We start from the raw sequence: 143,565 nt of genomic DNA, 5'->3' as shown, positions 1-143,565 counted from the left end.
GCTTTCCACAGCCAATTATCAGTTCTGTGGTTGATGAATACTGACGACTTTGTTAGCCGCGGAAGCAGAACATAATAAGGTGACAAAAATCAATAAATAAATAAATACATTTGAATTCAAATTTGGTTTGGTGCAACATAAAATGCGGGTAAATTGTCGTAAATTAGCCAATCATTCAGACTCACTGGTATCGTCCTTTAAATTTGATTAGTGAAAAATCTGTAATGAGTCCTACACATGACATGGTAGAGTGTTGAACTCTTGTCCTCAAAGACACATTTAGAAACACCTCACAAACTAAAAAGGCTCCATGAGATCGATGCTGTAATCACCTTAGCCTTAAGATGCTTTTGGAAAATGAGGACCAGAGCTTTTACTCCATTTTATGCAGACGCCATTGAACCGACTGTCGGTGTGTGGTTTGGCCGCGCTGCAGTCCACACACAGGGAGTTGGCCTACAGGGCATGAGGAGAGATGTTCAGAATAACAGGGAGCTAAAATGAACAACAAATGTTTATCTGCAGTCGGTGGCAGAAAGCCTTAAGATCAATATCAATGAAAGATATTCAATTTGAAAGGTCAGAGGAGCAGGAGGAGTAATCCGTGATTAGTTCAGTCTCTGTGGTAGGATATTGGCAAAATGTTTACTACATTCTGCAAGAGTGCGGGTCATTAACAAAGTTTTCAATTGCCAGGGTCAGTGCTGCTTAAAGCTTAAACATGAAGAACTTTGATAACCTCCGGCCTGCAAACTTGCCCACAGAGTTCAGTGAGAAAAACAGTATGGAGTAGTTGTAGCATCCAAAATAGCTGACAGTGGATTCATTCCACTCATTACTAAACTACAGGCCTGCCAAGTGCACATAACATAGTTACAGTGTCTCCAAAGTGATGACTGTCACTTTGATCTAGCAGTTTTTCTGCAGACTATATGGCATCTGTACTGTTAATTTGAATAATAGCGGGTGTCACTGTCATCTCTTAGTGCTGTGAGAGGCTTGGTCATTTACATGCATATAGTCGCTGTTTCCTTCATGTTCAATGGAAGGCAGTGGGAAGGCCCCGAAAAAATATATCAGACAGCAACACTCATTAGTGTCAGCATCGCACTAAATAAGCCAAACCTTTTCTGCAAAAGTCTTTTTTGTGAAAGTCAAATTCTTTATCTCTCTCGACATATGCGAGTATCTACCGCAGACACAAGAAATGACTTGGCCACGCTCCTGTTGTAATATAACAGTTGTGTTGAACAACAGTTACATTTTGCAAAAAATCAGTATGATGATAATATTCATCATATTCATTTTTAAACAGAGTTACAAAGTGCTTCACATGAATACAGAGGTGGAAATAACTAATCACAGTTACTCATATTACTTTTACTTAAGTACATTTTTACTTGAGTTTTGTCCTTCACTACATTTTAAATCATATCCGTTACAGACAGCAAATGATCAGTAACAGATTGTGGAACCTTTCACAATAAAAGGTCAGTCGGCAAAAACCAGCGAGAAGAGGAATCAGATTCTGCTTTGTTGGTTTTATATTTTGTCATTTCCAAATATCCAATAAAGGTGCACTGTGAGAAACTGAGATGGAAGTGAGGACCATTTAGGCTCAACTGAAAAAAAAGTGTGGAAAAAGGAAGGGAAGATATCTTATTCCACATTTGTCACTTCAATCAACCCTGACAATTTTGCAGAATGCACCTTTAAAATAATGTAGTCTCATCCCTTTGCAACTGTATGGAAAAGATCTCACCAAACAAAGTTATTATTTTGAAAAGATACCTCAGCGACTTTTACTATAAGTACATTTTAAATGTAATTTTTTTTTTTTTTTTACTTTTACCTCAGTCAGTTAATACAGCAGTACATCTACTTCTGTTGCAGTAAATATCAACAGTACATTGTAATACTCTTTCCACCTCTGCATAAACAAAAGAATAAGACAAGTAATATCACGTGAGAAATATAGCAAAACTCCCAAATCGCCAAGGGTGATGAAAAATAAAGATACACATCCACAAAGATACACAGAGATACACAGTAAAAAAAAAAAAAAAAAAAAAAAAAAAAGCCAATAAGTAAACACAAAGTCAACTTGTAAACGCAAGTCTATAAAATTGATTTTTTTGGAAGTGATTTATAAGAGGGCAGTGGTTTTGCTGGCCTAATATCCTCAGGCAGGGTGTTCCAGAGAGCAGGGACGCTGGTGGCAAAGGAGTGATCGTGTTTGGTGTTCAGTCTAAACCTCGGGGTGGCCAGAGGGTCCCTGCCTGCCCGAGCGGCTTAGGCAGCGCTCCGGCTTGTAAGGGGTTAAAAGGTCTGAGATGTAGGAAGGGGCTAGACCAAGCTGTAAAAAATAATGGGTGAAAGCTTAAACTCAATCAATCCATAATTTCTGGGCTAGCAAATCAAATGTAGAAGCCATACATATTCTCCCTCTCTTAATTGTAGGGTTCATTTCAGGTTGTTAGTTATTACAGTGCAGCATTTACTTGGTTTCACATGCTTATACGACTCCACAGGGGCTAAAATAAAATCACATGACCACATGATGACAAGCTGGCACTTCCTAATAAAATCCATAAATCCATAAACCTGCATACCTGATGTTGCATAATTCCAGGAGGGATAAAATAAGGCGGGAAAATGAGTTAATTTAGCAAACAATACTCTTGTGTACGGTGCTTTACATTGTTATTATTATTTTAATCTTTTCACCCTGTAACCCACCCAAAATTACTCATAAATTTGTTTTGTTGACACACAACTACCCAAATCCACGGTTCACCCACAGGACAAAACACACGTCACTATTGGATATCCAGATGAAACATATTCAAATTTGGTAAATTTCCATATATGGACAGATATTCCTAATTTAGGCCTATTACAGATACACATCTCCCCAGTATTTTGAATCACCAGCTGCCACTGTTGTATACAATATGTATGTTTAGCAGGTACAGGTGCACATATGACCATATATGGACAGTATGTTGTTTTTACATGTAGTCACATACTGTATGTGCAACATCTATGGGATACACATATATCACCATATCCAGGAGGAAGTATAATTTTTTTGGCACATATAGGACTACATATGCAACTTATATGACAGTATTTCTCCAGTATAGAGGCATATTTGTTTATTTATTAGACATTTCACCACACCAGTCTGCATGTCTGTAATTTTTATGTCACATACAGAAATATGTAATTAACATGCAATCATGATAGCCTCACATACTGTATTATAATGTGAGCTGATACATGTGAAATTCAATGTGTGTTTTTAAAACAACTATTGTGTTTTATTAATTAATGACAGACACTAGCAAAACACCCATTGATTTAAGTACAGTGTCACAGATTAACACTTTAAATTGGCCGTTTCCATTTCCCCACACTGTGCTTTTCACTCTGTGCCAGTGCCTATCAAACAGCTCATTTGTGAGGCCACCAGGTACATTATTGATGCATTATTAGCACCCCTGTGCTCTGAAAACAGAGGAATCTTGGCAGATAAAATATTCAAAGGGGGTGGGGGTGAAAAAAAAAATCCTTAAGTGGCCTGGCCAAGCATGACTGCTATCAAGTTCAGCAAAGTGCAACAGCAGTCAAAGCCCATGTGTCTATAAAATCCCTTTGATCAATTGTACGAAATCAGAGACAAATCCCAATAGGAGTGGCAGGGGCTGCTCAGCACAAAGAGACAGTGGGGCCAAATTGATTATTTGACAAACCTGATTAACTCCACATGTCAGGCCAAGCCATATGGATTATCATTGCATTGCTGGACAATCACTCACACAAATAGGCCGCTAGCCAGACTGAGGATTAATAACTGTTATGTCTAGCACAGCAGATATAAAAGGAGCAATTGGCAACTGGTGGTAAAGAATTGGATTACTGCTGTGCCTGCTGTGGTAATCACCAGCGACCAGTGTTGTGAGAAATATCAAGACTAGTTCAGTGCTGTTTGAACAATTAACTTCCCATCTTTTATTAGAGGATGCATTCTGTCCATTTCTGTTGTGTAAGCCTCCCCCAGCATACTCACCCACCTCGCCCACTCTCACCTAGACCACGTTGCTGCTGGGCGCGCAGAGACTTTGAAGAATGTTACAGGCACAAATTACAACAGCGAGGTTATCCAGGAATTTTGAATAATTAAAATGTGAAAGTGGAACTGCATCGCTTAAAAAATGCAGTGTTTAAGTGCAGGCTCAAAAAAACTACCATCTTGCTGTTACTGCCCACACACAGTGGCACTGAAACAACGTTCTACATCTATAAGACTTCAGTGAGAAACTGGATAATTTATTGTCTCGGCCTGATCACATTGATCACATAGTTTCTACGATGAGAAGGGGCATTGCAATTTCAAGGAAATGCTCTGTATATGTTTCATCTTCCGTCATGATTGATGTTGTTCGGTCTCTAGTTCTGGCACACCTGGAGCGCTGCCCGGTTATTTTTTCAAGTGTGAGAAACATCTAAAAAAAAAAACTTCAAATTGCACAGAAAAGAGCTGCTAGATTAATTCTTCGCTGTTCTCTCCGTACAAATCTGTGCGAGATACACAGACGATTGTTACGGCGAACTGTGGAGGCCAAATTAAAACTCTGTCTTCTCTGATTCATGCACAATGTTATTTGGAATAACACTCCGCAATTATTTGATGATAAAATAGTTTTTTTGTGGTTTCTGTTATGGGCATAATACTTGTCAAGTGAGCACTCTTCATTTGATAGTGCCGAGTCCAAGAATTAATTGCATGATGAGAACTGTTCTCTATAGAGCTTCCTCTGCTTGGAGTATGCTCCCTATGAATATCAGACAGACTAAAAACACATTTTCTTTTAAAAAGTTAATTAAACGAAAACTGCTGAATTTGATATAGATATCATTTTGGGTTTTCTGTTTTTGATTGTTTCTGTTTTTTGCTTTTTGTTCTTGCGTATTTGACAATTTCGTTTTTGCATTGCAGGTTACTATCTTTGTTTCATATACAGAGTAAATTTACTGATTTACTGATCTTCCCATGGGGCTTGTTTGTGTCTTTTTGTGTTATTCATATGGTGTGATTTTAATTATTGTGAGAATAAAGAATTTTGATCTTGTATTATTTTTTTCTGAAACAGAAATTCTTAAGTAATAACTCGGTTTTGCAGGCATCCAGTTTTGTCTGTAGACCCAGATGTCAGTTATACTGGTATTGTCCTTTAATGCACTGTAGTACACACAGACACAGACACACAGACACACAGACACACACACACACACACACACACACACACACACACACACACACACACACACACACACATTTTACAGCATAGAATTTGAATTGAAAGAACAGTCCTTATCTACATTTCTGAGCTGCCATTTGGCCGTCGTGTGTTAGCCGTGCCCTAAAAGCATGCCACATGTTCATTATAGGCGAGGTTTTAGTATGCAAGAATACATAGTTACTCAATTCTAGGGGTGGGAGGGTCAATCTAGCATAAGATCATGATAATGGTCATGCATGTCCATTATCGATTCACTGATGCCAAGAAATTGACCTTTCATTAACATTTTTGTCACTTCACTGACACGGTCATGTCTCAGCTTCATGAAGAATGAAAACTGGAATCCTGCAACAGTTGAGAAATGCCATCGAGGCTGTGTATAAACATTTAAACATTTTAAAACTTACTTATGTTCTTAAGTACTTACAGTGCAGCCTTTGCACTGATCTGAAATACAAGCTTTTTCTTAGTTATTTATTAGGGTATTTTGCTGAAGATGTAAAATACTGAAGAAGCCCACTCAATCTGTCACACAATTTCTTTTCACAATCAGGCGTAACACTACAGCTTGCTCTAATTGCACTTACGGGAAGGAGATATGCTGTATCATTTTAATAAATTCCACAAAACAAAGAATAGAGTGCTTGTTTTTCTTGATCTGCACAAGTAAAAAACATTGATTTCAGTATTTTTTTTTTTTTTTAATTACGACAACTGTTCTTGATAATTTGGCCTTTAGGACCATAGCAGTGAGTCTCACAGATTGCAAGTAATAACTCAATCCTCATTAATCAAAGGATCATGATTAAATCGTATCGTGAGATCAGTGGTGATTCACAGCTCTACTATTATCTTAAAGTATTATTAAATATTTTGAGTGACTGCACAAAATTGCCCCACAATGCAATGTGTTGAGGAAAGGAAGGAGCTGCTCAGAGGGCAACAGGAAAAGGAGAAGGTCATGAAGATCAGAAATAAACTAAAATATCTGTTGAGATACTTTTTTGTGTGTGTATTTTTACATTTGTGCACTACCTGTTCTTTCATATTTAAAGTTGGAGGGCAGCAGAAGCCATCCAGTTTCAGGTCACATGATGCCGCCATCAGCTTATGTGTTGCATCATTTGTAAGAAAAAAACAACAACAAAATAACAAAATAACAGTGCATTACCAAAACAGCATACTCAGGAGATGAGTTTACTGTGTGTACCATTAAGTATCAGTGTCAAGGATACTTTTGGTGATTTTGTCATGGAAAGTGTTGACTTGGTACATGAGACTCAGAAAGCTATCACCATGGCAACAACATGATTTTAATTTGCAAGGCTGCATGTATAGAAGCCATGTTAGGTACGTCAAACAAATGAACACGATGCACCAGGAAGTGTCCTACCTGTCCATTTAGTTTCCGTGTTTTGTTGCTGTAATTTAAGAATACAGTGTATTTATTGATGCTTTGTGTGTGTGTGTGTGTGTGTGTGTGTGAGTGTGTGTGTGTGTGTGTCCCTTACTGCTATTGACATTGCGTCTCCCTGTACCACAGCATCAAGAGTGAGAGCAGATGAGCTGAGATGAGGAGGAGAGGTCAAACGGCTGAATCTAGTGAGTGGTCAGCTTTAGAAGTGAAGTGAAAGGTGTCAGGGTGGGCGTTGTGATAACCCCTCAAGAGTCAACCTCTCTGCTCAGTGAGCCATTGATTTCATTTCTAACTCCACTAGTTTGAGCCTCCCCTTTTGCCCCTCCGTGTGAAGATCCAATTGGCTTTGCCGGCTATGCATATTTCAGCTGTCCTCGCCCATGTTGCATTCCTTACAATAACTCGGCTTCAGCTGCCACAACAGTCACATACCAGACAGACTCCGATTTTTTTTTTTTATGCATCTGCGCTGAAAACTGGAAAAATAAAGTAGCCCCAATACTGCTTGTCATTCAAGGCTGCGGGCCTCTCACAAGGTAAATTGCATTGTATCAAATTATTCGCTTGTATGCCAGAAAATGGCAGCCAGCTAGGCTTTTTGTGAAACTTTCAGCAGGGTCGCTACACATAGAACCGTTGAAAGAATATTCCAATATTCCGGTAATTGCACTGAAAACTAGTTTGAAAAACAGTTGGGATGATTTTGAGCAGACTAGTTTTGTTGCGAGAGGGAGAGAGATGAATATGCCAGGGGCTCCGACTCTGGGGACCTGGGGGAAGAGGATGGCATATTTAATGCCAGCATTTTCATGCATTTTTATTCACCAGCAGCATCCCTTGTATTGCATACAAAAGCACCCCCCAGTCATATTAATCCACATCTAAATTTTAATGTCAGTTCTCTTTCATAGGGACTGCACAGGGATTTGCAATGACTCCAAGAAGAGAATGGCAGATGAGAGGGCAGGGAACTGTAAAGCCGTGTGTGTGTGTGTGTGTGTGTGTGTGTGTGTGTGTGTGTGTGCGCGTGCGTGTGTGTGTGTTGTGTGTTAGGCGGGGGGCTTTTAGAAATGGGAAATCCCATAATGCATAGTTAGACAGCAATGTTTGAGATGTACAACTGTTTAGGATGTACGAGGCACCTGAGGTGGAAGGTGGGGAGGGTGGGAAGGGCTGGGATTGGAGGGAAGGCTGAGTGGATATTGCAGAGCAGAGGAAAGCGCGCTGACTGCTAATGAAGCCTTGAAATGCGTTTGATGAGTTGACGGCTGCTGTGTCCATGTGCTCCAACGTTCCCCAGTCATTGTTAATCATTTTCACGGTAAATGATGCTTCCGCCTGAGAGAGACGGATGAACAGCCTGACTTTTTCTGACATTTATTTGTGTTGGTGTTTGGCATGATAATCACCACTGGCCAGCTGATAGGCTAGCTATCAAACCAGACCTCCCTAACTGCGAGGTCAAGCAAGGAGGGATTTCATCTATCATTTTGCCCAATCGTATTCCGATCAAAGCTTGGGCTTCGTGTCTAATTAGCTGGTAAATAATGCGATTGCAAGCACTGACAGCAAGGTCACAGACAGCTCAACAAAGCGTACAAGTATCGGCGAGCACGGACAAGGGAGTGCTTGACAACAGTCATTTTATTTTCATAGGCACAGCAGATTAACACAGCAAAGTAGTTGGGAAAATGCTCTTGCAAGTTGCTTTTGTACTGGAGGGAGAAGTAACTCATGCAAAATTCTAATAATAACATTTTAAAAGACTTGTTTGAAAGAAGTGTTCTGCCCACCTTATGCGTGTAAGCAAGAGCCATTTGAAATTATTGTCCATGAAGAAATATTAAATAGAGCTTTGCCTGTAGAGCCTAAGGGTAAAGACCTTAGGCTTACTCTTTTTCCAAAGGACTTAAAAGTTGAGTTATATAGGTTCAGGTCAATCCAAGCCGTGCTTAGAAGTTCAAAGATATCAATTTAATATGATCTCTTTTTAGTTCTTGTTAACAGCCTCACTGTGGCATTCAGAGCTAGTTCTAGGCAAGAAAGAGCTTTAAAATACGATTACAGCTACACCCAGCTGACCTGATTTTATTTTAGTTCTTCTTCCTCTCTGATTTTTTTTTTTTTCTCTCCTCAGGCCACCCACGGATGTGATGCCCAGCTAAGCGCATATTAACATTAACATAGTTTTCATGTGTGCCACATTTGGAAAGCATATGGACAATGGCAGCAATCTCAGATTTGTGTTCACTGAGTAGGGAAAAGATAAGACGCCCAATATTTGATGCAAGACAATCAAGACTACTTCTGTTGGTTGGTTTTACATACCATTTTAGCTGTGTGTCGTCAGTTTATGAATTAAAAGCAATAGTAGGGCTACAAATTATGTATCATCATCCGGTCGCTTGCAAATGGAAAACAAAATTGCACCCAGCATGAAACCATTGTGTCCTCCACAGCGAGCGTATGCTGAGGAGGATAAAAAATAGCTTGATTAGTGGGAGAGCACTGACAGACAACACATTTTAGGAAAAAATCCAGGGTAAAATGGAAAGTAGGAAAATTGGATGGAAATGAAGAGCATAGATATGATTCATTATAGCGCAGGAATAAGATTAAATGCTGGGTGAGGAGGTATTTTGAGTGAGACGAATAAAAGGTGGACACTTGGCGGTCAAATGAAAGGCTGATGGATCTGATGCATAATAGCGACGACCGGGCCAGCCTATTGCAATATCATTTAGCTAACCTTGGCGCGTTGCAGTTCAAACACCAACTCCGTCCAGAAAGTTGCCCACAAACTCTGCAGAAGTTTGGCACCGCTGATCTGAGAGATTCAGTCCACCGTTCTTACAGCTATTAAATTATGCCCCCACTTACACTGCTTCATTCTGATCAATAATTAAGTTGTCTGTCCAAGTTGCACACTGCACCACTCAATGCAGCCATTAACAAAGAGTTCTCTGTTCAGAGCAGAGTATTACAAAATGCATAATGGTCGTGCTGAATCCTAATGCAGGGACAGCTCAGATCTGCAAGCATGAAATGAGAGATGAGCGTGGCATCACAAAAGCCTCTGCCAACAGGGGCATAATGGAAAGAGTGGAGGTGGTCAGATTGAACATTCAACAATATGAAGAAGCAAAAAACTAACAACGCTGTGAAAAAACTTCGCTTTGTCGAGATTTGGAGTTACACCATAGCAAGGTTTTCTTTGTGCCAGTTGGGGGACGTGACCACCAAAGCCGGAAAAATACAAAATATACACAATTGCATACTGTCAAACAAAGCAACACAATAACACATGATAACAATAATAATAGGAATTAATCCAACTCCCCCCACAGCCCCCCCTCCCTCAGAAGATAGATCAGCACAACCAATGTGTTTGATTTTGTGTTTTATTTTCACTCTAAAGCAAATGTGTGCCGGAACCAAGCTGTGACCAAACTGGGGCAAATAAAGAACTACATTATAATCACCACCCCATCCTACACTGCAACAACAAAAAAAAAAGCCCCGAACAACAACAACAACAATAAAAAGCCCTGAAGCCCTGGCTTGTAATGGGAACAAAAGGCTTTTCTTCGGACGAACTACGCCCGTATTGTCATTTTGAAAACCAACCAACTGTTTGATATTGCTAGTTGTATCATTTTGACCTCAATAAACCACTGGCCCTTAAATTTTGGATGATTCCTCACAACAGCAAATGATGGAAGGAGTGAAAAACCAGGGGAAGAATGGCTTCCAGCATGTTTATCCTCAGAGAAAACCAAAGGGGAAAAACAAAAAAAAACAACTTTCGCTGCAGTGGTTGCATCCTCTTTTACGACAGAAGCAATGGGGTTTATGGGCGATGCGGTCGTAATTCTGAGAAACACTAACAATAATGCTGGCATCACACAGATGTTACCAGCTGCCTCCTTCTTGCTCTCATTTGTTTCTGGCAATTATACAAGGTATCACAATTATTTTTTACAGTATTACGCTGATGTTTAAAAATGGTTCACATAAAACCTTTAACTGAGACATATCAGTCATCAAAAATAGGATTAATGCTTTCTCTCTTTCTCTCGCTCTGTGTGTGTGTGTGTGTGTGTGTGTGTGTGTGTGTGTGTGTGTGTGTGCGTGGGAATGTGCAGCCCATCTGCATGCTGTAGCTAAACTGAGTGAAACCTCTGACACAACAGTAAATGGCATTTTCTAATTTAACATCCAAAAAAAAAAAGGGAGAAATTTTATAATATTCCGCCTCATAACAGAGGCAATGAGAAATCTGCATCTGCGGCGCCATGGCAACTTATGAAGCAGCTTAGTGCCATCTGTTGGTCTGGGTGAACAACACCAACATGTTTAACATAACTAAGCAAATCAACTCTTTATACTCACTGCAGTGTTTGTCTAACAGTCGGTCCTGGAAGCTGTCACAGACACAGGCCCTTGTTTCTTGTTGCAAGGCGCAATTTCGTGCCGCAGACATTCACATGTTATAAATTGCTTTCCTCACTCAGCGCTAACGCCCACCACCCATTTCCACCGTATGTATCCGGAGCAGTGATGAATGTGTAAGCCGCCCTTATTAAATGTGAGTGTCACGGACTGAAGCTCTGGCTGCGCGGCGAGAAAGTCCAGCCCAGCTTTCAAAATGCCTTTTCATATTTGCCCAGCGCCGTGTGGACATGGCCTCAGTCTAATGTTGCTCAACCAGCAGCACTGTCCTCTGTGATTCTGCTCATGTTAACTCAACCACTGAGATTATTTCTGCCTCCAGAGCAGAGATCTGCATACCAGAAAAATCATTAGCACCTCTCTTAATAAAAAAAAAAAAAAAAAAAAAAAAATCTTTGCTTTCCCCTCCAGCCGTCAAAATGTTTAGAAAGCACAACAGGTTGCCACATTACAGCTTACTTGTAGATCTTCGAGTTAAGGCATATGCATAGCCGACAATATTCATGTCCTTGAAAACTTGGTTACATTCTTCTCTTGGGCCTCACTCCGAAGGCCTTATCATTACCATTGATTGAGTTTGTTTATGAAGTTCAGCGGATTCCTCTGCAGGCTCTATCCAGATGACGGAGGTCTAGAGGCTCATCCTTCACCCTCATCAGACAGTTTTCTAATCAGCTCCATCGACTGCTCCTGTGGGCATCTGGCAGCACACACTGTTTTGTGTTTGATTGAGTTCAGATGGGTAAAATAACAGTGGACTCGACTTCTCTCTCTGCGGAGCCGGTGCTTCAGTCCGTGACTCTCACATTTAATAAGGGTGGCGTACACATTTATCATTGCTCCGGATACATACGGTGGACATGTGTGGTGGCCGTTAGCGCTGAGTAAGGAAAGCAATTTATAACATGTGAATGTCTGCGCTATGAAATTGCATCTTGCAACAAGAGACGAGGGCCTGTTTCAGTGAAAGCCTCCAGCACGGGCTGTAAGACAAACACTGCAATGAAGATGAAGAGTTGATTTGCTTAATGTTGTTAAAGAGATTGGTGTTATTCATGGCCTTAAACACTCAAGAATGTGAGAGAGGAGATTGTCAATATTATGAGGAGGAGTATTTCCCCTGCTATCTGGGGGAAAAAACCAACAATCTAGTCATACTAAACAAAATTTGTTTTCCAAATTGGTTCAAAATAGCCATATTAGCTTCTATGTGGTGGATGGTAATGAAGTACATTTGCATGAGTATTGTACTTCAGTACATTTTTTTGAATATCTGTACTTTACTTATTATTATCATTATTTTAATACACTAAACTGCCACAACATTTCTATGAAGGTTGTTGTTATTTGATACTTTTAAGGACAGGTTTGAATTTGTCTGTAGATTTGATCTGATTGGCCACATGCCATATTACTCACAGGAGAAAAAAACAAACAAACAAAAAAAAAAACAATCACAGCACTCTCTGAACTTGGTTTGATCTCAAAGCAGAAATATGTCATCCGGCTCTGTGAAACAAGCCTAAGCAAGACATCCATCTTCAAGGTAAAGTGCCTAACTACGACTGAAACGACTAACCCTGCAGTGGTGCATACGTCCATGCAGTGTATCGTTTCTACAAGCAAGTCAGTGCGTTCATTAGGTGGTTCCAGAGAGTTACCAGGCTCTGTAAACAATACAATGCCAACCAATGCACTGATATTAAAAAGAAAAAGCAGGTACTGCAGTAGTTTAAAAAATTCGACTTGTAGCAGAATAATATTTGACCAGGAGTATCTACAATGGCGGAAAAAAGTTTTGGGACACCCCATGCATTTGTGAAATATTGCATTAACTAATCACTAAAGTCTTCAAGTTCAATTTCTTTTAGTACAGTCACAGCCAAAATACTAAACAAATCCTAAAAAAGCCATTAACAACTTAAAATTGATTGGTTCCATAAAAATACATAAGAAATTTTGAGTATTGGGTCATTTTGGTACCAGTGATGAAGGTCGTTCTTTTTATTAAAAGACACAATTTTTGTCGCCAAGCTTGGTGTCTACATAAAGCCAGCACATTTGAAAGTTCTTCAGACACAAAAATGGCCAAAACAAGGAACCTAACACAGGAAACACGCCTGAAGATAAAGATTAAACTGTCAAGAATTTAGTTTGGTTAGTTTTCTTGTAAACAATAAACAAAAAAATATAATTTGTATTTGTTTGTATCTGTCTAATGCAGCCACACCTTTTGAAACACAAAAAAGATTTTTCCACAAATATTTCATGATAAGATTTGAGATTGTGTAAAATTTTAAGGGTGTCCGAAAACTTTTTTCCACCACTGTATATGTCTATGTAATGTGGCTGTGTATTTTGTCCACCACTGCTTATATAGGAAAGCTAGTTTCCATGTTACTGTAGAAATTTATGAGATCTGTGGTTATAAATAAACCATGGAGAAAAAGAAAAAGTCATTGCCATTGATTTATTTATCTACATTTTGACCTTTCTTTGCCAGCCAGGTTTGTAAGTTCACTCGAGCTCACAAAAGCTGCCGTTTTCTTGCTCTGCCAGTTCAAGATGGACTTGTCTGTATAGCCAAAAGCTCCAGTTCACAGTTCTGGCTAAATTTACCACACAATTGTGGTAAAGCAAGAAGAGTGGACCATCTCCTCAGACGGAGGACAGATGTCATGTACAGTGGTTGAATAGCGCGGTGTCAGATGAAGCCACTTCATCATACTTTGCGGTACGAGGCCAATGTGATAGAAGTCACGGAGCCCACAGAGGAAGAAAGCTTGGCGTCCACCGTGTGATGTTTGGCTTTTACACTGACTGCATTGAACTGACCGCCCTCCAACCGCGACCCTACCACACACACACACACACACACACACAAATGAATGAAATGAATTAGCTTGAACACATCTTTCATTCTTGAGGGAAAATATTTAATCCTCCATTTTCCCTTTTTTAAAATCTAAAAATGAATGCTGTGATGAAAACAGGGTAACATTTTACTTTGCAATACAAATCAAAGTCCACAATATACTGTTTAGGTGCTTGATGGAAACCCGCTGAATACCCAGCATATTGATATCAGAGTGACACACTTGAAGTTGAAAGTGTACAAACATAACGCAGAAAACTGAACAGGATTTACTGACATTTCCTGATGGATATTGGTATTGGAAAGAGCATTAAACAGGAAACACAATATAAAAGCACCATATAAGACTATGAAATGCAGATAGAGGAAATTCAAATCAGTAGGATTTGGTAAATGTTCAAAGAAGAGATAGTTCTGGTTGCAGGGTAATAAAATTTAATAGAAAGAAGGTGCAATGTTCTCCTTAGTCTTGCACATTTATAAATTATAGTCAGTGAAATTTCTAATAAATTGCAAAAGAGGAGAACAGAAATACTAATGAAAGTTTAATCTTTTTATATGTAACACCTAAGGACAAAGTAACTCTACAGTCATTTCTGATTTTTAAGTTGAACAGGTGAAGTGTACTTTTGCAATTATGCCTTTCTATTTACACTGCATTAATTATACAGCGTGATAATCTGTTGCTGTTTTTCAAAACATCTATTGGAATGAATGAAATTGGGTCTCCTTCAAATCAACAGAGCATGAAGCTGTGAACTAACTGTAATTGCCTCGGTAGAAATGCTCACTCACCAACCAACACTGCAAGACAGCAGTAATACTGGTCAGCTCCCAGGCGTAAAAAGTGTGCATATGAATATGGCCCTCACCCCCCGGTAACTAAATCCCCAAGGATCTTGCTAGGTCAGCTCGCCTGGTTAAGGATTATGATAAAGCTATAATAATCATGAAACTATTAACATATCATACTATTGTAACTATATTTTGTGATACATACAGAATAAAGCCCACAGTATGATCGCTGTAGAGCTAAAATGGTGCTCTTCTTATCCAGTCCTGGTTCCCTGTCATAAACATAAAATGGCTGTCACTTTTTATTTAATCACCTCTGCCAGGCAGCAGCCAAGAAAGGATCATGTGTTTAATCATGTGTATCTGTCCACAGCTAATCTCAAATACTAATGGCCATATCAGCCTAATATTTCTTGTGCACAGTAATGACTATATGATCAAGGACCCCTTGTGGTTGTGATGATTTAAAACCTTTGAAAAATTTGTTTTATACAGTGATTGAGTGCTAATTCTTCACTCCTGTTAACCGTCAGTAGGAGCCACAAGTGATCAATAACAGCTTCAGTTTGGAATCTTTTTTCTTTTTTTTTTTCCATATAAACGTTGTGTCTGGAGATTTGTCTCCATATAGCCTGTCTGCTCTGGTTACACTTGGTAATGTACTCTGCATTTTGTCTCCCCTTCATTCCACTGCTATCCCCATCCACGCTGGACACACAGCCTGCTCTGCAGGTCCTGTTTGCCACCCACATGCCCCCAGACACGCCTGGCAGAGATCTGCACTCCACCAAGTGCACCCCTCTAATTGAAACTGTTATGGAAATGAGCACAGTTTTCAGTGTGCACTGTGCATGCCACCCACAGAGTTAGAATGGTCGGCACAACAGCCAGAAATATTTAGTAAAGACAGTGGTGGCTTGGCCATCCGGAGCAGCAAGATAATTTCCAGTTCAGCCCACTGAAATGAGATGATACAGAAAGAGCAGAGTTTAATCTCTCTCTTCTGTGCCAGCCTGTTTGTGAAAAGTAATTTAAGAGAGAACCCTGTTGTGATAATCTTTCCTTATTTGACTAGTGGTGGCTCACACCACTTTAGGGGGGAGGGAGGAGGGTGTTTAACATGCCACTGCAAAGCAAACCAAGGTGTCGAACAGGATTTAACAAAGTGAATTGGCCCACATGAGATTAACAGGCTTTTATGATTCCAGCAAAGACAATGCGAGTCTTTTTTTTTTTTTTTTTACATGTCTTTATATGGTTTTTCCCAAGCACTATAACTGTGTAGGAATGTGTACTTACACAAAGGGAAACAGAAGCTGACATTAAGAGTAAATGTCAGACTACACAAGTGTGCATTAGACATGTAGTCACTATTTGCATTCATGCAGTGGAGCACTCTGCTGCTGCAGGTGAAAGCATAACTGCTTGCTGGAAAAACAAGCACATGGGATGAGCATGCATGAAATACCTCTGAACATGAGAGTAGGAGTAGAGATATTGGCCTTGAGGCTTAAGAGGTGTATTGTTCAAAGATTTGTGAAGACGTACATTAAGTAGTGCAAGACTGTGCAAAACAAGCTTCTCTATACTAAATGGAGGAGACTAGACAGTAACAGAGATGCTTCTACAGTCAGTTCCCATAGCAAGTGGTGGGTTGGGACTCCAATTCAGTAGGCTGACAGATGGTCAGTAGTTATGGTCTTAATCGCCTGGTGCCATCTTCAAGAAAAAAGTGATAATCAACACATGGCTCCATGGCTGTTCAGGGTCAACATTAACTCCACTGATGGTTCAAGAGGCTTTGATTGCATCTACATGGTGGTCTTGTGCCGTGGCAAACACATAAATCATGGGATTTTGCTGCATTGCTATTGACCTTATGCTCCCTACCCAGTTTCACTGTCGTCTTTGCTGTATTTGCTGTTGCTGGACTTAGCAAAGATACGCACTAGCACAGATAATCCCAAACCAAATAAACAATGTGTACATCGAATAAAGTGCCTGGCTCATAAAATTAATTGTAAAGAGAGGTTGCTTGCATTTTTTCACTCAAAAATGACTTGGCTTGGGAAGTTTACAGATCCCTGGCTGGATGCTATGGAAGTAGAAAAACAAAAGCAGCAAGACAGTGGCGCATACATTGGATTATTTGTCATGTCTTTATGTCATTTTAATGATTTAGCATTGATAGCTGACAGCAGAAATGGTCAACAAAATAATCTCAAAAATGAAGTGAAAAAAAAAAAAAAAACAGGAGGCTGTGAATGGACGGAATCGACTTTTAGCTCACGTTGCAGTTATCGGGCAGAATTAGCTTTCATAAAACGAAAACATATCGGCAGGGAACCAGGCAAGCTGGCCTGGCCTCTTACCGCTGATGACTGAAAAGTTCAGCCGCGGCTAGTTTTGGGGAACCTATGGAGCCGTAGTCGCTCAGCTCTGTAGGAAATGAAATAACTCTCAGTGCCTTGCTGTTCAAGTTGCTTGCACTCTGAATGCACAGTTCCTCCTCTTGTCTTCAGCCTCGTGTCACGCAGCTCCTACATGAAGGGCAACTGGCGGCCAATCATCCACTCAGCAGTGCGAATAACACGTTGGAGCTCAGCCTTGGGGAGGGAGGAGCTGGAGGAGCACCAGACTGTGATGGAGGATACAAGGATGCTTTTGATTACTGACCGCTACAACTGGACCTGAATCAGTTGAAAGTCATTGATTTTGCTCAATTGCCGCAGGAAGAAAATCTCTTTATTGGACCTTCTTGATTAAACAGGGGATGTTCTAAATTAAAGGTGTTGGTGATGTTAGTCCCTTACAATTTGAATATCTCAGCTGAATTCAGACATTACAGCTACACTAGGCAACTTTGCAAACTGACTTGAAAACAGCAAACGGGGGGGTCTTCTGGCTTAAATGTCTTCTTGTGTGAGGCTGGTGTGTGATGAGTTGTTTCCTATGGGAAAAGAATATTTCTTTACCAGTGAGGATTCCTTCCACCAAGCATTTCTTTAGACAAATAGTGTCTCTGTTAGAGAGGACGGGATGCTGTTCTCAGTTGCAGCCCCAGATTCTGATTTAGGCTGATAAGATGGGTGTATTCTACATAACAAATCTTGCCTTGCTTTAAGCGGCTTTTACCTCCATGGGGGGATGAGCAAGTGGGTTTGTGCAGAACTTAGTCCTGATTGCTGTAGTTTTGACTATGCCGAGCTCCAGCTTCACTCCCCCCTGTACATATCATTGGAGATGATGGAGTGTTTAAAAAAAAGCACTCCACTAAAATAAAATACCCAGGATGATGTATTAGCTCTAATAAAAAGCGGTTATTCAATGATAGACTGCTTACCATTGTTGTAAAACATGACATCTGTCTCACATACATTGATAAATCTTCCACTTAATATAATTAGAAGAGGTAATTTTATTAGAATGATGTAGTTCCCTAAATTCCAATATGTTTTTTGTTTTTTTTCATCAATACCAATTATTCCCCCGCTTTAAAAAAGTTGATTCAGTTACAAGTGATTGTATCTGGACTAACAAAATTCACAAATTAAGAGGACAGCTTCTTCATTTGACCAGGCCAGGATTCACCCTGGCCTTAATTTAGCAGATACAGCCAACAGCATGAAGATTTTGTGGGGTAGAATCATGCTATCAAGCAGCGAGAAGGAGGTCAATGGATTAATATCCCCCTCGAGCTATTTATCAAGTCCCTAAAAATAATCTCTGTTCATCAATATTACATATTGAGAAGGGTTTTTTTTCCATGGAAAAACATCCCTTAGCGCTTTAAAACGGCTAAAATATAACTTAAAAACCTTGCCTTCATTAAGAATGCATGGATCTATGAATATGCAAATAGGCCCCGGACACCGACTCGTAACCAGAGCTCTGTTCACACGACATGGAAGTCCTGTTGTATTTACTGTGTTTGATAAGCTCTACAGTCACCTCCACCTTCAGAGGAGGACTGTGAAAACATGTGACAAACCTCTAGTGACAACGTCCGCACGGATACAAGTCAGCGCAGTCAAGGTTGGACATTTTAGGGGACATAAATGTTAGAAAAATGCATTTTAGTGTAGGGGGACTGCAATATACAAAATGCTGCATGATTTTTTTTTCTTTAAGTTGTTTTAAAGTGGTCAAACTAAGAATACATGGCATTTTACCATTAACAACACTGTAAGATCTTGGTATGACTTGAAAGGCATCAGCACAATCTCAGGTTTAATATGAAGTAAAATCATTTCATTTATCAAACTAAAACATGTATTTAATGTAACACTGGAAGTTTTGGATATGGTCAAATGAAAGCTTTAGTCAAAACTTTGATCTGTAAAACACTGAAATTACATGAAATAACATTTAAATCAAATATTGCATATGGAATCATCAGAAAGATATATTGGTCTATGTCAAAGGGAGTTACAGTCCTGTGCTGAAGATGATGTTTGCGATCAATTTAAAAAAATGCATTTATGACCATGATAGAGTGTCCTGATGACAAGGTTTTGAAAAATCTGTAATGAAAGTCGTTAGAAAATTTGTTATAAATCCAAGAAACAAATAGACCCTTATTCTGAAAACGTAAGGAGAGGACTTCATGGAAATTGATTATAAGATATCACATGTGAGAACATGTTTGTTGTCAGTTTTAATTGTTAAAAGTTTGTTATTGTTTAACCAGAAAGCAGATTAAATCCCTAGGATTTTGAACAAAGGAAGTATTCCATGAAATAATGATCTTAATATTGAAAGAAGCTTTGGAGAGAATACAATTAGGCAGCTTGTTTCTGTTTGGACGAGGCTGCCGTGACTGCCTTCATAGCAAGCAGCCCATTTTAAGTGAGAGAAAACAGATATTGTTCTGTGGATTGGTTACCCTCCCAGGAGCATTCGTTTTTTATTCTGTTATTGATAAATCACTTTTCCTGTGACAAGGTATGCTTTGGCAAAAGCTTTATCTTCTTTGCTAACGATCAGCAGAATCCCCACCCTCCCACCCCCGTCCAATTTCCTTACTCAAAGTTTCTGTTTTGTTCTGTTGAATCTTTGCCAGTGTTTCTTGTCTTGTAATGTCCGAAAGACATTTTAATGCGAGTTTACATAAACTAATGAGCTGGTTTAACTTGAGGCCTAAAACCGCCCTGGATGTAGTGGGAAATGTTCTTTTCTGGCAGCCGTGGCAAATTCAATTTAATTCAGTTCAAATCAGGTCTATTCTATTCTGAGGTTGCACAGGAAGTTCTTGTTGTTGCTGTTTTGTTTTTTCTTTGTTTTCTTTTTTCCCCTTTCTAGTTTTCTTTTCTTTTCTTTTCTTTTCTTTTCTTTTCTCTTCTTTCTTCTGGTCTTCAGATTTCTCCAGGTTTTCTGGCAATTTCACCCTCATGCTGACACGGCACACTAGTGTGTCCATTTTTATCTCTAATTAGATTTTGATTGTAATGCTGTTTTCGGTTTTCTCATTTTATCAGAATCATCTCCAATTTCACTCAGGTGAGAAGAAAAAACCCTCCATCACACTCCTCTGGGTTATTTACCAAAGCTGCTGTCACCCATTTTCACTCCCATACAGAGGGAAAGGGCTGTAATTTTTAAAGCCTGTCGATGTGCTCCCTCTGCTGCCTCCCACCGGCATAGCTCTGCTGAAAAAGGGCCTCGTGTCAAACAGTAGGATCACGCCTCATCCATCAGCAGCCAAATGAAAATGAGCTCAGGGAAAGGAGGAACACACCTGTGCCTGTTTCAGCTGGCAGGAATCAACCGTTCCCTCCATTCTGGTTAACATGGTGGTGATTTGCTTGCAAGGCGTGTTGATAAATTGTTAAATTGTTGGTGAGACCACAGAAGTGGGTTTACTTTCATCCCTGTGTCAATATTTGCGTGGCATTTGCATGAAGCAGGGATTCTGTCATTTTGCAATATGATGTGTGCGAGTTAAACCCTGAGCTACGCTGCTGGATGAAAGAGGCCTCCCCATGCTGGCTTCTGAATTTTCCTCCATAAAATTGATGTGAGGGTTATCGAACACAAACAGCAAATGTGTCTGTGATAGTGGGGAAGTGATGCATACATTAGCCGTGGACTCTTGAGGAGATTTTTCATGCGCTGCAGAACTGGGCTGCAGTTAATGGGAGCTGTGAGGCAAGCACCACCTAAAATAATGACTCGCAAATGGGCTGAAATGGTACACAATATATCAAATGAAAGGAGACAGACCAACACGATGAGATGAGGTAAAAGCTTTATAATAAAGGCATGATCATCTCTGATTTTACACGGATGCTGTTCTGTGAGAAATGACTTGTCAAATTTAATAATCAACGTCGATCCTGCGCATGGCCCCTGCCAAAATGAGCTTGAATTTACTGCATTTATTATTTTGTGCATGTTAGTATGAAGTGCCACGAAGCATAAAGAAAATTTGTTTCCCGGGCCGAAGAAGATCAAGCGTATCTGTAATTTAGTTTTCCCCTCCTCTGTCATTTTAAAAGTCCTAAATTCACATTTCACATGCAATTCTGTTATTCTTCCAGCTGAGTCCTTCACTCACAAAGTTATGCAAAAATTTCTTTATAAGCTGAACCACTCCACCACATGTGGCCTTTAATCTGTTTTAAATTTTACTTCTGCACTTTCTGATAGTTGTTTCTTTCTCTTAACCTCCAGCCAGTGTTTCCAAACATTTACAGATGAGATTAGATGATTAAATGAAATTTTAATGATGCCCAATGGGAAATTGGGTCAGCAGAGAAAAGGAAAGTGATAAGAATAAGACAACCTGAGGCTACTGAGAATGGAAAAAACAAACAATTACAGCAACCACACAATGTCTTCCTTGTCCTGTCTACAAATAGGAGAACCGATGTGCAAATATGTGGTGTAAGACAGTCATAATGTTAGAATCACAGAGGCAATGGAGTGAAATGAGTCCTAGCATGAGATGTGCATGTTTAACATTTGCAGCATGAGAAGAAGCAGGATGGAGGCACGTGTTGTATGGATGGTTTCAGTATGAATTCAGTCAACTTTGTTTATGAAATCTGACTGTTATGATTGTGAAAGCATTTTTGTTCTTGTTTTGTTTTTTCTTCTTGCTGCAGCTAGAATATCTTAATGGTAACTGAGTTACTGCCTACTAATAATAAAAAATGAGGGGTGCCAATATCAGTTTATCTGCCATCTGTGGTAAAAAATACAAAAATACATTACACTGGAATTTAGTTTGGCACAATGGAGGTATGCAAAGTACACAATCAGAATAAAGTACAACCAAAATTGCACAATAGCAAAATGCAAAAAAGGTTCATTGCAATGAGAAAATGCAAAGCAGCACTTCAGGGCATGTGCAGCACAATACATCTAGCACTGTATGCGCTGCAGATTAAATACATTTAGGCCTGAGATTTTACATGGTTATTCAGATTGCTCTTGGTGAAATGGATGCTGAAAGTGAAAAATCCTTTTGAATGTCAACAGCAAAGTGCAGCCAGTTTGCAAACCAACCTCTCAAAAAAGAAAAAGCTGAAGGACGCCGACAACATGTGAAATCGCCGTGAACAGAGGCGACTTTGTATTCTGGTCAAGGAAGTCTAGAAAATGGAATGAGCTGATTCAAAGACAGAGCTTCAGCTTTTGTGTTTTTTCCCTGTCTTTCTGTCTTTTTTTCATGATGCCCTGCTGGGTCCATTTCTTCACACTATAGACTGACGTTTCAGTGCCCGAGTTGAATCGCTGGAGGACCTCGGGAAAGGTATCTGACAACACAAGACAGCCAGCAGTATGTTTATGAAGGGACCAGCAAAAATCCCGATCACCAATTACTGCTGTGCAGACTTTTGACAAAAGACCTGATCACCATTATAGATTGATAATCATTCAGTTTTACACAGACTACCTTTAGGTCAAAGACAGGTGACCATAAGCTATACCAGAGATTTATCAGTGTTGTTGCAGTTCCTATTGGTTGAGGTTGAGTGGAGGTCAATAAGTGTTATTGACTTTCTTAGTGGCGCTTTGATTTCTCCATGGGTGGGACACAGCTTGTTGTATTTACTTAACTTAAGTTTATTCACCAGAACAGTCATATTAAATGGATTGAAAGCTTTGCTCAAAATAATTCAAACTGTGAAAACCCCTCAACTTACACCGGTCGAAAACACGATAAGATTTTTTTTTTTTTTTTTTTTCAAATAACTACTCTCTAGACAAGCAAACATAAAGCACAATCAATACACAATGGAGTCAATATCCAACATGAAATTGCCTCAAGTCTAACTCATACATAAAGCACATCTTAAAAGTGAACCGCATCTGGACCAATAACCCTGGATCGAAGAACTTTAAAAATTTTGATTACATTACAGCTACTGCATTGCCAGAGTGTAAAAAAAATGAAAATCATTGTTGTGGTGCACAAATGTACACAAATGATGGAAACAACAGAACCTCAAGCATGATTACTAATGCTGCAAGAAAAAAACAGCCTGCAGAGACGTACTTGGAATGAACCCCAAAGTGTGACACACTACATTTGGTCACGCCACCATCAGGCCAACACTGCAGCAGCAAATACCTCTAAACAATTCTTTAGCTGCTTTAAGCTCCGTACAGACAGGATTCGTTTTTTACAGGGCGAGGTGATGCAATGTAATAATTGCTGGAGCATTTCCATCAGCATTGTGCCACTTCCTGTTGGAAATAACTTCTCCTGGTTTTATTCTTTGTTTGAGGTTTTTGGATAATGGAGGAGGCACTTCTTGAAGTTCCTTTTGGTCTGAGTTCACAGCATAATTATTTTCCAGTATGCACAGATGACAGAAAATCAAGGCCATGAAAAGACATTCAACCGTTGTCAGAGGGGTGACGCTTGTGAGATCTTTAAGTGAAATCATATTTTGTAGTAGGCAATAGGCTCATTACCTGCATAGTTGGCTACAGTAGAATATCTGTATATTGGTATGAATTGTTGTAATTGTTATGTATTGTGGCATGTTTTTTCCAGCTGTGTAGTGCAAGTCCATTTTCCTGCAGAAAGACTGTGTCACACAAATTTCAAGCCAGCAAAACACAACAGTGCTGCTGCTTTTAGGAAAAGTAATGTGGACGACTTTATTATGGTGATGGAAAACTGGCTTGAGTTTGAAGTTTGAAGTCTCTGAAAGTTTATTTTCATATCATAGTGGAATAAATGGAAACCAATGGCTGGATGAAAGGCATGAAAAATGATATCAGAGCTCTAAAATCTGCCTGCTTCCACTGAGAAAACATTGGCAGAAATGTGAAGTTTATACATTTTGTAGATGTTATTGTATGCTAAACATGCAAAGTCACCAGTGAGGTCTTTTAATCCAAACCTCACGCAGGTCTACCTGTTTGCAGACAGACAAACGTGGTCTATGTCAGACCACGCTTGGTCATGCTGAATAGCATCATCATCATTCCAAACTGTCAAAAGGTATTATGTCAGGCACCATTTCACCTGCAGTTTCAGCACTCTGAGTGAAAACCTCTATCTTTGAAATGCAGAAGTCTTCCATAATCATGAACCAAGCTTATATTCTCACTGTCAACTACTTTGCACCACGGGCTTAGACATACTAATCTCTGCTTGCAGGTAACTTTATTGTAAGAGTTTGTAAGTCTAATGTGCAAATTATCATTGAGCTTGCTGCTTCCTTGTTCTAATCTTTCTAGAGAATAGTGATGTTTGTAATTTAAAATGGAATACAAACAATAAGATAATATGTCATAAAAAATAGTTTAAATATAATAGGCACACAATACCAGTTGGTGTGGTCTCTACTGCCCCCTGTCCCCCTCTAAACTACACTGTTGAGCCCACAGTTACTTTCATAATCAGCCATGTGCTGTTGGTGGCAGAAGAGTATAACCCTGAAATGACCTGAATCCTCAATGACATCGTGTCACTTTGTCCCTAATCTGGTTCAACAGTTTGTTAACCAATGGGTGACTGTATTAAGTATGGCTTTCTAAAGGTAATGAGATCATTCAGTCCCCCTAATCTACCCCACAGTGCAAAGCGTCCCACACGTCTTCTTTTGCTGTTTACTAACATTACCATAAACATAATAGCATTCACAAAATGAAAGTTTGGCCTCATGATGGTGCTAGAGGAAAGAGCATCATGCGGTCATCGGTCGAGTTCCTCCTCAAAGGGTCACGAATGTGCAAATTCAAAGAAAAAAAATGAATGTGAAAGGTGTTTGTGTTATCATGTCCATAGCCAAGGCTGGACTGCCCAAATAAGGCCTTAGATATGGTCAGACACGTCTTTTGAAATTGTTTTATTGTGCTATTTTTTCTATAGGTTTGATTTATTTATGTCACTGCAGTCCAATCAAATTCTTGTACCTCCATAATATCAACTTCTCAGAATTTTTTTTTCAGTTTATATAATCAGTTTCACAAAGGTTTCATAACCCCAAGTCTTTCAGAACCCATAGAGGAGGTTGGATATACTCAGACTGAGCTAAAAGATGAAAATCGGCAACAGTGGAGATACAAGGTTTTCATCCAACGATGTTTTGTACAGCAGGTTGTGCGATCGCCTCACAGACAGAAAAATAAAATTGTCTGGATCTGAATCTGATATAATGACAAAGTTGCCCCAAAAACAGTCATAACTCACTTCGCTTGTTCAATCAATCATTTTGAGAAGAAAATTTGCAGTGTGCTTCACAATCAAGACAAACAACAGACTCAGAAAAAGGGTTACACAAGAAAAGGATAGCAGAAAAAAGGCAGCCTGGTAAGGAGTCGGGTTAGGGCTACGGGTGATACTGTAATCTTTTTGTTGTTGTTATTAGACAGTCACAGTGGAGAGAGACAGTGCAGACGGAGCAGAGAGAGGGGATGACATGCAGCAGAAGGTCTGGGCCGCATTTGAACCCAGGCCACTGCAGCTCACCCTCGGTATCACATAATATGCAGTCTACATGGTGAGCCACCAGGCGCCCCATGTAATACGTTTTTTTGGGTTATTGATCCATATTGATGTTCTCGTAAAGCTGCCCTGGGCAAGATGTACATTAGGCGTAGTAATACATCCGTCTTCTTAACATAAATCCCAAAGTGGAGCTGGAAGAGAACAGCTTGTCCGGTACCTGTTCAGTGAGATGCTGTTGAATCAAGATAATTGCCTAACCGTTCTGGCTTTGGGTGATGTCAGTGCTGGGAAATCATCTGCACTCAAAAGGAAGTGACGCATCAAAAGCAGCCAGAAAAATGTGCATCACAGATCGGCCGGGCTGGTAAACATGAGCGTGCTGTGTGTGGTTTGCTAACGTCACCTTAAGCGATTTGTGGGGATTGAAGTTCAAACGGTTTGCAAAAGAATTACTCCTCACTGCAGAGTTGCCTACAGCGCAGCTTTAAGCTTTATGTAAACAATTTCGGCTCATTTCTGCATCTTCCCACCACCTCCAGCCTCCCTCCACTTCCGCTATCCTACATCGCTCATATCTCCGACCTGACTCAGCTGTGTTGTTTTCCTCGGCCCACTTTCCACAGAGCCCCTGTGTGTAATCTCATTATCGACTTGCCAGTGGAAAAAGGATTTATTTAATGTATTTGAGGAACAAACCACCAGAGGCTTAAAAACAACGCCTTAGGGGTTCAGGGTGATGTCTTTTTCTTCTTCTTCTTTTTCTTTTTCTTTTTTTTTTTTTAACATTGTTTCATTGAACCACTTCAAGCCAAAAGCTAAGTCTAAGTCATATCTGATACCTCTGTGGCATATTTTCCAGTGGATCGAATGGGCATAATCTTTATAGAGGGAGGGATGAAACCTGGAAGAACAAATATGAGGTGATTAACTCATAGCCACTTGATTCCCCTTCAGTCATTACAGAGCACCTGGCGAGTGGCGACGACTCCCACAATCCCTCTCTCTGCTCTCCCAAAAGACTTTCACCATTAATTCCAGATTAGAGAAATGACTGTGCTTGCTTCCCTCAAAAACACCCATTCACCAGCCCCTCCACCAAGCCCTATTTACTTTCTCACAGGATGGGTACAGGATGAAATTAAATTAAAAGTCTTGTTTGAGTGTGTATGTGTGCGTGGCTGTGTGTGTTGCTTAACGGTTAGGGGTTAATGGGTGAAAGGTCTGGTTGTTTCCAGACATGAGCCATAGACTTGTGTCTCAGCCGGATCTGCAGCAAAGCAGATCACTGCAGAGAAGCCTTGACTAAGGGGATTGGAGAGAGGGGCACTTCATGGATATCTTATCCATCTGCTTTTAAACTGGACGTTTAATTGGCCCATCTGTGCTTTCAGTTTGAGCATTTGTGGATTCACCGTGTTGTTACAGTCGGTTGATATGTTAACTTTTGCTTTTAAGTAATAATCAGCGATGGTTTACATATAAATAAATGTCTATTTTGCTACTAATTAACATAACACAGGAGTAATTCAACCAGTTGAGAAAGGATTTTACATCAGATATTCCATTCATTCAGTGTCAGAGAAAAAGCCTTTGCTGCACAGGAAACAATGTCTTTTACTTCTCCAGTTTGCCTGATATAAATAGAAATAATAAGTAGCTGGCAAGCATGCATTAAGCTATGGCTGAACAGTCAAAGAAAAGAGGCCCACCGACAGAAAGTGTAACTTCATCAAGAGAAAATCCAAGGAAGAGGTCTGGCAGATCACCACCTCAGCATGGTGTTACAATGGTGCAATTCATTTTATAGTTTGCTCCTTTAGAGTATTATTGAAATGCAGCGATATTTATTCCTGTTTATATCCGTGCAATGGATTCCACAAGGACCTATTATTCTCACCATTAGCATGATAAATGGCAGTTCCACACTTAACACCGCACTTGGGTTCCTGATTTAACAAGACAGTTTGTCTGAAACTGAGTTACAATATCGGAAAACTAATTCTAGCGATTGAAATTGTGCATTAAAGTGTGCATGGGTCAAACACCGCCTTCATATTTATGGGCTTTTACAGCACGACTGTATGTGCATGCAAGTGGAAACTTGCCAGAACGAAAGAGCGTATTAACTGAAATTGAAGGCACAATCATAAACTCACAATGGTACATATGGTTAAAAATTGTGCCTGACGCCCTGAAGAGCTTTAGGAAAATGTTCTAACAAAAACATATATTTTAGATACATACAAATGTAAAACAAACAACAGCAACAACAAAAAACATAACTATTTTCTTAACTACAGTGCTTTATCCAGTCAGCAATTGGAAAAGCAATGCTATTCACACAAATTTCAATTAATATTCATATCTTCCTTCCTCATATTATGCATGTTTTGACTGAAATACTGTAATATAGAAGCTACATTCAGGGGATTTTGGTAACTCATCATCACGTCCTTTAGGTCAGAGCTCATTTCGTGTTTTACAAACTGCAAGTGCACTGATCATCCACCAGAGGGCACTCCTGCTAAAGCTTTGAGGATGGCTTGGCCAAGAGGCAAACACAAGCAGGGCCATTTAACCGTGGTTTTATTATGTGGAATATTGCTAACATTGTACCCATTTCAAAAAGGCATGGAGCATTTCAAGACTTGTCTTTCACTAAAACTACATTGACTGAAGCTTGTAAAGTTCCCCCTCAGAGTTTTTGGATGAATCCAGGATTGGTGAGGGTCAACATTTTGGAAATGATATAGGGAAGTATGTGTGCTTTGTTCAGACACATTGAACAGATGAGATAAAGCGATAGTGGTGGTGAATGCCAAAATTCTGTAGTCACAGTTTTTGGGCTGTAATGTGTGTATTTATGTAAGAGCATGCACCACTATCAAGCCAAGCCCTTAAGTCAACTTGTATGGTTTCATACGGCCTTTCTGTATGTTTCCAGTATTGTCAGCGTACACCACTTTGCAAGAGATTCGCAAGATCTGTGTTTTAAAAACGTTATTTGGTGCATCATATCTGACAACCAGAGAAGATTGGATATCCACATCATTTTGAAATGCTTTCTAATTGATGATCATGAGCTCTGAAGACGGGGGCGTTTGACCCCCTCTGCCCCTCCTCGCAGGTGGTTCTTGCCACTTTCCAAGCCACCACTGTATAAGAATTTGTTCCTAATGACTTGCTTGGATAAATAAAAAAATAAAGAAAGAAAATAAAATATTTAGGGCAGGTCTGTTGTTTACTGGACAGTTAATATTGTATTCCTACACTGTATTGTATAGTTGTGAGAAAAATGTTCAGAAATAATGAGTTATTGTTGTGTTAAACATTATCGTTGTCTTCCTGGCTAACAAGAATTAATTTACTGTGAAGCCATCTGACACTTAAAATCACCCAAAATATCCTGTAAAATCATATTTCACAACTGTTAATTTCTAAATACATATTTCTGCATTTGGATTTTGTGAACTTATATTGTTTTTTTTGTTTTTTTTGTTTGTTTGTTTGTTTGTTTTTTATAAAACTGAGACATATCCACATATTGGTGCTCTTGAAATATCTCTGATTATTTTCTTTTATTTATTTATTTATTTATTTATTTATTTATTTATTTTTAACCCTATAAAGCCTGAACTATGAAAGAATTGGCAGAAAATTCCAATTTTTTGAAATTGAACCCTTTATTTAGTCCTATAACAAAATGTAAAAAAAAAAAAAAAAAAAAAAAAAAAAAAAAAAGATTTTTCAAAAAATATGTTATTACATAAGTTTTTTTTTGTTGTATCATATATGACAGTACTTGAAGTGCCAATGGTATGGTCCAGGGTGAACAGGGGAAGTGTCCAAAGGTATACAGCAGTATTTTGGTCAAGTATTGATTAAACTGAAAACGGAATGTGTTATTTGATAACGTGTATCATATATGATACAAATGGCTTTATAGGGTTAATATCCTTTATGGGTTTGATAATCCAAAAGAATATGAACAACTGTTTGCTGTGCTGGTATATGTCACATCTTTGTACTACTAAGCTAACAACTTTATCTGAAGGGTGTTCATAAGACATAACACTGACATAAGCTTCACATGACAGCTGTCATTAATAGCACTGAATATTTACAATAAGCATCATTCTGGTAGTTATGTTATAATTCCAGCAAAGTTGACATGCCTGAGTTTTTCAGTGAAGGTAAAATGAGTGATAAAACATTGTTGTAAATAAAATATTATGGTGCTGCAGAGACGCCCTGGCCTGCAGGCACAGACCTCAGCAAAAATCACACCATTTTCATCATTTTAATAGCCTTTTCAGTGAAAATGAAATTAATAATGCAAAAATGATAGTTCCTGTTAAAATCGTGGATCATATCACAATATCTGTACAAGTAATCACTATATGATTTTTTCCATGTCATTCAGCCCTCTGATATGTTTGTCATGACAATGCGACATTGGTAGGGCTGAACAATGAGTTAAAAATATTATGATCAACTTTGTATTTACTGAAATTGCGATACGATGAATGATAATTCTTACATTAAAATTTAAATTTTCACTTAGAAAAGTTGATAAAATGATGATGGCATGACCAAATACAAACATGTTCTCTTACATCTGGTGTTTTGACACACATTGCACATTTACCAAAAAGCTGCAGTTTTGGATATTGCACTTGGCCATATTGCGATTTTTGACCATTTTTCGATTTGGCCCTTGACATTAGCCAAAGCGCTGCAACCTCTCGTGAGCAGGACCCAGCAGGGCAGCTCACAGAAGCTGTCTGGCAGCGTTGTGGTATCTGATGTGTGGCTCACAGGTGACTCAGACAACATGACCACTGGTGGGCCAGGCCTGGACACAGAGGAGCTGAAGATTTAATGACCCGTAAAAAAAAACTGCAGTTTGGTGTTGTGTTCATATGACACTGACAGGAACTGCCACATGTGGTTGATTTTGGCACTAGTCAACTAAACTGTGTCATGAATACTGTCCTGAACCTCATCTAGACTGGCACACACTGCAATCTTCACCGAGGTGTCATTAAATGTTATTATACTGTGAAATGCTTTTATGACAAGGTGCATGAACACTGTCCTTCACCACCTTGATCTACACTTCAGTGCACTGTGTTGAGTAAATGCACTCTGCTAGTTTTGTTGTAGTTATCATAGAGTTTATGTGTAATATTTTACTAGTCTACCCAGCGATATTATCTGTTGTATTTTAAACTCTTTTTACATTTTCTGGAAAATATATCAGTCATTATTGCAGTGTGTTGTGATATAAATCATATCATGGATCATGTCCCTGCCAAAACCCAGCCCGAGCTTTGATTCTTCATAAGGGTCAATCCGAATAAAATCAACCAGTTCAGAAAAAAATCCCACCTGACTTCCTCAGAATCAGCTGACTTTTTTTTCCCTACAGTATCTTTTGCATATTTAATGAGGCTGTACAAAATTTTACATTCATACTATGAATATTTTCTGAGTTACAAGTCCTCAAAATACATACATGTAGGTTGAAATTTCACACTATTTTATTAACACTGTTATTTTCTATGATTTTTGAGCCCTCATAACTTCATTTATAATAGAGATAACCACATAAACGTTTCAGGGCTCAAAAACGCACTTAAGCTCTGTTAAAAACAGCAACCGAGTCAATTTTAGATCTACACGAGGTATCATGGTCTTAAGCCAAAATCTGTTGTTTCTTCAACATGATTTTTTTTTGTAACCAACTTTGAGCATCTGTATCTTGGGAAAAATGAAAGTTTCAACAATTCTTAGATCACACTTTGATTTAATCACGATTCTTCAGTTGATCAGAATTCAGTAACGAACTGCAATTTGTGATGTTTGTGTTATTAAAGTCATAAAGGTCAAGATTTCACATTTAAAGCACTCAGCATTTTAGCACAAATGTTTGCTTGGTAAAAAGATATTGTGAACAAGTACTAAGTAGCACTGGCTTTAATTTTAATTGTAATTTTTTTCAATGCCTTTCAATACAATGCACAACCCCGCTGGCTTTGCTCAACAATTGCAGGACTCCAGCATTTACTTCTTCATGAAGTTGTCACATGGCTGTGTCAGTGAAGAAACAAAAACGTAAATAATAAGAATGATTTATGGCATCAGGGAATCGATGATCGTCGTGAGAAAAGAATAACCATCTTATGCTGAATCGATTCCCTTCCCACCCCTGTAAAGCGTGTTCAAAGGTTCCTCCAAGTCAGCAGGAACTTTTACTAAGTCCTGCAAGCATGGGACAAACAAGCAAGTATTGCCTTTAGCACACCTTAACACCTACATCTCAGGCTCAGACTATCAAGAAATCTTTGACAATGCCAATGCAGAAATTTGCTGAAGACAACCTGTATCCAGTGGATCCACTATACCCAGTAAAACATAAATCTAACATCCAGTCAGACTTAGACACACAGCCACCAGGATTCACTCTCACACCATGCTCATTAACATAGTTCAAAGCTAATTTAAATGAATGAAGTAGATGTAGACCAGGAAAACATGATTTTAAGCGACGACACGAAGCTGAAGGAGGCACAGCAGTACACATTTGTTTTGGTTTCACTTTCAACACTCTTTTTAGCAGCTCCACCGTCAGCAGAGGTAAGAGAAATCCAGTGAATGTAAACTGTGATTTTTGATTTACCAGATTCCCCATTTTAACCTGCATAGACTCAGTATTCTGGTTCCTTGTGTGCATGTACACACTGTCAGACAAGTGTAGCATTGATAAACTCAACAATAAATGTGTAATCAATCAAACTGTATCATATGAGTGATGTATAATGACTGACCGACATATATGTTTATATGTTTAAATGGCAATGGCAATCAGTCAGCATACTCAGCATACAACAGATGAGTCAGCATACTCGTCTGTTGTTCATACTTATCCTAGCCACACTGTTTTAAATCATAGGAAGACACATTTTAGCACATGCCCCTCGTGTTAGCTTCTATGACTGTCAGCAGTGAAATGAGAATTAAAATGTCTGTTGTGCCAACAGGCATGAAGACAGACTGGTGAGACTGCTGCTGTCTGTATTCTGTTTTGTTGTTGTTGTTATTTTGTGTGTGTGTGTGTGTGTGTGTGTGTGTGTGTGTGTGCGTGCTATGCAGTACCATTGGAGTTCAAAATTACCAAACTGGCCAATGTGTAATAGGAGGTGAAGAATAGGAGAAGAGTTTTCTTGATTATTTTGTATTCAGATTCCCAAGCTGTGTCTTGCCTCTTGTCATTTGCTTTGCCATATGACCGAAACAAGACTTTTCATGATGACATACTGCACAACTTCAGTTAAAAGCTGGCTCCCAGTTAAACGCAGAGTGTCTTTCACTGGCCGGGTATGGCTTCCAGGAGCAAACGACTGTTCAATCTGTATGCCAAAATTAACAAAATGTTATCAAAGTAAGGACAAGTTATTGGTCAAAATACTGGAAAAACAGAACACTAGACATTCCAGCAATTACAGTAGGACTCTCTCTTTTGCAAAGGGACACTTAACTATGGATCTGATCACTCACACACATAAAAAAGCAATGATGAAGAATAATGAGCCTATAATACAGTATTAAAGACCTGGATTAGACTGGACTGAAACATCTTGGTGGATCAGATGGACAAAGTTTATCAGGTTACAACAAATACTTTCAGCTGTTCTACTAATGCCCCAATAACGTCCACCCATCTTGTAGCTGAAAGCAAACAAATAAGATATTTTTTTTTTTTTTTTTTTTTTTACCTAAAGCAGCTTGACTTATCTCAGGAATGTTCCAGAAACTACCTGTCAAATCTAAGCAAACTAAGGTAGATGGCTTTCACCGGGCATAAATATTTCATGACTTTTGTGGATTTTGGTTCATTTATTTTAAGAAAAGGACAGTTTCAGACTTTGGGGTGACCGTGACAAAGAGATGGACTCAGCTAGAGACGTTCAGTGTTCTGGGTCAGCCTGCTTTGACGGTCCAGCGTGGAACACAAGTTTCCTTCGAGAGATGCCTAGAGATGCCATTTTGCAGCAACATTTAACCATCATCTACTGCAGAAGGAAAAAGAGATATATTTTTTCCCCACTAACAATGGCAGAATATAGACCAGAATGCAATGCAGCCAAAAAGACAAGATCCAAGAGCCACCCCAAGTCTGTTCTTTGAGGAAGGGATGCCTTATTCATTGCTTGACTATCAGCAAAAACTGGATTCACTGAAGCACTAAATCACAACACTCCATCACAAAATAACTCTTATTCTCTTATAAAACAGTGGAAGAGGCTGTAATTTCCGTTTCAGACTGACATTTTTCTCTGCCTCCAGGACAGGATGACTGCATTGCAAAATCACAGATGAACATCGCTCTCGACACAGTCATCCCTACCTTAACCCATCATCATCATCATCAACATCACCTAACCCCTGTTAGGCCTCCACATCTGAGCTGCACTGGAAACACGACACACATCCCTCCATTGCTCAACATCTCGTCCCTTTTCTTGGTGACGGCAAGGCTTTGGAAGCTGACAGATTTGTTTGACTGAGTGCCTCAAATAAATAAATTTAACTTACATATGATGTGAGGAGTGCATGGACCGTATCACATATTTCATTATGAGTTGTTATGGTTAGTTTAAATAGTAATAAATGCCTTTTTCACCTTTTATTAGTATGTGGACTCTCTCTTTGTTTCAAGTCCTGAGCCAGGTTTGAAACATACATTTTGTAAATTGGTCCAGTTCAATCAAAGCTTTTGTTTAAATAGATCTAAAATAATTTTCCAATAGAGAGACTCACCCCCAGTAGACTGCCAGCAACTGTCTTGGCTGTTTAGAAAATAACCTCTTCAATCTAATTCAAGTCATTTGCATTTTTTACAATTTTTTTTTCCAAGAAGACAAATGAAAATGAAACAAACATGAGCAAATGGAACAACTAATTGATAAGTCAAAATTAAAATAGCTTTTGTTTTAGACCATTTTGTACACACTAATGCATTGGTTCCCAACCTGAGGTCTGGGGGGTGGCTTTGCTCTGAGGATGTCAAAATTAGATTTACAAGTGTTAAATAAAATTGTAACAACACGCTTACTGGATAGTTTATACAAACGTGTGTGTGTGTGAAACGATTTAAAAAGATGCATTTTTGCTCCTCACTAAAAAAATAGCAGCCACACGTCTGTGACCTTAGCTGTAGTTGTATTGAAGGACAGGACAGGTCTCAGCCAGATTGTGTCATTTGTGGTGAGAAGCTAGCTAATGACAGCATGAGGCCAAGCAAAATGAAACGACACCAGGAAACAAAACACCAGGAGACTATTGGTGAAGGTCAGGAATTTTTTGAGAGGTAAAAAATCCAACAATGCCTTTATGGATCTTGCTTTGTGCACTGGGCTACAGTCATGCTGGAACAGAAAAGGGCTTTCCCCAAACTGTTCCCACAAAGTTGGAAGCAGAGAATTGCCCTAAATTGTCCTGGTGAGCTGAAGCATTAAGGTTTCCCTTCACTGGAACTGAAGGGCCGAGGCCGACCAGAGAAAAACAAGCCCATGGCATTATCCTTCCTTCACCAAACTTCAGTCGGCACAATGCAGTCAGTAAGGTTCTCCTGGCATTCACCAAACCCAGACTCATCCATCAGACCGCCAGATAGAGAAGCCTGATTGGTCGCTCCACAGAACATGTTTCCACCGCTCCAGAGTCCAGTGACGGCGTGCTTTACACCGCTCCATCCGACGCTTGGCGCTGTGCTTGTGTCTGGCTGTTCGACCATGAAGCTCCCGGCTCACAGTTTCTGTGCTGATGTTGATGCCAGAGGAGGTTTGGAGCTCTGAGTCACCAGAGCGTTGGCCACTTTTACTCACTATGCTCCTCAGCGCTCAGCGACCCCGCTCTGTAACTTTACGTGGTGCTGCCACCTGGTGGCTGAGTTGCTGTGGCTCCTAAACACTTTGACTTTGCAATAATCCCGCTTGATGGTGGAATATCTAGGAGGGAAGAAACTTCACCAGCTGATGCTTGTTGCAATGGAGGCATCCTATTACATTACTATTACAGCGCCACGCTCGAGTTCAGTGAACTCTTTAGAACGAGCCATTCTTTCACAAATGTTTGTAAAGGCAGACTGCATGCCTAGCTGCTTGATTGTATACACCTGTGGCAATGGGACTGAATGAAACTGTATTAATTTAAATTTCAGGCTGTCATAATATTTGAGGCAAACATGTTACTGAGTGCATAGCATCAAATGACATGCTGCTTGTAACTCAAAAAAAAAAAAAAAAAAAAAAAAAAATCAGTTAATTCAAAAAGCAGCTATGATGGGAGACAAAGGTAGACTAAGCCATGGGGGTCGGGCAGTGAAAGAGGCTTGTCTGCAGTTTGGGTGTTGGGGTAGAGGTGCATTAGCGTAGGCTCCTCGATGAGAGCACTTAACCGACTAAGAATGCTAAGAGGAGCCGGCTGGAGTGGGGGACCAAAAATGTCTTGGAATAAGAGTACAAAAGCAGGAAGGGCTGGGGTAGTGTGTTTTAATGCCATTTGTCCCCACATGGCAAGCTCTACAGTGCTCTTTCTGCAACATGGATGGCATTATATTAAAATGATCCGTACGCAAAAGGACCCATATGGTTCTGGACATTTAAAGGGGAGGCAGACTGCATGAATCCCGAGTCTTAATCCCTGGCTTTTCTAGGGGACACACAGAACCCAAGCCCTGTTAGAGGCGAGTGCTGTATTTGCCTGAGAGGCTGATGCTGGGCCTACCGAGGCTCCTTGGCCAGCCACTCCAGCCTGGTCCAGACAGCTCTGCTCATCCCCACGTGAGCTTCTGCTGCCTGTATCGACTCCCCTCCAACGCATAATTCCATTAATCAGTCCAATTTCCCTGTGGGCAGTGGTTTATTTCCGTCATCAAATGCCTGATGAAATCTTTAGACGCTGCGTATTAGGGAACAATCCCTACAAATAGCTGATAGTGTTAACCAGTCACAAGCTGCGCCGAGGCGTCGCTCAGCTCTAATTTGAAAGGGAGTGAGGTGATAATGCGATGTGTCATCCTTTTGTGGGCGTGCATTAATGGCGCCAGCCAAGATGGCAATTGATGGCAAATCAACTTCTTCCAGCGGGAAGGGAACAGAGGAGGGAGGGGGCTTGGGTTGGAGGACAAGGAAAGTACATTGACTGGCAAACTGCAGAGCCACAGCAGCCTTTAATCCATTACTCCTCCTGATGGGGAAGGTTTAATGCATCTCAGCCGTAGATGGCATGTGCATTTCAGTCCCTCTCTCTCTCTTTCTCTCTCTCTATTCCTACTCTCTCTCACTCTGTTACTATGGGACTTGTGTGCTATGATGCGTGGGATCAAGGCAGAATGTTCATAATTAATTCTTGTCTTGCTCATTTGATTTTCTTGTACTAAGTGGTTAAGTTTGGAAATCTACAACAGTACTGAATAAGCATATTGATGATGTACGTATTGGAAAACACTCTAGGTAGCACTTTGAGTTAAGTTGTTCTTAATCAGGGGGATAAAACTGGTGCTGGGAAAACATTTTATCAGAATTAATAACATCTTTGGAAGAAATAGAAATTAGCTTCAGCGTCAGTGGAGATAAAGATAGCCTTTAAACACATTGTAAGCAAGAACAGCCCTATAAAACGCTCTGCTGCACTTACTACACATGTAAGTACATAATCGAATATAAATAAAGCAATGGACATCCAGTTTTACTGATACAAAATGAGATAACAGCATTCTTGTTCTAATGCTGTTGTTGTTAGTCTTGTTCCAAAATGGCATGTCATATACAAAAGTAACATGTAGTCACTATAATTATCAGAATTTGATGCAACCATAAAAGCAGCTTCATGTTCAGATTTCGAGTCTTTTACCTGCTTTTGGTGATGAGTCATTGTATTCAGTCACAACAGTTAACAATTTTAGCCCAATTAGCATCAACATCATGTGGCACAAGGCACCAGTAAATGTAATGCCCCTGGGTCAGTCAGAAACCAATATGTCATACTATGTAATATAACTAGTGGCACTACTAAAATCAGCCTCATGACAGTGTATATGTTCAAATTTAAATAAACACAATGACTGCCTTTAATTTGTCCATGGTTTAAAGCAAACAAAAGACTAAAATGAAAAAAATAAGTGTTTTTATTTATTTATTTATTTATTTATTTATTTATTATAAATCTGTACGTATTAATACTGTAATACATGCCATAAGGTACAGGCCAAAAATATGTTTAAAATCTGATAAATCTAAAACTATCTATGATATAATAGATTTAACATAATCTAGTGATTATTATTCCAAGGTGCTTAGGCTGTCTTATTAGGTCCTTTAGAGACATTAAGAGTTTTGGGACCTCGATCCTCTAGACCCTAAATTTATGCCACATGGGAGGCCCCCAGGCAATACAGGTTTACAAGTCGCAAACACGATATATAAAATACAGCGGTCTACTAGAATTCAAATTAAGATGCCAAATGTGATTTATTGAGTAGACTAGATAACTAGAACGTCTGCTTTTTGTAAGTAATTAGTTTTCACTCTTCTTGAGATTTAGGAAAAGTGGACGCAAGAGTGGATATTCCAATTCCTTGTTGGCAGGGGACAAAAAAATAGAAAAAATTCCCTTCAGTAATTCTAGGAGGGGGACACCAAAAGTGATGAATCATTAACATAAATAAACATTTGATATTTAACTGCTTGGAAAACGGTCAAGAATTGAGGGATTGATGATTTTAACTCGGATAGACGTCATGCCTCCGTAAACAGACAGGCAGGTTTCAGCTGTGAGATAACACAAGCAGACAAAATGCAATCAGTAAACGTGTTTTATTCTACAGAGGGGGAGGTGTAAGGAAACAAGGCTGTCATGTCATTTGTTTTAAGCTCAGTCTTTGCAGAGCGACTACTTACTAGAGGTGGGCTAGCTACCGCAAATTCTGATCAAATAGAGTTCGCTCTACACACGAATGCACACACACACACACACACACACACACACAAAACATGCACAGAAGAGTCTGAATCAAGTGCAGTGGACCAAACGACTATGTAGCATGAAAGGTGGGTGCTTCAATCTTTCTAAACTTAAAAACACCTATGATTAACACACATGCTTCCAAAATATATTGTATGATTTAGAAATGCAATGTCTCTTTACAATTTAACAAATTTATTACAAAAGCAAATCAATACACAATTCTGTGGAAATTATTACAAAATGAGGAGTAGATATTGAAGTTTTTTTTGTTTTGTTTTTGTTTTTTTGTTTTTTTTTTGCCTCATTTAATACACCTCTATATGGGCACCATTAGTTGCACGAAGCACATCAAGATGGTACTCGATTTCTTGCCATGTTCGCTGTAGCATAGCCTCATCAATGGTGGCAAAGGCATCAGTGATCTTTTGCTTCAGAACATGAACAGCTATTATTCCTAAAGGTATGATACATAAAGGTTGTACTCAATAATTATCACCTCTTGGTAATGAATATATTCACAGACAGTCATTGACATCATATTCTGTAACCTTTGGATCTAGTTTCTATCACTGTTTTCATTCTCTTCTTTTTTTTGTCTTGGCCGCTTTTCAGCGACTGAACACAAATCATTTTGTGAAGAATCATGCTTCATGAATTGGAATAAAAAAAGCGAGAGGTAGTTACAGGAGAGAACACTTTTTCTAGCTCTATTTTGCGAAGGCATATCAATAAAAATTCAGTGCTTGTAACATTAATTAATGGCAATCATGGCCACCTAGATGTTACTACGAGAGTTTCTAATTGGAACCGTACATAAATCTTTTGTAAAAGAAAAAAAAAATGCAACTGTGTGGTAGTTTCACATCTGTCACAGTCAAATGCAGACTTTTGAATTGGCTGGTCACTGCAGAGATCACACAACTCTAGGGTTATTCATAGAATGGGCAATATACTGGATTATAGGCTGTGAATGTTTAACTGGAGTTAAGTCTCAATCAACATTAGCAGCAATTACGTGCACAGTATTTCTTCAAATTGATTGAAGTCATTCTGAATAGACATTCCAGCACAACTGCTTATAAGGACGCTAAGTAAAGTGATCTGATAAGATGTGCATTTTCCAGCCTCATAGCATTTCATCAGAACATAACTTTTTTGTCATGGGCTAAGTGGTTTCACCTGGGGAGCATTAAATTGAATTGAAATATAAATATAATATAGGCAAAGGCATGTTCGCCAGTGTTAGCTCTCCCATCAGGTCGTCCGTAAGACTATAAATGAAAACTGGCTGGGTTGGAATACATATTCTCATTATTAGTGGAATATTAGGGTCCATGTAAATGCAGCTATTGTTCAACACACTAATACGGCATATAGCTGCCGGTCCTGATGAAATGAAGTTATTACCGATGTGCTCTTTGAGATGGAACATGAAAAGTCCCATCACAGAGAAATGGGACAAAAAAAATTCCCTGACAATCCAGCGGTTGTACCTTAATATCTGCATTAATGCATACACGGCTTTTTATCGCAAAAGGACCTCGCTTCATATGGCCACCTCGAGTATTTCCGATGTACATACTTGTGGCTTGTTTGCCTACAAGAGTTGTCTTCATAATAGCCAATTGTTTTTCCATCACAACAAACGCACAAACCTCGGCCAAGAAAGGAATCTATGACCAACCCTATGCACATTTCATCACGTAGTTGCATTGAGTGTTTCCACAGTATACCACCACTGATAGACAGGCTTCAGATATGAGGAATGAAAGTAATATGCAAGGGTCCTGCCCTTAATTTGTACGTACATACTTCCACATTTATACAAAAAGGAGAGTGGGGGGGCTGCGGTTTGGGCTTTGGTATGTTTCTCGTCTTTGGATCCTCAGCATTGCGAGAGGCAACAGCTGTTCATTTGATGCTGCCTGCACCTTTGCTGACCCCATTTCCGTCTGTGCGGTTGCTGAGACAGTGGAGAAATTAGTTGTATTACCCGCTCCCTACCGCGGCAGGTCTAGCTGTGATTCTGCCCAGATTCTGTCCATTACAGTGGCCCCTCTGTCTTATTAGCCCCAACACACTCACTAACATGCCAAATCACTGCTTCGTGTGGCCGCCGCGAACCTCCTCTCACCAACAAACAGACGGCAAGAACGCCGTCTTGAAAGCAGATGGGCAGCGGTGTGGACGACAAATGTGTTTACTCAAATGCAGAGAGCAAAATCGAGTCAAGTTGTTTTGTTATAGACTAAATGTCTGGAACACGTGGAAACAAAGATGCGTTTGGAATATAATTTGGAAAGATACTTTATTGGATAGGGAAAAAAAACATATTAAGACATTGTCATTGACTGAATCGCAAAGAAGAGATTGTGTTCCACATACCATTGTTTTACCTTTAACTGAGTATAAGTGCCTTTAAAAAAAATCTGTACACAAGCAAATAAAACAATGGACAGGTGCGAAATACCCAAATAAAAATCACATCGACCCACCATTTCAGCTGCAGTGGAGTTTACCCACTTTTACAGTTTAACATGAATCCTGAGGATGTATAATAATAGTACACATCATCGTGAGGAATATCAAACTTATGTTAGATGACGGTAGGGTGTCTATAATTTGTTTTTTATTGCTGGTTGTTTACCTTATGTTGAGGATGGAATTGCAATGCTCTGTTTCTGTAGAGTGCATTTCTAAGATATTGGGAATCTTTCTGAAAATGAAACCCCAAAAGGCTATTTTGTTTAATAACACCACACAAGTATACAGTAAACTCAACTGATGGATATGTGGATAACTCCGTTTTGATTTAAAAAGTGGTGCAGTGTTTACCACTTTAACGCTGATGATGTCTTGTACACATTTTGTACACACTGATGTTTGTCTGGGGTCAATTTAACCCCGACTATGACACTGAGGAACTATAACATGACATTTATAATGTTAAAAAAAAAACAATTCTCTGCTTTAGGGTCCTCACCAAACATAACCATGCCTGTAGCACTGTGAGAACCAGTCTGGTTCTTATGACATTTGGCAGGGAAAGATTATTCCCATAATCTTGGATGTATAAGGCACACAAGACACATAAACTTGGGTCACTATTTTTATTATAATTATTTTCTGGACGATTAAATTGCTGAGGCCAAAATTACCCCAGTTGATGAAAAAAGGTTTGAAATTTGAAGGTAATGGGGGGATAAATTATAAATTTAGTAATTTTGTCAAAAAACACATAATTGTGGGGAAAAATAGCACAACTATGATTTTAATTGGAATATGGTGTTATAGGATGTACCCTTTCACCATTATAAGTGATTTCATAGCAGCAGTCATGGCACGGTTTGTATTTTTATGCATGTAAACATAGTCAGTTGTATAGTGAAACCAGACAAAAAAGACTTTGGCGGAGGGGGCTCCATCTCCCAGCATGCTAACACTATTTCATGGAAATAGTCATCATTACCATATTTTGCTGTTTTGTTCGATGACAGACATTATTCATACTTGATTGTTATGTCTGTTTCCAAGAACGCCCATGCAGATTGTGCAAATTAAATGTAGGCCAATAACCGAGGCAAAGATTTCCACCTCTTTCTACCCCCTATCCATTTTTATTGACTTCATACAGAACAGACATTTTAGCCGAAATATCCTTTTTTAATATTCACTCCCAACACAACGGTAGCCTAAGTCATATCGATTGTTGCTGAATTAAAAGTACCTGATGCAGGGCGTCTCTAATCCGCAGGGTCTTTTAAGAGTCACCTGGTTGGACAAATGGGCCCTTTTAAAGGAGTATAATGTGTTTTTAAATTATTTTATTGACAGGAGGGGGACGGCCACCCCAGGTACCCATACAAACGGACTTAACACGCTGTGAAAGGGTCAATTTGGCCTCCATTTTCCATTTCTTCGTTATCTGCATTTAGAGTCACGCTGAGTGGCTCGACGTGGGGTGGGATGGGCTGAGGTGGGGGCACTGAAGGTGGCGGTTGTGGTGGTGGGGGGGGCAAATTTGGCAAATTTCAGCATTTGCTCGCCTTTACAGTGTTCTCTGGCTTCTTACAGTGAACTAGAAAATTGCTTTATTGTGGTTGGGTGAGGATTTGACAATATACTGTACTGTTTTGGTCCTTAAATTGATTTCAGTGCATAATATTTTCATACACATGTGGAGAAAGTGATCACATTTTTGTGTGTATGAATGACCTGAACAATGACACAGACACTGAACACACCATTATTAGCCTGAGCTCAGTGCATTTGCACGTCAGCCGTGTTTTATCAGCAGGGTGAACCTGTGTGCATTATTATACTTTGCTGAGTGACTTTACTTAGTTATAAAGATTGTTCCATTTCTTCCTTCTCCACTTTCATCCTCAAAATAGTCTATAGAAAAGCACTTCTCTGCATAAACCAAGTTGTTTCTTTGAATGCGAAAAAAGATGAATGACATCTGTGACATATAAAGTGTTGCTTTGCACCCCAAAAATTCTCCCCAGCGCAGAAAATGAAAAGAATGCCCACTCCCAGGTTAAGTGAAGCCACAAAGCTTTTCGACCCTCCCCATGTATGTCAAATAAATCCGCTCCAAGAAGGAGCCTCACGCAGCGGCCGAGCACAATGCTGCACCAGCCAGAATGACATTTTGTCTTTCATAAGCCTGGCAATTTCACCCTGAAAAATAATGATTAATGCTGAATGGAGGAGAAAAGGTGTGTAACGCTTTTCAAATCAACTAGAGTCTGTAAAAGGGAGACCGCTAATTACATTGCTGTTTGTATGACCTCTGCTTAAGTGCATGAAAGCCTCCTGCAAACGACAGGTTAAATTGCATTTTCCAGTAACATTTGAAAGGTCCATGTGGGCACTCTGCCTAATAAAGCCATTTGTAAATGACTCCTCCTTTAGACTCCATTAGGAAGTGGAGCAAGGAACATTTCATCATAGGATTCAGAGTCAATAAGCATGTAATCAGGACGTCCAGAGAATGTAGCAACCAGTGAAGGGGATAATTAATGAGATTGCCTTATGAACTGGTTAATTACTGACTGTTGGCCCCCTAAATTGTCCCCCAAGTGCCGCATTTGTTCCTTAGTTGCCATTACACACTGACTGACAGAGGTAGAAAACATGGGCTGCAGAGAGAATCAGTTTTATACTTACTGGGTATTTTAAAAGTGGAAAACAAGCCGGTAATTAATGTGACCGATGATTAAGACCTTTTGACGAGGGGAAATCAGACTGCAACGAGCAAGCCCTGCAAATTAGTGGCATAAACACGTCGTGCCTTTGAGAAGTGCTCAAGATTTCATTCCCTGCCAATTCGCGAGGCATTAAATAGTACTGCCTCTGTGCTACATAAGATGCTCTGTTTTCAGAAAATAATAATTTGCATATCATTCATTTGGAGTTGATGTTTTATAAGACGGCACAATATTTACGCATCTGCTGTTGTTAATTGAGCTACAATCAGCAGACAATACACATTACAGATGGCTTTGTTTTTTTTTTTTTATATATATATGTATATATTATCGTCTGCGATGTTTCGATGAGCCTCTCATGAATATAAATAAAGTTCAAACATGAGCATTTTTCAAAAGAGGAGAACCAAGGTCACCTCAGACGTATAATACGTCTATTAAAATACACAAATTGGTTTTGTCTCCTTCATTCACGCCATCAGGAGAGAACAATTAGAGGCTTAAAATGAAAAGTGAAAAATCAGAGGCCCCTGGGCAGAGCAAACCTCCATACCCAGAGACACAAACACGCTGAAGGTTAATACATTACAATTGGCCAAAAAAAAAAAAAAAAAAAAAAAACACTGTGCCAGCCACATCATCCCCCCCCCCCCACCCCACCCCACTCCCACCTCACCCACTTCCATTTTGTCCCCTTGTTTGATCATTTGCCCAGTGCCCAGGAAGGATGGACAGGGAGTAGTAGGACTTATCTGAGGGGTTAAAGGGGGTTAAAGCAAGTGGGAGGCGGGGAGGAAAACCACTCCCAGGTTTGAAAGTGGTATGTGTGTGTGTGTGGATTTGAGATGAGGTGGGGTTAAGTAATTCAGAACCGCATGAGTCCTTGTACCTCCTGAGTCCCGGTGGCGAAGGGTGCAGAAGGAGGGGGGGTAAACTAGCAGGGTTGGGCTCACACATCCCGGGTAAAAAGCAAAGCACCATATTTGCTCTCAGCAGGGGGTGGAACTCAAACCCCAGCCGCCCCGTCCAGCACAGCCACTGAAAAACACACATACACACTCGCCCCGTCAGTGTGTGTCCACTGACCCATTATGACCCGTCCTTTCTGAAGGCAACAAAGGTGGGAGTGAAAGAGGCGTGAGATCACCCACATTTAAATCAACTGGGTGAGTGCTCTTATTCATCAGATACCCACCGGGGTGAGCAGTGACAATGTCCTACTTGTTCACTGCTTCCATATTAGTCCAATATACGCTGAAGTGGCTGCGGTAACTGCCACAGCGGTGATTAGAATAAATTATTGTTTTTACAACGTGCGCATTCGCACCGTATAATGAGATCAATAGCTGTTGTGGTTGAGACTATAATCAGTTTGAAAAGAAGCACTGGTTAGTTGACTGATGGACGGGGTGATTGTCGTCTTGATCTTCAGTCTGAAACACTCTATCGGTCCCCTTTTGATGTCTAATATCCCTTTATTTTTACTTCAGAAAAAAAGCCAGGCCAGAATTACACACAGTAGATATTTTCATTCAATTGTACTTGCTTGGGATTATCAAACTGTGCCAGGGTTACTTACTATATTTTCTACATACATTTTTGAGAATTAGAAGAATTAAAACTGCATCGTCTTATAATTTCTATGAGTGAATTTGGAGCCGAGTAGTCAGAAATGTAGGTAACACTTTACACTTTAATGCTGTAATGGTTAATTAACTGTTATCTAATGATTATTATGGCATTTACTAATGTTAATAATATCTACAATAACCCTTTAACAACATATAAATTAATACCTTAGCATGAACAGAATTAGTAAATGATTCTTAGACACATTAGTTAAAGCTTAGTTAACTGTTACTTAATGTTTATTACCTGTTACTTAATGTTTATTACGACATTAACTAACGTTAATTGTTGTACTCTTATTGTAAAGTGTTACTATACCTCTGTTATCATAACCATTTTTTTTCCCAGTTAATAATACATTCCACCTTAACAACATGAAGACTTCTTTCTACACCGTGACCCCCCAAAAAAAACAAAAAAAAAAAACACTTATACTTACAAATCAAATAAAGTATCAGCCTCTTGACACCCAGACAGTAATCAAGGCCTATTTACATAACCTTTCCCTGAAAACTCATGTTAAAATCATAAATAAACTTATAGCTTCAAATAACACATCCCACTTTGCATACAATTCTAATCTGTGCAGAAGAAAATCATTACTAATACAATGGTGATCATTAATAGTAATTACTAATGCAACAGGTAGCCTGGGCGCGTTAAAACCATGTTATTGCTGGTTGACACATAGGATACCTAAAATCAAAGAGACAGCAAAACCAACAGGCTGATTTAACCATCATAACATGCAGACTTAAAATGTGGGCATCATGTTTTTTTTAGTTTTTAGATTTTTTTTTTTTTTTTTAAATTTTACTTCATATCATTTTTTCTAAATATGGAAAGAAAAGTATATTTCAGACTTGCATGGGAGAGTTTTTCAAATAAATCAGTCATGAATCTGAAAATCACAGACATTGTTCACTGTTTATATTCGATTTCTCCTCTCTTCATTTAATAGTAAACCCTTCAAGAGACAGGAAGTGTCCGGCTCAGGGGGATGGCGTGCTGCTCAATGGGAGCGTTTGGGCTTGGTGCCGGGGTCCCTGTGCCGCTGCGTGGATCCCTGCTGGAGCAGGAGGGCAGGCTTAAGCCCGTCTTTCCTCTCCCTACCCTGTGGATTAAATGGCTTTTCGTTTGCCTCTTTTTCCCTCTCTTGCCGCCACTGGGAAAGGCTTTTCACTTCTTCTTCCCATGGCCTCAGCAGATGAGACAGCAGTTTCCTGTTTTTCTTCTTGCTCACTTAGAAGGAGCAAATGACCAGCAAGAACTCAATTAGTAACATGTCCCCCTCGGCCGGGGGTCCGAGCCGCCGCTTGTTGAGCCCGCATCGGAGATCAAGCCGGCCTATGCAAAGTGACAGCGAGCGAGAGAAAAGGGAAAGCGAGGGGGGGAGGAAGGTGGCATCTGCCCCCATACAGATTTGCTTAATTGGGTTTGACTCCCACAATTACAGGGTAATAATGGCCTTTTCAACTCAGCCTCGTCGAAGTGAAAGGCAGTTGCTCTGCGCACCCGCATGCTGTCAGATGGTTTATAGCTGAGCGAGAGAGAGGGAGAGGGAGGTGAGAGAGAGAGAGAGAGATGGGGGGAATTGCCAATGGACTTTGGTTAAGCAGTGGTTATTGAGTCTTTGATAGGACTCCAGGAGGCCAGGGCAGCAACAATGACAGAATTAATGGGCAAGGCACGATGAGAATGTCAGCTCAGCGGGGGGCTGCTGTGGCCTTTGAGCTGCCTTCTGACGCCTCTGTGATTGTGCTCTCCACAACACTCTGAAAAGGCTTGACCTGTTTGTTGGTGGATCTGGTCTTGAATGCATTTTTTTCCACAAGCTATTGTACTTATCATAGCGCAATACCCTGGAGCTGTCACTGAATGAGCGAGCGGCAAAATGAGGTCATGTTCAAGTGGCCATAATTTTGCTAATACGACAGTATGCAGTTGTGAGATAATGACACACTTTGTGAGATAAGACGTCTGAAACGCGCTCTCGAGCAGATCAGGTAGCTTAATTGTTAAAGGAGGCTGTATACCAACAAAAAAAGTCAAACTTCGTTGACAGTCGACCGCAGCGCCGCATACAAATTTGTCTATGCTCGCTGAGGCTTTGTGCTGTAGACTAAATAGGTTACCAAGCGTGCTATAAAAAATGAAAACAGTGATGACAAAAGTGTAGAGCAGCAACAAATCCTGCAGTGAAAAAGCAATCTGAGGATTTAGAAGTCATTTGATCATAAAGGTGCAGGTATCCTCTAACAAGCACAGCAAGCCAAGCCTCCAAACCACTCATTTTGAAGAGCTTACCATCCAATTTGGCCACAGAGATGTAAACAAAGGTAATGAACCAGAAAAAGAAATAGCAGGTGCCTTCCCACAATACAAGACAACCAAACTGCGTGATGCTTTAGACAGATTGCAAATAATCACACAATGGAGATCAGTAGCATAGATTCGACATTAGTGTTCATCCAGCAGATCCAGTTTTGAAACATATGGACGTCATGTATTTTATAGAGCCATAACTGTAATGTGACTGTTTGTTTTGTGCTCACAAATGAAAATTGGATCTAGAATCTAAATGTAAATAAGTCACACCCATCGCCATGAATCTGTTAGAAGGGCTAAGAGGAAGAGGCGGCTAGAAAGTGCGCTTTAATGTGTTTGTTCGCTTCCAGAGTGTTTGCCACATTTGCAATGTTCATGAACACCGGGGTAAATTAAACAGGTATTATGAGAAATGACGGGACGAGCCAGGAAACGTTCAGGAATTTTATTTTCCATCAACAAGTCAAACTCTTTGAGAGGCTATGAGATTAGACCCAAATTTTAGACGGTGGAAGAAGCAGATTGGGGTCTTACAGGTGATTGGAATATAGAACCACTTGTGGCACCAATATTGCCTCATTACAGTCTTTGCTATTGTTTCATTTCGTCCGATTGGGACATATTTTTCATTCACAAATTTGCTGATTGAGGTCTTGACACTGGAAATCCGATACAGGGAATGTAATTTTTCCTCTTGTTTTAGATTTCCGAGAATGCAAATACACTTACGTTTGCATTGTTTATAAAAGCTGAAGGGAAAATTGATCTTTCATTTGGAGTTGTGTTTGAACTTGCATTCTGACAGATGGCGAAGAAAAACAGAGGGACTGTGAGACGTGGTCTTTTAGTAAAGCGTCCGTGTTAAATCGCAACACGGTGATATGACAGCATTATATGTCAGTCTTTGTGTGCAGGAAAAATCCACCGGGTCTGCCAGGCACACAAAGAAAGTTTCCAGTGGGCCAACTTGTATGGACTTTAAAGCACCTTGCTGTCTGTCATTATTAGCCGTAACGATGGGCCCATTTTGACACTTCAGAATCAAGTCTTGGCAAATAGCCCTGGGAAGAGGAGCCACATGGTACGAGATGGCTTTTCCCTGATATAATTTGTGGCTGCAAATTACAAAACAGAGGCAGGAATAATGTGTAAAGTCAAGTTTGGTGAGGGAGAAAATGGAAAAATTTAGGGCTGTGTGCCACTCTAATGGATATCCTTGTGGCTGGGAGAAAATGGGACTCAATAATGTGTCCTTAATGTCTGCCAGCGCTGTTTCAGGGAACGTATCAGAAGAAATGTCCCCTGCCATTTCTACAAGCAATCACTTAATGGGACGGGCAAATCTCAACAAAATGGATGTACTGATCTATTTCTGGGCTTGACAGATGGAATGAATCTGTGGCTCTTGTGTGGGAAAAAAGAAAAAGGTAGAAGGCAAAGATAAGAACAGGCTGCAAACAAGAAAAGATAAAAACAAGCCTTTCACAATTCATTCACCCATGCGGCATGAGCGCAATGTTTGTGTGTGCGCGCGTGTGTGTGTGTGGCTTAAGTGCAGACACTGACAGGAATTTCAATTATTTAATTAGGGAGGGAAAATGAAAAGACTTAAGTGTTGTGATTTCTGCAGTCTTTCATAGATCAATCTAATGTGCGCTCACATTGGAAATCAACCAAGATGGAAGAGGGGCAAGTGAAGTAGCGTCTTCCTAAATCACGCAATTAAAATGGCAAATTAGTTTCTTGATATATTCATTTAAGTGGTTAAGTGGAAGGGTTTCTCTCCCCATCCATGCTGCCGTCTCATGGGTGGGTGTGGAGAGGCAGCGCCATCCACATGCTCTTATGATTAGAGCTGCCGTTTATTTGCTGAGAAAATGCTGAAAGCACTTGCTGCACAAATTAGCCATTTGAAGGCTTCAAAATTCAATTCGAAGGAGTTGATTTAAGCATTTAGGCAAAGCGTGGCTGAAACGTAAAGATTTAGAAGCATTTTGCCCGCTGATGTCAATAACTTTCAGGGGCCATTATAGGTTTTTATGGCCTTGTGCCTTATGCTCTGCACAGCTGGAAAATACCAGTGTGTGTGTGTTTTTTTTTCTTTTTTCACTTTGTGGCCCATTTCCTTCATCGTCGTACCTCTTCTCTTACATTATCCATTGGCCATTTCCTGTTGTGTGGCTCTGTTGGTGTTGTAACATCCAGCCCATGTAGCTAAACCCACCAGGTGTTGGTAGTGCTATGAGCGGGCCCTGGCTAACTATTAGTATTAGATTGGCGCTATTACCCGTTAACTAATATTTACAGTTCCATACTCCATTAAAAAAAAAAAAAAAAAAAAAATGGTGGTGCCTCAACTCCAAGGAATATGATAACTTCATTTAATTCCCACTAAGATTTCATCAAATATGTACTCTTGTATCAGATTTTTTATTTCATAATAATCCAAATACGTTTTTTTAATGACAAAATGGCACAATGTAGTATACTTTCACTGTTAGTAAATGCAATTTAATCCCAGTTTTTGAAGTATACAATATCCTATTTATATTCACTCTGTATTGAGTTTGTCCTAAATGTTCGAGATCGACTGATACTGGATTTCTGGGGCTGACAGCACAGCCCACCTTCTGCTCAGCTGTGATACTCTGCCGACTCACATGCTGTACAAAGAACTGCAAACAGTGGAGTCTCATGGACAAAACTGAATAATGTTGTTTTTAAATGACCTCTTTTTTTTTTTTTCTTTTCTTTGGTTTATGCACCCATATATAGCAATACTGAAATATCTGTGATAAATCAATATCAGGTGATTACACCCTACAGCTCTAATACATTGGGAAAACATAGTCTCATAAAATACAGATTATCAATGTCTAATTTATGCTTTCATTTGAGATTTAGATCAGGTATAAACTACATTCCAAGTTTTACAATTAAAAGTACTTAACTGTAAAAAATATAGACTATTCAGTGTACCTCTCACCTGCTATACGGGTACTGATGGGACATTACACCTGTTGAGAAATGCATCTACTCTGTAAATTTGGTTACGTTTGGCAGGGGTGTCCTCAGGTTAAGGACAAACAGGGGAGGATGTTGTGTCGATTTATGCTGCCTTGCTGAAAAATGCTACAGTAGCAACAAAAAAAATGTGCAGATATGATGTCGAAGTGACCATGACAAATTTGGCCGATGGGTTGCAGCATCATATGTTTAAATAGCCATAACTTACAGTATTAATCTTTAGTCCAATGCATTTTAATTTTTTTATTCTTCTTTTATTCTTCTTCCATCTATTTTCTAACGCCCGTTTTTGCTCTCTGGTTCAGGTAACGAGTGCTGCTGGAAGCTGAATGGCTGATGGCGTCAATATTTTTTCAAGTAGGAGGACATCCTCTCACATACTATTAAACCTTTGTGCAATGAAGAAGCATACAAAATGTCAAATGAATAGGACAAACGGTTGATACTAGACCCCATAGTTCTACATCTGTCCAATACAACAATCATTCATTCATCACAACGTTTCAGTATACAGTGGTTGGTTCTTTTTTTTTGTTTTTTGTTTTTTTTGGGGGGGGGGGGGACATGCATGTACCAAAGCTGAGCAGACCTTCTGTGTTTGTACAAGGCACAACCGGCCTGGATTGACCTCATCACCTCCCTGCGAACTTGATTGGCTGACATTGTGAGTGCTTGAGCTGGTAATATTAAAACATATTCATACACTGCAATAGCTACAGGAAATTACCAGTAATGGTGCCACTCTGTGAGGTGCAAAATTGGTGTAGGTCTAAGTGATTCGCCAACATTTGCTGGCGGCCGATATTCACAAGTGACCCCCGTGCCAGCAAATGAACAGCAGAGGTGCAATGTGTGGAAGGGGTATATGTTGCTGTTTTGTAGGAAAGGTCTAATTTGCCAATAACCCCAATCCAATGTGGTAAGTTTTTCCTGCAAAAAAAAAAAAAAAAAAAAAATCATCTGATGCACAGGAAGTTGTACGATTTAGATATCTTATGTAGCGAAACAGCAACCAGCATAAGCCTGAGGTGGCCCCGCATTGATAGAGCCTCTGTAAGCATTAAAGAAGCAGGCAGGTGACTGGAGCCAATCTGCAATAATACAAAGCAAAACTGATGTTCACTGTGTTTTTGAGCTGCAAAAAAAATGAGAAAATCCAAACCTGACAGGACAGACAGTCTACTAGGTAGAGAGGCAGAGGCAGATTCTTTGAAGGAGGTGCAACTCATAGTGACGTTTCTTCTTTGTGTCCTACCCCACCAGTGCTGCCATTTGTGAGTCTCAACACTGCCCTCACCAGTTTTGTTGGGCCAGTTCTGCTTATTTGACGGTGAAATTGTCTGTCATCATCTTTGATGCGCAAGAAATGTTGGACTCAGAGGGAATTCACTTGTAATGGCAGAAACATTTATTCGTCACTGCTCTGGAATAGCAAACATGCTGCTGTTATTGTCAATGGGAAGCTCTTTTTCGTGAACGTCCACACTGTGTATGTTAAAATAGCCCATTCGAACCCTACTACACACTTAATGTTAATTATTTAGCACATATCTAAAGAGATATGTGGCATTTTTTATGGTTGAAAAATCACTTTAAATTATGTCACTGCTGGCTGAAGGTTTTCAGTTTTTTGTTTTTCCAGGAACTGAGAAGCCCACCTTGTTATTCAATTGACATCCGTGCATTTTTCAGTGTATCCAAGGTGATTTGAAAGGTTTTTGGGCGGTTGTAGAATTTTACCAAACAGTAAAGTCATGAAAATGAACATCAGTGAAGTAGCTTAAAAACAGCTTAACGTGTGGGAACAGAACAAAGCCAGACGGACTGTTGATCGTCAGTCAGCTTACTGCAGTGGCAAGTTAAAGTGCAGTCGCATCAGCATGCAGAGGGATTTCAGACATGCCTGAGAGTCTAAGTTTCGTGACATCACCGCGACGACGCAGCCACACAACCACACACAGTTTGTAATTACTCTTGTCACGTTATTATTCACCCGTTTGTCACCTTGCCCGGCGCTGCATGAGCTCCTTACCCACCCACGACACTACATAAATGTGGACTTTCCATAACAAAATTAATCTCTCAAAAGCTGGATGGCTTCAAGGAAACATGGATTTGCTCTTCCATCACAGAGGCATATTGTCCACTTTGATGGTGCATGGAAGGATATCAAATGCCCTCCTGGCTGCCACACTCCAAATGGAAGAAAATAGGCTGTGGTCTATAAAAATGAAGTTAGATGTAAGTACAGCACTCAAATCTCGGGGGGAAAAAATCCTTTTTCTGGGGCATTTTGTTGTTGTCAATTGGTCTGAGCAACTTGCTGTAATGCAGGTAATGGAGCTACTCTTCTCCTTTCATCTTCAGGGTTTGTGTGTGCCAAAGCAAAGGGAGGCCCAGCTGGAGATGGGGAAGAGGCACAACAGGAGGAAATACAGCCAGATGATGGTCAGAATAAAGGAAACACCGAGTCTGACCACAGTGAATGGATCTGTGCCAGTGTGTGCTGGGCACCATTCACCTTCACCCCCGGCAATTTCAGAAGCAGATTTTCTTAAAAATTGATGTATTTCAGCATTGTTACACCCAACAGATTGAAAAAAAGCGTGAATAAAGCTTTAATGTGAATAAAGCAGCAGGAAAAAATGTAATTTGTATTTGTATTTTTTTTGTTTGCAGTAAATAGAAATAGGTCCTATGTTGTGTCTACATATGGTTTAGCTGGATTACATTTACACCTGATATTAATACTGAAATACTGAAATTTGCATACTGAAATTTGATTTCTCTTTGCCTTGCCAAAACATGCTGCACACTTTCTCCTGTTTAAAACTGTCACTGAATACCCTCTCTGGTTCGCTCCCCATCCATGAATATGCTTTATTTATAAAGCACAATTCATGCACATTGGCAGTTCAAAGTAATTTCAAAAAGCAGATAAAAGAACACAGCAAAATAAGAAGGAACTGAAAAATAAGTGAATTAAGGGCATACAGTTGTATAACTAAGTAAGTAAATTTTAAGAAGTCAGTCAAAAATCAGTTGATCAGCTAACAAAAAGCATCAGAGAACAATTGGGTTTTAATTTGACTTTTAAAACTAGTCGGACGTCCCAGAGCCGAGCAGCATAGTAGCTAAAAGCTGCTTCACCATGTTTTGTTCTGACTTTAGGTATCTCCAGCAGATTACTCTGCTGTGATCTGAAAGGTCTCGGTGTGCACTGGTGAAAAATATTGTAAAAGTATTTTGGTCCTGCCGCATTTTGTGATTTATAAACAAGCAGTAGTGAATTAAAATCAATTCAGTGACATAGTGGAAGCCAGTGTAAGGACTTAATGTAGTCAGGTCGTTTGGCTCTTATAATAACCCTGGCAGCTGTGTTTTTTTTTTTTTTTTTTTTTTTTTTTTTTCAGTAAGGCCTGTGAAAAGCTCCCTGCAATAGTCAGCCCTGCTGGAAATAAAAGCAAGTTTGAAAAAGTTATGTTTAGGCAAGTATGGCTATGTTTTTTTAGAGGGTAAAAAGCTGATTTAGTAACTTTAGTGCCTGCATTTACACTTGCATCTACGTGTGTCTTAGCACCTCCAGGAGCGGTTTGGGAAACTGGACCTTTATTGGCTCTTGGGTGCCTTTACAGCTTTGTGTACTCCCGGGTGCATCTTAATGCCACAGGTAAAGGAGGTCAGTGCCTCTGCAGGTGGGAAGAAGGAAGTCCAGACCACTCACTCATATTCCATCCCTTTCCCTAAAGCCATTCTGATCCCATTTTATTCCGTGGGAGTTTCTTAAACTGTAGTGCGGTGTGTACGTTTTCACAAGCAGGCATACACAAAAATCTGAAAACGAGGACTTTCTGCAGGGCTGAGAGGGGTCGTGCTGTCTGACTGACTGACTGTTCAGACAGGTGTGCCACTACAGTCTCATTTGGAAGTATCATGATATGACTTTGAATGAGATGATTCGAATAACATTTAACATATTTGTACCTGTCATTTGACAGTTTTAGACTAGAAAAAGTGATGTGTGCTGTGTCTGTGTTTTGGCAAGGCAAAGAGAGATCAAATTTCAGTATGCATATGAGACATTTTAATATCAGGTGTAAATGTAATGCAGCAAAGCCGTATGCAGACACAAACTAGATACAAGACCTACTTCAATTTACTGCAAACAAAAATAGAGATTGCATTTTTTTTCCTTGTTGATACCAGGCTTTATTCACATCAATCTGTTGGATATGACATTTTAATTTTGTCACATCTTCATGGACCACTACAGATTGGTATTTGGAACAGAGCAGCTAATTTCTTTAGTATTTTGGCCCTTTAATTAATCAAATAAAAACCAGAAGTAGTAATGAAGAAACTTGTTAATGCTGAACAATCGCTTTCATTTCAATGTTGAGCAATTTCTGATTTAACACAGAATCTGTGCCAACTCTTATTAAAAGAGAAGGTGCCTGCAATGACTAGCTTTTAATGCAGATGCTGACCATAAATAACACAAATAAAAAGTTGTTCACATGTGTGTGTTTAATGTGTTTAGTGTCCATTAGAAATTGGACACTATACACATCATCAAGTATTACTCTCTCAGTCCTCTTGAATTTACTCTGAATGTTAAAAATGTTACGGGCATGCTCCTGATATTGAATTATAGCACCTTTTATACCATTCGCATTTCAGTTGTCTTCAACTTGAAAATTCCTCTAACTCGCCTGCATCTCTTTATCTACATCCTCTCCTTCGTCTTTGGTACAGATTTAATTGGGGAAGTTAATCAGGTATAATTGCTTTTATCTGGATTCATCTCATCAGAGTCCTTCATGAAGCTTTGTGCGTTGTATATGGTGGCATTAATTCACATTTATCGCCAAAGTGATCAAAAATCCATTGCAAAGCACGGACAGAAGCCCTTATTTTATTAAATATAATCCACTGAAAAATATCCAAACCATGTAAGACTTTTAGGCCATAGATTGTGACAGTGTTTGTTTTGAAAATGAGACAAAAATCAGAAGCGGTGCAGCTAAAGTGCTCTGATTTAATGCCTGGCTTGCCCTCCACTAAAGCCAGTTCAGCTCTCTACTTTCAATCAAAACCATGCAGTCATCAGTATTAGTTCAACGTGCCAAGCTTTGGCCATTTCTGTTTTTTCAGCAGATTCCCAAACGACAAAACTGGTGCACGCTGATTGGCCAGCGGTGGGCCTGGCCTTTTGTCTCGGCGCTGTGTTTGTTGTAGCCCCAGTTTCACCCTATTCACCCTCTCAACCGCTAGTGCTATTAGCTTGCTGGAAATCTGCCTGTCTTGGCATTATAGGATCTTGTTCTATTTTGTCAGGCAACCCTGTCTTCATAAACGTCTTCATAAAAGGGGTTGATTGAGGTAAGGTTATATTGAATTTTGGGCAACAGTGTGTGAAATAAGTGTCAGTGTGAGTGTCGCTATTTATTTCTTAATTATTTGTGGGTTTTTCTCATGCAGTTGATTTATGATTTAGTCATGGCCTAACTCTGAGAGAAGCTGATGCTACTGCCATTTTTCTTTTTTTTTTTCCTTTTTTCTTTTTTTTTTTTTTTTATCAAAAAATCTTATTATCAGCATATGCGTCAGTTTTTTTTTATGTCATCTGTTAAGTGAATTATTTTTAGGGATTTTTTTTGCCCTGAAATACAAGCCTTTTACTGTGAGATGACGGGTTGGTGCATCTCGCATATATAGATAATCTACCCATGGCGTCACTGTGGAGGTAGATGTGTCAAACTTACAATGATGAAAAAAAAAAAATGGCTTTTACATAAGATCTTCAGCTCCAAGTAACATACTGTACATTTTCAGTGTGCAGCCAATTAGATCAAAATTTTGCACATATGAATATGCACTGACGTTAATGCAGTGTGATGCGTTGAAAGGAGATTAAAAAGCCCAGAGCCGCCTCCTCTGGAGCTTTCCTCCTTCTGGCTAAAAGGGAATAAAAGACGCAGATGGAGAAATTTAAAACTTAATGCCAACTAATTGCCGCACAGTTAAAGAAGGACAGGGAAAAAGGGATTCATCACAGAGGTGAAATGATTTGTGGACTGCTGAAAATATATATTTCTCCTTCATGTGGTGGGGTCAGTTTTCTCACCTGGAAATGATGTCGAATTGTGCAGTAACCTGAGAAACTGGAAAATGTATAATTTTCAACTTAAATTGAGAAAATCTTGGAGAAAGTGAATGTAATGGAGAAAAAAAAGTGCTCTCATGTTGCTTCAGCCTTGTCTTGCAGAAAATATAAATACTCAATCCACAGAAAAATCCAAGATGAAAGACTGCTATTCGGTAAAATAATAATAAAAATATATATAAAGATATTTCACATGAATCATAATATTTGCATTCTGTCACAAGCTCAATGTGAATGCACAGATTCAGATTCAGAGAGGCTTGATTTAGATTGAGGTGTTTTATTAAAAAATAGAGCTTTTACACCAGTATCCTGCCCAGGATTTAGATATAACAGGATACATTTTTCTATCATCCTTTTTTTTTTTTTTTTTTTTTTTTTTTTTTTTTGGAAAGAATCCATGCAAACTCTCCATGAGAAAGTGCGGCTGGTCAGGAGGATACTGCATCCAGGTGGAACAATGAGCAATACATGTATCAAGTATCAAAGCAGCGCCGGACTGAGGCCTCGATAGATTGGAGGGGGGTGAGGGAGGGCTGTCTATAAAACACAGGGAAAAAAAAAAAAAACCTGTAAAGCCCATCTTCACTGACTGATCTCCTAGAGAATGAAGTGGACCATACACACACAAGCGACCCCGCCGCTCAATCCAGTGGAAATAATATGTTCATTACAACGCAATTACTGACACTTAGACCCTCTCTCCCTGAAGTGTGTGTTTGTGTCCGTGTGTGTTTGAGATGGGGTGGAGGGGGGTAGGAGGGGTGCAGCTGCTGACCCTTGATGCTAAGTGACCTTATGTTCCTGTGTGTGTGTGTGTGTGTGTATGTGTATGTGTGTGTGTCTGCAGGTGCAGGATGTACAGCTTTATGGGTGGAGGGCTGTTTTGTGCAGGCGTGGGGAACATCCTCCTGATTGTTTCCACAGCAACCGATTACTGGATGCAGTATCGGCAGTCCAACAACTACATGCACCAGGGCCTGTGGCGCTACTGCATGCCGGGGAGGTGCTTCACACACAATGACAGCTTTGGTAAAGACTCGCGTGGGCGAACAGCCGCTTAGTATTAACGTGGCTGAATTGGAGTTTTATTTCTGCAAACATTTCCTGGAGGCAGAGCTGCATAATAACACACTCGCTGAGTTAAAGGCACACCGTGCAAAAATGTGGAATAAGCACATAATTTGACAGTTGAGATCTCATCATCAATTACGTACTGAAACATTTTTTTAGTCTTCGACACTTTTAGTCAAGTCTTAAGGTTCTCAATTTCAGCTTTAAGAGCACGTGTTAGTTAACATGCAAACCCAACAGGTAAAGCAGGAATTCTGGTCCAAAAACAAATTTAGAAATATAATTTGCAAAGACTTTTTTCTTTGTCATTCATGACCTTTGCATTCCTGATGTTGAAAGGTCAGCCTAGGCTGCCTAACTGGCTGACCTAGATAGCAGCAGGCTAAAAGGCTAGTTTTAACTTTGAAAGTCAGATTGGTTAACTAGCTACCCTAGACAACTTATTATGGTTAATTTTTTTCTTATTGTTATTTATTTATTTAAAACCACATGATTTGTTAAGATAATGCTGTACCCATGTGTGTTTTTGAATGCATAAAGAGGCTGGCTAAGCTGCCATCTGGCTTATTCCTTGTATTTTTTTTTGTTGGGCCTCAGATTATAATGTTACATAGCCAGTAGAGAGAAATGTTTACATCAATAAAACTCCAATCGGCTTTATGCTGACCATTTTGTCTTTGCTTCTGTCAAAATTTGGTGGTGAGATTTAAGATTTCCATATGGACAATATCCAGACCTTGCACTCATTTGTGAACAATGTACATTAATTCATTCAGAGGAAGTAGCCTTCCTTAGCAGCTTTCCATCACACATTATATTATGAACAGTCTGTTTTCTCCCAAAAACACTGTCCATTTTTCATCAAAATGGTTTGTTAACATGGCAAGACCAGAGTTACATCTTGGATCATTGACCTCTGTTGACTTGCACTGAGGCCTCCCTCATGACTCCTACTGACCTTTGACCCCGTCCACAGCCCACTTAGACGCCACCCGTGCCTTCATGATCCTCTCCCTTCTGGCCTGTTTCATTGGCATCATCATCGGCATCATGGCCTTCATCCATTATTCCTCCTTCGACAGGTTTGACAAAACCTTTGCTGCAGGCATATTGTTTTTCATCTCATGTAAGTTGGACTCCTTTTTTTCTTCTTCTTCTTTTTGTCTTTGGCTGGTTTTGGTTTGAGCTGTCGACTTGCAGTTGATATCAGCTGATTGTAACGACTGAATAGGGCTGGAGAATATGGTAAAAATCATACAGCGATTAACTTGAAAGATATTTTAGAAATGAGAGATTTTAGTCATTATAGATGTATTTTTTTACATCTAGAGAATACGATTTGTAGGCTAGTACATCTCTGTAGCTCCACAATACCTCATTTATTATGGCATACTATCACAGTTAACCTTTTTCAAAAAAAATTGTAGCTTCTACGATTTGGATATTGCACAACCCATATTATGATTTTGATATAATCTCAAATAATTGTGCAGCCTTACCACAGAAGGCATTTTGAGGAAATTATTGTTGCCACTCACACAAACTAATGACTCCAGAATAATTCCATTACTGATGTGATTTCATGAGAAATCGTGGTTGCCTGGTAGGCCTGCTCTCACAAAGGAGTAAATTCAAGAGAGAAGAGAGGATCCATTATAGTCTTGTTTGAATGCATTGATTTATATGATTTGTTTTGGCCTTTCACACTGTATCTGATGGGTGTGAGCTGGAAAATGTGGTGTTCATCTATCACTGCCAGTCAGCACAGCAACTCTTTGATACCATAAAAATTAAATATTTTATGTTTCAGAAAGATTTTAAGTGATTAATTCCTTTGGTGAACCATTTTCCCATTTTTTAGAGGAAGCATTTTACAATTGAGAAGAAGAGTTTGTCTCCATTAGCAACTGTAACCAGTCCCTCCATGAAAAAATACAACAGTGAACGCAAATGAAATCAGTTAAAAAATAATCTACACATTGGAGGCATGATTCTAATACTATTCAGACTGAATGTGAGTCTTTCTGTCTCTCCCCCAGGCTTTTTAGTATTTCTAGCAATGGCTGTGTACACCGGTGTGACAATTAACTACTATGGCAAACGCTTTGGAAACTGGAGATTCTCCTGGTCATATATCATCGGCTGGGTGTCGGTGGTGCTCACTTTCTTTTCAGGTAAACACAAAACCAAAATGCTGCCGATTCCCTCGCTACCCAGGAAATTGCCTAATATAAACAAATTTCTTAATATACCCAAGAAAATATACAATGCCCAAGAAAAGGTTCTGAGTTGCAACACTTGAAGGGAAAATATCAGTGTATACCATCTCTCCATTGTTTCCATTGTTATGTCCAGGTTAGCCTGAAATTCAATTAAATTTAGCCGTGATCATTTTCTGCACTGTATCAGCATCTTTAGAAAACTTTAACCTCCAGGCATCCAGTAAAGTCGACGTTAAATCAAATCATAGTCTCATAGCTGCAGGCTTACAATCCTATTCATATGCACCTTGAATTTCTAAAATCTACCCTATAAACTGTAATAAATACTGATCAGGTTGATGAGGCTAATAGCTGTTAAGTATATTTTTACTCATGTTCCTCAAAGCTTCATCTTGGACCCATGAGCCTAGTTACTTTTCTGTACTGGGTATCTATTCACTTGAAGGGGGTTTAAGGATATAAAGACCTATAAACAAGCCACAGCTGCTAAGGTGTTATTATGGCGACTGAGGCTGATGACCTACCTGGTACATGTGGATGACTAAGCTGGAGCATTAGAAAAGTAACATTATGCATCTCTCCATAGCCGAGCAGTCAATCCATATGTATATGTGCAATAGGATGACTCACTTCGTTAAGTATTCAAGCAGCCGAGTAAATGTTGTGTCATTATTAGTAACTGACCTTTAGTAATAATAATAATTAAAAAAAAAAAAAAAAAAATACGGTGAATTTAAGGTAAAGGAGGGATAGATTTCACACCCAAAAGACTCCTGCTGGGTTAGCCGGATTGTTTTCCTCAGACCTCCAATTAAAAAATGTAGTGAAGCTGCAGACTTTCCGCTGCAAGGTAAGCTGCTTTGAACGAACCTTCTTTATTGCTGCAGAGCTGATTGCAGCAACAAAAAGGCACTCATGTGACTGATCTGAAATTTTGACATTTTTAACTGCCCAAAATGCAGTTTCGGAGTTTCTGATACAGAAATGTGTTAAACTAAACCCAGGAGACAACAGGCTGTCAGAAAGTTGTACAGTCGAAACAAGACCCAGTGATGACTCTCACATTGCAACTGGTCATTTTACTATAAAATATGCTCGTAATATTGCTTAATGTAGCTTTATGTCTGAGGACATCAGAAAAATACTAACTGAAAAATAGTAAAGTAAACAACTATGATGGTAAAAGTCATGGAAACTATGGAAAACAACATGATACTGAGCATGCTTTGCTATGGCCATGAAACTGCCATGTTTGTACTTGTTGATTTACTGGATGCTCAGTACTGCCTACAGCACATTTAAGTGGCTGCTGTTTGGATTGTATATGTACGGAACAGGTTTCTGACAGCAGAGTATACTAAATGAAAATGAAAATGAGGCTGAGCTGGGAAAAAAAATCCAAAAAATCAAAAATGCTTTTGTATTCTTTAAAACAATAACAGTAAACATAATTTGAAAAAAGTCTGTTTAACTTTAACTTTAATTACTCTAACATTTGCTTGTGTTTTGCCCATTTGCATGTTTTTTTTTGTTTTTGTTTTTTTTAATTGCACTATGTTGAGCTGTCAGGGCCACCGTACTTACTTTACATATGACAAAATAAAATCATGTAATTTGAGCCTAGATGTTAAATTGCTTGAGTGGATATCAAAGACATAACCTCCCTCTCTGCCCTAGGTATATTCTATATGTGTGCCTATCGGATGCATGAATGCCCCAGGAGCTCTAACCCTCATTAGAAGACCTACAGCATCGCCAAGAGACAAGCCATGGATTATGATGATGAGAGCTGCCCGGAGACCGTTAGCTCGGAGTTAGCCTCTGGATCACAAACGGTCAAAGTTTAAATGACTTCAATAAAAAGATTGGGGAAAGCATGCCTCTTTGTTTTCATTACAAATTATTTTAACAGTGACATCACTTTAAAGCTACATCATTTTTTTTAAATTTAAAGTACCAATATGCTTAGTTATGTTTTTTTTTTTTTTTTTTTTTTTCATGTTTCCCCAACAGATCATTCTCCCTGCTGCTTCATGCAACATTTAATTGTACATTATGTTGAGTGATAGTTGGCCACTAGGGGATTATTTCAAAAGCAAGAGAATAAGAACATATAGCAGGTCTAAAGCTACATGATAAGTGCCTTTAAATGGTGGGCAACCTGGCAGTTTTGTGTAGATGAGTAAAATTTACCAAAAACAATACAATGTGAACCACAAAATCCCCTGTTTCTGAAGTGAAGTTTGGGAGGTGATGAAAGACTGTAGAGCTATTACTGCACAATGGATTAATATTTAATTTCATTGCTCACCTCAAATTGATCCTAAAGTGAAGCACTTACATCAGCTACAGTGAGTTAAAATGTATGAATCTGTAATATAAACTGTAATAACTGTAATATTAAAAAAATCGCTACTTTTTATTCCTTAAAAGATGATTATGCAAAATATACTAGGTTTGATTTAAGTGAGGACCCTTTAGACTCAACTGACCTAATTTGATATTTGAGTCTGCATGATTTCCTTCATCATGCTTTCACTGATAAACTAGTCACTTATTCCACATTTTTTGTCAGTTTAGTCAAAAATGACCTCTTACAGTATATCAACGCTTGGTAATTTTACAGAATGCACCTTTAAAAGTCAGTCTTCTTACACTGAATAGGTGGCTGCTATCAGTCAACATGCTACTAAAGTGTTAGGATGGTGCCAATGATCTGCCAGGTACACATGGATGATTAAGCTGGACCATTAGAAAACTAAGACAAGTCTGTTCATGGCCAAGCAGTCAGCCTATATGAACTGCGCTGTGTAGGGGTAATCCGTTTATCCTACATTAAGTACAACTCAGTTTTTATTGGAGTCTGTACTGGAGAACAAGCTGAAACAATATAATAATTTGAAAACAATATTACAATGTCTATTTTAATGTTAAAAGGAGACACCAACAGGAGACACACAACGCACAAACCTGTTAAAGCTATAAACACATCTAGACCATAGAGCAGACACAGCGGCTGGTGGAGCAAAAAGTGAATTTAAATCCTTTCTGTTAGATACTCTCCTCTGTACAGGATCGAAAATGCGACCATTGAGAGTCAAAAATACAAAGCATTTTCAGAATCTGTCTTGCTTTACGTGTCACTCAAGATCTGTTTGTCAGAACAAGCATCTTCATTTGAAAACCTGCAAGAAGAAAGTCGCATAAGAGAAGAAGAACCAAGAAAAAAAGCGAAGTAAACTTCAGCTTTGGGGCTGCGGCTTACAGACTTGACAGGTGATTTAATCAATAATCCGTGTGTGGAAGACTGCATGATCGAATTAGAATCAGAGCCAAGTTCAGTGGCCTAATCACTGTGCACATGTAAGACCATCAAGACATGGGCCTGTCAACAGCCGAAAAAGAAGCTATCACAGCCAAACTATAGGTCCCTAAATTATTAAAGGAATATTATAATAATAGAATGTGGGATATAGAAAATGAACTTTCTGTTAGCACCACAGAGAGACTAAACCCCCTAAAAGAATATTGCAGTGACACTAAAGAGTAGACAATCTCATAAAGTATATGAAGGTCACAAAACCCACTGTTTACATCATAAGAATTTATCTTAGCCTAAAAAAAAAAAAAAAAAAGGTCAAATTGTGTCCCGAAATTACAAAGGCGGGTGCCTCTGAGTTCAAGTTTACCCTCCACTATACATCCATGTGTTCCTTTACTCTAAGATCCAATATCAGCAGCTTGCTTTGAAATCTGTAAGCCAAGTATTACCCAGTGCACTGCTGCAAACCTCTTACCCAAACGTGCCACTTAATGGAGTGACGCACTGCCACGCCGGCTCCAAATTTCACTTGATGAAATGGCTGCTAAAAGCCGCTTAACCGTGCCTCAAGAACAGATCCTATTGACTCTCCACCTTAAAGACGATTTCATCACCATTTGTTTCATTTACTTTCTAATTTTCCTCTAAAAGCAACTTGTTATCCTGGTGCGCTCTGTAAGAGGGATTGACGCACAGCCAGGTGCAGCCAGGGTCACCTCCATCTGCTTTGGCCATGTCTTAAAGAAAGCTATTCTTTACCTTCGCCACACTTAAAGGTTTGGGCTCGACTACACTGCAAAAAGTATCCATCTTAACGGGATCCACTCTTGAAATCACATTTTTCTTTAAACAACTATTAAAAATCAGCAAGTGGGAAGCGCTACCTTCATGTATTTCCATGCAATTCAGCTTTTTCAGGTAATTTTTTTTTCGATAATAAGTCGAGTGATCTGCTTTATTCCACCTTTAACTTGTTTGCAAAAAGATTTGAAACAAATGACGCTTGACATAAAAGATCTAATCCTAATCCTATTGACAAATTTTCTCAGTTGTAAAATAAGGCTGAAAGGACACAAAATAACTTGCTGAGATGCATTTTAAAGCAGTAATCATGACAATTATGTGACAGTATAATCTTATTACTAAGATCAGATAACATAGCCATACCTCAATGCCAAAAAGCTGGGTAATTTCCCACCCTCTCTACTTACATTTTGAGTCAGTGTCATATAGGCGCATATTCATTTAAAACAGGTCTATGCAAACTAATGCAGTAGGACGACACTTTTCCAGCGTAATTGATTCCCCGTAATTAAATTGTTCTCCCATCTGATCAAATGGAAATCCTGTCTTCCAGTCCAAGGATTACAACTTCCGCTCTAACATCTCCCTTAATTGCCTAATAGCATTGCAGCATGAATTCTGCCTACATTAAGACACTTTCACATTAACCGGCCTGATTGGGAATGTGATGACAACACCATATCAACAAATTATAGCGCACAGCTTTCTGTCGCAAATGGGCACAGGAGCGGCACTTGTACTCTCCCAGATTTTAATACCGACAATTACAGCCAATTTGGGCGGAATTACTAGACAGACCTGTAGCCTAATCCTCCTGTGACACTGGCTGCTGCATCGCTTGGTTCAAGAACCTCCAACACCAAGAAAAGAGTGGAGAACTTGTGCAAGAAAATATCTCGGACAATTAAGACATTATAAGTTGTCGCATTTTCAAGCCAGAGCCACAGCTGAACTCTGGTGCTGCATGTCAGTATGGATAGTCAGGACTCAATTAGGCCATCACTGCAAAACTGTAAGTTCCTATTAGAATATTAAAATACAGGGAAGCAATACCATAAAGCATAGGATAAGGTCACAGTAAACTTTGATTTAATGCTTCATTGTAGTTCCTGTAATATCATGAAATATTATAGCGATAAACTACAATTGGATAGGACCAAAAGTTATACACTAGCAGGGAACTTTTAAAAAGTGTGATATGGCCAAAGACGACAATGATAACTTATAGGAAGTTAAGAAATAAAATAATAAAGCATTATAGTCATTACTGAGTAGGCTACCGCAAACACAATGAGCCCCCACAATAGCATTGTTAACACTGTTAATTAATAATTGATATTATTACAGTAATTTTCCAAGAGGTTAAAAAACTATGAAGCAAAATAAGGTCACGCACTACAGCCTAAGCTCCTACGGGAATAGGGTTATTAAAGTGTTATTAAATGATCATTTACCGGCACTAGGAATAGCCCATGTGAGGCCCAGTTCCCCTGGACTTTACACAAGTCCTAACAGCTTTGCTATGAGCAATTTCAAAACATGTAGACATTACAGGGCTCGTCTTGTTTTCGTCAGAAATGGAACAAGAGAAATTGCTAAAGCAAGTTTGAATGACCCTCAGTTTGTTTTCAGCACCATGGCGAGCGACCTGGCTGATGGCCTGGCACAAATTTAGGCAGCCATTATTGCATGATGAATTACGTAATTTACTGGGAGGCGAGATGCGTCGACATCCAATTGTATTAATACTACTACTACGACGACGACCAATGGTAATAATAATAATAATAATAATAATAATAATAATAATAACAACAACAACAACAACACATATATTCTATTATTACTACTACTAATAACAATTATATAAGTTGAACATACGAATATATGTTGAGCATACGAATATAGGCCTATATTCGTATATTCTATGTAATTCCGCGCCAGTCAGTAGGCACTCCTTGGAGCTAAACAATTTAGTTGCTAAGCGACCACATCAATAGGCTACCTGTAAATGGTGACTTTAATTGGCTGGGCTTTCAGATAATATTCAAATGAACTCTGATGCGGTCACATGTGTGCTGTTGTTCTGTTGTTCTGTTTATTTATTTATGTATTTATATTTATTTGTTTATTTATTTAAGTCTTCGAACAAGGCTCATCCAATCAGAGCCGTGAACGGTCCATAAATAAGCCTTTCTCTCCGCCCCTTTAGCTCCGTAATTGGCTGATGCGTAAATCAATTTCCCCGGTCCCGCTAGTCTCTTTGAATAAATACTCGTTAGACGTCTGCCCTCCCACTGATGTCCGTGTAATACTCCATGTAGTGTCATTCGCTGGTCACACACAGAGGCTGCGTTTGGAGCCTTTGAGACTTCTGGGGGAAGAGACAAACACGGATGCACTTTTGAAGCTGGAACAACAACAACAACAGCAGCAAGAAAAACAAAGTAAAATCATGAGTCTGAATTACGCGTCTCCGGCGCCAACGCAGAGGTCAACGTCATTCTTCATTGAGGACATCTTATTGCACAAACCCAAGCCGCTGAGAGAGGTGTTCCCCTCGCCCTTCAGCAGCTCCCTGGCGTCCCGGATGCCCATCCTGGAGTATGGATATCCCGCTGATGCCAACTCCAATTCTGGCGCCTCACCCTCACCACCCTCTCCACAAGCCAGAGCATCACCAGTACTTCTTCACATCTGGTAAGGCTGCAGTGCAGCGGCAGAGGCCTGCGCTGGCACACAAAGTTACTTCAAGGCTTTTTATTTATGGGACAGAGAATAATTCATTCTAACAGGGATGTTTCTGTCGGCTGATCGTCATAAAGCAATAATAACCATACACCAATTTGAGTAATAATAATAATAATAATAATAATAATAATGATAATAATAACATTTCAAAAAGCACTAAGCTATGCTGATTTTCATTAGAAGACAGGTTGGTGTTTCTTTATTAGCCTACACATTTTTACTTTTTTCCCCTTTGGAAATATTATATCATCATGTGCTGTGACAAATGGTTTGAAATTAGTCTTATTAGACAACATAACATTTTGCTGATGTATAACAATAACAATCTTAAATAAAACATTATGACGGAAATTCTATTTTTTCATAAAATTGTAGGCCTACATGGTTTGTTCAGTTCTTTAACAACTATATCCCTATAACATGCAGCACTTAAATATGTATAATATACACAACATATTTATTCCAGAGAAGTTTATGTCAGCTCTAAAACCAAGATAAAGAGACAGGTGTGTTTTCTCATCTCTGATGAATCCTATTTCTGAAAAAAAAAATACCGTTAATTAAGGTAAAATTAACTTAATTACAGTAGGGGGGCACAATGTTTAAAGTGTTTATAAAGACATAGGCTATACTGAGTTTGAGTTTTATGTGGCCTGCAGGGATGCAAATGCCAGCGTTATTTCAGCACCACGCAGAGCTACCGGGCAAGCACTGCAGACGCAGGAAGGCCCGCACGGTCTTCTCCGACTCGCAGCTGTCCGGTCTGGAGAAGAGGTTTGAGATCCAGCGGTACCTGTCCACACCGGAGAGAGTGGAGTTGGCCACGGCGCTCAGCCTCTCCGAGACACAGGTACACACACCGGTCAGCGCGATGAGGGGATCCTTGGAAAGAGCTGTGGAGCCCACGAGTTATTCAGTCAAAAATACGGTGCTAAATTTAAATGCCTATTATAAGGAAGAGAATCGCTTAAGAAAATAAAAAATCATAAAATGTATGCAGGCTGTACATATAAAATACAGCATGGGGCTGTCCTATAATTTCAAAATTACCTAAATATATACATTGAGGAATAGTTTACCCCAGAAAGCTATTTCACAACATAAAATAATTTATAAAGCCTGTCCTAGGCTGATCAGTAGGCTTAATTATAGGCCTATTTAATTGTTGATGCGACAAGCTCACATTAATCACATCATTTTTAAAAAACATAGGCTACAATAATCTGTGAAATTCTGCATTTGAATTTATTTAATGGCAACTGAATTTCTGTAGCCTACCCAGTTAGGCCTATAAAGGTGTTGGTTAGTATAAAACCGCTACGCGCGTATTCAAAGACAAAAAATTACATGTATGTCTAGGCAAGCTTTCTAAATGATAAAACAGCTTGTTATTAATTGATAACCAATTTTCCCTTCTATAGCCCGTGTGTGTCTCCATGGAGACCTGTAGCCACTCATAATTAATCACAACGACAAAACAATAATATCTAATTTTTTTCCATAACAAATGGCGTCTAGTCTGCACAACAGGCCTCTTCCCTTCTCATTTTATATTAATCGAAGCAAGCACTGTCATTTTATTTATCATATTAGTTTTAGCAGCCTTTTGTTTTTGCCTTTCCCCCTCCACCCAGGTGAAAACGTGGTTTCAGAACCGGCGGATGAAGCACAAAAAGCAGCTGAGGAAAGCGCAGGACGACCGGAAGACGCCGGGGGACGTGGACCGCTCGGCGGAGAACTCGAGCGAGGGCGAGCTGACGGAGAAGAGCGCGGACGAGCTGAAAAACGGACTGGAGCCGGACTCGTACCTGCTGGACGAGAACGACGACGACGTGGACATCGAGGACGACGTCTGCTCCCCCGACCATCTACTATAGTAACCGTTTTATACCTAGCTATTACCCGCTGTAAATGTAGATAAATTCTTTTTTTCCATGAAAAATTATTATATATTGAATTAAAGTAAGCAAAACAAATACAGCAATGTCGGTATTTATTAAAGCATGCAAAACGCTAATTTTTAGGATTTCCCCTTTTTCCTCTACAGTGATGAGATCTGTCGTGTTTTCATGTCATGACGAGAGAATATGTCATTATTATTATTATTATTATCATTATTATTATTATTATTATTGTGTTAATTAACATCCTATGTCGAAACATTTAAATGTCACACAAAATGTGAAAATATTAATTTTGAGGACAATCTGTACAAATAACCATCGACTATTATTATTATTATTATTATTATTATTATTATTATTATTATTATTATTATTATTATTTTAATGTTTATTTTAAACGATTCAATCGAATAGCGCTTTGCTTGGTACCACAACACTCGACCACCCTGCCCCTTCCTTTTGCACTTAAATCTCAATCGAAATTTTGATGTCATTTACAGATCCGGGTATTTATCGTTTTGACTTCTGACATTTTATTCACGTCCAACCATTTAGATGCTTGTGCTTTTGGGGAGGTTTGTAAATCTATTATTCGTTTCTTTAGTCATTGCCATTTTACATAGCAGTATTTTTTTTTAATCAGGTGTGTGTGTGTGTACATATATACAAACACACACCCACACACACCCACACCCACACATATATATGTATACTTGTATGTGTTTGTCAACATATATACATACATACATATTTGTATATATACATGCACACACACATATAGCCTATATATAAGTGTGTGTGTAATTCCTTCACTCACTTTTATATACCTAATTTTATTATACCAAAAATGCCCTTTTTCATTTGTTGTCTTACAAAGGCCTATTTCCAATACATTCTTTATTCATCAGCTGCAATGTTTCATAAAAGAAAAAATAGAGGAAAAACATGGTGATGAAGATGTAAGAAAATGTGTATAGGCTATATGAAACCCCCTGGTCATTGTCAGGTTCTCCAGTGAGTTCAAATGGCCATTTTCCTACAGTAGCGACCACCTGCATGAGGTCTCCGCAGCAGGCAGGGGAGTTTTGAATGGGAGGCTGCCTGTTAACCAGTGGGCTCTCCTGCATGGTGGCCTGGATCCTGCTGGGTTTTAAGCTAAGACCAAGAGAAAAGCAAAAGACTTACACTAAGAAACTGAGGGGGGGAGGGAACATGACAAATCGTCAGCTTGTCCTGCAGAATTTCATGCCAAGGCTCACTGAAGTCCTACTGAGTGCATGTAAATAAAGCGACTATGATTATTATTTTGAACTGGCTATGCATTGCTCATTGTTTCAGCTGTTTAAACCATCCAGAGTCATTGCTGTGTGTGTTCACTGCCACTTTGAACTTCAAGTCCCTTTAAAGGACATTACTGTTAAAATGTTTGGTTGGTTAAGAATTAAATGGAATACCAAAAAGTAGAATGTTTTGTTTATTCTTTTCCAGCAGACAAAGAGATAATAGATAGTTTACAATAAGGGGCAGGGTTCAAAAAGTCAATTTTCTGAGTTTTGTACACTAAGCAACCGGGGAAATCAATGTTAATTTCAACCAGTCTTATTTTTTTATTTATTTATTTTTTTGTAATAGCTGAATATGAGAGCCCAAGACTCTTGAAGCAGGTATCTTTGATCATACAAGCAAAATGTAAAGGTTTGTCAGTATCAGAAAATGAATCATGACAGAGACAAAACAGGAGTATAGGTCCTATAGGTCTTATGTATATTTTAGAATAAAATGACTGAAAAGAAAATGTCCCCTCCACAGTCCTGTTGAACATCTCCTCTTTAGGATGCCTGCAGTAAATGAGGGTTTTGCAAGTAAACTGCCTCGACTTACTGTCTCAAACGGAAAACATTTGGGTCTCACAGCAGACTTTATAATCATAACTCTGACTCTGATTACACAGTTCCTACGAAGACAAGATAAAATGTTGTTTTTGTTGTTTATTTAGAGTTACTGTTTGTACTGATGGCCACTAATCGACCCACAACGAATGATTTTTCTCACATGCAAGAATTTAGAGGTAAAATCTTGTCACAAATGCAGCAAAGGGTTTATTGTACAGCATGGAGCCAAATCACCAGAAAAGTTTAAGACAATTCAGTTTACAGTGGTATAGCACAGTAAATACATTTAATTAAAATTATAATATTTGAGCTACAGTCTGGAAGTAACTATGAGCATTTACTGGGAATTTCTAAACTGGAGAAAAAGGACTGGGGGAAAAAATCCAGTATTTTAGTCATGTTTTTGCATTGTGTTGTGTGCTTTACTTCATTTTCTCAAGGATTTGTTCTAAATGATTTCATAAGTTGGTGTGTTGAGTTATTAAATTTTATGGCTCGGTTTATCTGAAAATGCTTTGGTCATTGTCTGTTCACACGCCTGTATCAGGCATTCAGTTCCAGTTATTTCATGTAAAGCTTTACAATGCTATATGAAAACACCACTCTCACTTTAAGGGTGTTTGAACACAGCAGTACAATGTCAGTATGTAAATATGTGTTAAATTATGATTTTTTTGTCAACAATTAATTGGTTCAAAAGCATTATTTGCTTTCCTACTGTTTTGGCATGATATATCACATTAAATAATTATCATATGGATTAACATATGAGCCCCAGTGGCCCTCATAAGTTAAATTTGTCCCTCTGGTCCACAGACTAAAGTTGATGTAAGCCTGTAGATTTGAAATGTCGTTGCAGATTGAGAAACGCGCCGTGGGTGCAGTCAGGAGAACAAACAGTTGATTATCTGACGGTTAATGTGGACACAAGGTCCTTTTAAAACATATGTAAGCTCTACACCCACACTCACATCTCAATCTGTAACAAGCGAGCGTTAGTTTTATTAAATCATTTTACGGCGCACAAGGAGCTGCATCTCTGAGGGTGCATTTGTACATTAATGTGCAAGCCTCTTTTCTCTCCCGTACAGGATTCGCCGTGCTTCCCTGCCCTTTGAAAAGCAATTCATGTCATTTTCAAAATGTGATTCTGATTAACAGGGAGCAGGGGGGGAAAAAATGCGGAGAATAGGCCATGCAGAAGGTGATCAATTAAAAGATTAAGCGGTTTGCAACACATGGACGCATCTGCATTTGGGCCTAATAGCAGGGCCATCAGCTCATTTTCAGGAAGCCTGCCGCCTACTGAAAGCGTGCTTCTCACATCAAAGCACCCACGTCTGCCGTAGCTTTCCAATGGGCAGAAAGGGATGCTAATTTGGCCTCCTTCATGTATAGCAGTGAAAGACTCCTTCAATTAACTGGATTTCAATGGCAAAAAACGAGTAGGTGGTACCCCCTCCCAAAAAAAAAAAAAAAAAAAATAGATGTAAAGAGACTCGGTCTGGATAGACAGCGTTTCTCATTAAATCAAAAAGGGGTCTATCATTTATTTCCCTCCACGCATCTGAGGACTTAACACTAAAAACACAGAGCTTCAAAGAGCCCATGATGGGTTAAATAGAGACTATAATCTAATTAAAATATTGCACAGAGGTAAATAGTGCTTTGATAATGATCTGAAGGTTCTATTAGTAAAATTAGCTGCTTAAGAGCGTTTTGTGTCAGGGAGGAGTTACCACTTTAGACCATGGCTATAAAGTAGGACCGAATCAGGTGAGCTTCAAAGTGTCATCTCCATTCAACCATTTTTTTTAAAGCTGTACACCACACAAATGGAGGAAGGTAACAATCAGTCCCACAACAAAGAGTGTGTGCATTATTCTGGGTTAACAGGGTAACGGGATGAATGGACAAATTGAAAATGTGGCTAAGATGACAATGTGTAAATTATCTGTCGCCTACATGAGAATACAGCAACAAAACCTTGGCCAAGCCTAGAGGGATGATTCTATGTGGATTGTTTAATGGAAAAGAAACAGGCTTGGTGCTGTTGGGGATTCCATGTCATTGTCGCCATATTAAAACCAATTAGCTCTATTAATGCTAGTTAGTCCTCAGTGCTTGTCTCTTCCTTGATAGCACAAAGTCCTCGCAACACAGCTTAAATAAATTATCTATACATCATTTAGGCAAATATAGAGACAACAGTCTGGTACTTTAATGCAACAAATCCTGCATTGCTATAAGTGTCTATTTATTTTCCCATGATCAGGATATAAGGCACTGTGTGCAAAACAGCAGGTATCCTTGATTTGTCGGATGGAGCGACAGTAGCTGCATACCACGACATTGATTGTTCAGAAAAAGAGAAGCGCCTAAAACAAGTTGGATCCAGTGGCCGAGATTTGCCTGCACTATTCATCCCACAGTGCAAAGTGTTCAGATGTCGCCATTCTTTCTTAGCAGATTAGAAACACTTGATGCATGTTGCTCCGCGGAAATATCTAAACTCCAAATGACATCACGTCTTTATCATTTAGCAGTCACTTGTATTCGTATTCTTTTCTATAACTGCAAATATATTGGATGCTAAGTGATTTATTCCAGTGTGATTATCTGGTTTGTGCAGCTCCATATGAGTGTAGCTGCTCTTCCAAGTTTGAACGCTCAGGTCCTTCCCTGTCGTGAGAATGAACGCTTTACCAGGACTGATCTTCTCCAAAAGGAATGGAGTGGATCTGGCCCAGTGAACAAAATGATTTTGAATTGTTGATGTTTTGAAGGATGCACAACAAACTTCACTTGGGTTTCATTCCTGACGCTCTTTTCAACTGGTGAAACTACTTAGACTCTGCATCACTTCACAACAGCTCCCCTTGCTGCTGCATGTTTGTTTATACAACTGATACATGAAGCTGTTGCGTAGTGATACAGAAACAAAGTAGTGCCACCAGTTGGCGAGCAAGAGGGTTGGAACAGAGCATCGATAATGAATCTCAAACAAATGCCTAGTGTTGTGCATTCTTCGAAACATTTTCTCAGCTGTGGATCGTGCTTCACATCGTGCTATTCGCTGGGTCAGGTACACTTCATTCATTTTGGAGAAGAATAGTCCCAGAGAAGTGCTGTTCCTGTGACAGGGAAGGACCTGACATGTCACAGGAACTGCCATTCCAACAGCAAATTGATGAATCACTGTCCGACAGCTAAACCTGATGTGTGTGAAGCAGGTCCACTGACCTAAGACTGGTCGTGTGCTTCGACATGAATCAAGTGCAATATGAACTATCAGCATGGCCGAATATGATCAGGTTTAGCCATAGTGAACACACTAAATACCATAAAAGAGCCAATCAACACCACTTGCTTTTCTTGGCAAAAGCATTAACAAAACTAATTTCTCTACGAGTTGTGACACAGATAATATTGTCATTACATATAGACTGCATTATTAAACAAACTTACAGAAGCTGACGTCAATAAAGGGGGAAGTATTAACAGTGAAGATTTATACTTTGCATTGTTTTGAAAAGTGGCATGTGTATTCTTTTCAAGATCAAAATGTCACTGTCAAATTTATGATTCCTTGAATTACCTTGAACAAATGAAACCATTTTAAAGATGACTGTGGCCTCTATCCCATTCCAGTGGTACTGTTAGTGCTAGTATAAAAAAATAAATATATATCGTATTTGAGATATTTGTATCTTTCTCACACACAAATGCCATCACCGGAAACTCTGAGTGCTCCATTAGTGCTGAAGGAACAGCGCCCTCTTCCTGTTTTGTGCCGTAAAGCAATACAGCAGCGCCAAATCTGACCCAGTGGCTTACAAAATACAGTGCAGCGCAGAGGCTGACAGAGGCTGCCAGTCGCCTTGGTGATGGTCTCATTTGCTCACAGTAATTGTATTCATGCTTCATAATTCATGTAGCAATGATTTGTTGATGCTAAAATGCTACAACTAGCACCTTTAATGACGTAATAAGGTCCTACGTGTGGAGCATCTTGTATCCTACAATGCAAATATGGACAGAATGGATGGAAATATGGACTTCCTGGACTCCCTGGGATTCGACTGCCTGACAGTTTAAGTGCGCCGCGCTTTGCCTCAGAGAGCCTGCACCTTGCTGAGGCTGGCCACGGCCTGTTTCTCTGCTTCGTGGCGTTTTTTCAGGCGCTCCAGCATGACAAGTTGGGAAAGATCCAAGCCCTTCAGGACAAGAGCATCGATGCCTTCAGATTGGTCTGTTTGTCTTGGTTTTGGCTTAGGTTGTGGATGTGCTGGGGGCTTTGCTATAGTCTTGGCATATTCCAAAGCCTGAGAGAGAGAGAGAGAGAGAGAGAGAGAGAGAGAGAAATAGAGAGGGTGCATATGTATGACACGGGGAGAGAGCAAGACTGACATTGAGAGAGCGTCTCCAAGTATTTTTATGCAAATTATGATGTAATGAATTAGAAAAGCTGAACAGAAATGGCAAAATTAGATAAGAAATGGCCTCTCTGTTGCAAAAATCATGTTTTATGCTCACTTGGAAAAGATTTTTTTTCTGGTTGATAAAGAAATTATGTGATGAATAGCTATGGAAATGCATGAAAAAAAAAGTTGTTGGCTTCCCATGTTTGGACCAACTAATGGCTCAACCTCACTGATAAGACAATATCTGTGCACCTAAAACACTCCAACCATAGCTATACAATATTCTGACCATAAGCAGTCATGACAATTCCATTATGTGGCCTCACTTAGTGATTCTGGTCCCAAATGATGACCGAATTTTTTGTTACGATTCATTTTTATTTTGGACAAGTCATTTATTTTTTGATGTTAAAGAACTCTATTCAGGTTGGTGGTGATGGAAGGTACTACACCTCAATCGCATTTTTTGTGGCATTTTACAACAACTCTGTGTACAATTCACGTGTCAGTTGGATGGAAACACAGCTTGAGATATTCTCCCTAATCTCATACATGCTTACTCTGTTATTTTGCATGGTCACAATTTTTCCACACGTGCTCCACACATGAAAACTGAGAGAGAGACACACACCTTCGTCCTGGGAACTGTCTTGTCACTGCCTTCCGGGTCCTTGGCTGGTAAAAAGGGAATCCTACTCATGTTTTTGTTCTGCTCGCGGACGGCATTTGAATACAGCTTCTGCCGTCTCATTTTCTCAGCATGATGATGGTGAAGGAGAGAGCGAGAGAGTGTGTGTGTGTGTGAGAGAGAGAGAGAGAGAGAGAGAGAGAGAAGGGGACAGATTACAAAAGAGGGTTTAATTAACTGAGCCATTTCTCCCTTAAGGCCCTTCTCTTTGTATATCACCTCGCCACAGCCTCTCCACGCAGCCCAGCAAAACCAAATACAACAAACCATTCAGTGGGCCTATCAACATTTACACATATCATTCACTAATAGGCTCGGCCCTGGAGACGCACAGGGCTCAATCTAGTGCAAATTGGCCAAACATGCTCACTTTTTACAACTGGGGATTAACAAAAGATACATCAAAGCGCAAAGAGCACTTAACTTCTTAGGGATGCTTTCATTTGCTTTGTAAATCTAGTTTTATCTGTGGAGAGCGACAGGAGCCTTTAAATGAGAAGCTCGGCCAATGAGAAGAGGGTCAGCGGACACACAATGACGCTATAGTGGACATCATGATTACAACGCAGGAAAGCGACTGAAAGGCACATAATCATTGTTGTCAAAACAACTAATAATCACATTTTCTCTGCATGAATAACTTTTAATAACTGATACTGCCCGTCTGCAAATCACAAAAAAGATGATATAACATCCTGGTATGTAGGTCAGCATTTTTGTTGTGCTTGCATGAAGTGATTTTTTTTTTTTTTTTTTTTTTTGGAGAAAAATACTGATGGTTTAAAGGCTACATACTCTAGTCTATACTTGGATTTCTGCCTACTGTTGGCGAAAAGCCTTGTAATTCAACAAGAGATGAACAAATAAAAGACAGCGGGCAGCTGACAGAGAGCCACAAGGGCAGACGTACATCTGCCTGCTTGTTAGCTTCTATAGCCCTGGAGGAATGAGAGAGCGAATGCACTTTGTGCTCTCTCACAAATACTACAGTTTGTTTTCGCTCCCTCTTTCGAGCTCATTTACTGTTCGGCAAGAGAAACAACATTTCTAAGAGGAAAATGACGCCACACATTTCTTAGTGGCATAGGAAAACGTGGCAAAATGAAAGAGCATAAGATGGAGCTTTAGGAGCCTAGTAATACCTTTTTCTGACACTGTGGCACTGTGTGTGTGTGTGTGTGTGTGCGTGCGCATCTGCTTTACCAATTTACCCTTTTGTGAATTTCAAGTCTACTTGTTTTCCCTAGAGTTAAACCAATACATAATTTGACTGATACATTGTTGAATACTGGCCTATGGTTAATCTTCATATATATTTGACAGTTTCTGTTGCCCATGTCTGATATAATGTTTGTTTGAAAACATACTTACTGTAGAAGTCATCAGTCATACACTAGTTATCTACAGGAGGTACCTCAACTGCAATTATTCAACGAAGACATTTTAATCAAATTCCACACGATGATGATGATGATATGATGGTGCTGATCATAATGACTCTGATTCTTATCACGACTATGATTATCCAGTGTTTTAATGGAGAGTCCTACTGTCTCATGGCCTAAATCCACACTGAGAGCAATACAATTCTGGGGAAAACACTCCCCACTGATTTTGTCATTTTTTTTGGCAAGAAAATGATCAAATATAAAGAAACAGTTCACCCAAAATGCAGTCAATCTACCCATCCACATAGTTTCTGTGTGTGATCTGGCAAGGTTTCCAGTCTGGCGAACATCACAGTCTCCCTTCACCCCAATATAGTGGGGTTGGATGGGCACACATCTGTGGAGCTCAAATGATCACAAATTTGAACCAAAAAAAAAAAAAAAAAAAAAAAAAGGAAAACACAGCAGAAACAAAACAATGACATGAATTGGTCGCAGAAACCCTAGTCCCAAGGAACACCAATTTCAAGCGGATAAATAAAGTTTGCCAGTGTTCTTTGGCAGGAAATAGTTCCCAATGAAACTCTTCACGCCTAAGGTCTGTGGATTATGCTAGGTGTGCATGCCACTGATTTTGGAAAGAGCTGTTGCTGCTGAGTTTTTTTTTTTTTTTTTTTTTTTACGTGTCAGTGATTGTGGGTTTTGGCTTCACAAAAGAACACATTGTATTAAGGTGAAGGAAGACAGATTGGAAACCTCACCAAATCACACAGAAACTACCTGGAAAAGTATTTTGGGTAAACTGTTCCTTTAATGATGTTGAATATCTAGGACTGAATATGCCCCCAGTGCATTCACCAACAGCCTTGAGAAGTTCCACAAATTATTGTTAGTTTCTTGCTTTTCACACTGTACACACACAGCGACAGGCTTGATCGTACTTTGTCCTACACGCTAAAAAGCAAGTGAGCGGATTGGTACTCACTGTCTTATCAATGGCTGTGTAGTCGGGACCCAGACCTCGCAGATGCACGTCATGTTTCAGCTGCTTGTAGTCTTTCAGAGTATAAGCCTGAGAGAGAGAGAGAAAGAGAGACAGAGAGAGAGAGAGAGAATAGAGTTTTTGAAGATTTGACACAGGACAATGGCAGGGTCTTATCTGGACTATAAAACATCAAGTGACACTTTTGATCACCTGATTGGAGGTGGACTACTGTTGAATTAAACTCCATTTGTTTCGATGGCTGTCAAAATGCCAACGTGGCACTAACAATAAATAACCAACTGCAATTTTTATCAATTTCGATGTCTCTGACTGGGTTCGAATTAAAGTGGTGTGTAGTAAACAGTCCATTTGTAGAAACATTCACTAATAGTAGACCAAAGGAAAGCAGAGATGACAGACAAATGACAGGCAGGCTAAATAGGGAGATGGAGCCGCTGTGTGGATGATTTGCTCTATCACAAAATCCATTTTCTTGTATATTCTTTCTTTCTCCCTCAGCAGTGTCACTCTGTTGTTCTCTTCCAGACACACATGTACAAAATACAGACACACTTCCCAAGGTGTGGTCCAGGGACCAGCAGGGTTCTATAAGAGGGTGACAGCACTGCAAAATTTTTCGCTGTGAATTCACAATAAATTATTGGGTAAGTTTTGCATGACTTTCACAGTAAGGATTACAGCAATATACTGTGAAATGTACTCGCAGCAATTTACTGTAACTTCACATTTATGATATTACAATGCATTGTTGTCAAAGCACAACTGTGTACTGTAACTTCACAGCTTCAATAACAAAGCAATTACTGTGATATTACAGCACATTACTGGGGAATTACAACCTTTTGCTGTACATCATTACAACAAGGCCCTGTACTTTTACAGTGTGTACTGTGAAAGTAATGCACAAGTTGACAGTAATTTACTGTGAATTTACTATGTATACTGTGGAAATCATGCAAAAATTGCCCAGTAATTTACTGTGAAAGTAATGCAGATGAAGTTCCCATTTACTGTGAATTTACAATCATTGTACAATTAACACACCAATACACAACTCTGAGGTAAAGTCAATGTTAGCCCAATGGCATATTTATTTACAAATAAAGGGTTATTCAAATAATGCCAAGAAATTCAAGAATTCAAGAAATTCAACTTCCTAGTCCTAGTCAAACTTTTCAAAGCATCTTAAAATGCAGAGAAACTGTGCAGAAACTTGCCATTCAACTACCCAGCTGTGTCACAATAACAGTAAGAGGATGGGAATGAGGCCTACATGGCAAGGTAAGAGAGGAAGGGAGAGAGCGATGAAGGGATGTCGTGAAGGGGTCAGGCGCTCCACTCAGTCTCAAACATTCTATAATCCACACGCAACAGCGTTGTACAAAAATCTGGTAGTGCAAAGTTGTCTTTAAAAAATGTACAAAAAGAACTACTCAAAACTGAGCCTGACAACTGCTGCAGCAAGAAAAACAAACAAACAAACAAACAAAAAAAAACTATAATGCCCACTCAAAGTGCATTAGTTTCCTCAAAAGGCTGCTCATATGAGGGTTAATTGTTGTCAGCTTCCTGGTCTTTGAGCCTCTTTCAGGATTGATGCCCAAGAAGTACCTGTTAATAAGCAAAGATATTTTCAGTTTTAAATAGACTTATGTATTGCAGGCAGCATTTATCAAGTTGAGTCATCATCCTTCATAATCTTATCATATGCACACTCAAGAGTTCAGTAAAAGCATAGTGTACAGTATTTAGGTATTCAAATTTAATTAATAAGATCGGCTGTGGTAAATAGCAAACGCTAACGTTAGCTAGCCTATATCAGACCACACGGGCAAATGCTACAGCTGGCTAACGTTAGCTAGTTAGCGAATAGTGCTAATATAATTTAAAATACCATGGGTGTACTGCAAACAGATTATATGCATGCAGCTCACCTTCTCCATTCAGCCCAGAAGAGAAGAGGGAAATGGCCTCTTCAGGTTCAGTTTGGTTATGTCATGTGACTTACCAGGGAATATTTGAATACAAAATTTCACTGTAATAATACTGTTGAATGCTGTGAAATCCTTGCATTTTTTTTTACTGTGTTGCTGTGATATTACAGACCTTGTTGTGATATAACAGGGGTGTTTTGATTGCAGAATTTTACTGTAAAATAACAGTTAAATGCTGTAAAATCCAAAGATACTGTAGTTTTTACAGGTATTCATTGGGATATTACAAGGGAACTTAATTACAACAAGTTACTGTAAAATAATACTGTTAATTATTGTGAAATGCTGGTAATGTATTACAGTGAGAGGGTCCCCGGCAAAATGAGGAATGAGTTACATGAAAATTTGGGACCCCAAAACTTGCCAGAAATCTCTTCTCAGTTGGACAGAGTGGGGGGAACTGTGATGTCTTGGGTGGAGTTTCTTCAGGTAGCGCTCTTTTCTTTATCTGTTTAACCATGGCTGCTCAAAGCTAACTACCCAGTTCTTCTTCCATTCGTTCCAAACAATCCAGAAACATATAACCATCTGACCCTCTGTGCTTTTACCCATGCATCAAAGAGCCTCAAAGGTAAGTAATCAAAATTGCAAAAAATAGCACACATATATGCAGAGTACAATCTAGATATGGACTAAAAATCCTCATGCTTTGGAGGGATTTTGCCTCAGCGCCATACAGAAGAACATATTTCCTCATTAGGTCCTAGTATGATGCTGAAGTGCTTTTCTCAGGGACACTAATGGTGAGGTGGAGTTGAACCCTGGGCAATGGATTCCAAGTGATAGGGGCAAAGACAGAAAGAGATGTACACCCACTCCATCTAAAGTGGTGTGTGTGTGTGTGTGTGTGTGTGTGTGTGCGCGTGTGTGTGCCATCCGCAAGCTGCCCCAGACAAAAGGAGCCTAATCATTCCAGATTGTACTGGCTTTTTTTTTTTTTTTTTGGGGACGGGGGATTTCAGTCCGATTCAGAATTAGCCATTGGTCATGGACACAACAGGGCAGCTTTCTTTTCAAGCCCTCACCCACCTCTTCCCAACCCCTAAGTCATGCTCGTCTGCTCTCAGGCCCAGGCACCGCGGCTGGGCTGCTTTACAAATTGAGCCTGTAATCTCGTCAGACATGATGGCTAACATGATGGGGGAGCGGGGAGGTCGAGGGGGTTGGACACCACAGGAGGACAATGTGAAGGCTCCAGGAAGAATGCAATCCTAAGCACACAGTCATAGACTACATTGTTTGTGGGCTGCACCAAACCTCAAATGTTGACCTGATTAACTGTAGCATTTGCATCATATTATGAGACAAATTGTTGACTGGTATTTAAAATTTCAACATGCATCTTTTTTCACATCAAAATAACAATGAATAATTAATTTATTGTGTATGACTGCTCTTCATCTGTCTATATGTACATACCTAAATCAAACCTAAATCGGAATCTCTATCAAGGTCTATCGAGGCTACATTGCAACATTTATCATTTAAAGGAGACAAATGTGCTAAGAAGTGGTGCAGAGTTGGTGTGCTTTACATTTTAGGTGGGAAATCCTAACCTCAGTGTAACTTTAACCTATGAAATATGATAAATTACCAATAAATCACCATCTTTTGGATGTAGCTGTAAAGAGAGACAGCTGGAGCCTCAAAGAAAGTGTTACATTTCAGACAGGTTGGAAGATTGTGACACCAGTTAACCTTGTGGTAAGATATGTGTCCAGGACTTCTGCTAATGTAAATTTGTTGCCTGTGTTTTGTCTTTTTTTTTTTTTTTAAACATATGCTCCCTAGTGTAACCTGTATAAAACCTGCATGATTGGTGTAAATGTGGTACAAGATGAGTGACAATGTTGGGGCAAGACCTTGTTCAGCTGATGGGGAGGAAGGCAGGACTTGCATATTGTAGCTTTAATAACATCTAAATATCTCTAAACTGGCTGTCTGTTGGACTACCTTCCAAAAGTAGTGTGATGGGGTGGCTGTGGCACTCTTTCTGCTCTTTAGCAGGACCCACCTGCAGGGCTTAGCCTGACAAACCAAAGGAGAGGGAGGGAGGACAACAACGAAAAAATCATTACATGCAAATGGGCATCTTTAGTGGCCCTGCGCCTCACAGACGGCCTATTCTCCCCCTCCTAATCACCTTATCCTCTAACACATCTTCAAATGGCTTTTCAGGGCCTGCATCTCTGCGGTTTATATCGTCATCATCTCATAGCAATTAAGTGTATCTTAGTGGAGCTAGACAATTAGCCTAATGTTTTGTGCCCTTAGTCACTAGAGCCCTCCTCTTGGATTAAACAGTCCCTGCATGGAGGCAGCTGAGGGGATTATTTGGGACTTCAAAGGGACAATTATTTATGTAACCTCTCCTCTACATGGGGATTAAAGGGGAATTTAAGAATTCATGTATCACTTTTGTTAGGTGAAACCACATAATGCCTTTTTATTTTCCTTACTTGAAAGTTTACATGACCGTTTATGTGTCGAGTGAGCTTTGTGAGCTTTGTGGCCCTTGAGCCCTTGAAAGCTGTCAAAATTAAGTTGTGTTGTTTCAAAAATACATGAGCGCAGGTAAAAAGACGTATTCTTGTATTAACTCTTGCAGACTTTACTTCTCAGTGGAGTTCTGATATCTGATTCTGGGATATATGATACTGCAATCTCACATTAGAGGGCAGGACAATCTTTTTCCTTTTGTTTTGGGCACAAACTAATTAGTACATTTTAAGTCTCATTGTGAATATTTCCCCTTAAGGATGAAAATGTAGCTCTCTCACACACATGTATATACATGCACACCAACCTTGTAAGAGATTTTCTCCCTCAGCTGCTTCTGTTTATCCATCTGTGCCAGGTAGCCGTCAGAGCTGCTTCTGTGGATGGGGCCGGACGTCTGCACACACTGCCCAGGTCTCAGCTCAGGCTCTTGTCCTGTCAAAGGTTTGCCTATAGGAGGCAGCACAGTGTAGTAGCCTGAGTGCTGGGACTGAGTGGTGGAGGGCGGCCTGGGGCTGTCTTCTGGAAACTGGTTAACTTGATCCTCATTTGGAAGTTGATTTGGGTTCTCCTCCTCACAGATTAACAGACATTTTGGTGCAGTTGACCTGAAATACAAAATCAGTCATAGATTCTCAGTGAGAAGTCCCACATTTAGAAAAAGTCCTGAGATAACAACGCACCTCTGCACCTCTTTTGTTTATTCCAAACAATGGCATGGCCTCCATTTTGTGTGAGAATTTTACTTTGTTCACAATCTCCTCTCCCAACTTACTTTCCTTCTCTCCCTCCTTACTACAGATGAACACACACACTGCTCTGTTCACCCTAACACACATCTACAGCACCTCTGTCCCTCCTGCCCTCCCTCCCTGTAGTTGATATAGGTTCTGTCTATGGTAACGCCAGGTTTCTGCTGGTCTTCTGTCAATAAAAGATACCTATCATTAGGCAGAGCTGATTGTTGATTGATTTGATCAGATTTAGGCTACCAGCTGACTAACTGCGAGTCAGTATGGATCTGGGATATGCTGATTTGCATTTTGTCAATTAAAGTCATGTTTGCTGCAAGAGATATAAGGTTTAAGGATGGTATAAGCCATCCTTACACCACTGGTGAGCCTACAGGCACAGGTTAATTGCATAATTTTTAATGTTTGGCTTTGGGAAAGGTCGCCTATCAAGTCTTTCCAAGTCAAAAGGGTCAAGTCTAAGTGAAGTCAAAGGTCATTGGTGTTAAAGTCAAAGTCAGGTTGCACATCTTTCTTTATTTGGGCAGGTTGAGTCATCAAAGGTCATCAAATTTGTCCAAGAGAAGTCCGAGTCATGTGACACCTATGATTTGCACATAACAGTATGTACCTGTGTAGGATCTGACATTATAGAGAGCTAATGACACATATTTTATGCTGCATATTTTCCTCATTTGATATGTTGCAAATATCTACATTTTCATGAATTTCATTCATATTACATAAACAATGTTTTACATATATTTTCATGCATTCTGTTTATATCTTCCAATCATATTTTTTGCTAAGCATGTTTTGTTGTCATTTTGCAAACCCTTTACACACCCATCCAATATCCCATGGAGATTTAAATTTTCATCTACTCTAATCTAACAGTTTTTACATGGTGATTGAAGATATAAATCTTTCACCTTTGCCATGGTCCAGGGCTATACTCATGGGGCCCCTTGAAAAGTTCTGAATTTAGCACTTCTCCACACCCCAGGGAGGGCCTCCGTGGCTTTAGTGGTCGATACCCTTGGTCACGGATGGGCGAGGGAAAAGCATGCTTGGGAACCATGACCCTTTGGAATCGACCATCATGGAGAGACAGTTGTGGGACACAGGGATCCTGGGTAAATGGTAAGTTGATGTAGTGAGCGTCAGATCCGGGGCTCCAGTGACGAGGGCCATGAAGGGACGCTAAGGTGATGATGGCGTCCTGGCCCTTCTGCTGCACAAAGGGAGGGAGGCCGCTCGAAGTGTTGACATTGATGTTGAGGTGGATGGACTGTGGAGGTGGATGGACTGCGGTGGATGGTGGAGGCTGCCATGGAGTCCTTTGGGGGTCTGGCTGGGTCTTGGTGGCTGGTCCAGCTGAAGGGGGGCTCAGACAGTCCCCCCGCTCGGCTTTGACCCCTGGGGCAGGAGGTCGCTGCTGCTGCAAAGGATTGTGGTTTTCTTTCCGTCGGGCTTTCTTCCCTTTGGAGATCTGCATGACCTGAGGTTGGATTAGTGTGATGTGAGGGCATCAGAGTCTGTTGACAGTTTCAAGCAAAATCTGAAGGCACTCCTGCTCAGCTTAGCTTTTTCCACAGCAACTACTTTAGTTTTATTTTGTACTTTTTTAAAGGTGCACTGTGCAAAATTGAGGGTGAAGTAAGGACAGATTTAGACTCAACTGGCAAAAAATGTGATATAAGCACAACACTGAGAACCATATAGACTCAGCTGTCAAAAGTTAGGCTTATTGAATGTCTGTTAAATCTAAAGGGTCATTCCTCTGCAATTTTACATAAGGCACCCCTAATCTGATCTCATTTTATAGATGTATATTTTTTGAAGTTTTCTGAGTGTATTTATTTAATCTCATATTATCATCACTTACATTTTTATGCTAAGCCTTTTTGCATTCTATTAGTACTGTTTTTATTTTTTTTTTCTTTGTTATTTATTTAGAGGTATGTTCCTTTACTAGAGAGTGTTCAATCACAAGGGTGTTGACCTATATAACTAAAGAAAGCTGTTTCTATGCTGAAATACAGTATGATTAATGTTATAAGTACAGTGCTTTGTTCCTGTACTTGTTTTATTGTCTTTTTTCCTCTCTCATTTTAATGTTCTGTTTTATTTAACTGTAAAGCATATTTCAGTGCATTTGATGTGCATGTGCAAAATGAGATAAATAAATAAGGTCTGACTGATTGATTGATTGATTGATATAAGGGCTCAGGGTTATGGTTAGGGTTACTGGTGATTTAGACAGGTTTGATATTAAAGATGTGAAGGATAAATCTAAAAATAAGTATAAACAGACCAAGTTTCTAAGGACAAATGCATGATTGACAGGTGATACGTAAAAACTACCGCATTTGAAGAGTAGCCTAAATGTCATGGTTATAAGCAGAACTGAGAGAGTTTTACTTCAGTACCTGCATTCATTCTATAACATGGGCTGTCATATTTTTTTTTATATGGCACATATTGTATCTTTTGACATATTTGTATTCAAAGGCTCTTGCTGTGTCCAACTCTGTTTTTAAGGGTGAGATCCGCTAACTGCCTGAGTGTAGGGTGGGCTACATTATCTCTGAAGGCTGTGAGAAGCGCAGAACATCACATCTAAATCTACCCATTTATAGCACAAAAAGGGGAAAAAACAACAGACAAACATGAGCTCTTGTCGAGAGGCACGATTCTTTCCCAAGTGTAAGTAGGGCTGGTGCTCTTCTTTGCATGATCTGACCAAATTATTTCGCAGGGGTCTATGGGCCTGCGCCTCATGCATCTAATGCCGCTGATTTAGCAAACACCAGCTTTGCCCATTCCGGTGGGAAAAAATTTACACTCCTCTGCTTGGCAGCATTAAGGTGGCCGCTCAAGTGCTCAAAATAATAATATACCCCCCACCCCACCCTTCTCTCTGACTCCTTTCCAAAGATGTCTTCAGCAAGCCCCACTGCCACAACCCTATCAGTGATTGTGCGTGCATTCTGGGAGGAAATTAAAAGCCCGGGTGATAGTGCCCCCGCTGCAAAGCAGATATTTTCATCAGGAGTGGGAATCCATTGCTCGTAAGTTAAGGAACAAGGCTGCCATAGACATGGCTGCAATCTTTATGTGTATTTGCATGTGTGTGTGGTGGTGGTGTGGGCGGGGAGGGTTCTCAATGATGTAAATAAGGTAGAAAGGATAGAAGAGTCTTACTTTCAGCTGTTGTGTTTTCTGGAGCCATCTCACCTCCAGGTCTGAAATGACCTCTAGATTCTCAGCAATGGTCATTTCGTCTTGAGTTTCACACACCTTTACACAGACCAGACATAAATTGATTAATTAATTAAAAAAAAATCAATTTAAAACATAGCTGCACTGTTGATAGACCTACACATCACAAGTCATGAATATTTTGTTGGGTACATGAGGAGCATTTATAGCATATTTCTTCCAGCAAGGTGCAAAATAGAAATAAATAAAATAATATTTAAATAACAATGGGAATTGAATAATTCTAGTGCAAGCTCTATACAACGGGGGTGATGACACTGATAAAACCTAAGACAACCTACAAATTCTCACACCGGCCAATGCTGCACCATGCTCGTTTGCTACTATCACTTCCCATCTTCTTCAGCCACATCATAATACATCAATTAAGTGTTTCACTTGATCCTAACGTACCTGTTTGCGACAGGGAAATGTGTTCTGTTAATGCTGTAATGAAAATCATTTGTTAAGTTTGAGACTCCCCTCAGCTGAAGAGGACAATCCGAGTGGATCGATGGTATTGACAGGCTCAAGACTTTTTCGCTGAATGCCACTAATTCGATGGGCTTGAATGGGTGAAGGTCACAGTGAGGGAGTGGATGCAGTTGTAATATAATCCATCAGTAAGGCTGTTTGCCATGTTACTGTGTCTAATAGGGTAAGAGGTTAGGGGCATTCCGAGAGTACACTGAATGATGACAGGTTATCAAAAAGTAGAGATAGTAACTACACTTTATGATGTTTCTGCCAGTAACCTGTATGATGCACTGCTACTTACATTCAAACAAAATGTTAAAAGAAAAAAAAAAAAAAAAAAAAAAAAAAAAACACTTTCGGTACTTCTGTGAACGTATACCTACATGTATCCACTGAGCAAACGGGGTAATCTTTTCGAAATGATGCAGAGACTGCTAGACTTTTTAGGAGTTCAAGCGTTGTTATGAACTATCGCTGTGTTGCCTCAGCAGCTGCTTAATGATCAGTAACAGGTGTTTGTAACTATGTCCGGCAGTACACACACACACACACACACACACACACACACACACACACACACACACACACAGACAAACAATTTGTGCCTCTCACCTTTGCCCATTCCCCCTGCCGTTGCCTTTTGTCAGCCATTACTAAATCCCAATCAGTTGGAGCGAATGATCAAGCCTGTATTGCATTTTAAGCATGGTAAGCTGTGTAATATCTTTTCTGCTAAATTGGGAGGCCAGTAATTGCTTCTCGCTGAGACGATGTCACAACAAAGTCCGGCAATTGCAGCTAGCTGTATTACCTCCTGTACCCGGGAAACATCTGCTTTTCGCAATGAAGACTTCAAAGGAGCTGCAGATCTTGAATTGCATTTAGCTGCTATTGTGGCCAGCCCAGGTAATCTTGATTAGGTGTTTAGACTGAGGCAGGGTATACAGTGGCAGAGAGCTCCCCGGAGCTTTGGTCTAAAGCTATTAAAAGATTGTACATTATGTTCCCTTGGCTTTGAAGTGAGGGCCTAGAAGACGAGAAGGGACTCTGAGGGCTGAGTGCAATAGCAGAAGATTGATCTGCTACTTCTGTCTTTATCAAAGGAGGCCCCAGCCACACTGAAGCCAATCATCGCTACCGCTACTCTGCCACTCGCCCCGTCTAAGGATTTGCCGCATTAGGAAATTGTGTACATTTAATAACATGGCTAATTATCACAAGTTGCTTTCAGAAGTCCTCTCTCTTCAAAAGACCAAATGGGGTATTTTAAAAGAGCCTAGTAGCATCCTGCCTGGAATCATATAATGATTGGTGGAACTGATACAATTTGCAAGAGGGAGGGGAGGGGAGTGTGTGTGGGGGGGTCAAGACAAGAAGCTATGTGATGGAAGATATGTGGTTATCATAATTATGAAAATTTGCTTTGGTGTTTTAAGATCACACAGCCTTTCAGTGACCTTCAACATTAAAGCAAGAATCCACCCTAAAATCGAATTCTCATATGTTACTTTGATCTTGAATATTTCATTGAGTGTTTGTGGACATAAACAGCCCTATTCCAAAGTTAGAGACCATAGAACCAAATCTGCAGTTTCATCAGAAGACAAAAAGTGGGGATGCTCTCTTGACAATTGGAAATTTGTAGATGCAGAGATTACTCTTTTTTTTTTTTTTTTTTTTTAGCTCTTTCATCCAAATAACCATTTCAGTGGAAATATAACAATTCTTAGACATTACATGTGTGCGTAAGCCAGAACATTCACCTTGAGTACTGTTGCTGAGTCCATAAATTTAATATCTTAATATCAATGAAGGAGGTATAAGATCTGTCTCTTGATAATGGCATCAAGAAAGTCTTAAATAGTTTTGGTTCTAGAGAGACTTCAGCAGAGACTCACTTCTATCCACATTCATATAAATTTCATATGGGAATTGTGTTTTAGGTTGGATTTCCCCTTTTAGCATGATTTACTAAAATGCTACTGTGAATTGCATTTTTTCTAATAGATCTAATGTGTTATTTCTATTACTTTATTTGAGAGGATTTGTCAAAAATTACTTTGCTTAAGCATTTGCCTATTTTTAAATAGCTTTTGTGATAGGTTGTAATATTGTGGTAACACACCCAATTCTTAAATGAATCCTATGATGAAACAGGAAATAGACTACATGCAAATTGGTGCCCCTTTCTTTTATGCCCCGTGTCCCCCATTAAGTGAGACATGTCTTTGGGGAGACATGGCAATGGAAAACTAATAAGCGAATTCAGGGGGAAAATGACAAAACACAAGGGTTTAGGAGAGGGAAAGGCTCTGGCTCTGTTTACCATTGCACAAAGCTAACGACTCTTGACTATGTAAATGGCGATGATATGAGACATTGTAGCGAGCTGGGGCTCAGATGGGTGAACAAGCTTGGAGGTATTATAGCCAGCAAACAGTCATATGGCCTGACAAATGGGGAATACGGGCCATCCCGACCAATTATGTCACTGTGCCAGGTGCAGGGATATCTAAGAGCCTATTTGGTAACCATGCTTCTCTGATGTTCTTGTTGTACACATCAACTCATAATAGGCACTGCATAGCCAGACATGGCCCCTTTCATATGGTGGAAGGGAGGGCAGTTGAAAACAGCAATGCTTCCCTGCCAAATTAATTTTCCAGACTGGGTCGCAACAAACATGATAGGATATTCTCTCGGTTCTTGTCCGAGTCAACAAAAAAAGAAAAAAAAAAACATATAGATATTCTGACAATATCACTAAATGAGCATAAGCTTGGCCGACGCAGTAAAAAGACTAGGCCTGTATTCTGTTCATGAAAACAGCGGCATTGAAGCAACGGCCCATTGACTGTGTGTCTCCAAGTTTAGAATGAGCTTTTAAGAGCAAACACAGAGATTTAGCTGTTTTTCCTATCCCTTGGTTGTATGATAAGTTCCAACCTCTAAGCAATATAAAGCTAAGAAACAACAACTGCATGTGTTAGTGCGCTAACAAGCCCAAGGATTGACCTCTGCATTTAAACATCTCACTCTAGGGAAACCTGACTGCATCACCTGCCAATATTAAGTCACTGCAGAACACAACCCAGCACTATTGTTCAGCTTAATGCTCAATAATATGCATTGTGTTAACACCGTCAGACACCTAAGATACCCAAACCAATGCCAAGAGCTATATGGGCCTAATAACACCACTCTATCAAATCAGGAATATGAGCAGAGTCCACTCTGCTCAATCCCTACATAAACCACCTATGCTGTGAAAACAACATCAGATCAAAATGAGACACCAGACAAATTTGCCTGATATCCAACAATTACAAGTTTATGAACATTTTTACTGATTGCCACCTATGTACCCTGTGGGTCCTGAAATATCAACACAGGACACATTGCCAACCAAAAAAAAAGGAATCAAAACCTAACATTCCCTGTGGTCCATTCTGTCAAACCTTATATGTGTACACAGAAGGACCTAATCTTGTCTCGTTGTGATGCCAAGTCCTGCTAAATGCTGCCAGAGCAGGGCCCAGATCATAACTGCAACCCAGCAGTCATAAACTATGTTAGTGCAGCTCCTGGTGTCTGTTTCTGTAACTGCAGCCTGTTGCAGCAGAGGGAAGGGTACAAGAATGGGCAGTATGAAATGAGAGCTTGTTGTCACATGTCAACTGATGATTTGACCTTTGGATATACAACATTTTTGGCAAAGAAATTTCCATCTTCCACACCCACCTCATTCACAGAAGTAGGCGTTTCCCGCTTCAGAACATGTGCCTTCAGATAGGAGCCACGTTTGGCTATGTTACGCCCTAGGGTGATTTTGTTGCGCTCCACAATGTCCTCTCTCAGTTTGCCGAGCTGTTTGTTAGGTACGCTCTTAGAGCTCTTTAATTTAAACATGCCCTTTTGCAGTTCCTCAAAGTGCTCCGTCGACTTGGGAGAGCTGTCAGGGTTTTCACCAACATAGTCTTGGCTCTTCTCATCTTTGACTTTAGATTCCTGCTGTGTAGTCTCAGAGGAAATGCTTGGACCTGGACCGCCCGATGTTAATGACACATCTTGGCTGGCTTGCTCATGTTGTGGGTGCAGGTGGTATGGCTGTTCAGACTCCTCACCAGTCATATGTACAGTCTCCACAACGGCCGAACTTCTGGCAACAACATACGTGTAACCTCCTTTTATGGCCAGTTCCTGATGTTTCTGCTCAGATTTGTTATCAAAGTTTTGGGGTTCTTCTTCAACAGAGAGCCGTAGACTCTCATTGAAGCGGCAAGCTCCCTTCAGATTGGTCCTCCAGTTGGGGTCGTAGCGCAGATCTGAATAGACGTCATCAGAGGGCACCTGTCTGCAACACAGAAATAGGACAATAGCAGTAATAGTTATATGGCCGGTGCACCTAGCCTGATATCACTATAAGCATCAGAGAATTATAGAATTATATATATATTGCGCAGCTCAGTTAGTAAATAGTGAGAAATTAGTCGTAACATGCATCCATAAATGTGTAATAAGGCTTCAAGGATATTACAGCCAAATTACATTCTGTTATGTTGGTAAACAATATCATCAATAAGATCTCCATATCTAAAAGAAGCTTTTAAGAAACATAAATGCATCACAGGCCTGTACTGAGAGGTCAAAAGAACAAGAGGCATTACACCATTATTAGAATGATGATGTCCTCAAACAATGAGAACCAGACCTTACACAGAGACTAAAAGCCGTCTTCTGAAATTGAAACAGATGAGGGGGATTATGAACCTGTATTTACCGATAATTTTCGTATTTTCACCTCCAGGCTGACTAATGAGAGTGTGTTTGAGGACTACTAGCGGGGGAATGGTTCACAAATGGCAATTTTCAGCTTATGAAATGGCTTGAAAATTGCAGGCTAAAATGCTCTTTCTGATGGTGATGAAAAGATCTCATTAAAATAAATAGCAGAGAGCCTCTTTGTTGTGCTTACTGGGAGGACGAGGGGAGGCTAGTTCTCCTGCCGTGATGTCGTGCAAAGGGGTGGCGGGGGTTGGGGGGTCTTGCTTAGGTGTAGGGCCCTTCACTTCTATGAGGCCAAAAGGGTAAGGGATGGCTCACTAATGACTCAGACACAAACAAGTTGGAGAATGCCTTATGGACAACAAGCAGCTGAGCGACGAGGCCTCCAACACTGGCAAAACACCACTGGGTATTATTCCTTGCCCAAGATACAGACACTCACATACAAAAGCTTGTGAAATATTGTGACAAACACTGAATGGGCAGATGAAAAACATGTTATGGGAAGTATAGCCAAACATCTTTTAGCAATCTTTCAATTAAAATGGGTGGAAAATATGGTACAGACGGATGAATGGAGTTGCTTAAATGGGAATCTTCTGCTTGAATAAGAAAGACCCATTGGCTTTGTAAACGAAGCAATGGGAACTATTGTGTGAAAGGGCTTACCCGCTTTGAGGAGGCTATCAGTGGAGAGGACTATGAGAATATGATGATGGGAAAGGGATTGTGTCCCTGCCTCGGCTCTTTGAAATAGAGCCTTTTGTGGGAATGTGTCACGGTCATTTTCCCTGAAACAATGCACTTTGGAAGTGGACCCACACTTGGTGGGCATCAATCCGCACAGGTTAATGACAGGAAAAGGGAGAATGCCCCCTTTCTATTTTGTAGGGAAATTACCATCAGGCGGCGTCTGGAGGAAAAAGGAGAGGAAACAACAGTTTGAGTCGCCGAGAGAGCGAAAACAAACAGATGTGGTGTCGTCCTCCTCACTGCGGATTCCTACATCTGCTGCCTCAAACAACAGCTCTCCTTTATTTCGACGATGATCCTTGTTAATGGACCATGGAGTGACCACTTATTGTGATCCTCCCCAAAAAAACAAAAATCTAATTTCCCTTAAATGAAAGCAGTTATTCTGAAAGCACCTGAATCAGGCCGTTCGCACCACAATAAACTCAGTGCCCGCATGACACTGACACTGTTTCATTGTTGAGAGATGAATGAAGGGTATTTATCTTTTATCTTCCATGCGCTGTTTAGAAGTAAAAGGTTTGATTGGCAGAGCGGTTCTCACTGTTGTATTCCACCTAAGCAATACTATTATCTGCTTAATTTTAATTAATTTGTCAGTGAAAATAGAGATATTTCAATGCAGTGGGCAAATTGGAGAAGGCGAGGCACAAATCTCACCATGTTAAGTAGCTTACATAATTACACATTTTAACTGAATTAGAGGGAAACTGTGGAGACTCAAAAAGGCTGCACATGGCTACCAAAATAAACCTCATCTCTTACAATTTAGACTATAATTTGGATTTATATTTCAGTTCATAATTACACAAAGTGAAGTTTAGCTTTGATCAACTTGACACAAAAATATCAAAGTGACAGCCCATTTTATACTGTCTTCACAATAAAATAAACCCTGGAAGGAATGTCTCAACAGCCAAAAGAAGTGTCAGTGCTTTTCAGTGCAGTGGTACTAAAATCAATATCGTCAATTACTGCCACCTACTGGCCAAACTATATACTTGCAATCAGAATCACTCCCATTCATTACGTGTTAGGTATGTACGAGGATTTTTACTTGGTTTGTTATCAATCCCTGGTGGCTATAAATAGGCCAGAACAAGTGTTGCTGTGTATGAATCCCCAGCTGCAAGAAGGAAAACAAACATTTTCTTAGGGGGAGTTTTAATTCTCTTGGTGCCATATGTTTATGCAAATGAATGTGCTGGAGTCTAATTATTGGTAGTTTTCTATTGCACACTTTGATCTCTAGATTAATCATTTATTCTGTATTCTGTTAAAAGCCTTCAACAAAATAGCAGCTTCAATGTTCAGCAATGTTTGAACAGTGAACATAATCAGACACGGATAGCTTTGGGCCTTTGGTGCATGAAGCCGCATCTTTGAAGCATGCATTTGCTTAAAATATACTCATTGATGTTGCAGACATACACAGACAGGTGACTAAATAAAGGAAAACCCAACATAAAGTTTGTAAGTGTAAGTAAGTCTTAGTAAGGTGTTGGGCTGCTAATGAGCTGCCAGAGCAGCTTCAGTGCTCCTTTGCATAGACTGTGCAAGTTTGTGGAACTCTGTTGGAGGGATGGGGCTCCATTCATCTTCCAAAAGTTATTCCCTCATTTGGTGTGTTGATGACAGTGGTGAGTGTGAAGGCTATAGCATATGATTTGCATCACTTCCATCCTCATCAAGCCAGTCAGTAAGCCCTTGTGCCCTCTGGATGGAGATGTCATCTTTGAAGAGACCACTCCCGCCAGGATAGAAATGTGTCATCACAGGATAATGGTGGTCACACAGAACAACTTTGTATTGATTTGCAGCGAGTCTTCCCTCTAAGGGGACAAGTGGGAAATGCCCCCCATGGCCTAACAGAGGCAGAGGACCCCCTCACTGTCGGGGTCCAGCGTTTAGGCCTGTAGCGTTCTTTAGATGGACGCCACACATGCAGTCGCCCACGTGTCCAGAATGGAGACTCATCTGGCCAAATCACTTTTTCCACATCGCTGTAGACCACTTCCTATGGTTTTTGCACCACACAGCTCTTAAATCTGTATTGTATTGCAGTGTGTAAAGCCCCTTGTAATGAGGGCTTTACACACTGCAGCACTACTATATCCCTCGCGATGTGCAGTGTGTTTTGTAAGAATGGTGCTCCATCTCTTCAGTAGAGCTTGGAGAACTTATGACAAGGAGAAAACCGAAGCTGGTCAACACCTTACTAAGACAAATTTTTCCTTTAGCTTGTCACCCGTCAGTATATTCTTGCAACACCATTCAATTACAACAACCTATTAGGTGCTGTTTGTTTGACAAAATGGCATTTGGTTATATATTGGACTAGGAACATCTCACCTTGACCCTTCTCTTTCTTTCATCTGCTGATGTGCATCCGGAGCTTCAGCGGGGAATGGTGTGGAGTTCCTCTTGACAAACGAGTGCGCTGCCACTTCTAAGCTATCATACACCTGGAGATCCTCTTCCCCATCTTCATCTGCATCATTATCTTGCCAATCCCCCTGCTGTAAGTTGTCAGCATTCTCCTCTTGGGGTGGTTTGCTGTTAATTTGATCATAGCATCCTATACGCCTGTGCAGCTGCTGCTGGTAGGCCCTCTCCTGGGCCAGGCTCTCTGTGTCAGACTCTGCGGGGTCCCACAGCTTGACCCCATGAGCTTGTGTTGGTGAAGGTGGTTCCTCCTCTTCATTTTTCAACTGTGAATGTGTCTTTCCATGTGTGAGCCCTCTGTCCATGGTTATGCTGCAACTGGACAAAGAGCTTTACAGTGCCAAATTTGAGGGGGGGGAGGCTTGCAGTGGAGTGGTGACTTGCTAACACTGCAAACCAATAACCAAAGAAAAGAAAACTTGACACAACTGGACTAGCTGATTCCAAAAGCACCTACGTCGCACAGTTTTATGAGTTTGGATATACAAGGTTCTATCTAGATAGAATTCAGTTCAGATATCCACCATCAAAGATGTGACATACCAAATGACAAAACTGTTAGCCTGCGTGCTTTCGATTTTTGAAAGGTTCTTTATACAAAATAATTTAATAAATAACACCACACAAATGTAAAGTAATGTTCATGAACATGTAAATAACCTGACTTCGATTTAAAAAAAAACTCGACAGAACCTTATAATTCCAAACTTTATGTTTATGAAAAAAATAGTCATTGACAGGTCTTTGTGACTTGGGAATGCTGATTAATTATTTCAACAAAGAAGTTGCTCTTTTTTTTCTTTTTTCTTTTTTTTTTTTAAATGTTGGCAAACACACAGCTGTGGAACATTACATATAAGCAGGCATGTTCACAATGTTACAGAGTGCAGTAATGAGAGCTAATAATAAGTAAAAGAGAAGCTAAAGATTGAAATGTTGAAAGCAGTCTACGTGTTGTTGTGCATTACATTATGACAATTCTACAGCATAATCTCTGAGAGTACACACAGTGGATTTAACTTTTTGGTTTAAAAGCAGTACTGTATCCTATTGTATGTGACCATGCAGGGAAAAAAAATCACAAAAAATCTATGTATTGTACATACCATGACTGGTCACATTGTAGTGTGCTGTATACTAATATTACTATTTGTATTAACCTGAATCGCAAATGTGAGCATTTCAGAGGCAACTTGGGAAAATATAGCTTAAACAAATGTGTGACTGGAAATGGAACAGTGTATGTGAATGTATTAATGGACAAATAATATGATTTTTAGAATTAATGCAAAACAGCAATCTAAAGGTAGGAATCCCCTCAATATTATCATCCTATTGCTAATGTTTTCCCATCTTAAACACCATGAAAATATATTTTATCTGGTTAGAATAGACAGTTTTTTGATAAACAAGTGAATGTGAGTGAATAAGTGGAATGCGTGTTTCCAGGATCCAGACTATTTTGCATGAGTCTCATCTGTACAAATCCAGTTTTGGAGACAATTTTAGTAATTTTGAAAAGGTTTTTGCAGCATGCAGTCCGTTGCCAAACAGCTTAAATACGGAGATATTCAAGTTATCTTTATCTTCTTACCTCAGAATAATCAACTTACGGATCAAGGCTCATGACAACATAATGTAGGCCTTATAATGGTAGATTTTTGTGGCTGCTGCTAATTTAGAAGCCAAATTATTTAGGAAACCAATTATTACAACAGTCATCTTCCTACAGTTTCTAAATTTGACCTTTTACAGCAGATTAATGGTGAACTTTATTCCTGGCACCCTCTCAATGACCCTGGAGACCCCGCATTATAATGTTTGGCATGTAGGTGAGAATTATGTTAATTACTGTAGATCCAAAAACAGGGGAATTTACGTGGTGGCTACTCCTCCCATCTAACTTGGTGCTAAAAACTAACTAGCTATCTTAGCTACATCTTAGCAGCGTACTATGTCAGGTAGCCAGTTTAAAAAAAAAAAAAAAAAAAAAAAAAAAAAAACGACGCGACTCCTAGTAACACAAAGAGACAAAGCTAACCAAACAACTCATGTTAAAGACTTAACATTTGTATTTAATGCAGCGTTGAAAACAAGAGGAGCGTCCTATTTGACGAACAGTTAGCTTACTTACCCATCTCTCTTTCATGCCACTGCTAAACAGGCAGACTGAAACCATGGAAACGGGGACGCACACATGCTACCTTCAAATGCCCAAAGTAAAAGCGGAAACAAATAGACTGGAATCAGAAATTGCGCATTCCGCTGCAGTCCTGTGGTGTTGCTGTATTTTTGTGCATACGAATGTGTGGCTGGTGTTTTCTTTTGCAAATCAAACGACTCACATTGTGCTCCCACATAATTACTTTGAACAACACACCGTGTCGCATCCTGGTACGCCGATCATAGTTTCGACCGTATATTATGTGTATCCAAAAACCCTGAAGGCAGCATAAGGACGCATTCGATGACGCCTGCGCAGTATGGAAAAGTGCAAGGAGAAGCCTTTTTCCATCTTCGTTATATCTTAATACAAGGAACAACCAACTGAGCCATGTCCATTAAGGAGTTCGAGATTTTTTTTTTTTTTTTTTTAGGTTATTTTTTTCCCATGTTGACTTGAGGCTACCGAGGGTAAATGGTGTGACCAGCAGATGTCGCCAAAGGACCATAACTCCCTGTCCCTGATGAGCTATATGATATAGGACATGTCTAAAGAGCATGGATTGTCAATTTTTCCACATCTCATAAACACGCAACAGCATCTGGACAAGGTTCCTATTCTCATCCATGTTTCAGCTCTTACTTGACTTTGAAGCCACATGAAACAGATTAGCAATTGCAAGAAAGCCGATTCCCAGAATGTAAAATATGGAAGAAACCAGAACCGCATGAAAGGCACTACTTGTGTGATTAAAAAGGCCACTTCACCAGTGACAGGGATTGGCCTGGCAAGTCAAGAATAGAAACACCATTTGTTTTCAGTGAAGCACTTCACATCAGCCATTTTTACTATCAGTTTTCATTACAGAAAGTGGTCATATGCAAGCAAGCAATGTTCACATGAATGCTTCCAATGCTTTAGTATATACTAATTAATATATACTAATACTCAAATACAACCAACTTAATTTTATTGCAGATTTAGATACTCCTTTTGGATTATAATATGCGGCATTCATAGTCACTCAGTTATTTGAGGTAGCAATGGAAGTAAAACTGATGACTTGTTGCAAACAGCAGTTACCAACAAGAAGACTCCACTTGTGTTCAGCCATTTGTCAAAGGTATGCAGAATTTTATGCTATAAAATATGCTGACCAACAAACAGCAGAGGGTCATTGTGAATGGTTATTTGTCTGACACTGTCATAACTAACACTGGATCACCACAAGGGTGCGTATTGTCACCTCTTCTGTATCTTCTATACACTGACAGCTGCAGATCATCTTGTGACAGCAGCGTCCTTGTTAAGTTTTCGGATGATACTGTGTACTGTGTTGTTGTCCCTCCTTCAGGGTCTCCAGCACAACCATGGTGTGGCTCTCCCTGCATTTGTGGATCGGTGTAAGGATAACTTTTTAGAGTTAAATGCATCCAAAACTAAAGAAATTATTGATTTTAGATGTGACAAGAAGGCCTTCACTGAGAGTGTCATAGATGGAGAGAATATTGAAATTGTAAATATCTAGGCACTGTGTTTGACAACCAGCTTAAATGGGATGCCAACACTGAAGCACTGGTCAAACGTGGACAGCAGAGGATTCATCTCCTTCGAATGTCAAATTCTTTTTCTGTCAGTCCAGTGATTCTTTGTCGTTTTTTATCAGTTCTTCATTGAAAGCCTTTTAACTTATTCTTTAATCTGTTGGTTCAACAACCTGTCACTTAAGGACAAGGACAGCCTGAACAGAGTTGTGAAAATCTGTTCCAAGATCATTGGACTTAAGCAGAGAGACCTAAGTTCTCTATGGGAACAGCAGGTTCTGAGGAAGTCACACAGCATTCTAAGTGCATTTCCGGGCATGATTTAGCAGGTGAATTTTCACTATTGCCTTTAGGGCGTCGTTACACCCAACCTGCTTGCAAGGGTAATCGCTTTTCAAAGTCTGTCATCCCCTCTGCTGTCCGATTGCTAAACATTTCCTCATGAATTGTATTGTGTTTTGTACATTGCGTACTGTGTTCCCTTGTGTATTTTGATTATTATTCCTATTTTTAATGAACATTTATTGGTGTTCTGTTCACATTTTAACAGAATTTATCATGGCAACTAGCAAAATTTACACACAGCTATCAATTTTCTGTCTGTTTTATGGGTTGTGCGTATGTTGTTGTGCGAGCTGTCAAATGAAATTGCCCTTAAAAGGATTAATAACTGTCTTGAAATTGCTGCTGTAATAGTTGGACATGAAACCTGCAAGTGTGCCTTTACAAATCAGAACCCAAATGTGTTTTAATTTGATGAATTAAAACCTTGCATCATTTAGAAAAAAAAAAAAAAAAAAAAAAAAAAAAAAAAAAAAAAAAAAAAGACAGTGACAGGGGGTTACCAGATTTTATTCTGTCAAGGCATGAGAAAGGCAGTTAACATCTCAGGTATATAAAATATTTTCATACATGTGAAATTAACAGCTCAATTGTGCAAACAGAATGTTGATCCCTGTTGTGTAACAAACAAAAGATGCAGTACAAATGTGATCCCGTTAACCCTGTTTTAATTTAAATTACACTCCATAGCTTGAATGATGTAACTCAAAGCTATGAGAGGGTTACTTCGTTGCAAGTAGATCTCTCGGAGGTAGCTGCTGAGGTGATGGAATGTTTAATCAACCTCCTCGATGGTTGGGCCGGAGGATCCACCGCCAGAGGGGGCACCACCTGCGCCGGGGAAGCCACCAGCCATTCCATCGGGCATACCGCCTGGCATTCCACCGGCACTCTGGTACAGCTTGGTGATGATGGGGTTGCACACCTTCTCCAGCTCTTTCTGCTGGTGCTCATACTCATCCTTCTCTGCAGTCTGCGGGGGAAAAAAATAAATACATTACAATCATGCTGAGGGACAATTTCAAGTCACCACAAAGAAAAAAAAAATAAAATTCAGTTCTTACCTGGTTCTTGTCCAGCCAGCTGATGACCTCATTACACTTGTCCAAGATCTTTTGTTTGTCCTCATCACTGATCTTGCCAGCAACCTTCTCATCCTCCACGGTGGACTTCATGTTAAAGGCGTAGGACTCAAGCCCGTTCTTGGCAGCCACCTTGTCACGCTGGACATCATCCTCAGCCTTGTATTTCTCAGCCTCCTGGACCATGCGCTCAATGTCCTCCTTACTGAGGCGACCTGTGGACAAATAAGGCCATCAAAAAAAATGTTCCAAAACACTGATTCTGTGCACATTTTATAGCCCCCCAACATTAAGAAACTCACCCTTGTCGTTTGTGATGGTGATCTTGTTCTCCTTGCCGGTGCTCTTGTCGACAGCGGACACATTCATGATACCGTTGGCATCAATATCAAATGTTACCTCAATCTGAGGAACACCACGAGGGGCAGGAGGGATGCCAGTCAGTTCAAACTTGCCCAGCAGGTTGTTGTCCTTGGTCATGGCACGCTCACCCTCATAGACCTGTGGGATGTATGCAATGTTAGCAACACAATGAGCATTCACAACAGGTGGCTAGTGGTCATAAGTTATGAAGTTAATTCGCTCAGACATCCAAGGAAGGTTTGTGCCATCTTTGGTCTTGCGACCTCTGGTGGAAACTACGAATGGCAGGAAAAAGCATCATCACAGCGAAATACCTGGAGCATATACATGAATGAAGTGATGTCCTTACCTGGATGAGCACACCAGGCTGGTTGTCAGAGTAGGTGGTGAAGGTCTGGGTCTGCTTGGTGGGGATGGTGGTGTTACGTTTGATCAGGACAGTCATGACACCTCCAGCTGTCTCAATACCCAGGGACAGAGGGGTGACGTCCAGAAGGAGCAGGTCCTGGACGTTCTCAGACTTGTCACCAGACAGGATGGCAGCCTGGACAGCTATATAATAATGAGAAAATGGTTAGACTAGAGAAAACAGAATGGAGCTTTTTTAGATATTACTCATCTGTTCAAGAGTTGTTTTCTGTGGTGGAAACTGGAAATAGCAGGAAATAATATCTGAAGACAAGTGATAAGCACATCTATAGATATGTTTGGAGATGAGGCCAGATACTTACCAGCTCCATAGGCCACAGCTTCATCAGGATTGATGCTTTTGTTGAGCTCCTTGCCATTGAAGAAGTCCTGCAGCAGCTTCTGGATCTTGGGGATACGGGTGGAGCCACCGACCAAGACGATGTCATGGACCTGTCCTTTGTCCATCTTGGCATCACGGAGTGATTTCTCAACGGGGTCCAAGGTGCCACGGAAGAGGTCGGCATTGAGCTCCTCAAAGCGAGCCCTGGTGATGGAGGTGTAGAAGTCAACTCCCTCGTACAGAGAGTCGATCTCAATGCTGGCCTGGGTGCTGGAGGACAGGGTGCGCTTTGCCCTCTCACAAGCGGTACGCAGACGACGGACAGCTCTCTTGTTGTCGCTGATGTCCTTCTTGTACTTGCGTTTGAACTCAGCGATGAAGTGGTTGACCATGCGGTTGTCGAAATCTTCTCCACCAAGATGAGTGTCTCCAGCTGTGGACTTGACCTCAAAAATACCATCCTCAATGGTCAAGATGGACACATCGAAGGTGCCACCACCGAGATCGAAGATGAGGACGTTCCTTTCGGACCCAACCTGAAAAGAAATTTTTAGTTAAGTATTTCTCATAGCAGGGCTTTGAAGATAAACATCCAAATATAAAATCAAAAAACTGTCCAGTTGTTCCTGTTAAATAAACCATCTAGGCCACAGTCTAGCACCTGAGGCATAAACACCATGGTATTACCCAGCAGCAACAACAAGGGGCAGAGGTTGTTTATCCTTCAAGTCGTATTACTTTCATCTCTAGCGTGTTGCAATGAGTAAATTTGTATACTACAATTAGCAAATTTTATTTATTGACAGGTGTTTGACAGCAGTGTGAAACTGGGCATCAGAAATGAGTCCTCATACAATACAATTCATTTTCCTGCAGCTATGTAAACACAGGACTCAACTACACTTCTCTTCCAGCATCTAGTGAGCAGTATCTTTTCAGTACACTTGATTACTACAAGTCTTCATTTACCTTCTTGTCCAAGCCATAAGCAATGGCAGCAGCTGTAGGTTCATTGATGATACGCAGAACGTTCAGACCGGAGATGGTGCCAGCATCCTTGGTGGCCTGGCGCTGGGAGTCATTGAAGTAGGCGGGTACAGTAATAACTGCATTGTTTACTGTCTGGAAGGAGAAAACATATCAATTAACACTATGTTTAACAGCAATAACAGACTATTCCTGATATAGAGCTGTTTAAGACCTTACTTTTCCGAGGTAAGCTTCAGCAATCTCCTTCATCTTCACCAGCACCATAGAGGAGATCTCTTCTGGGTAGAAGGTCTTTGTCTCGCCCTTGTACTCAACTTGAACTTTGGGGCGAGTGTTGTCATTAATGACCGAAAATGGCCAGTGCTTCATGTCCGACTGTACAACTCCATCATCAAACCTGCGGCCAATCAGTCTTTTGGCATCTGCAATAGGACGACAGTGAATTAAATCAAATTAAAAACACATTCACCCCAAAAATTAATCACGTAATGTTTAATTAATCACTCAGACATCCAAGGAAGGAGTTGGGCCATCTTTGGTTACACAACCTCTGGTGGAAACTACGAATGGCAGGAAAACTTTCATCATAGTGGCTAAGAGCACCAATGGCATCCATAAGGACTGAGCATTTTATTTCACGTCTCGAATTCTTGTGAATTTCACTTAACACAGGGTCAGAGTACAACCGGCATGGTTGAATTAAGTTCACTGTGCATTTGGGTAGTTATGGTCCAAATGGGAATCGCAGTAAAGACACAAGACAATGTGATAAATGCTACTACTGTCCTTTAAATACTAGAACCTCACACCAACTTACCAAAGACTGTGTTGGTGGGATTCATGGCAACCTGATTCTTTGCTGCATCTCCGATGAGACGCTCAGAATCGGTGAAGGCCACATAGCTGGGTGTGGTCCTGTTGCCCTGGTCATTGGCAATGATTTCAACTTTGCCATGCTGGAACACACCAACACAGGAGTAGGTGGTCCCAAGATCGATGCCAACTGCGGGTCCCTTAGACATGTTGCCTGTAACATAAAAATGATGTTTAAGTTATGTTTTAATCTCATCCAGTTTGTGTTTCCAGATGACTCAAAGAGTTTCCTACATCCTGGCAATTCAGCAGGATACACACACACAAAAAAACATGGAATTGGATATTATTAGTATAATAGCATTTTAATACACCCTGCAGAAATTCTTATGTCTGCCATAAAACAGTAACCCCCACATCAAAAACCCAACCAGTGGCATGGATGTTTGCAAAGCAACTGCTATAATTTTAATATTAGATTTCACTTGATAATTCTAATAATGTTTTATATAAATAGATTGAAACAGTGAAATCGGCAACACAACACAACAGTACAGGCAAATTTTCATAATTCTGTTGAAAAACAAGTGTATTGTACTTCAGAACACGGCCGTGGCAGCGAGGCCTTCATGTTGCAACACCTTTTCTTTAACCAGCCGATTTGCAAACATTTTATTTAAAAACACATTTTACTAGTGGCGGATTGCGCAAATCGGAAAAATCAGTCAAGGGAAAACACTACTGAAAACCACAACATCAAGGTGATGGGGGTAGTCAACATAATAAAATGTCAATTATTTTAAAAAAAAAAAAGGCCCTCGAGGGAGGCTGAAGTCCCAGCCTTCCTGAATGTGACTGGATTCTTCGAAACGGGAATCGTGACTTAATTGGAAACCCAACAACAGTGGAGCACACGCGCAGGACTTGGACACTTTACTTGCTAAAACAGTTTTTTTTTTTTAATTATGCCGTTTGAACACACTGTGAACGCACACTGTTTCTATTAATGGCGCCGATTCCGACCATGTGACAGAGGGAAGCGTCAAGACAACCAGGCGCAGGCCAAAACAAGACCGGAAACCCGGTGCTGTTACCTTCACAATAAAAGTATAAACACTTGCGCAATAACCGTCGGCATAATCACAGTTCCTGAGGTGACCCCGCGTTGAAGCGTGCATAGTCAACACCTTTATTTTGAAGAGATTCCGGCCGGAAATGCGCATTTTAGCCGCCTTGACGGTTGACACGGGTTGTTCCAGAACATTCCCCAGCTGCCACCCCCTCCCCCTCTCCATACCATACCGTTATAGCCCCGCGGCCACTAGCTGCTACAAATAACTGTCATATGTCTGCTCTCCACGTCAAAAGTGTTTGAATTTTAATGTACTGTACTGTTTAATATGTGGGAGACAGACTGGGAGGCAGCGTGAGAGTGTTCAGAGGACCATAGATGAGTACAGGGTTGTCTATTTTAGTTTTAACTGTCTCGATTGTGGTTTAACATCGGTGTATTTAAACATTCACCGACATCCAGCTCTGATAAAACGAGAATACGTTTCACAAGTTCAGCAAACGTCGAGCTAGATGGACCGGTTTAGCAAGAACTAGTCCGCTAACGTCACAGCAGCAGGTGCTAGGAGTTTAAAAACGTAAAGCGTGTGTTGTGTATCTCTTTTACGTGAAATAAATATATAAATCGACTTACCGAATATTTGAACCGAGGATGAAGTAAGGTGTTAAATGTAGCTGCACAGTGGCGAAGCCGGCTCGTCCTCGCCTGTGAGAGAAAGAAGGACAAACCACTGCGGAAACTGTATTATCACCGGCACAGCAGCCAATCAGACGTCGAGTCCTCGGCCGTTCCGCTGCCGTCCACCAATCACCGTGTTGATGATCCCGCCCACATCCTGTTTCTTTATCTTCTAGAGATTTCTTAATTGCAATGGATGACCGCATGGTTTCCACATAAAAATGACCCCAGGCTCAAGAAACGAAAGCGCCGATGTAGCGAAAGGTTTCCTCTCAGATCAGTTTTTTCATTTACGAAATAACCGCGTTAACATTTTTCAATTTAAGTTATGAAGTCCTTCTCCAAAGAGACTTAAAATGAGCACGATGACAACCAGGAACCAACATGTGAGAGCAAAAGGCAGGGCCAAAAGGAGGAAACAAAATACAGCAAGAGCTAAGGAATAAGTGAGAGGGGATTTTCATGCAGAATGTAACCCTTGACCACATTATAAACCCATGTTGATTTTCAAAACATTGAATGTGTGTAATTTGACTAGTCTCAATTAATACCAGGCTACTTCACTTAATGACTTGGTAAAATTATGTAAGGTTAGTGTGCCAGTATTTTTCTGGTTTCATGTTGGGATGACATTTTAAATATCAGCTTAGGCTTCATATAAATATAGGCCTAAAATTGTTACCTTTGTGGTATGAAACTTAACATGAAAATATAGTATGATACAGGTGTCGATGTTTGTTTAAAACTATTGGTAAGCTGTATTTGTTTTAGGTGATTATTGGAGGCATTTGTCAAAATGGATACATATTGACTGACTTGAATGCTATTATAAAACTTTTCAAAGGGTTTTGGAATCATCTCAGTTAATGTGGCTACAATATAAATTTAGTAAACAGTCTTCGTCACACCAGCATTACAAAACCTACAGCAAAATAAAATAGTAACAGGTAAAGAGTTGGGAAGATTAAGATGCAAAGACACAGAGTGGGCTGTTATGGAGTTAGAGTCAATCATCAATAACCTTTTTCCTTGTTAAGTATCAATGACTCATGTTCAAAGTGTTTATGTGCTAGAAAAATATAATTTATTGGCATATGTAAACATATACAGTTTGCTACAGTACTTTACAGGCATAGTGCTACCACATCCTTTTCCATGTAAACATATACTCTGTTTAAAAAAATAAAAAACAGCTTAGTTTGTGAGTCCTAAACTGATGCATTGTATCACATTTCATATAGCTTATCATACACTATATTTAAAAGGCTGTTACAGTTCTGTCTCCTTGATGTGATTGCTGGCTGAAGCTTCTGTTTTTGGTGCCACATGAAGCGCAGAGGTCGGTTCTTTATTTTTCCTTTCAGCTGTTGTCATGGTTGTATTTGTCTCTGTGATTATCTCTGTTGGCTCCTCGATAACATACTTAGTGAAGCCGATGTTGAACAGCCCTGTGAAAGAGGACATTTTGCAACCAATGATAAAAATGCAGACATAATCAGTTTTTCTCTCTCTCACACACACACACACGCCCAGCCACACCCAGGCATGTTTCTGTGGTAAGAGGTTGGTGCCAGCAGGAAGTTGTCTCTGAATTGCATAAAGTTGAATTTATCAGGCCCACTTTGAAACCTGATTTGTTGAATAAATTCACTCAGAAATTGTGTGACACAGTTTGGTCAATTTGGATTTCCTAGTTTGATCGCATTTAATTTCAAGCCATCGGCTTCAATATCAATGTGCGCCTAACACATGCAAAGTTTTTGTTCATTTATTCATCACATCCATTGTTTTAAATGTATCGATTGAATATGAAAACGAAACAGTGTAATCTCAGCTGGCACTAATCTACTTCCATATTTTTCAGTCATGTGTTGTATCATGTACCTTTGCGCCTTTGTGCTTGGGAGAGTCTTTCCTCTTGGCTTGATTTGGATTTGCTGCTCTCCTCTGACGGAGCTGAGTCTTCATTCTCTGTAACAATAAAAACTATCATGATTTTTTTATACATTTCCGAAAAGCATCACATCAGACACATTCACCCAGCCTATACCGACAAATACATATAATGCAGACAGAAGTGGATTGGTATTTCTAGATAGAGATAAAAACAGAATCCAGAATAAAACAGAATAAGAATTCTTCTAAGGAAATGGAGATGCTGTTTGCTTACCTCGCTTCCACAGGATGTGTGCTCGCCTCAGTTTAATTGCAAAGAAAAGGACCACCACCAGAAGAGCAAAGATTAGGCATGTCACCAGGAAGACCAGTAATGATGAATTTCCTTCATTTCCTGCTCGCTTCTGTCTCTCATCAAAACCCTCTGGGAATGGAAGGAATACAGTCAGTTTCCGCAGTATGCCTCTTAGTATTATATAACTGCTCACATATGATTTCATTGTCACTTTCAGTCATATATTGAGACGGACAAAAAACCTGGGAGTGATGATATTGTGCATTTACCTCTGGTACTGTTTCCCTCTGTACTGTTATAGAAAATGTTCTCCTCTGTTATTTCGGAAACACGTGTCCAACCTGTGAACATTTATGGAAAAAGGACGAATCAGATAATTAGAAGAGGCTTCAAGTAAACTGCAGAACATGGTAACACTTAGTTCACTGTATTGTAGGTGCTAAAAGTCACCACTAGATGGCACTAGACAAGAACAATGAGTCCACAGTGGTTCTGCTGCACCTAAAGCATACCTGCTGTGCTGGTGACGTTACTGATGGTGTCATCCCTGCTTCTGTCTGAATCAGATGATACAGAGCTCTCTGAGGAATCTGGAAAGAATGAAGAACATTTCGATTAATGAACCTCATGAACAAATATATTGTTGAAATGCTGTGTGTGTAGTTAATGTCTTGTGCAAATCAAATAACACCTTTCTGTTCCTATGGGATGTGTTTTCTTACAATTATGAAATGAAAAAGGGAAGAAGATGTCTGTTATTTTGTGAGTATGTCATTTCAAGGATTTTTTTTGTATGCATGTGCATCATTTTTTTTTTTTTTTTTTTGAACGAACCTTGCAGGATTTACATACTTAAAAAGACAAAACAATAGGTTCGCTAGCTGCAACTGCAAAACTTTGATCAAAATTGCAAAACTGCACCACACCCATTTAAAACCTTACAATTCCAAACTCACAGTCTGTGAATACGCCAAACCACAGCCTGAGTGTGTACAGTTTCTGAACGAGACTATGACTAACCGAGTGAGCCAGTGAGCGAGGTTCACACAACCTCAACCTGTCAACTTCCGTTGCAGGAAACAGATCTACTGATATAAGAACTAATTGTGGTGGTTAAGCAGTGACTCTATGCTCACAGGGCTTTGTGACAGGTGAGATATTTCACTCTTATCAACCCCCAGTGTCTTATCTCAGGTTTCCTCAGGATGTATGTTCATACAGTGGAATCCTGATTGTGGATGTGGTAGACAGTACATCAACGTAGACTCATTTTAGTCACCTTTTAGGCTGACAAAATGTTCCAACTGCATAATGAATATAATGATGAGTTCTGTTTTTCCACTTTTAGTTTCAGAACACATTCACTCCCTCTAATAGGACATACAGGTTCCTTGCTGCCCTCCTTCTCCTCCTGACCTCATTACTGCATAATGTCACCTGGTGCATCGCAGTGTTTGTTGACACTCAAAGCCCCTGCACATTGAAAAGCATTTTACTCACTAGTTGTCCCTGGATGGTCTGGTTGAGTCATGGGTGAACTGGTCATCTGAGGGAACATGGTGGGCCCATTCAAGTCTGTGGTTGCTGGTGTCTCAGTTGTTGACTCTCTCTCGAACCAGTGGGTTGTTGTTGACCTTTGTGGTTGAGTCGTGGGTGAACTGGTGGAGGTCGTCCGGGGTGACTTTGTGCCTGTGATACAGAGGAGTTTGAGGTAAATTATAACTACAAAGAAAGTACCCGTCTGACACAGCTTCTGTAGATGTTGCCATTTTATCACAGGGTGTCTCATCACCATCAATGTCATGCTCTGAAATAGGACCATAGTGTGAAAACAATCACTTCCCCCATGAATGACTCAAACAGCCAGACATGTTTATCTGCAAGTTCATAAAAGGTTAGGACCTTTTATGAACTTGCAGATAAACATCTGGTTTTAAAATCAGAATACAAGAACTCAGACCGTTTACAACACACAGGGAGAGGAAATCATGTGGTGATGTTTGTTTGGTCAAATTTCGCCGCGTAATGCCACGGCCAGTGTGTCATGGAGCAACAGAAACCCATGAAAAAAATCCCCGCTGATGGACAGTGCTTTCCATGTTAGGTGACGCCACAACTACGCTTTCTTTGTTCCTCAAATCTCACCATTTTTTTACAGAAGTGCTTTAGTACCAAACAAACAGGAGGTTTTGGTCAAGACTGAATTCTCATGTCTTATCAAATTAATATTTGACGTAGATTTTATGCATCTCCAAAATTATCCATTTCACCATTGCTCAAATCTGAGCAGATATCAGTGCATTCGCAGATTTGATGAATTCTACTTACCAGGTCGTCCAATGTCGACAAAGTCCATCAGTGGTTCGGAGTGCAGAGCTGGATGGCGAACAAGGCATTTCACTCTGACTTTGTCCCTCACTGATTGAACATGAAGTTTATCCACAGAGACATATTTGCTTATGTTGTCTTCAGTGATGATATGGGGTTGAGCTGTGGAATGGGAAAAGTAAAATGAATATCTGCTGTTATCCACCTCTGAGAAATTCACAATTTTTTTTTGCCCTTCCAGGTTTGTATGTAGGCTAAAGTCAGCTTAAATCAAGATGACTGAATTTGGATATTACATATCCTGGTCTCCTGGCTGAAAGCTCCTCTAACATATTCAAACACTGTAAACACTACTTTAATGGGTGGAGCAGGTATCAGGGATTTGATTCTCACTATTTGCACATGTGGTAGTGTAAGATGCTTTAAATAAAAATGTAAATCAAAGGGCATATGTAATGCAACAGATGTAACTTTCTTGTCTCTTATGTTTTCTATGCTTGTGGAGCAGTATTTAGAGATCAAGCAGACATCAGTGTGCACATTATTTTTCATGTAGAGGAACACGTATATAGAGGCGTGCAGAGTCTGAGGTGGGACATCAAGAGAGCGGCTGCTGCTCATAAAGGTGTGCGGTTTGAACAGTCTGCTGAGCTGCAGGTGGGCGCTTGTTAGAAAAAGTGCAGACCACCTTCCCTAACAGGAGCGTGGGAGGGGGATTTAAAATTTGTCAAATTGATGGGAATCGCAGGGCTGCAGTTTGAGTTGGGGTGGTTATTCAAATATCATTTGTGGGTATCGGCTCATTTAGATGCATTTTTTTTTTTGGTTCTAGTTAGCACATATTGTATGAAACTAACAAGTACAAGACATTTTGAGTTGGCACATTTACACTAAAAGTTTTTACACAACTTACCAGCAGTTTCAATCACATGACCGATTTGCCAGAAGATTTTGGGAGCATAGTGGTTCGCCGCTGCAGTGCATTTGATGACCTTCCTCCCACCATGCCTTGCTACTGCAATTTTTGGATAGCCTTTAAAAGTAAAAAAGAAGACCAGAGCCCATATAAATAAAATGCAACGTTTAATACCGATGCAGCGAGGTTAATCAGTTCATTTAAAATCAGTTAATTTCAGTTCAGGTCTATTCAATAAAAACAGCTGTCAATTAAACAACTATACTCACCTAATACTGTCACCTCCACTGTCTTCTCTGTCACAGTGTGGTTGTAGTGAAGGCACGTGTAGTTGCCTCCATCTTTGAAGGTGATGTCAGACACACTGACGGTGAATTCTGTCTTGGACAGCTTGTCTATGCTGTATCGCCTGTCCTTCAAAGCTGGACAATAGTGAGACGGGGGAAAAAGAGGGTTAGTCTCTCTCACCATGCTAAAAGCTGGTTCATTAACGTGGGATGCTGTTCAATTCAGGCGTAACAGAGTCAAATACAACACGAACCATCTTCACCTTTGTTGTGATTGAAGAACATGACATATCCCTTTGGGTTCTTCCACTCCACGTGGCTCTGGTGAGCGTTTGTGATGGGGCACCTCAGGGTGAGCGTCTTGCCCTCCATCACAGTGACTCGCTGCCACACAGCAAGCGATGCTGCAAAGACAAATGGCAGCGATTTACAGCACTGAATTTGACTAAGCCAAGAATAGATACAGAGACTTCCTTCACAAATCATTCTCAAGAATGCGACATTAATGTCACCCTTCACTTTTCGACATTATCTTTCACTGGAGGTAGCTGCTGTTATAATGGAATGAGTGGTCATGCTGGAATATAAAAAAGTCAAGGTAAATATAATCACAGATGGAAAGAGACAGGTAGTATTTCAAAACCCGGAGGTGTCCGAAGTCAAACCTCCAGCTTTCACAATTTGACTCATCTTTTCCTGAGTGTGCTGCTGGCCGGAGGCTTGATGTGTACGGAGGAGGTGTGAGAAAGACAGAGGAAGAAAAGAGCAGCTAGAAAAATCAGCCCACTGTCACACATCTACCACCTCTCTGTTTTTCTGACAGGAAGTCATGTGGTCAGTCCTCTTGGTGGTGAAAGAGAAAGTTAAAGGGGGATGGGTAGGGGCTGCTGTCAGTGTGCGTTTATTTGTGGGTTGCACACAGGGGTACTTTGGGTGCTTTTTCTTTCCAGTGGGGTGAGAATGACAAGGTGTTTGGAAAACACAGATGTGGGGGCATATTGACGCAGGCCGCAATGACGGTGGGCTTCAAAGATAATACAAGGTTACCAAGAGTTGAAATTTTTCACATGCAGGGGTCGTGCATTGGATATTACTGTACTAGTATTTTCTGTGTGTTCTGGCAAACTGTATGAATATGATTCAGAATAAACTAACTTTTCAGAATTTATGATTCAGGTACAGGTCATTTTATATAAACATACATTTTAGCCTGGTTGTTCCAAACTTAAACTTGGGGCTTACGGACATTTCTATTTTGTGAGCAAGTTTCTTTCTGTTTCTTAAGCAGGAGAGACGAGATATTTTTCTAATTTTTTTTGGAAAATGTAAAATATTTTAGCTGAAGAGAATAGCTGCCAAATATCACTCATGTATAGAAGGCAAAAAAGTGAAAAAGAAGAACAAATTCAGATTTTTGGTCTAAAAACGAAGCAATCAGCACAGGTAGTTATCTCCCATGGCTACATCAAGCATTTCAACACACACCACATTTAATTTCTGAATAAACATTTGAGCTCATTACTTAAGTCATTTATGAGTATTTTATTTTATTTGATATGATCACCTTGGTTAGTATTTTCTTCCAGATTTGCCCTATAAAGCATCCTCATTCAAGGTTTCTCACATTCTCATACAAATTACAAGACCAGGACCTTTGCCTACTGTTGTAATTTAATAATTTACCATCAAACTCAGCATTATTATCATTTTCCAAGACCAGATTCTGTTCATCAACTCATCTCAGCATCATCTGTTTCTTTGCTCTACATATAAAATAGAATTACTGCCCAAACACATCTATTTTTCATGATTCAGATTTCAGTTTGTCAGAACAGCAACAACAAAAAAGTTTAAGTGAAGTACTCACCGTCGATGAGAAACATGAAAAGGATCAGCTGCAGCTTCAGTTCCATCTTTGTCACTCAGTAGCAACCGCATACGACTCTCAGCAGCATTTCCTCGCCGCTTTCTTTTGTACGGCAGTGAGGGACCTTCCGTGACATCACAGCCCTGTGGTTTCCACTGACTTTTTGTGTCACGTGATAAATAAAAAGTAGAAGCTTAACATATTAAGCACAAGGCCCAAACCCAGTGGGTTTTTTGTTTGTTTGATTCATGGTTTTTACCCTTGTTTCACAGAATACTCATTTATGGTAGTAAATGTGAAGTGCCTGAACTCTGAATCCACCTGATCATCGCAGTTCCTTACAGAAACTATGAGGACAATATAAAGTAAACGGTGAGACTTGACAAATTATGGGAATTTCCTATGCTGGATAGAATACATGTTTTTAAAAATTACTATGTTATGCCAAAAAAAAAAAAAGAAATATTGTGATCTTTACATGGTGGAAAAGCAGCAGAAGCAGAATTTGGACCATCATTGGACAGTGACACCCTCTCTTCACACAGAAAAATAAAGGTGCGAACTGGAACCTGACGGGTTCTTGAATGGGTCTTCAGAGTGATGTCATGGAAGAACCTTTTCTGGTTCTTTCAAAAACCATTATGTGGCCCAAAGGTGCCTCAATAAGACATTAAAAAGAAAAAATAAAAATAAAAAAAACAAAAAAAACAAAAAAACAATTCTTTGAGGAACCTGCAGTTGGTATTCGAATAGGAAGGAAGAGAAAAGGTACATGGAAATAGCAGTTAATTCTCATTTCTGAAGCCCAAAATAAATGAGGTAAACTGGTAAACTGGAACTGAAAATAGTTTGCCAGAGCAGTGGTATAGGAGAGCCAGTTCTGATTCAGATTCCTAAAAGAACCTTTCAGACCGCGGTTCTTTAAAAAACTCTTTCCATATAAGATGAAAAAATATTTGAGCGCCCAGAAATGTTTCTTCCAAAAACTTTAAAATAGCTCTTGGTGGAGCCAGTTGGTTCCATAAATAACCTCTTTTTTAAATAAGGAACCATCCACTAAATGGAGTTCTGAAGTAACGGTTGGTTACGGTTCTCTATTGAGTCTTTTACATAACCATTTTAGGATCATTATCTTTCTGTGTGTACTGGAGCACAGAATCAGAATAAGTCCTTTGCTTTACATCTACCCATGATGGTGTGCAACATGAGTGACAGTAAAGTTAACCAGTTACAGAAAAGAGCATCACACATCAATGTAAAGGCATCAGTTTGTGTGTTGTATTCTGAAAAATGCTGAAAAACATGCTTATCACTTTTACATGCTGCTATGTACAATAGGCCATGGATTTTTATAAATCTTTCGAGTCATGGACACACACACCAAGAATGCTTCTCTCAGTTCATTAGTAGAAAAACACTGGTCTCCCTTCACAAAAGCAGTATCCATTGACTCAATTCTACTTTTAGTCAAGAGAAGAGTGAAACTTGTTGCCAGACACAACGTAACTTCATACAGGAACTGATAACTGTTCACCAGAACAATCAAAAACAACCCACATAGCTATCAAACACATTTTGTGTAAGGCCTGCCGTTTTTCACATGAAATCTGTTCCTTTAATGTTGGATATTTTATTTTTCCAACCTGTGGAATTGCATCACTTTCACCATGGGAAATAACAGGAAGCTCTAATGAAACTCACCTTTGACCTCTCTGCCCGAGGCCTGAGATTTGACAAGACCTACTTGCAAAATGTTTGGAGTGACAGTGTAACAGTAGAGTGTTATGTAGAAAATCTTGTGGCCTAACTGTGCCAAAACTGTGATATCCTCGCAGCGACTAATTGGCAGGCTCACAGGCTTATACACTTCTCTTATGGGAAATTCTTTCTCAAAATCAATTAAGTCGGCACTGATAATCTCTGTTAGTTTGACTCCATAACCACTGCCATGTCCTGAATGTGTATCGGCTTACACAGAGAGCTAGTGTGGCAGCCCAAACGCTTCTCAGTTTAATCCATTAGCTAATTGTTTTGTCCTGACACATAGTGAATAAGTAGTAGTTTAACCTGCAGAGATAATGATTGCAGGGAGGTGGTTTGCTTGGATCACAGAATAAAATCCTGATAATAATAAGCATCATTTTCATATAAAAATAAAAATGACACTTTTGCTTCTGTCACCAGTCGATAACATATGTGTGATTCCTCATGAGCCTTTAAATTTGATGTTTTCAAACCTGCATTGACGGCGTTCCTCTAATGCACAGGAACTGGTGCATTTTATGTTTATGATAATATCAATAGCTTGTTTGGAATGAATGTGAGGAGGTAGAGGAAATGTAGGAACCCACCCAGTGCACACTGAGTGCAAAACACCAGAGCAATGATGTCAGCAAAATCAAAATCAATACTCTTACAGTAACCTAATCATGCACTGAAATTTGCTTTAATATTTTCCGGTTACATACACTGAAACGATCAATTTAATGCCCGAGGAAACTGCAGTATTAATAAGATGCATCAAAATTGTGTCTGGTTTATCATCCATCAGAACGAAATTTACTGCGAGGTATTAAATTATGATGTCTAATGCAGTGCTGTTGCTTCAGGCTAAATGGGAATGTGATGGAGATTAAACCGACCCACACTAGACAGGATTAGAAATTCATAATATCACAAAATGTATGTACATTATGTGAAACCTGGGTAAACGTATATTTAAAACAAGATTAAATGTGTTCCGTAATGGTATTTTGGTCACCCTCCAGTATCCCAGTCTCCTGTTTCTCATGAACCCCTGTTTTACATCGTGGAAAGCCCTAGAAGCTTCTCCAGCTATTCCTGTCTCTAATCTCGCTTTATTCTCAGGGAATTTATCACTCGACAACCAGCTGTACTCTTTTAAACCAATCAGAGGACGACGGGTTCACGTTTTTTTTTTTTTTTCCTTTTCGTTTTCGTTGTATAGGGCCACATGTGAGTTAAAATCTGATCTCAGGTCGTTTTGGCGATGAGAGAATGTGCTGGAAGCGCAGTGCCGTTCTCGGAGCTGATTGGCTACCAGACAACAGGAAGGGTCTACATGAGTTGAGCGGCCGGCATCTTCTGTCCTCATTCATCTGCTGGAGGAGACACTGAGCAGCTGTAGCCTGCGCCATCACCCAGGTAGGACGATAATGTGAATCTATAAATAAGTTTATGCATACTATTTTTAATCATAGAGAACATGCACAAGTACAGGTTATTTCTCGAAGCTGCCAAATGATAATCCTACCCTTACAAACCCTGTAACATGTACTTACCATACTATGGAATTCAAGTGTGTCTGTGGCAGCCTACTCATCGATAAGTTTATAATGACCTTATCATAAACCTACTTTGTTTTTCCTACAGTGACATCACATTTTTCCCAATAGTATTAGGGCCTGCAGTTCTTGCAGGATGTTACTGTTTTGCTGCGCATATGTGTATAGCAGCAATACATTTACTGTCACAAATAACTGTAACAATCGATTACAGTAAATGACAGGAATACTTCACAGCTCGCTTTCATGCTCGTTTTGGGCATTTTCTCTCGTCTACTTGGTCTTTATTGGACACCAATTGTAAAACTGTTAAAATATAATGACAAAAAGTAGCCTTCAGTCTGTAAAGGTTTGTAATTATAAACTACAGTGACATTATGATATTAATACCCGGGTACAGGGTGCCTGCTCTTACCGATGCAGTGCAACTTTGCGCATAGATGCGGGGCGAGCTGAGCACTGCAGCAGGGCAACTTTGCCCTTCAGAGAGCCGGTGGGGGGAGGTGTGAGCGCCTGGCTCCCCCAGATGGCCACGGATCAGCTTTGGCTGGGCGCTTACAGCGTGATGCTGCAAAATGTGCAGTGGCGTCGGGACACGGTGTCCTGCACGCTGCTCAGCCTTTTGCATTTGCTTCGTATTAGTGCACAACATAAATAGTACTCTTGTGTGATATTTTGCACTCAGTTTGTAGAAACGATCGTCGAATGATCGATTTGTGCTGATAATGGGCTTTTTCTATTAGTTGCTGATCGCCACACCAGTGCCACTCTCTCACTCAGATCTGCAGTAGCATCTCCTCCAGTTAGTCGGTGCTGAGTGTTTTTTTCAGCCGCCTAAGATGGCTGCCTTTCTTTTGGCATCTAATCCATGGCAGTCAGGCACTATCCTATTACAGTTCAGCCTTTACCTGGACGGTAGCAGCACCCGTCTGGACAACATGCAAGCTCATTGGTGCTCAAAAAGTGCCTTCACACTTATGAAAAGCATATTGCAAACACTATTGCAGAACATTTTTACAATATAAAATAAATATTCCACCAGGGAACATTTATTATTATTATTGTTGTTGTTGTTGTTGTTGTTGTTATTATTGTTATTGTTATTATTATTGTTGTTGTTGTTGTTGTTGTTGTTGTTTGAATTTAGAGAATCAGATAACCTTGTTTGACTTGTGATATTATGTAGTCAAAGATGTAGAATGAATTAGCAAATTTTAATGTACAATTTGATTTAATATAAAAAGATATGGGCAAAAACCCCACAGCTATACATCACACTTATCCTGGAGGGTATTATTGCCCCCTGCTGGACTAATATTAATCTTACTTTGCAGACAAATCATGTCCAAAGGAACAGCAGTTGGCATCGATCTTGGGACCACCTACTCCTGTGTTGGTGTGTTCCAGCATGGCAAAGTTGAAATCATTGCCAATGACCAGGGCAACAGGACCACACCCAGCTATGTGGCCTTCACTGATTCTGAGCGTCTCATTGGAGATGCAGCAAAGAATCAGGTTGCCATGAACCCCACCAACACAGTCTTTGGTAAGGTTACAGGAGGGCAATATGATATGTGTCATGAAAGATTGATTTAACACAGTGATCCTGTGATGTCAGTCCCAGATCACTGGGTAAATAAATTATGTATTTGCATGGATCCATGTGATGTACAAAACCACATGTTTTATTTAGAAGTATCTGAACAAAGAGAGAACGACAACCACAAGCCATCTCATTCATTTATTAATTCATTTTTTTACACTGGGGATTATAGATGCCAAGCGTTTGATTGGCAGACGATATGAAGACCCTGTCGTGCAGTCAGACATGAAGCACTGGCCATTCAATATAATCAGTGACAGTGGACGCCCCAAAGTGGAGGTTGAGTACAAAGGTGAAACCAAAAGTTTCTATCCAGAGGAGATCTCATCTATGGTGCTGGTTAAAATGAAGGAGATTGCTGAAGCTTACCTTGGAAAGGTATGTTTAAAAAATAATGACATAATTAGCCTATACCTATACCTGCACAATGAACTAACACCGCTGCTCTTCATTTTTATAGTCGGTGTCGAATGCTGTTATCACAGTCCCCGCATACTTCAACGATTCTCAGCGTCAAGCAACCAAAGATGCTGGAACCATCTCTGGTCTAAATGTATTGAGAATTATTAATGAACCCACTGCTGCAGCAATTGCATATGGTTTGGACAAGAAGGTGAGATTTGGCTCGGTAGCATGTGTGTCATTGTTTTTATTTGCCATGACCCATACAGCTATGCTGAAATCTTCTCTTGTGTTTCAGGTTGGGTCTGAAAGGAACGTCCTCATCTTCGATCTCGGTGGTGGCACCTTTGATGTGTCCATCTTGACCATTGAGGATGGTATTTTTGAGGTCAAGTCCACAGCTGGAGACACTCATCTTGGTGGAGAAGATTTTGACAACCGCATGGTCAACCACTTCATTGGTGAGTTCAAACGCAAGTACAAGAAGGACATCAGCGACAACAAGAGAGCTGTCCGTCGTCTGCGTACCGCTTGTGAGAGGGCAAAGCGCACCCTGTCCTCCAGCACCCAGGCCAGCATTGAGATTGACTCTCTGTACGAGGGAGTTGACTTCTACACCTCCATCACCAGGGCTCGCTTTGAGGAGCTCAATGCCGACCTCTTCCGTGGCACCTTGGACCCCGTTGAGAAATCACTCCGTGATGCTAAAATGGACAAGTCTCAGGTGCATGACATCGTCTTGGTCGGTGGCTCCACCCGTATTCCCAAGATCCAGAAGCTGCTGCAGGACTTCTTCAATGGCAAGGAGCTCAACAAAAGCATCAATCCTGATGAAGCTGTGGCCTATGGAGCTGGTAAGTATCTGGCCTCATCTCCAAACATATCTAGATGTCCTTATCACTTGTCTTCAGATATTATTTCCTGTTATTTCCAGTTTCCACCACAGAAAACAACTCTTGAACAGATGAGTAAGTAAGTAAGTAAGTAACATTTATTTGTATAGCACTTTTCGCAGAGAAAAGCTCACAAAGTGCTTTCCAAGATTAAAAGGAAAAACAACAAACATGATTGCATTCAAACAACAAATATGAATGCATACAAACATGAACATAAATAAAATAACACAATAACAGCAAGTTGGGTGTCAGGTCAAAAGGAACGCCTGCCTAAACAAGTACGTTTTAAGGTGCTTTTTAAAACTGACAACAGATGCTGCAGCTCTCAGGGTCTGGGGGAGAGCGTTCCACAGTTTAGGCGCAGCTGACTCAAAGGCTCGATCTCCGCGAGTTCTGAGTCTAGTGCGGGGAACTGTCAACAGGTTGAGGTCGGCAGACCTGAGTGTCCTGCCAGGAGTATAAACGTGGAGTTCAGACAAATATTCAGGGGCCTGACCATGCAGAGTTCGAAAAGTTAAGACCAGAACTTTAAACTGGATCCTATAGCGCACTGGAAGCCAGTGTAAAGATACTAGAAAGATAATATCTAAAAAGGTTCCATTCTGTGCTCTCTCAAAGTCTAACCATTTCCTCATTATTATATAGCTGTCCAGGCTGCCATCCTGTCTGGTGACAAGTCTGAGAACGTCCAGGACCTGCTCCTTCTGGACGTCACCCCTCTGTCCCTGGGTATTGAGACAGCTGGAGGTGTCATGACTGTCCTGATCAAACGTAACACCACCATCCCCACCAAGCAGACCCAGACCTTCACCACCTACTCTGACAACCAGCCTGGTGTGCTCATCCAGGTAAGAACATCACTTCATTCATGTATATGCTCCAGGTATTTCGCTGTGATGATGCTTTTTCCTGCCATTCGTAGTTTCCACCAGAGGTCACAAGACCAAAGATGGCACAAACCTTCCTTGGATGTCTGAGCGAATTAACTTATAACTTATGACCATTAGCCACCCGTTGTGAATTCTTACTGTGTTGCTAACATTGCATACATCCCACAGGTCTATGAGGGTGAGCGTGCCATGACCAAGGACAACAACCTGCTGGGCAAGTTTGAACTGACTGGCATCCCTCCTGCCCCTCGTGGTGTTCCTCAGATTGAGGTAACATTTGATATTGATGCCAACGGTATCATGAATGTGTCAGCTGTTGACAAGAGCACCGGCAAGGAGAACAAGATCACCATCACAAACGACAAAGGTAAACAAAAAGGGGAAATGAATAGTCAAAATCAAACTGCTGTTTTCTGCTTACTAAGGATGGTGGCTTGATAACCTTACATGTTTTATGACAGGTCGCCTCAGTAAGGAGGACATTGAGCGCATGGTCCAAGAGGCTGAGAAATACAAGGCTGAGGATGATGTCCAGCGTGACAAGGTGGCTTCTAAGAACTCTCTGGAGTCCTATGCCTTCAACATGAAGTCCACTGTGGAGGATGAGAAGCTGGCTGGGAAAATCAGTGAGGAGGACAAACAAAAGATCTTGGACAAGTGTAATGAGATCATTAGCTGGCTGGACAAAAATCAAGTAAGAACAGGTGGAATCCTTGTGGACTGATTCTGTAAAAGTTACATCTTTCAAGAGACACCATGACATGAATATCATTTTAATTCCTTACCTAGTACTTGTGCTCTGTTGTTAAAAACAGCTGTATTGAGACATAATAACACCCATTAGCTTTCTTTAAATCAAAGTGGGCAACATCTCACTTGTGGTTGAAGATGTCTTACATGTAGCAGCTAGATATCAAATAATGTTACTCAACAGTAACATTACTCAATGATGGCAGAAATATGTACTGTGTCCCTTGAAATTACTGGTTCAGTTGGGCTACTAAAATCAGTAAGTAGACAAACTTGAAAAAAATAACAATGCTTATAAACGCTACTGTAATCAAGCTGTGAAGGTCAGAATGTCCATTCCTGTTTGCTGATCTAGGAGAGAAAACAAGCAGAAAATACTGATTTCCATAAAAACTTGTGTTAAAAACTACAAAAATCCAGTGATACATAGTGGCATAATAGCTCATTCCTAGTGTAACATTTAAGCTGAAACGTTTAATATGGCTCAGTAACAAATCTGCCCAACAGACTTGTGTAAAAGATGATTTGGGAATTCAGAAGAACTTAAAAAGCAGCACGACTACACATTCACTAAGCCCCTGTGTGATGATAAAAGCCACTGATATGTTTCCTTGAAGTCTAAAGAAGATTATATAAACAGTAGTGTTTCTGAGAAATAATAATAATCCTAGCAAGGGCAGATTTTCATAGATATGAAAATGTATTTCCTTTCTTTTTCTAGACTGCAGAGAAGGATGAATATGAACATCAGCAGCAGGAGCTGGAGAAGGTGTGCAACCCCATCATCACCAAACTGTACCAGAGCGCTGGCGGCATGCCGGGTGGGATGCCTGGTGGAATGCCAGGTGGCTTCCCTGGAGCAGGTGGCGCTCCCACTGGCGGCGGATCTTCTGGACCAACTATTGAGGAAGTTGATTAAACAAAAATGTCTTCCACTCCCTCATGTCACTGACAAAACATTAAGCATGACTCCAGAGACCTAATCTGTAAGCCAAGGCTGGTCATTGGCTCATGATAAACAAGTGATAGTTGCTGTTTGAATATTTGAAGATCTTGAAGCAAACATTGCCTGTACATTTCCACGACTCCACATAAATAAATTATGACTATACCATGACGATTGATGGGTGTTAATTATTTTCAACATCAGAGGCCGCTGTGAGGTCATGTGGCTGACATGTAGTTATGCAGTGGATTGGCATTCCTTGTCAGCATACTTGCATTAGCAAGGGAAGATGTGATAACTTGTTGAGGATTAGGAAACGGAAATGAGAAAAGTGGCTTCAAGGGTGGTTTCCCACATTCTTAACACTGTCCATGACCCCTTTGAGATGGAAATTACTAAGAACTAGGAAAATAAGGCTGCAGTTTCAGATCCCTTTTAGGTTCATTTGAATGTTGTAGTTTTACCATTGAGTCTACATAGCAAGTCATTTACTTTAAGTAATATAACGTAAAAGATGTGTTCACTACATAATGTTCATTACAATTACCCTTTGTTGGCTCCTCATACTGAAACCAGGTGGCAATTTTGTTCCTCCCACTTTAACTCTCTCATAGCTGGCTTCACAATTTGTGTTTTACAACCCAGAATTGGTCCTGTAGCTATGGTACTGGGCTGTGTTTGGAGCACAGGCCCATACTTATCTTTTTTCATGATGTAACAGTGTCTTGTAATCCTCTGTGGGATGGGCTACTGTGGCATGACATAATAATAATAAAAATCATTCATTCATTCACTGTATTTTTCACCATGTGTTTCTTGTTAATATATTCCTCCATAAATCAAGCTGATATCAAAATGAAATTAGTACAAAAAATGAAAACTAGGATGAATGCTATGTTTGAACAAACCTGGAGGAGGTGTGTTATATGAAAAAGCAGTAAGATTCCCATCAACGAAGAGGATACACTACAACCTAGGCTCAAAGACAATGATTCTATTATACAAATATCTGTCCCTCAGTTCGTGTCCTTGTTCAAGATCCCAAATCCCTCCCAGCTACAGGGACACATTTCTCCAGCTGCCACAATTTGACCTCTGTGGAGGGGAGCAGTCAGAGGTCAGTCAAGCACCACATTCTGATTATTCATTATTGTGCAATGATTTGCAGTTGTTCACAGCCTTTTACGTTCACCAAAATCTTGATATTTTGTTTTCATGTGCTGCTCCATTTGGCTGTGGCTTCAGTTTGCTTTGAGGAACTCTGAGGCCTAACAGAGTACATAACTGACTACACTGGAATGAAACAGACTATCAAAACAAAACAGAATCTAGTCTAAATAGTCAGTGAAGAAAGTGACTATAGCAATCAAAGTAACCAGGGCTCTGCCTTCACTGACTTAAAATATAAGAATGTGTCCTCTCTAATAATGTTAATACTGTTATGCGATGCTGACATGGTTTTATAGTCTTGGAGAAGTTCAGCAACCACGTCATGCATGGTTTGTTTCTGTATTAAAAGACATACTGACACCAGCATAAATAAATAAATAAAGCTGTTTGATGAATGACTGGGAGAAATGTGGCCAGCTGCAGCGTGTTACAATTTAAGCAAAATCACCAAACATAAAGAAACAGTTTCAACAATGTTGCTTTTGCTTTACTGTTGCAACAAATGCTGCATTGTCAAGATAGGTCGACATTTCTATTACATGTGTGGTTGCCCCCGTGCCTCCCATTCTTACCATGTGCAACAAAACCATATGCCAGTTTCATTTGGATTGCTCTCATGCCAAAAAACACCTGAGCACCATATAAAAACATAAAATATCCTTTATGGTGTGTTCAGCCTAACTGAGTGAAATGCCCATTTGAGATCAGGGTATAATTAAGCATCTTATTACCATCTAGCATCTCCATACTGAAATACACCACTGCATCACAGATGAGGATATATGGCATGCATACATCATAAACAGAAACTACGCACAAAGCTGCACCCATTTGACATAATACTTTCTTATCTTCCCATGATTTGCATTAGTATCTCATAGCCTTTACTATATATGCTACTACAAATGTATTACATGGTACTTAATGTTGTGGGTGTGCAGATGAATGTCATTATGGTGACTATAATAATTTGTAGGTCTGAGGGTTAATTGAAAATCGATCGAGAAACCTTCCTACGTCTGTGCCAAACTGAATCGTGGTTAAATGTCATTTGGTAGCAGAAATAGAGAAATATAAACTATACTCATACTGCAATCTATTCATGCGCGTCAGTCCCTTTTGTGTTTTGACAAAGACCTACAGCAAAGTTCCCGGATGTCAACAACCAAAATAAAGACTGCAGATCTTACCAAGTGTGTTTGCCCTGTACCAGTACAGAACATTTATTGAAACATGACATTACACAAATTGAGCACGTTTTGTAGCAGCACTACGAAATGAAAAGGAAAAAAAGACCCCCTTCCCTCCCTCCCCTCCACCAGAATTGGTCCATAACATGTATTGAATTTTTTTTTTTTTCTTCTCGGCCTTCGCCATCCCCAGGCTTCACAAACGCGCCTCCATTTTCCAGATTCTGGTATAACAACAGTGGTGAGTGAACAGTCTAATAATTGTCCCGATAATTTGAAACTGAGTGTTTTTCGCTGTAGAAACAGCAACACCAAGCACTGTCCCGTATTTTAAAAGGTTGCTTATCCAAAAAAAAAAAAAAAAAAGAAGAAAGATATCGATATGAAAAAGTAGCTGGCTCCGGTTCGAGCCCTTCTCGTTGTGACTGTATCCAGGGCTGGAGGGGAGTCTCTTACTTGCTCTTGGCCGGTTTCTCCGTCTTCTTGGGCAGGAGGACGGCCTGGATGTTGGGCAGCACCCCTCCCTGGGCGATGGTCACTCCGCCTAGCAGCTTGTTGAGCTCCTCGTCGTTACGGACGGCCAGCTGGAGGTGCCGGGGGATAATCCTGGTCTTCTTGTTGTCCCTGGCGGCATTGCCAGCCAGCTCAAGGATTTCAGCGGTCAGATACTCCAGCACGGCTGCCAGGTACACCGGAGCCCCGGCACCCACCCGCTCCGCATAGTTGCCCTTGCGCAGTAGCCTGTGCACACGGCCCACCGGGAACTGGAGCCCGGCCCGGGACGAACGGGACTTGGCTTTTGCTCGGGCTTTGCCTCCGGTTTTCCCTCTGCCAGACATGGTCGTAAAAAATAAGGATATAAATCAAGCAATATTGAGAATATGGCGGATGATCGGACTCTGGTCTTTACGTCATGTAGCAGAGTAATGGGATATAAACCTCGAAGGCTTCTCCGATTGGTGGAACTGGACAGATATGCGCAAACCAATGGAGCTGGTGAAGGGGCTGCGCTTTGGTGATCCGCGGTCCAATCATAGAGTAGGAATGGCACAGCACAATTTGTATACCCACATTATAAATATAGGACTGCTCATTCATAAAGGTATCTGATTTAGTCTGGATTTTGCTTCTCCTGTGACGTTTCGTTGAAGCCGAAAAGAGGGAGAAAAAAAAAATGCCTGAGCCCGCAAAATCCGCGCCTGCTCCCAAAAAGGGCTCCAAAAAGGCCGTGACCAAAACCCAGAAGAAGGGCGACAAAAAGCGTCGCAAGACCAGAAAGGAGAGCTACGCCATCTATGTGTACAAAGTGTTGAAGCAGGTCCACCCCGACACGGGGATCTCCTCCAAGGCCATGGGCATCATGAACTCGTTTGTCAATGACATTTTCGAGCGCATCGCTGGAGAAGCGTCTCGTCTGGCTCATTATAATAAGAGATCCACCATCACCTCCAGGGAGATTCAGACCGCCGTCCGCCTGCTGCTGCCGGGAGAGCTGGCCAAACATGCCGTGTCCGAAGGCACCAAGGCAGTGACCAAGTACACCAGCTCCAAATAATGCTGGGGAGAGAGGACTAAAGCCACCAAGTCATCTCCTAGACCATCATAATAACCACTTTCCTGTAGCCGGTGTTGATTTCCTTTGCCAAGACCGCATTCGTCTTTTGCATCGCTGCCGGCTTATCCGAGACTGAATGCTGTTTGCCCAGGCCTTACGGATGAATGGAGCACTGTGTTTAATTTTGTGAGTGAGATTCCTGGTTGCCAGTGTCTTACCCTTCGTTTTTAACTCACGTCGTTTCTGAGCCGTGGGGGAATGTTTTAACTAATCGAATAAATTCACCTAGATGTCGTGGAGGTTCTTGAAATTGTAAACGTCGCCTCTTTGCTTTGCAGCCTTTTTATTCTGTGTAATCATTAGCCAGTGAATGTATACAACTTATTACCTGACAAATACATATCATGGAATGGCATATTGAGTTGAAACAATCATACAAGTGATTAAAACTGACTTAACGCTAGCCCTGAGTGTTGTTTTGAATTATTTTCTCTCTACAATGAGTCACCTGTGTTGAGGCTGCACGAATCCTCACAATGCAAGACATTTCTTGGAAAGTAAAATCATTTGTCATTTTGCGATTTAAACAAATGTAAAGGATAGTGAAAATGTTAACTCATGTAGCTCAACACAATATAAACCTGTGTATATCAATCTAATGCTAACAGTTGCTCATTGTTTTCATCCAGTTCATGTAAGGGACAGAATACAGGCCTATTTAGTGAAGGTATGCCTTTAAACTCTGATGGCTGACCACAAATGTTCATTTTTAGGGTTGCATGCTTCAAGATGGGGTAGGATGTGTAATGACTACCACTAATCTGTGTCATTGTGAGCAAATTAGCCCTTAGCATCTGGGCCAGCACTGAAATTGCTTTCATTTGAAGGGAATGTCAGGCTGGTTGTGAGGAAACAGTGAATGGAGACACAGAAGTTGTTTTGGCTTTTAAAAGTATCTGTGTCCCAGACAGTTAAAATTTAGACAGACTTGGTGAACGGTTAATACAGGACGGCCTTCAGGTGTGCCAAATGTTGAAGGCACTTAACCTTGCAATCTAAGGGTGCACTGAGCAGTGCCATTTTTGTATTCAAGTTACTTAGTTTGTGCAAAAAGTAAAATGGGAGGAGAAAAGATTAGTGTGTCAAGAAAGGGTTGAATCACTCTTTGTGCATCTGTACAGAAACTAGTGATGTTACTCTGCTTGACCTGAGCATAAAAATCTGGTTTTACTTCAGTAACACCTGCAAGCGGGGTGGAGTTTCACACACTGCACATGGTAAAAGAAAGGAAACTTGATGCTTTGGCAGTGGCGGGCATCATGCTCATCTCTTCAAGCGACCAACATGTAACGTTGGTGGTGTAGATTATGAGCTTTCTTGCACCAGAAGCCACTGTTCAAACTTGCCTGCAAAATGTGGTACGAGTTTTCTTGTTAATCTGGGTGTAAAGGAGACTGGAACCGTGGAGTGTGCTGGTCAGGGTCAAGAGTATTCCCATTGAGGATTCAGATGGAGGAACATTGCTTAGTTGAACACATGGCTTGTGGTGAGGTCTCATTTGACACACACAGAACTCATAACTTTACGCAAATATTTAACTGAACTGAAACAGGATTAAGCTATTTGTTTACTTCCGGCATGTGGGTAAATTTGCCTTTCAAACAGGGAGGATGGTTTTGTTCCAGTATTGAAAGTTCTTGAGGCAAAGCAGGCGGGTTTTTCCAAGGGCTCGTCATGGCTCCATGAAGCACCCAGGCTCTATGTTGAGGCAGTGGTTTTCAAACTGGGGTTAGGGGTCCTTGAGAGGGTCACGGGGGTGGGGGGGGTTCCTTAGCAAAGTGAGACCTAATGTAATTTCACTACAGTTTATTCATTAGAATTCATGAACTTATGTATGAATGTTTATTGTAGCTTTATATTTTAATCTTACCACTTTGAATCTATTCGGCAATTTGCAAGTATGACCTTAACAATTTAATACTTGACGCAAATAAAAATACCTTTAATATAAGGGTCAATGGGTAAAATCTCTTCAAATGAAGATCAGTGGTTTAATGCGAGTCAATCAGGAGGGTCTGGAAAAATCCCTGTAGTTAAGATGCCACACATTAAAGGGCCTACCAGTAATTCTACATGTTTAGCAAATATCTACAAAATGTATAAACTTCATGCTTCTGCTAATTTTTAAAGTAAGCAGTTATATTTTAGAACTCTGATACCATTTTCCTACTTTTTTGAGCCATTTCTTTAAATTCATTCCAATCCAACACAAATACGAATTCACAGAGACTTAAGACTTTCTATACAGTTAGTTTTCCTAAAAGCAGCAGCACTGTTTTGTTTTGGTGAACTGAAATTGGGTGGAGTGAAATGGTCCCTCTGCCAGAAAATAGTTCCCAAGGAAAAGATAATTAGCTGTGCTTTATGCAGCTAATTATCAGTTCTGTGGTTTATGAATGGTGATGATTTTGTCAGCCACAGAAGCAGAGCATTACAAGGCAAGTGTTTCAACCAAAAATTCAAATGTGAAAATCCAGGGCTATTGAGTATATGTTGTGAAATCTTTAGTAACCCCACATGATTTGCAAAATGGTTTGTTGCAATGTAAAGTGTGGCCACCTCATGACTTCTTGTCCAGTTTCAAAGAGCGGTTTTGGAGGTCTTTTACCCTTGAAGGTGCCCAGAAGGAAAATAACACTGCTTCTGGAGATGTGGTACCATTTCAGTCAACTTCTGCAGCACACCACATAAACCAAGCATCATGGTCTTGAGGAGCAGGGTCACCTACTGGAGCGAAACCCTCCTGCAGCAACAAGATGAAGCACATGTTAAGTCTGTATGAGCACCAACAGCATACTGATGTGTCTTTGAGCAAGACCTCGCTCCGTACAAGAGAAGGTGATATCATGTAATAAGTGATATCATGATTTCCAATCCAGTCATCTGGATGTCATCCCGGCTGCAATCTTGGAATACCTGCCAGCATCTCTGATGACTGGTCATCTAAGCTGATGTTATGTAAGCTCCTGCTTGGTGAACAAAGTCCCACAACCAGCACTGAGGGCGTCTCAGTAACGACAGGTAAGGTGTACATACTAGGATGACTATGATCATTGTGCCACTGTAATATTTCCAAGGCTACGTTCACATAGCCTGTAGAAAGCCAATCAAATGTGACACAGATCTGATTTTTTATGCCAGTATGAACAGAAAAAAACACACTTTCAGTTTTGATTGGGGCATTTCATACAAATCAAGCCTCGTCTCACAGAAATATGTGAAATGAGCACCACAGTTCGAGTCGAGACGAGTGTGTTTGTGTTCCCATGGTAACGTTAGCTTTCTAACATCAACCACGACCTCTCGTCAGCCTTAGCCAAGCAGTTTTGGTGTTTATTGGTGGTGGCAACTAATTTTAACCCGTGGTGGTGTCACGCTCAGCTCAGAATTCATTTTCTCCATGTGAGCAGCCTCATATCACTGTTAAGGCATCATTATTCAGTGATAGTCAGAGGTAGACAAAGCAAAATATGGAGGATTACAGCAACAACGACAGGGAAAAAGTTGCAGATCTAACAGATTTATGAGAAGTAACTTAATTCAAAGCCCTTCTCAGATCCGAGAGGGAAAAAATCAGAACTGGGTCACTTTCAGCCGCAGTGTGAACGTAGCCTAAGTACAGGCAGTCCACGTCGTCACATGGAGTAAAACACAACGTGAAACTCTGTGGTCTACAAGCCAAAAAACATTAATTCAACTATTCTTTTAGAAAAAAAAAAATAGACAAAGCTATGAAGTCACGCTTGGCCACATTTTCATATAAAAATACACTGAGCAGCTGAGAATGCAAACAGTCTGGGGCTACAGCAAAGAAGAAAAGGCGCTTTAGATTCACTCTGTTTGACCAAATAAATTTCCAAATCGATGTCACTGGCAGGAAATCTCCTCAGAGCACAGGAAGCAATCAAAACTTTTATGAGTGAAATATGAAAGTGCGTGTCCTAAATTTTGCAACAATGTTGAGCTGCAAAAGACCAGTGAGAGAAAGGATAGGTTTTGCTTTATTTGTGGACGCCTTTCTGCTCACAGAAATGAATGAATCCAATCTTGAGTGTTAAATACAAAAGTTTCCCCTAAACAGGAGTCAGTCAGCGCTCCGTCCAAAGACAGCTGGAATCACAAGCCGTAGATAATCCTCTCCTCCTTCACCCTCAGCAGATGCAAAGAAGAAGACATTTAAGGTCTAAAGGGTGTGCAGTTAGTTCATGTCATAAGATTTCAGGGTAATGAAATCCCTCTGTATAAAATCGAAACAATTATTGCCTGCTCCCACTTGGCAGATAAAGCATGAAGCAGTTGTCAGTTGCAGCTGTAATGTTAGGAACCAACTCATTTTGGCAGCGCTCGCCTTCATCAGGCTTGTCTTTTGTTTGCGAAGACTTGCTGAGTTATTTCATTCTTCCACTTCGCTTTGATTCACACTCTCTGAGAGCACTTCAAGGTTGTGAGAGTTGTTTTTTTCCCCCCCCCTTTACAAACCTGCAGTTTATCGTCATTGCAGTTCATGATTTAAAACACGAGCTTGTCTTTTATTGTTGTTCTTGCTGCTGGAGAGACGCTCAAGTGTCACTGAAGACGCGCACAAGAACGGCCTTTTCTCTCTTAAGTTATTCCAAGTGTTTGCTTGTTATGAGAGAGATTGCCATTTACTTTGAATTAATCAGTGCTAAGGCATGTTTACTTGAAGAGAAACTCAGTGCTAAGATCACATTTCTCAAGAATTACAAGGTAAAGAGGCTCAGCATGACTGTGAGAGTACATGGAGTGTTTTTTGTTTTTTTTTCCTTTTATTTACTGACTATGGGGCTCCAGGTTTTCATCCTTGTCATAATAAACATTTGAGTCCTACACTTTACACAACAACTATGTGACATATTCATGGCAATTTTTCCTCCTTGCAAATGCAGTTGTCTCTTAAAAACATATTTTGGCATACTCCCTGGTAATATGTGCTGGTGGGATGTTTTTCACCGTCACTATACACTGTCTCTCACATGTCCCGGCCCTGTGCTTATCCTCACTTGGCACCACCGACTGCCATTGTATATTCTGTGAGTCCTGACCCTACCAGCAACCGCAAGGAATTCAATGGGAATCATTTCAGGTATTGTATTTAAGCATGGGAGCTATATGAATGGAAACATGCGTGACATTAAATGACGTCTATTATTTAAAAAAAAAAAGAAAAAGAAAAGAAAACAGGACAGGCAAAGAACAAGGTGATCTCTGTGATATCATACAGATTCTGTTACCGCAGGGCACAATGCAAGGAGCAGGTTTAATCAGGAATTAGCTGCGTATTAAGGTTGTTCTGTTCTGTCCTTAAGTAAGGGAAATGGAAACCAAACAGAGAGGATGTCGGACGGTGAGTATAGCCGAACTGATACCGTGTGGATTCTGATGGTATAGTCTGACTGTGGCGTCGGTGTGTATTATATTTTCTCCACTCTGTGAACAATGCCTTTGGGTTCTAGCATATAGGGAGGATGCTGTCCTGGCAGGTTCAAGTTCATGAGGTTCACACAGAAATCTGTTGTTTATGGCACATTATGGATCCAGAGGCCAAAACAAATCACTCTGAAGAAAATGTAACAATAAACCCCGAACACTGAACTATGGATTTTGACTATCCAGATATTAACCTGAAATATTCAGTTACTATGAGGGACGAAAACATGATTCACCACAGGGGAATTTCACGTGACAAAGAAATATCCATGTGATGTGTTTGTGCAAACACTGTTCCCCCTAAAGCATTAGCAGCCAGCATCAGGAAAAAAAATATATATATATAGCAGGTTACCTGTGGCTAATACTCACTCAGATACACTCATGGCTGGTGAATGGAAAGGGGCAGACAGGAATGCCGCCTATCACTGACCCCTGTAAGCTGAGCACCATGCTATTGTTCGGGCCTGGTCCCTGAGTTCCTGCAGGGGATCGGAGGAGATCTTTGGTTCACATGACGCTGACAGTACGAGGAGGTTTTGTCTGGCAGGGTGTGCCTCATTCTCCAAGTCTGAGATGGCGCTGGAGACCTAATTTCTTAACAAAGAGTGGTTGCCCCTGGCAAGACAGGGGTGGGGGGTGATGGGGGGGATGTGAGAACAGGCATCACTTTAGTGAGGCATCGGCCAACATCCATGCCTTTTTAGGTGCTCTTGCATAAACCTCGCTGAAACAAAGTGGAGGTTATTAAAACGGTGCTTATGCAACGTCTTCAGGCCTGTATGCCTGAGGGCTTTGCAGATGATCATACAGCTACTGTTTTTAGGCTTCCCCTGGATTTCCTGTGCAATCTGTGCATTACATGTTCACATTGCGTAAAATTCTGATTGGATTGTGTCTGTCACTGATGATGGCCTGGTTAGCACATATTAGAGAAAATGCTGCACCAAATTAAATCCATTTTAGGTCACCAGAGTGATGTACTCAGTGAATATGGAAAAAAATATGTGAGAACTGACCTTTCCTGTGATATTTGGACTTTGTGTTTATGGCATACACCTATCTATATGTAATATTTCATTTAGGGCTTAAGGGATTGTTCAGTTAAAATGATACCTCAGGGTTGTCACGCTACTGATAAATCAAATTTATAGCTGCTTGACATAATGCATTACCAAACCAAAGACATTAGGTTTGTCTGCTGTCCCACTTCTGTCAGATGATCCAGTTGTGGGCTCGTCAGCATGTTGAGCTGCTCGTGTTGCTCTCTTACCTTTCCCCTTTCTTTTTTGTGGGTTTCCGGAGAACTCTTTTTACAACGGTCCTCTGGAAAACAGGCCGGTATAAATAGCTGAGAGTCACGGCAGCAGGAGCAGAGTGAGAAAAGGCAGACTGAGAGAAAGAGGTGGGGCAAGAAGATTCAGTGGGCATCCACACAAGGTAAGTCACCGCTTCTCTAAACCTGCGGATCACCTGGAAACGAAAGAAGGGAAGAGAAAGTCAAAAAGCTTGGAATATTGGTTGTTATTATTACAGGATGAATGGATTTTACTGTCAGGTTTGCCAATCTCACCTGTATTTGAAATTAATGAACTACATATATAGTTATATATATTTGTTGAACTGTTATTTTTACTGTACATTTGAATCTTACTTGTACTTTGTGACATAGTACCGAAATGCTTTACAAATTAAAAAATATATATATTTTCACATATTTGCTATAGACTGTGCAATGAGAGACCATTTGTAAAGTGATGACATAATTGATAGTAGAGTTAGAGGTAAAATCTGTGCTCTTTATTCAAGTTTGAGGTTATTTAACTTAACTTTATGGTGCCCCTGATTTTCTCCACCAGGTTGAGGACAATGTGGCGGGCCCTTTTGGTGTATCACCTCGCCACGCTCGCTCTTGCCCAAGATCAAAATGTTTGCCTCGGACACTCCACATTCAGAGCACCAGGTCAGTGAAACCAGCAACTCCCGAAACTCATTCTCTACACACTCATTCATCGGACACCCCCACCCCACTCCTCCTCATTTGTCACCTCTCCTTCCTTTTTGCAACCTAGTAAACGTCAGCACAGTGGCAACCTGGCCATTTGAGGAGGGTCTTTTTTTTTGTTTTTGTTCACTTGTTTCCTGAGTTGGGTGTGTCCCAGATTTGGAGACGTCAGCTTGAAAAGGGAGTTTGCTCTTTAAGTTATACCGTACTTGTCAATCATTGGAAAAGGAGCCTGTGTGAAGGTATCATAGCTCTGACACCTGCACATTTGGAAGAAAATCTGTCTATATGAAATCAACTCAAGACCTTTCAAGAAATTCAAGAAACTGTGGACCATAAATTCATATTCTTGGCCTCTTAAACCCTTTGAATCCTATTGTTGGGTTCGTCATTAAAAACGTACACTGCTTTGTTCAAACCCATGGGACTTTATTTCAAATTGTAGTGGAGATCCAAAGGTTTCCAAAGATCCAAAATATGTGCTTCTGAATCACAGGGAAATGTGTTTGAGATGATGCAGAAATCTTGATATTTTCTGTTTGATGTAATGGTGCAGCCATAAAAAAATTGCATTGAGGGTTTGTTTTGAAGGTACCTAAGGGGAAATTTAAGGGAAAATCAGATTGTTAAAGGGCTACAGGTCATACAGTTCATTTGCCACTGGGAATTAAGTCCCAGTGAGGCTCTGCAACTTATCAAGACATTTTTAAAAAACTGAAGATAGTTTGTGGCCTCATCCTGTGTCCCCTTAGCCATCTCTGACGTCGACGTCACCTGTGGCTCTCTGAGGATGGAGCTTCAGATCCTGATGTGTCCGTTCTACTTCAGCGGATACAACGAGACGCTGATGTCCCTCAACGCAGAGCACGCGAAAGACGAGTGCAAAGGGACTCCTGACTGGACCGTGGACCCACCCGTTCTCAAATTCAACTTCTCCATCACAGAGGGGGCGATCGCCACTTGCTCCAACAAGCTCAAGGTATTTTAGATCCTGTTGGTCTTCGCTTGTTGATTTTAACATCTCGATCTAAAAAGAAGTGACATTTCATTCTTGCGGATATAAAACTGTGATAAAGCTCTGTGATCTCTCGTTCCCTGACAGGTCACTCAGGAGGTTGGCACTGGAGTATTTGCACAGTTCTCCAATATTCAGTTCGTCAACATCTCAGGCATGGTCATCTCCCAGAACCCTTACCCGGGAACCATCAGCTATCGCCAAGAGCTGATATACAAGTTTTCTTGCTGCTATCCACTCCAGTACCTGGTCAACACCACTCACATGGATGTGTAAGTAGCCCTTTTTCAACCTGAATAAATGAGCTGAGAGCTAAATAGTTGTTAGGGTTAGGGTTAGGGTCAGCAAACGAAAAAAGAAAGTTCAGACATTTTGATTCATGCCCTGTTCAGGTAGATCTGTTTCAACCAATCAGCACTAAGAAGGTGTTTGGGTATGAGAAATTTGCAGGACAGGTGGTGTTTGAGGACGGGTTTGAGAAGCATGCACTAGTGATGTGGTCATCTGGTTAGGTGGAGCTATAGTCTGATACCATAATGTATGTTTTTGATAATTAATAAAATGTTCAATATGAAAGACAGTCTTCTTGATTGCAATCAAATTTATGTCATATATATCAATCATGTCCGCTTTGGAATGCTTGAATAATGTGCAACCTAACTTCCTCTAAACACTCCAGCAACCTCTGTGATATCAATATGCATTCATAACAAAGTGGTCAATAAGCTGGAACAATGATTATCAATATGACTAGTGCTGTGTCTGCTTTACAGTGCTTAAAAGACAGCAAGCAAGACTCGTGGGTGTCGTGGCAGAACAAACACAGCTGGAATTAACATTAATGTTTGATTCAGATGCGGCAGTGCCAATAATGAAGTTTAACAGAAGTTTGAGATAAATAATTGCCCATTTCATTGTAAATTTGTTTTGTAGGGCCAGCATACCTCAACATCAAGGTTTTCATCAAAATAGAGAACAGGAGCTAGTTAGAGTTGATTGGAAAACAGTTTTACTCACCAGGTTTTGCAGTAGTAGGATCAGGAGAAATTGCAGAGCCATGTCCTATAGCATTTTCCATGTAACGGTACAGAAAAATGTTTTTTTTTTTTTTTTTTTTCTTTGGGCCCCTGGCATGTTATAATGATTCCTAGGTGGGTCTTGGGGTGGAAATGGTTGAGAATTCCTGACCTATAAAATCTCAAACTCCATCAACAGAAAACCCAAGGAAAAAGATTTCACAATTCTGTTTGACTGACAGGTGACCTCTTGGAAATGCATTGTAAAAATTTACAAAATTACAGTATGGCCACTTTGCATGAAAGATTCAAACAGAACAAAATAACTCACAGATATTATTATACACTATATACTTAGGTGTATACAAACATGTAGTAAATAATAGTCTGGATCATAAGGGTTACATTGTTTTTCATTTCTACTGTGAAGTCATTTGAAACTGTGTTTGGGCTAAACACACACACCTCCAGTAGACTTGGCTATATGTAGAAAAGTATCCCGTTACCCCAGTTCATTATGCGACATGGCACATACACTACTCTTAGAGGTGTGTGTTGCCCCTGTGTCTTGTTTCAGCAGGACTTGAATCACACATTGTTGTGCTTGATGTTGTTGTTCCCTCATGTATCCAGTGAATGATGACCTGGTTGCTGTTGACTTGGGTTTTTCCCGTGTTGACAGCCGCTGACTGAGTTTATTTTTCCGCCCTCGCAGGTCTGCGGTGAGCCTGGCGGTCAAAGAAAAGAATGGTAGTTTCATCAGCACCCTCGGCTTGCTGCTTTACTCGGTGAGACATCTGCAGACAGATGCTCTGTGGAAAATAGCATTTAACCAGCCAGGATAGCAAACTGTGAAACAGACATGATTCTCTTATATATGCATTCATATCAGACATTTAGAACTAAAACAGCATCGTGTTTCAAATTCAAAAAAAAAATTGAAAAAAATTGAAAAAAATTGAAAGTGTGACATGAGGTATAAAACAGTACCTCAGTGAAATTCAACTTGATCTTCACTGAGGTTAATATTTGAAAAAGATATCACATTTTTGGACAGTAATGACCTAAAAATCAAGCTCAGTGGAACTCCCTTTTCATCAATTATCAACACACAGTTAACACAAACATGAATAATTTTCTTCCCTCTGCTGCATTATTTGGCTCAAAGGACAATTCCTACACATCAATGCTGCGAATCCCTGATGGAGGCCTAGAGCTAAAGACCAGGATCTTTGTGGAAGTGCGGGCCACCAATCTCACAAACCGGTATGTCACATTAGATTGCTAGCGACATAACTGATCTAATGTGTAATGAGGTATTTATTGAGTTTTGTAATTCAAAATGTTTTTTGGGCCATGGCAGCTACTTTTGGCGAGCCTTCATCAGAGCATTGATGGAGTTTGTTTGTTTGTTATAGTATATGCTGTCCCAAAAGTACCTTAGTTGGGTTTTTGAGCACATTAGGTGTCTTTTATTTCTTCACATTTCAAGTGTTTGGTCTTGAAGGACAACTCTGACATTTTGAGGAGTTTGGCCCATTGTTTATATGACAAAATATCTGAAGAAACGATTGGTACCAAACACATCTCTGTCTCTGGCAGAGAGCACCATCTGGTTAAGACATGCAAGTCAAAGTCAAAGTTAAATTTATTTATATAGCACATTTCATACGATAGACGTAAACTCAATGTGCTTAAAATCAGAGCAAGACATAGATTACATACATAAGCAATATAAATAAGATACATATAAAAATACAAAAAGACATAAAAGGCAGTGCTGCATTATAGCTAATTAAAAACTGAAAGCTTGTGAGAAAGGAAATGTTTTTAGTCTGCGTTTAAAGGAAGATACTGTTGTAGCAGAACTGAGTTTGTATGGTAGAGAATTCCAAAGAGTGGGACCGTAATGACTGAAAGCACTGTGAGCTGATTTTGAATGTATACTTGGAACAGTGAGCAGACTTTTACTTGATGATCTCCGGGATCTGTCTGGTGTGTACTCAGTGAGCATGCCAGAAATGTAGGATGGGCTGCACCATGCAAAGCTTTAAAAACAATAAGTAACATTTTAAAATCAATTCTGCAAGGTATCAGCCAAAGAATGAAAAAACCTTTAATCATGCAAAGTTGATATTGATTTTTCCTCGCTATGGCCTGTAGATCCACTTTGATCCGTCTATTTTCAAAGTTCTGCATAACTTCTGACAATGTCAATTATAGATCAGCAGTGCAAAAAGCTGTAACTGGCTGGCTAACTTTGCTCTTTTCCGGTGTGAAAAAAACAACAACAACAACAACAACAAAACAAAAACAAGGAAGAGAGATCTATTGAATTGTGAATGTTTTTTGTTAATTTTGTTTGTTTCACCGTTTCCTTTAACATGAATGGCAGGTTCAGACATATCATTAACATGAACCATCCAGCCTTAGACGTGCTCAGAGTTAACTTAAATAACCTATATAACCTATATATATATAGGTATAAGTATATATAAGTATATATCCTTAAGTATAAATATTATATTGAAACCACTGGCTAACATTTTTGATGACCTGGTTGCTGTTGCTTGGACCTTAAAACATTTTTGTGTATTGCAAAATACTTAAGGACCTTTTTGGCGACTGACTCTTAGTTGAATTCTTTTCCCTTTCTTGAGCAAAACACCTGTTCTTATATTCAGAGCTAAGCTTCTTCTTCAGACCCAGCAAACACCATCTAGCTTGAAAATGGATGATTGAAATGATAAGCTTTCTTTATCTTGATGAAATACTCTGTACTGATCTTAACCATCCTCCTAACAGATTCAACGTTTTCCTGGACAGATGTTACGCCACGACGACCCCCTTCCCTGTCAACAGCTTTTATCATGATCTCTTTATTGGGTGAGTGAGTCCGCCAAGCCGGATGAAAAATGACTCAACCTGACCCGGTGTTGATGGCGTAAATCTCAACATTGAGATGAAGAAGAGACATGAATCCATCCATATTTTGATAGCTGAGATGCATAGAGTTGCCTTGATGTTGGGTATGGACACCTTTCTGCTCAGGGGAAGTAAACTGCAATTCAACCCAAATTAAATGAACCCAGGTTTTGGAGGGAAATGCAATCTGTCCCCTAAACAGTGGTGAGCAAGCAACCCTAGAAAAAGCTGGACTCACCAACATGGATCTTTTAGCTTTACTCTCATCCCCTTAGGAACCTTTGATATAAAGTATCATAACCCAGCCAGGTTGGCAAACATGGGCGGGTTGTGAAGATTTTCCTGATGTCACATTACAGAATCAGTATTAAGGTTCTAACATGTCAACTGCTACTTTTTGGTACTGTGAAATTTATTTATTTATTTATTTATTTTTTTTTTTAAAATTATAAGTACATCAAAATAAGTAAATTGCAATGACTATAAGAGGCCTCACTTCACTCCAGTTGTGAGTTAGTCCTATACTGAACCAGAGGATATTAATATTCTTTGACTGAGGAATTTTTATTACACCAAAGCCTTGTTAAAATTTGTAATCTGAAGCAAAGGAGGGAAAAAAAATCTGCATCTGTCCTCTCCAAGGTGTGACCGCGATGGCCAGACGGTGATTGGAGTCAACGGACAGCAGCAGGAAGCTCGCTTTTCTTTTGAAGCTTTCCGCTTTGTCCAAGAAGAAAACAGGACCCTGTCCACCTTCTACCTGCACTGTGCCACCAGACTGTGTGAGCGCTCCTTCTGCTCCAGCCTCTCTCAGGTCAGCACCCGCTTCCAGGCTTCAAAACAAACCTTTAGGTGCTCTATGCAAAATTAACGAGGGTGAGCTGAAGTGTGGAGCCTTTGGACTCAACTAACAAAAAAGATGCATCTGGGCAAGATGCACCCACAGGCACTGTAGGCATAAACATCCAGTCATTGCCCATAAACCCTCACCCAGCCATAATCCAACCATTAACAAAGCTGGTGTATCTTTCTCAGAAATCTGGTAGGATTCAAAATGATGCCACCTGAAGACCTGCCTTCAGGCATCAAAGAAAAACATCCATTTCAACATAAAATAGAGTTTTATATTAAACAGTCCTCATCTCAATCTACCCTCAGTTTTACACAGGTCACCTTTAACAGATTACATCATGCTATGGATCTATATTTGCATTTTTAATTATCTGGCATATTTTCATTGGAAGTTTGCATAACAATTGGTCGCCCTGGAATGCATGAATTGGTTGATAAATTAGCCCAATAATCAGATATTGCCCAGTCAGATTAGTCTGCCTTTGGTTTTGATGTTATGATGCTGTTTGATTACATTTTAATTGTAAAACTGATCAGTAGGTTGGTGGGCTGTTCATGAGAAACCCTTTGATGAATTGATTCTAATGTAATATTTTGCATTGTTATAATTAGCACTATTTTGGGTTTCATTGGTGGATTTTTAGTTTGGTTCTATAAAATTTGTAGGGAAACACTGAATGATAAAAATCCTCCATAAAGTAATTTTTGGGAGATTTTTTGGCATGAAAATTGCTAGACTGATGTCAGCCTTCAAAAACCCTTATCAGAGAAACCATACAGTGCTTGAGGCCTGTGCCACTCCACTATAGTAAAGGTCACATTATCTCTGCTGTTGCCAGAAAGCTTTACTCTTCTCAACAATGTCCTCGAGATGTTTCAATATACACTCTTGGTTACAGAATTGCAGTTCCAACCTCAACTCAAGGAGGCGTCGCAGCGTTGACAACACGCAGGACACCACGGTGACCGATGTGGCCACTGTCAGCTCGGGCCCCATCATCACCCGCCGGGACAACGGTGAGAAACTGAATGGTCTTCATATGTTGACGTCTCAGCATTCAGGGACACTCCAGCAGCTACCGCACCAGAATATTGAAGGCACAGTAACACATTCACTGCATAACACATATTTCACATCAGTCGTGGTTGGATAGTTATTTTGGTGTGAATGAACTGAGGGTTTCCTTTGCTTCTCCACAGGGGATCCAGATGGGTCTGAAGGTAAGCATCTACATCGGCCAATTCTTTTGTCTTTTAAGTGAGAGACGGTTGGCTGGCTTTGGACATCACATTTGCATGACGTCTACAACAAATTGCATTTATCTGAGGACATCACATCCACATCACACATCATTTACCGGGGGACATCTCATCACATCTACATCACATTGCATTTATATAAGGACAAGATATCTACATTGCATCACACCATAATTATGTGAGGAAATCAGATCTGCATCACATTTATCCAAGGACATAACATAACATCTATCTAAGGACATCACATCACATCTACCTACAAACGTCACATGTGCATCACATCTACACATCACGTTCATCTAAGGACATCACATCTACTGCTGCTTTCTATAAATCTGTTCAAGAGCAACACGTCACACACAGCTGTTGTTGTGTTGTGGTACCTCCTTAGTTCACTTGTGTTATGTGCCCAAAAACGTAGACGCAGTGCTGGGCTGCAGTTTGTTACCATGATGTTATTTCCCTTCCTAGCAAGCAGTGATATCACAGCTACCAATCTAAAAGCTCCATCTGTCCAGATCACATGGTCTCCTACTGAAATATCTTCAATGAGAAATGGGCAGAGAGGTTAAATTCGTCCAGGGGGAATGTATTTATTTATCACTGTTTTGGTTTTATCAAGCAAAGGGTTAACAAGAACACTGAATGTCAACGCCAATAGATCTTTTTCACAGAAGCCATTTTGACATGAAATAGCAGGGTAAACACAGGTGTTACAGATGACATTTATTATGGTTTGGTTCCATTCACGTGCAGTGTGTCAGCATGAACAACAGCAGTTAGATCTAAATGGTGCAGGAGACATTGCTGGTTGAAGACTGGGGATTTTCTGGCTTGTTGGTTGTGCTGCTATGGACCAATCAGATTCATTTTGATGGATACTGGATCTCAATGTAAATGCATATTAAATCCCAAAGGGTTGTCATGGTTGACCCAGTAATGTCCAAGACCCTGATTGTAGAGATTTTTGCCTTGTTGGCGGTGCTTTGGTGGGCCCATCAGTCTCATTTTGTAAAAGGCAGATCTCAAAATAAAGCTTCAGTATTTTCCCTACAGTGCATCAGAAATAGGTCAGCAGTGTGTGGGACATGAGAGTGAGACTTTAATCCAAAAAAAGCCAGCAGAGGCTCAGATATTGTGCATGAGGGGCAGGCGGATGGCCAGGCAGAGTCCAATCCATAGTCCTTTCCCCTTATTTTCAATCATGGAGGACAATAAGAGCTACCAAGGAGTAACACGTGAACAACACTGCCTTTGAGGAAAGATGTAAAATGTCTCTCTGCCTGCTTTGTTGCATCACTAGATTTGGCAACTGTATCCTCCACAGTCTGAATAACTGAATTGCTTGTCTTGTGCACTTTTGTGTGTAAAATCAGGGAAATCAAATCATGCTGATGTCTGATGTTCTTTTTATTCTTTTCCTTGACAAAACTAAAGTAGTGACAATACCTCTCCCCACCTGGAGAAAGTCAGCTTTTCTGCCATTTCTCATCTGAGATATGGGAAATTACTTTTTCTGAGTAACAAGCCCAACACTGCTCATCAGTATGGAAACGGCACATAAACATGCTCTGCAAGATCCAGTTTCTGCTCATATCTTACTTCCCATCTCCTCTTCTTCTTTCCAGCTGCTCAGCAGACACACATGAATGGCACTATGCTGGGTGTCACAGTAGTAGCAGGTGTCATAGGAGTCCTCTGCATATCCTTACTGGCTTTCATCACTTACCAGATGTTCAACTCCGGCAGCTTCAGCAACACCGTTCTCTACCAGCAACACTGACAGAGGCTGTCAATGGAGAGGGAATTGTTTTGTCCCATGGAGAATCTTCTCTTACACCCCATTTCCTTCCTTCATACCATACAGCAGAAAATAATAAGAGTAAAAAGTGAGAAGTTATTTTGTGATCTCTTGTTCCCGATTATTTTCTCTTGCTATACAAAACTCATTCAGTGGAATCAGCCCTCAACGAAGCATAAAGGAAGGAGAAAAATACCAGAAAGTTGTGTCTTTGTACATCCCTGAAGGTAAATGAGCACCGGCGGAAGGACAGGAACATTTTCGAATGGGACAGTACATCAGAAGAGGAGAAAAATCCAACCTTTTGCCTCCTGTCCAACCAGACGTCAGAGTTGCATATGATAATTTGTTGTGGTTCCAAAGACGACGGCATGAATAACCATATAGCACTTGTTTGTTGCTTTTACCTTTTTATATTCTGAAAATGGCATTCGGCATTAAGGGCTGTGATTGCGTGAGAAATTCAAGCAGGGATATGCTTAGTTAGTTTCCTATTTAAAAGTTTTTTTTTATAACGTTATTGCTATTGAAGGTGTTTGACTGACAGGACTTGAATAATTATGGTCAATTATCCAGGGGGGTGGGGGGCCACAATACTATTTGGAAGTTGTCACAAATTAGTTTTTATAACCCCAAATCCTGTTTTATATATATATGTGTGTGGATATTTTTTATTAAAAGCATATTATTTTGTCTGTATGTTTCTTTCTCTTGTCTTTCTGTGTTTCCGATTTTTTTTTTCTTTTTACTGCTGTATTTCACACTATTAAAATAATTTGGGACAGGTTCCCTTAAATAAATCCATACATTTTAAAAGGTTTTATGACATAACATCACATTTTGAACACAGAACATTTTTTGTGATACTGCCCATACTTGTCTTGGTGCTTGGAACGGGAACAGATGTCAGCTGCACCAAACAAAATGTCCATTTTGCAAAGAAGCTCAGAGTGGTCTCAGTTTGGCATTTTCATGTTTGGCACCTTGTATCGGTAATCAATTCAAACTTTTCAAAATGGACACACACTTGTTGCTGATGAAGTCCATAATTTCATTGTACGATATGGGTATGAGAAAGCTCAGTGTGTTGGTGCAGCTTCCACAGGCTGCAAACTGTCCTCAGCTGCGTGTTCACAGCACAGTGAGCTTTACATAGCTGACTGCCTGCTGCGCTGAGCGGCTGACACAACCCAAGGTCAGGCTTTTTCTCTGGCAGCGGCAGGACTGCAAGCTGGTGGCCCACATCTGCTCGCATTGCTCAACCCTTTGTCTTCGCTATCTGCCCTGACTTTGTGTTTTAATCAAAAAAATCACGCCTCATTTGTCGCGCTACACACACACACAAAGGTAATTTGATGCAAAGGCCACTCTACTCCCCTCAGCAAACACTTGATAGATTTCCATTTACTTTGATAGATTCAGGCGTGGAACTCGTTCTGATTGAGCCGCCGAGTGCAGCAACCTCTAGGAAAACAAATGTTGCACCTTGCCATGATATTTCTGAGTCTGCAGA

At 40.2% G+C, this 143,565-nt stretch overlaps 9 protein-coding genes and 3 non-coding genes across 15 annotated transcripts; 6 read left to right on the top strand and 6 right to left on the bottom strand.

The window, feature by feature from the left end:
• Window positions 1-56,247: 56,247 nt before the first annotated feature.
• lim2.1 (lens intrinsic membrane protein 2.1) lies at window positions 56,248-62,187 on the top strand. The gene is made up of 5 exons (XM_030069199.1): window positions 56,248-56,368; window positions 58,003-58,184; window positions 59,203-59,352; window positions 60,266-60,400; window positions 62,126-62,187. The coding sequence occupies exons 2-5, from the start codon at window positions 58,010-58,012 to the stop codon at window positions 62,185-62,187; spliced, it is 522 nt and encodes a 173-aa protein (XP_029925059.1). The 5' UTR covers window positions 56,248-56,368; window positions 58,003-58,009.
• Window positions 62,188-67,029: 4,842 nt separating this feature from the next.
• On the top strand, window positions 67,030-69,202 carry bsx (brain-specific homeobox). The gene is given in 4 exon segments (XM_030069425.1): window positions 67,030-67,188; window positions 67,190-67,274; window positions 67,985-68,175; window positions 68,960-69,202. Coding segments are annotated over 4 exon segments (678 nt in total).
• A 2,106-nt stretch (window positions 69,203-71,308) lies between these two features.
• Window positions 71,309-95,880, bottom strand: jhy (junctional cadherin complex regulator). The gene is made up of 8 exons (XM_030068119.1): window positions 95,483-95,880; window positions 91,334-91,946; window positions 87,059-87,154; window positions 84,889-85,352; window positions 83,428-83,728; window positions 78,607-78,693; window positions 76,177-76,299; window positions 71,309-75,446 (listed from the first exon to the last, which is right to left on the bottom strand). Exons 1-8 carry the CDS (start codon window positions 95,878-95,880, stop codon window positions 75,237-75,239), a joined length of 2,292 nt encoding a protein of 763 aa, XP_029923979.1. The 3' UTR covers window positions 71,309-75,236.
• A 4,234-nt stretch (window positions 95,881-100,114) lies between these two features.
• Window positions 100,115-105,478, bottom strand: hspa8 (heat shock protein 8). The gene is made up of 9 exons (XM_030069697.1): window positions 105,330-105,478; window positions 103,629-103,838; window positions 103,028-103,233; window positions 102,791-102,943; window positions 101,802-102,357; window positions 101,420-101,622; window positions 101,010-101,208; window positions 100,690-100,922; window positions 100,115-100,598 (listed from the first exon to the last, which is right to left on the bottom strand). The coding sequence occupies exons 2-9, from the start codon at window positions 103,831-103,833 to the stop codon at window positions 100,401-100,403; spliced, it is 1,953 nt and encodes a 650-aa protein (XP_029925557.1). The 5' UTR covers window positions 103,834-103,838; window positions 105,330-105,478; the 3' UTR covers window positions 100,115-100,400.
• Window positions 101,287-101,379, bottom strand: LOC115372107 (small nucleolar RNA SNORD14). The gene has a single exon (XR_003929417.1). It is a non-coding gene; the product is annotated as a small nucleolar RNA SNORD14 (small nucleolar RNA).
• LOC115372117 (small nucleolar RNA SNORD14) lies at window positions 103,312-103,404 on the bottom strand. The gene has a single exon (XR_003929427.1). It is a non-coding gene; the product is annotated as a small nucleolar RNA SNORD14 (small nucleolar RNA).
• Window positions 105,479-106,452: 974 nt separating the features above from the next.
• crtam (cytotoxic and regulatory T cell molecule) lies at window positions 106,453-113,029 on the bottom strand. Of its 4 annotated transcripts, none has more exons than XM_030068707.1 (11): window positions 112,964-113,029; window positions 111,351-111,500; window positions 111,079-111,231; window positions 110,807-110,926; window positions 109,894-110,055; window positions 109,066-109,254; window positions 108,078-108,155; window positions 107,835-107,906; window positions 107,545-107,694; window positions 107,259-107,360; window positions 106,453-106,822 (listed from the first exon to the last, which is right to left on the bottom strand). In XM_030068707.1, the coding sequence occupies exons 1-11, from the start codon at window positions 113,007-113,009 to the stop codon at window positions 106,644-106,646; spliced, it is 1,401 nt and encodes a 466-aa protein (XP_029924567.1). In that variant the 5' UTR covers window positions 113,010-113,029; the 3' UTR covers window positions 106,453-106,643. The 4 variants fall into 4 exon arrangements, with proteins under 4 accessions (XP_029924567.1, XP_029924569.1, XP_029924568.1 ...); XM_030068709.1 differs by having other exon boundaries at window positions 107,259-107,345; XM_030068708.1 differs by having other exon boundaries at window positions 111,360-111,500.
• Window positions 113,030-116,019: 2,990 nt separating this feature from the next.
• On the top strand, window positions 116,020-121,926 carry LOC115371368 (heat shock cognate 71 kDa protein). Its single transcript, XM_030068706.1, has 9 exons — window positions 116,020-116,128; window positions 117,603-117,814; window positions 118,044-118,249; window positions 118,332-118,484; window positions 118,572-119,127; window positions 119,815-120,017; window positions 120,228-120,426; window positions 120,521-120,753; window positions 121,531-121,926. Exons 2-9 carry the CDS (start codon window positions 117,610-117,612, stop codon window positions 121,726-121,728), a joined length of 1,953 nt encoding a protein of 650 aa, XP_029924566.1. The 5' UTR covers window positions 116,020-116,128; window positions 117,603-117,609; the 3' UTR covers window positions 121,729-121,926.
• Window positions 120,058-120,150, top strand: LOC115372116 (small nucleolar RNA SNORD14). The gene has a single exon (XR_003929426.1). It is a non-coding gene; the product is annotated as a small nucleolar RNA SNORD14 (small nucleolar RNA).
• Window positions 121,927-124,119: 2,193 nt separating the features above from the next.
• h2ax1 (H2A.X variant histone family member 1) lies at window positions 124,120-125,045 on the bottom strand. Its single transcript, XM_030068711.1, has one exon. The coding sequence runs from the start codon at window positions 124,952-124,954 to the stop codon at window positions 124,568-124,570; it is 387 nt and encodes a 128-aa protein (XP_029924571.1). The 5' UTR covers window positions 124,955-125,045; the 3' UTR covers window positions 124,120-124,567.
• Window positions 125,046-125,210: 165 nt separating this feature from the next.
• On the top strand, window positions 125,211-126,133 carry hist2h2l (histone 2, H2, like). The gene has a single exon (XM_030068712.1). It carries the CDS (start codon window positions 125,290-125,292, stop codon window positions 125,668-125,670), a length of 381 nt encoding a protein of 126 aa, XP_029924572.1. The 5' UTR covers window positions 125,211-125,289; the 3' UTR covers window positions 125,671-126,133.
• A 6,914-nt stretch (window positions 126,134-133,047) lies between these two features.
• On the top strand, window positions 133,048-142,679 carry LOC115371002 (zona pellucida-like domain-containing protein 1). The gene is made up of 10 exons (XM_030068118.1): window positions 133,048-133,141; window positions 133,936-134,162; window positions 134,286-134,470; window positions 135,930-136,002; window positions 136,383-136,480; window positions 138,020-138,100; window positions 138,782-138,953; window positions 139,891-140,008; window positions 140,192-140,212; window positions 141,880-142,679. Exons 1-10 carry the CDS (start codon window positions 133,048-133,050, stop codon window positions 142,032-142,034), a joined length of 1,224 nt encoding a protein of 407 aa, XP_029923978.1. The 3' UTR covers window positions 142,035-142,679.
• The last annotated feature ends 886 nt before the right edge of the window (window positions 142,680-143,565 follow it).

This window comes from Myripristis murdjan, chromosome 14 (assembly GCF_902150065.1).
Source record: "Myripristis murdjan chromosome 14, fMyrMur1.1, whole genome shotgun sequence".
In the NCBI taxonomy this organism is placed as follows: domain Eukaryota; kingdom Metazoa; phylum Chordata; class Actinopteri; order Holocentriformes; family Holocentridae; genus Myripristis; species Myripristis murdjan.
This window is presented reverse-complemented; position numbering and strand designations above follow the sequence as displayed.

What these genes read in the sequence shown, in the direction of transcription:
- hist2h2l (XM_030068712.1), top strand. Translation starts at nt 125,290, where the DNA reads ATGCCTGAGCCCGCAAAATCCGCGCCTGCTCCCAAAAAGGGCTCCAAA.
- h2ax1 (XM_030068711.1), bottom strand. Translation starts at nt 124,954, where the DNA reads ATGTCTGGCAGAGGGAAAACCGGAGGCAAAGCCCGAGCAAAAGCCAAG.
- jhy (XM_030068119.1), bottom strand. Translation starts at nt 95,880, where the DNA reads ATGGACAGAGGGCTCACACATGGAAAGACACATTCACAGTTGAAAAAT. An exon ending in ACACAGCCATTGATAAGACA is followed by an intron (nt 76,300 to 78,606) that starts GTGAGTACCAAT and finishes CATCATGCTGAG; the next exon opens with AAAATGAGACGGCAGAAGCT. An exon ending in AGACAGTTCCCAGGACGAAG is followed by an intron (nt 75,447 to 76,176) that starts GTGTGTGTCTCT and finishes TCTCTCTCTCAG; the next exon opens with GCTTTGGAATATGCCAAGAC.
- hspa8 (XM_030069697.1), bottom strand. Translation starts at nt 103,833, where the DNA reads ATGTCTAAGGGACCCGCAGTTGGCATCGATCTTGGGACCACCTACTCC. An exon ending in AGCTGTGGCCTATGGAGCTG is followed by an intron (nt 101,623 to 101,801) that starts GTAAGTATCTGG and finishes ATTATTATATAG; the next exon opens with CTGTCCAGGCTGCCATCCTG. An exon ending in CACCATCACAAACGACAAGG is followed by an intron (nt 100,923 to 101,009) that starts GTGAGTTTCTTA and finishes ATTTGTCCACAG; the next exon opens with GTCGCCTCAGTAAGGAGGAC.
- LOC115371368 (XM_030068706.1), top strand. Translation starts at nt 117,610, where the DNA reads ATGTCCAAAGGAACAGCAGTTGGCATCGATCTTGGGACCACCTACTCC. An exon ending in CATATGGTTTGGACAAGAAG is followed by an intron (nt 118,485 to 118,571) that starts GTGAGATTTGGC and finishes CTTGTGTTTCAG; the next exon opens with GTTGGGTCTGAAAGGAACGT. An exon ending in GCTGGCTGGACAAAAATCAA is followed by an intron (nt 120,754 to 121,530) that starts GTAAGAACAGGT and finishes TTCTTTTTCTAG; the next exon opens with ACTGCAGAGAAGGATGAATA.
- LOC115371002 (XM_030068118.1), top strand. Translation starts at nt 133,048, where the DNA reads ATGTGGCGGGCCCTTTTGGTGTATCACCTCGCCACGCTCGCTCTTGCC. An exon ending in TCGGCTTGCTGCTTTACTCG is followed by an intron (nt 136,003 to 136,382) that starts GTGAGACATCTG and finishes TTTGGCTCAAAG; the next exon opens with GACAATTCCTACACATCAAT. An exon ending in GCCACCAATCTCACAAACCG is followed by an intron (nt 136,481 to 138,019) that starts GTATGTCACATT and finishes TCCTCCTAACAG; the next exon opens with ATTCAACGTTTTCCTGGACA.
- lim2.1 (XM_030069199.1), top strand. Translation starts at nt 58,010, where the DNA reads ATGTACAGCTTTATGGGTGGAGGGCTGTTTTGTGCAGGCGTGGGGAAC. An exon ending in CACACACAATGACAGCTTTG is followed by an intron (nt 58,185 to 59,202) that starts GTAAAGACTCGC and finishes CCCCGTCCACAG; the next exon opens with CCCACTTAGACGCCACCCGT. An exon ending in GGTGCTCACTTTCTTTTCAG is followed by an intron (nt 60,401 to 62,125) that starts GTAAACACAAAA and finishes TCTCTGCCCTAG; the next exon opens with GTATATTCTATATGTGTGCC.
- crtam (XM_030068707.1), bottom strand. Translation starts at nt 113,009, where the DNA reads ATGGAACTGAAGCTGCAGCTGATCCTTTTCATGTTTCTCATCGACG. An exon ending in AGACCATCCAGGGACAACTA is followed by an intron (nt 108,156 to 109,065) that starts GTGAGTAAAATG and finishes CATTCTTTCCAG; the next exon opens with ATTCCTCAGAGAGCTCTGTA. An exon ending in ACACATCCTGTGGAAGCGAG is followed by an intron (nt 107,361 to 107,544) that starts GTAAGCAAACAG and finishes AAATCATGATAG; the next exon opens with TTTTTATTGTTACAGAGAAT.